This window comes from Saccostrea cucullata, unplaced genomic scaffold, assembly GCF_032062105.1.
Source record: "Saccostrea cucullata isolate Sc308-1 unplaced genomic scaffold, CSIRO_AGI_Scuc_v1 ctg656, whole genome shotgun sequence".
Classification (NCBI taxonomy): domain Eukaryota; kingdom Metazoa; phylum Mollusca; class Bivalvia; order Ostreida; family Ostreidae; genus Saccostrea; species Saccostrea cuccullata.
The window spans coordinates 105628-249806 of record NW_026925270.1 but is presented as its reverse complement, the minus strand read 5'-3'; the positions used below and the strand labels follow the sequence as shown (position 1 = coordinate 249806).

Sequence of the window (144179 nt, the reverse complement as noted above, 5' to 3'; positions counted from 1 at the left end):
TACGAGAATCGGTCGTAAAGCATAATACGCAAACACTGCCGTTTTAGTAACAATAGTGCCAATTTGAACACCAAGCATATTTTTCTCTACAGACCTATTCATATGAATTGAGATGTCAAAATCTTATCCATTTCATAGTGTGAAAGCTATCGCGTTGAAAGGTTTTAAATAAAACACTTACCCTCTTTGGCCGCTTTCTGCACTGACAGGGCTAGGGGGTGCCCCGTCCATTACCAGTAATCCATAGGAGTCGTATCCCCCTGTCCAGAAATCTACAATGTTTACATGATAGTAAATAGTTTATAATAAAGACAACGGACCTTAAATAAAGGATATAATATAAATCATTTCCATAAGCTGGGCAAAAATGTTCAGTTTTGATGCCATTAGCTAATATAGCAAAAACGCAATCATTTTAGAATACAGACTACTTTTGAATATTCTATATCAAAATAAGGTATCAAAATAAAGAAACCCACCGTCTCTAAAATATGCAAATGTTGGACTTTCAATATTTGAATCTGTAAACAATGTCGGAGAGAGGGGTATTAAATACGAGCGGTACTGTCGGCAGATTCCCTGAGCTTCGTAAAAAGAGTTCTTTTGTGTTGTCATGTTCCGAACACAACCCTGGAGAACGTCCCGTGGACTGAAAAAATCGATCCCATAAACTGTTTCCCATCCTGATGGACAGGCTTGTGCATATTCCTCATACAGCCTTTCTGTCAAAAATACAGTTTACGTTTTAAATACTATTTAAAATACAAAAGAATTGAAAGAAGAATAGACAGAGAGAAGATGCCAAAAAAAAATCATGATCTTTTTTTCCAATTTTTTTTTTTCAATTCACCTTTAAAATGCAATGGAAATGCAGTCAACTAGAAAACAGAGAGGGTAATAAAGAATAAGTATAGATCATCCTTACTTGCTTCCTGAGATAAAACATTTACTCTCGCTGGTCCTTCACTAAGACTGGTATTCTGTCCAAAAACCTCAATGGAATAAAGTCCAGCGTCTGATTTATTCACTTTTAGAATGGTTAAGGATGGCTCACTCTTTTTCCCGCCAGAATATTTGTTAGGATTCTCAAAAATCCTGATTTCTCTGGTAAAATTTCCATCGGTCCGCGTCCAAGTAATAGCGTATTCTTCATTGGGGACAAGGGTCAAGTTGACAGCTACAGTGACGTCATCTCCCGGAAAGACGAAATAGTCTTTTTGTTGAAGAGTTAATGACGTTCCTTGTTTTTGAGTGTAAACCTCTTTAAAAACAAAGAAAAATAATTTAGATTTTTCTTTCTTTCAATTTCAGGAAGTCTATATCTTTAAAAGCAGAGGCATTTGTCTCGGAAATAAAAATGTAACCCATAGTGTAATAATTTTATACTACGGGTTCAGGACCGTAGCATCGATTTTGAAAGTGGGGGGGGGCCAGCCACTGAATTTTTTTTTTACTTACCTGAAAAAGTTGACAAGCAAAAAAAAAAAAAAAAAAAAAAAAAAAGGAAAATTGCCCAGAGTCGAAAATCCTATTTCGTGGGGGGAGGGGGGGGGGTGTAGAGGCACACTTTTTTTCACTTCCAATTCCTTTCCATATCCATTTTTTCAGCTTACAATACTATATTTCCTTCATTTCACTTTACTTTTGTATAAAGTGGGGGGGGGGGGGGGGGCAACCAGCCTTTCAATGAACATTTTCAATAGTAAAAGTATTGTTGGCAAAAAAAGTGGGGGGGGGGCCAGGTTGCTACGTCCCTGGGGTTAGAAATTTAAAGTAATCATTTCGTTAGTTCTATGGTCGATACAATGACCTTGTCAACAAATACAATTTATCATTGAGTCAAATGCTGTCTGACGTTTTTCATAGTTATTGTTAGTCCAGACGACGGTTTTTTTCCGTTTTCTCCCGATCATGACAAGGAGCACACGGCGGGTGTGACCGGTCAGCAGGGGATGCTCACTCCTCCATTTCACCTGATCCCACCTCTGATGTTTTGGAGGTCCGTGTTTGCTATGCTCCTGTTTTTTATTGTTTAATGGATTTTTGATCTTGAATACCGTTCGTTTTCACTTCCTGTGTTTAAAAGGTAGCAATGCACGATGCGTCATAAGAATTCCATATTTTTACATAGTTGTGCTATAACGAAAGAACAGTTTGCCAAGGCAACAAATATCATCAAATACTAGGGATTTCCAAAATTTTTAATTTGATATTGAAAGAACAGTACATGGAATTGCCACGCACTCTACTTGCCTGATTTAGTTTAGATTGAACCCGTCTTAGTTGCATTGAAAACTAGAGGTACTGTGAGCAATGAGCTCACTAAATGATACCCCCCGCCTCCCATATGGTTATAACTGATGACAAAGTCCATGATTTGCCATGGCCGGGAAACCCAAAATATGTGTCAGATCAAAAAGTAAAATAGAAGGTGCACAATGGCAATATGTAATAAAGATTCTGTGAAAGTTTCATTAAATTTCACTCAGTGGTATAAGAGGAGTTGCGGATAAGAGATAGGTACCCTAAAGCGTAACAGACGGACGGACGGACAGACGTACAGACGGACGGACGGAATTAACGATTACTATATATACCCTCCCGCTTTTCAAGCGGGGGGTATAATAAAGGAGTAGGTGTTCATTGTGTTATTAATTTCAAGTGATGCCTCTGTGAATCATAAATTGATCTCTACCACTAAAACATTTTCATGTCCGGTCAGGTCACTTAGTATAGTGATATACTAGTAAGTAAAACATAAGTTTACCATCCATTCATGTAGGAAATAAAGAAGAATACGGATATAGTACAGTCCAAATCCCCTTCCTATCTACAATTCATAAACTTAAGAGGTTTCTCTTTGTTTAAAAGTACATAACCTTAAGATATGAAAAGTGGATTGTTGTTAAACGGTCACATTGCCTAAAATTAACCAAAAACATAAAAATCTTTAAAATATCTTACCGGACAAGAGGAGGACAAGAATCCACAGACCGGTGGTCATCATCTGAAATAGACATCACTAGAACTTAGTGTCCAGTTTGAATTGATTAGACAAACACATTATGAAATTAAAATCACCAGACCATAATGTCACTTAATAAAATTGCTTGTACTTGTACAGAAATCTAGTTCCCTGAGTTGCTTCGTACTCAAAGGTAGTAGGTGACTGATGGTCAATAGTTCAGGTATTGCAAAATGTTTTTAGCATTCAGGTGAAGTACAATACATATATTTAGTCATATCTGCAATTAAGATTAAAATAGTGAAATATGAAAAATAATCGGAGGTTTTTTTTCTTTTATTTTAACATGCAGTTCCTTTAATTAAAATGCATTTATAAAATTCTTGATGCAAGCGTAGTGTTCCACATTGCTATTCCAGTGACCCATTTTACATCCTTTTGTTAATGAGTCAACATCATTTTAAAGGTCAATGTTAATGAAGGATTTTTGCTTTGGTTTTTGTTTTCAATCTTCTGAACTTTTATCGGGTTTTATCTAATGGCCGGGGGTAAGACACCGTGAAATTTCCCTCTGTAATTACCTTCATCATCCACGTATAACATACAAGATGGGCCCTTTATCAAGATTCCATTTGACGTTTTAAACAGATTTCTGAGAGATTTCAAATTGTCTTTAAATGACATTGTTAGACTAGTTACTCGAGTACTAATATTTTGGGTTTAGTTCATTTCTCATACCAACATTTATGTATTTTTTTTTGTCAGTTGGAAAGATATATTTCTAACAAGACAAATATAACATAAAAACAGACCATCCTTAAGATGACAGCACGAAATAATGACAAAAGTCGTATAGTATTAAGAAAATTGTACGTGATTTAATTTTTACATACAATTTTTCTAATGAATCTGAATACTGATAATAAAATAAATTTTCCCAACAAATTAGATTTCTAAATAATTTATACGTTTTATTGTAAATTCGTATATATGATGTGCAATATTGTCCTTTATAAAAAACGAAACAAAACAAAACTCCACTTACTGTTTTCCTCCGTGTTGTTTGTTTTAAGTTTCGTGAAGTCATGTCAGAGGGAGGGTACAGGCGCACTTCCTTTATCAGTGAAGCACATCGTTGAGTCAAGTGAACCGAGTTCTTGTGTAGTGGGCCGTAAACAGTGTTTAGGACGCACCTCTTTTTAAACAGTGAACTACTGTCTGTATTGTTTATGTAAAAGTGAATTGTTATCACTTGCATGTAGGGCACCGTCAGTTATAATGCAACAAGTCAACGTTTTTCTTAAGGTTTATTTGCATAATATGAATAATTAAATTTTTCATCTACATGTGAATTTTGTGCAATCCGTTTGAATCGTCCATCATCGCTTATCTTTATTATTTCAGTTACGCGGAACTATTTCTTATAAAGCATTATACTTTCGGCAGAATTTGACAAAACTCGTTAATTTTCAGGGTCCTAATAGGTATAAACCAAAACTCCTAAATACAACAACAACAAAAAAAAAAAAATCTCGTCCACTGGTGGACATCGATTTCAAGGCCTCTGAAAATTGAAGGGTTGAGACCTTAAGTTGAGGACATCATGTGTGCTTTTAAAAGCTTAATTTGTTATTATGGAAGTAATGAAAGTTTTTCACTATTACGGATAATTTCATTGACCAAAATGGTAACGTCTTGCACAGTAAAAAAGTAAACAAACAGTTTAAATTAGGCCTTAGGCTAATTTTATAGGGCTGTATCATCCTTGAAATAAAAGAATGATGACACAACAGCCTAATTTCATGTGCATTATATCAAGTTAAATAGAAATGAAATATAAAATCTTTTGAAAAGAAATACATTTTTGAAAGATACTTAAAACAGATATTTGGAATAATATGCCTAGGGAACCAAACAGCAAATTGTGATTTTCGATCATCAGGAGGCCTGTTTAAATGCGGAGACAGAATGGCAAACATTAAGCTTTAGGCATTCGATCACTAAACTAGTATCTCTGTAAATTTGATTTTACTTTCTGATACCTATGTATATTTATATTCATGGGGCGAAGAAAAGAAACTGTATAAGGAATTAAAAGAAAAAAGATAACCCATAATGTTAACCTGCCAGGCCATGCTATACTAAGCAAAATTTTATTTTGAATAAATACATACATCATATCTTTGATGAAACTAATAACCAGAATTAAAATCATTGGTCTGAAATTAAAAAAAAGAGAAAATATCATAAAACTACATCTTAAAAAATGAAAAATATTTTTTTTAGCGCATCAACACAATCGTCATCTCAAACCTAGGGTTTTCGGCCCCCTAACAATACTTGTATTGTTTACTAAATCTTTCAATTATCTCTTATATCGCTGTGATATTAAAAATTAAAGACAACATGCATAATATCTGACAATTGTTACACTTTTGAATATTTTACCGACAACAAAAGATCAACTTCCAACAAAACTATATAACAAAACAATGACTTCGGCTTTTCCATCGTCAACTTTCTTTTTATTTATAGAAATATTCTACTGTGTTTATGCTTCTCAAATTATACGATACAATCTTTCTTTTTTTTTAAACCGAGACAGGCTACTGGTCTATAAGTTGATGTCATGGGGATTTCAACAGCCTCGTTTTAAGTTTTATTTCGAAAAGCATGTGGTCATTCAAATGGTCTTGTTTGCAAATACTACCTAACATAGGACTTTAAGTTGGACTGGCATGTTTCATACGGTACCAGTTGAGGCCATTGACTTCGGCTTTACAGACTACTTGATCAATATATAAGACTTACGATGGATATGATAAATTAACAGGGGATGTTCACTTACTCTAGGCACTTGATCCCACCTACGGAATTCCCAGAAAGCCTGTTTTCCCCATGCTTCCAAATCATTATTATTAATTTATAAAACATTTATTGTGATCGACCAATGCTCGTTTTCTTCATTTTTTATAACTTTTTTTTCCAGCGACGAATAATAATTATGATGGAAGCAGAATAGAACAAATTCAGACAGGCTGTCTATTTTTATATAAATATTTATATTCAAATAATTTATTAACAGGTGATATTGATTCATTGATTGTATGTTGTTTAACGTCCCTCTCGAGAATCTTTCACTCATCTGGAGACGCTACCACTTGCCGGTAGAGAGCTACAAGTTTTGTCCTATACTCGGCACTAAGGCCGTTGAGCAGGGAGGGTTCTTTTTCGTGCCAACAATCCGTTGAAAACTGAGACCGGTTTAATTTTGATCATGAAACCGGTTCAAAATTCAACAGCATAAAAACACATATTTTTAAGATTGGGTTTTCACTACTGTGATTTTATTCATAGGTATGAGGCCCCGTTTTGGTATTTACTGCAAAAAGGCCTATCCCATTTGAATAAGTGATATCATCTGTTCCAAATCAGTGATATCACCTAAGTGATTTGAATTTGTGATATCACAAAAAAAGGTGATATCACTTATTCAATTGTGGTTTATATCACCTTTTCCCGTGAACAGCTGTAAGTTTTTTTTTTGCTGTACAAATTAATTTATTTCAATATATCATGTGTTTTAACATAAAAATCGTTAAAAGAATGATTATTTTTCTTGGTTCCAGTGTAGTACGATATATATACCTATTCATTAATGACTGTACATAATTATATGAATATAACCTTTTCGAATAGGTGATACCACCTTATACGAATAGGTGATAGAAAATTAGAAAAGGTGATATCACCTTTAATTCTAAGCTCTCTGATTGGCTCAAACTTGATGTGATTAAGAATTTTAAATACAAGTTGGGTGACTTGATTTCTGAAAAAAATTTTTTTTTACTACATTTTGTATTAATATCTTTTTAATGTTCAGTAATGTGTTTTCTGTTATCAATGACTTTAAGTCTTATAATTTATCAACATGTACTTTATATTAAGACATATTTCTCTTTGTCAAAAATTGATACAAGACATAATCAATTAAATAAATTTGTATTCTGAATAACTAAATCCTCTATTTTTACTCCATCAATGTATAAAACGAAACACATTTATTTAATATTAAATAGCAACAGCTTAATTTATGCTGATCTTTTTTGTAAGTTTGAAGAGAGAAAATGTTTTATTTCCAATATTTTAAAATTTTGTTTTAATACTATATATAAAATGATTTATATTCGATAATAATGTTAAACTTTATATTCCTATGTAATTGACTTTACAACTAATTATAGTTTAATTTGTCATATTTCCCCCTTGCAATCATGTTATTGAAAAATAATTAAAAAACAACATTTTAAGATCATAAAAAAAATTATGTTAAAATTCCAGATTATAATTAAAGTATTTTTTTTTTCATAAATGATGGTATTAGGTTTTCAACAACAACTTTATTGCATATAAACCAATTAATCATCGATTAAAAAAAGCTAAAAATTATCGAATAGGAATGACAAAATTAGCGACTAGCAACCGATTGTTTTAAATATTAATGACATTTTAGGCACGTAAAAGGGTTTTTTTGTAGATTTTAAAAAAATCGTTTTAACGATTTATATTATAAGGTTGAAATTTAACAAATTGTTTGTATTTAATAAATCGATAATTATAAATTTTGTAAAAATTAATCATGTTTTTATGATTTAATAAATCGTTTGTACAATTTAATAGATCGTTTGTACAATTTTATATGTCATTTGTATGATTTAATAAATCGTTTGTAAAATTTAATAAAAAATTTGAACAATTTGTTATATTAAATCTTTGAAAAATTTGTTTATTAAATCTTTGTACAATTTATTAAATAGATTTGAAAATATTGAAATGGAAAATTGAAATCGAGAAATTTTCAAAAAATTCTAGATTTTTGTCGGTAATATGTTCACAAGAATTATAGATTTAAAACTAATTTGCTTTTGATAAGCCATCATTGATAACAAACAAATTGCTATATATACGTACTTTTAAATGGACCATGTAAATTATTATATAGATATCAATGTAATACTATGTGTCCAAAATACAATACTAGTATTATAAATATACACTGTAGGTATACATGTATCAGTGTTTTTTAAATGCCAATATGTTTAATTCGTATTGAATAAATAAAGATATTATAAATTTAAGCAACTGATAATTTTTTGCAAAATGCTCTTATCCATGTTTTTTTTAATCACTATCATTATAACATGATTTCAAAATTGTTAAATTTTTCATAGTATGCCTATATTTCGTGGGAGGTGGGGGGGGGGGGGGGTTCTAACTCTCTTTTCGTATTTAAAATTTTCTAGTAGAAAATACTTCATTATCGACACATCACTTGAACTGGGGGTCCCCCCAGGTTTACAGTTAACATTTGCTATCAAATATATTGCTACGAGTCTGTTCCCCCCCCTTACCATATATGGCTTTTACTGCATAAGAAAATTTCTTTTTATTCCAAATTTTCAAAATGTACATATATACACGGTATACTGTATGTTTATTTTTTTTCTTTAAAAGTAAAAAATTCAAAACTTTTAAAATTTATTAATAAAGAGATACCAAAATACATATAACTATTTAATAAAAAATTTGTGTATGTAACTTTGAGGTGGGTGTCCAAAATAATAACAAAAGATTTGCTCAATTTTTTGTGTGTGACTCATCAGGTGTAACCCTAAAAATTATCAAGCTGTTGAAAAGATTTCCCGGGTATAAATTCAACTACTTTCTAGTATGTAATATGCTCTGACCTTGAAAAATACAGATGGATTTGCAATATTATATCTGACTGAAAGAATGAAAAGCCAGGGAAAATTTTCAACTTTTTTGGCTTCACTTTTTGTAATCAGTTCAATTGTGAGAGCCACATGTTTTGTCTCTAAACCAAATAAAATACGGTCTGCGTTGCTTAGTACCTAGCGGAGAGGTTCTTTTTAGGCCAACAAGTCTTACACCGCTTTCTGAAACGCGATTTAGACCCGTCTAATTTTTGGCGTAACTTTTTTAGTCAGACTAACTTAGGCCAAAATCTACGACTTTTTGAGAAACGAGCCCAGATGTCCTAACCACTGCGCCACGCAGGCGACAACAGATAATAATGTGGACGTGAATTGAAACATTTTTAAAAATGTATTCTTGGATTGAAATATGGAGAAAAGAAAATTAAGTCTGAATATTTAGTGCATGCAAGAATAATACTTATTCGGAACAGAGCAAACACAGACCTCTAAAAACCTCAGAAGATGGATCAGATGACATGAAGGAATAAGCATTCCCAATCTAATTGAATTAGATCGTTGATCAGCTTCATATAGATCGCTATACGTTCTCCGTTCGCGTAAACGAAAGAACTCGTAGACGATTAGTGTGAAAATATTTAAACGACCTCACAATTGTAAAATAATTGTTGAATGAATAAATATAATATTGCAACCAAAGGCCACGAGAGCCTAATTTAGCTCGGGTGAGCTACAAATCTGTCCTTCGGTCCTCGAATTTTTTTGTGACCCGGACGCCCGTCCTTCAGAATCAAATGGTCACCCCCACTACAGTAAACCCTGATTATAAAAGCCAACATATTAGATATAATATTAACCTCTGCCCAGTACGTTTTGTAATAAATATTATAAGATAATTTTGTTTCAACCCTAAATTTATATTCGGGCTCGATGTTCCTCAAACACGAAAGTAATCCTAGCAGGTACTTTCATTTTAATTGTTGACATTTCAGTATCTGAGTATATTTCTTACAAAGTTGCTGCTACAGACAAATACGTGGCAAGGGTAAGTATTAAAATATCACACATTCCTACAATTTAACTACCGTTAGCATATTTTACCCTGAAGGGATAAAAAAAATGAATATCGTTAATTTGCAATATTTACTTGGCAAGTATGTCAGTGACACCCCTTAACAGCTTAAGCAGGTCCAGCACAATACCCCGATAAAGGTATATAGCTTGATAAAGCTATATAGCTTTATCAAGGTATTTAAAATACCTTGATCAAGGTATTTTATGTAATGAAAATTCAAAAAAATTATTTAAAAATTAATTACTGAAAGTCGAGTTCTGAGTTGTCAGTAAATTCACCCATGCATATAAAGTACTCAAACACAAACAAATCAGTACAAAAACGTGTCGTGTGAGGAGACGTTATTTTATGCTTTCTTTTTGATACCAGAGTGTTTTTCATGCACTAGTAGACACATTGACAAAAACTCAGAACTCGACTTTCAGTATTTAATTTTTAAAGATTTTTTTTGAATTTTCATTACATAAAATACCTTGATCAAGGTATTTTAAATACCTTGATAAAGCTATATAGCTTTATCAAGCTATATACCTTTATCGGGGTGTTGTGCTGGACCTGTTAAGTAACTGGTCATATAGTAATAACACAGCCTGTCAAAACACCAAAAGCAAAGCCTGATCAAGTCCAAAATATTGTTGTTTTTTTAATTGCAGGTTATCTTCAGACTAGCTATTTCTGAAGTGTAGAATATAGAACACTCACAAGATCCATGCAACCCTCACCAAATGGAGGAGATGCCTATCACTTTACAGCCAGGAAATGATGAGGCGTTACCACCGGGGTTAAAGGATCTAGAGTCCCTAGACACAATCACTGTCCACCAACACTTGGAAGCAGGGGATAGTGAGTGAATAATAGTCTTGTTATATTACAATACAATTACAAAGAAGCTTAATATGTCTTTCAAACATAGTTGAAGTGGCCCTTAATTTGGCCATGACATGTATATATAATGCACATATGCCCACAGTTCTATTTGATAAATAAGAAATTTGAAATTCAAGCAAGTCCTTCACTCTTTAATATTATTGTTTTTTTCAGTGTGTTTTCAAAGACCAAGTCGATACAGTGTATATGGTAAAGAAGAAGATTCTATATTGTATGCTCAAGAAGGTATTGTATAGCAATTGTTTTTGAAAACATGGAAAAACCCATGCAAAGAAATTCTGAGTAATTCTTCAATATTTTGTTTATTAGATTCTATAATTTATACATTAAAGTATGATAATGAGGCCTAAAAATTACCCTTTTGTGGATCATTTCCTTAAAAAGAAAATTATTATCTTATATTCAGTCTCTGAGTGCTATGCTCGTCAGTGTTTGGGGGCTATGAGAGGATTTGTTCTGAAGTTCAGCAATCAAGATGGTCAAGAACTGATCAGATTGCAGCGGCCCTTAAGGTGCCCCTGTGGAGTTTGTTGGTGGTGGTGCTGCTGTGTACAGGAACTCAGTATAGAAAGTCCTCCCGGTCAAGAGATTGGGGCCATCATGGAGGAGTAAGGGGGATTCTGTTTGATTTTAAAAGATATTTTGCATTGTACAGCTATATTTTGGCTCATAAGGCTGAAAATAAATTTCACCTCATTATTAAAACATAAGCATTTAATATAAAAAATTTAACACATTCTGATAAATATACATCTTTTCCTTTCTGCTCTTTGAGATTTGATATAGATATCTTCTTTCAAATCTATTTTGAATATGTTAATTAATAATTATAAATGTTTTATTTTATCAGTGTGATCTTGATAACTTTTTGTTTTCCAGTCGCTGTTGTTGTCCTTCATACAAAATTATAGATGAAACTGAATCTGTGGTCTATAAAGTAGAATTTTCCTGTTGTTTATGCAAGCTGTGTTCAGATATTGTAATAACAGTAAGTTTATTAAGAAACCATTTTAGTCTACCAGATTGATGTTGTTTTGTGTTTGTATTTATTGGGTAATGTTTCCGTTTGATTGTTTAAGATATCAGATGCCATGGGAGGACAGAGGGTGGCAGAAATCAGGAAGGTTACAGCGGGTGACTGTGGAGACTTCTGTGGAACTCACAATGACTTCACCATTGACTGTAAGTATGTTATATTAATATTAATATACCATAGTACTTAACTTTACCATTTAAGGTGGCTCATTACATCCACAGTTTATTTTAGATTTCAATACAGCACAACTTATAATGTAGATGTCAAATATCCAATTGTCTTGACTTTAAATATTTTTTATAAATTTTTATATTTATGTACCATTTTAGTGAAATGTTTTATTTCATTTATTATTCAAGAATTTCATTACTTTCAATGCCAATATGATTTACATCTTCTTATAAGACAGTACACATTGAATATATCATAATACCAAATAATAATTTGATTAGAAAAAGTAATTTTCTCCTAAAAATCAATTAATGTCATTATCTTTTTAATCTATGCATAAAACATTTTAAAAATGTGTTATGAAGAGACAATGAATGTATTTCAATGAATTGCATGTGTCAAATTGAATGAAGAATATTTAAACGAAATGAAAAATCCATTTAAAAAATATTTGGTATAAAAAGTCCACTTTCAAGAGTTATCTTTCCTAATTAGCCAAGACTCAAAACACTATGGACTTTACATTACATCTAAAATTCAGAATAAAGCTTTAAATTGCCAGAGTATACATTTAAATCAATAAAACAAATATATAAATTAACACCAACACAGTAAATAGTAATTAAATAAAATTTTAATTTCAACAAGGTTGTAGATTTTAACCATTTCCTGTACATACATGTCAGTGATTGATAGAGTTCACTGTATGCATGGCTATGTAATTGACATTACTTGTTTGTAAGATTTGTTGTATTTTCTTTATATTTATGCCTAAAAGCAATCCTTCCATTTTTATGCATAATGAATATTTACTTATTTTCTGTACCACTTGACATGTTTCATTTTTTTAAAGCGTATTTAAAGGTCAGTATATTTATGTACCTCTTAACTTACCATTTCTTGTAAACCGGTCGACACATGGATTTATTTTTATATTTATGTACCATCAAAAAGTGGTGTAATGAGCCTCCTTAAGTAAGTTTACATTAATTTACAACTATACCTTACCATCTCTTGCAAATCTGTGTATTTAAATACCACTTGTCTTGACTTTACCATTTCTTATAAGTTTGTATATTTATGTACCACTTAGGAATAGACTTTACCATCTCTTATAAGTCTGTACATTACTTAGGAATAGACTTTACCATCTCTTATAAGTCAGTACATTAATATATCACTTGACTTTACCATTTTTTGTAAGCCTGTAAAGTTAACTGCATATTCTTGTAAGTTGGTATATTACAAATATGTTTATGTGAAACTTGACAAAATTTCTTTTAAAAGAAGTAAAATTTGTTTATATTTATGTAACACTTCAACTTTACAAATTATGAAAAATAGTTGTATATTTACATGTATATTTATATATTGACTTTACCATTTCTTTTAAGTCAGTATGTTTACAATTGTATATTTATGTAAACTTAGTTAACAAACTGTAAACTATATTTAACGTATTTGTTAAGTATAGTTAACGATTTCTTGTTAGTATATTTTATCTGTATATTATATTTAACGGTTGTTAACATTTTTACGAATGATATATCTAAGTTATATTTATGTAATAAAACGTTAACAATAGATTTTGTTGATAAACCTAGATTTACCATCTCTTAAACTATACCATTTCGTTTTAACTATAGAAAATTTGTTATTTTTACAATATTTCAACATTCATATTGATAAACACTATGTCAAAAACTATTGAATTAATGCAATCGCAAATGATTGTTTTTGGTGTTAATAAATTAACTGATTGAATGAAACATGTGTTTATAGGCCTTGATAGGGTGGTTACAAATGTAAAATATACATGAACATTGTTAAAATAAAGTTTAAACTTGCAAAATTTCTATCTGCCAAAAGAAGTAAAATTTGTTTTAGCTTCAGTGTCAACTGTCAACTGACAAATTATGAAAAATAGTTGTTGATTAACATGATATTGTATAGCTTTAATCTAAGTTTATAAAAAAAGGTTTATAGATAATACTTTAAAATTCGCTTTGTACGAATACGGATATTGTGAATTCACTTATATAACAAAGTTATCTTTGATCCCCAGCTATATAAATTTAACGAATTCCTTATACAGATAAAACAAATTACGGATATAGCAAAGTAATTTCATAGGTCCCTGTGACATTGTTATAACAAAGTTTTACTTTAATTAAATGTGTTATGTTCTTCTAGATCTCCAACCATTAAAAGTTCAACATAAGATTCTTCTTCTGGGTGCAAGTTTTCTTATGGACTTCAACTTTTTCGAAAAACAACAGCGATCCTGTTGTTAGTATGTCTATAACAATAAATTACCAGTATATGGATATTATGTGATAATCTCAACAGATCTTTTTCAATTTCTTATTTAGATATTAAATATCTGAATAGATATTTTTATGTCTGGCTATCAATCCAGCCAATGTTTATGTATAGAAAAAGTATATTTTTGCTCAATCTTTTTTTCATTACCTCTAATTTATTGTATAGATTTTATATATGATTTATTGAAGTTATTGGAATTTCCTTTACGTTGTTTTATTTTTATAGTCTTTTAATAATTTTGTTATTATTTGAACAACATTTTTAAATTTCTCCATACAATGTATTACAGTTAATAAATTTGTTATATACAGACTGACATCTTTATTATTATATGTAGCACACACATAGGTTTGATGATCAAATCAAGAACCTCTTCTTCAATATTGGATTTGTCACTAAATTATTTTGTTTTTGGCCTGGCAAGTACTTTTATTTAATTATTCAAACGTTGACAAAATATTAAACGAGGACGATTTCTGATGCTTGAAAATAAATAAAATGGCTAGACCCCCCCCCCCCCCCCCAAAAAAAAGAAACTGGGCATAATGGAAAAAAATTGATGGGCAGATTTTAAACAATCTTTTACACGAAACATATGGAGATAACGAACAGTATTCAAAATCAAAAGTCCATAAAACTATACAAAATAGGAGCAGAGCAAACACGGACCTCCAAAACATCAGAGGTGGGATCGGGTGCCATGGAGGAGTGAGCATCCCCAGTCTACCGGTCACTCTTGCCTTGTGCTCTTTGTCATGATAAAAAAAAAACGGAAAAATCCGTCGTCAATTCAGTGTATTAATAATTACATGTAGTATGAAAAACGTCAGTCAGCATTTGACTCAATCATGATAAATTATATTTGCTGACAAGGTCATTGTATCGCCCATAGAACTTACGAAATGATGAATTAAAATGAGACTGCTGATATTCTATAATGATGAGTATACATTGCAACTTTAACTTTCATAGATCTATGAAGACATCAAACTAAGATTAGACAAAGAGCGAGGTCTCATGGTCAATTTAATTAAAATCAACCTAATATAAAAACTGGAAACGTGGATATTTTTTTCTCATGATGACTATTGACTAGATCAGTTGATGCACATTATGTGACAAACCGAAAGTAGATCATTTTAACCTTCTGGAATTTTGTAACTGTGTTTTCTCAATTGTTTAAATTGCACATGCATTTAATGTACAGGCACGTTGCAGCAGTGGGGTCGGGAGGGGGGGGGGGTGTGTGCTGGCAGTCTTTTTTAAATCTGATTGCTATTCTGAAATCTTAAACTTTGGTGTATTTTGAACACTATGAGGCATACGATCACTAAACCTTAAGCAAAGCGACCTTCAATGGCCATATTTTGGAATAATTTACAGTGGTTACAGCGCTAAGTCTAGAGTCATGGAGTAAGGAGTTGATATTTACGCCGCAAGTTCGAATCCAAATGCGAAACGTGGAGATCGGTCCTTCGGATTAGACTGTAGAAACCGAGGTCCCTTGTTTTAGTAGGTGCTGGCACAAAAACGATCCCTCCAAACTCAAATGCCGGAAGGACCGAGTACACTGACAGGCCTAAATCTGCAGCTCATCGTCGGCAAGTGGAATTGAAAATATAAATATGAGTGAACAATTCTCAAAAGGAAATTAAAACGAGAGGCCCATGGGCCACATCGCTCACCTGAGCAATGTGGCTAGGAACAAAACAGAAATCAGTTTATTATTGAAAATTTAAACCCAACAGTGGTCCAAACCAATCCTTAAGAGGGAGAGGGTATGATTTGAACAAACTTGAATCTACACTAACTAAGGATGCTTGCATATTTCTTTGACTCTCTGTGGCTTTATTGCCCTTTACATTTGAACTTACATCGTGACCCAGTCCTACCCCCAGGGGTCATGTCTGAAACAAAATTGAACTTACACCACCTGTTAATGCTTCCAAATGAACAGGACTAATCATGGCTTTGTTATTCTTGAAAAGAAGAATTTTAAAGATTTTTTCTACATGTTTCTAGGTAAAAATTGGATTCCATGCCCTACCCCCAGGGGTCCAGATTTGAACAAACCTGAATCTACACTAACTGAGGATGCTTCAATATAATTATGATCATTCATGCCTTTGCTATTCTTGAGAAGAAGATTTTTAAAGAATCTTCCTATATGTGTCTATGTAAAACTTTGATCGGCCATTGTGGCCCCGCCCTACCCCCAGGGGTCATGTTTTGTGTAAACTTGAATCTACACTACCTGAGGTTGCTTCCCTATAAGTTTCATCTTTCCTGACACAGTGGTTCTTGAGAAGAAGATTTTTAAAACATACCATCAAATTTTCATTATTTCTGAATTATTTTCCCTTGAATAAGGAATACAATCCCCTTTACCTAAGGATACTTTGTGCCAAGTTTGGTTGAAATTGGCCCAGTAGTTCTTGAGAAGAAGTCGAAAATGTGAAAAGTTAACGACAACAACGACGACGAAGTTGACAACGACAGACAACGGACAAATTTTGATCAGAAAAGCTCACCTGAGCCTTCGGCTCAGGTGAGCTAAAATCATAGTGCCCCATACCAAGGATTGCATTTACAATCTCACTGGCATGCAAAGACCTTAATTTTCCCGTAGTTTTCACAAAAAGAGAAAGCTTGCTGCACCGCCGGAGAAACCAAAACATTTTCAAAAGTTTGTTTTATTCATAAGCAATTGAAAAATCTTAATTGATTCTTTAAAGACATTTCTTTTGATTTCATAATTGAATAATTGAAAAGGAAAACACAATTTCAGGTAAACCGCAGATATGTACAATTGATTTCCGTTACACTGTAGGGAAACTGTTTACATGATTATTCGTGCTGTACAAAGAAGTTTTCATAAAAGCAAGAAATAAGAGCCAAGAATTACTTCTCAATTCAACACTGAGTATGTTTCCAAACTATTATTAATGCATGGACTAGACCGTGCGTTGTTTGAAGATTGCCTGAACACACCTGAACCTTGCATCATTCAACAATCCGATAAGTCTATGTTTTTTGTTCTTTAATTTTTCTCTTTTATTAAGAACCAGTTTCCCGTCTTAAAGGGCAAACAATCAAAGGTACTGAACACTTACGTAAAGGTTGTGTTTTATTAATAGGCGGAAACGTACTCCTTTGACCAAAACCTTGACAAATTAATTACTTTGTAGTATTTTAATTATTTAGAGCATATCATTTATCAATTAGATTTCAAGGACCAATTGAAACCTGAAGTACACCGATATTATTAATCTTCAGAGGGACCATACCCCATCGATACGAAGTGTATTAGTTTCCCAGATAAAAATACTAACAAGGGAAATGGTCGGTAATTAAAGTAAACCAGACCAGCGGATTCATCCTCTCCTACAACGGATGTTGTGGACCATTATCCGATTTAATCGCCCAAGTTCTTTGGTATCATGTACCAGCCTCTACCTTGAAGAACGGGTAGAAAAAGATTCTGTTTTGCTTGATTACTCGTGAAAATTGAAGTAAAAAAAAAACAAAAGCGGGTATTTAATGCATATGTTGTCTAGAATGATGTATGGTTTAATGTCAATGTCTCCACAAGTAGACAACATAGTCTGCTAAATCGATAGCTAATGGAGAAGTTTGACTTTTATAGGGGTAAAGAGATAGTTTTATTGTTATGATACAACGATGGAAGGTAATATGGCTAGTAAATCAGAGTAAGAGGATAACACGGAGGGTATAGGGACCGGTCTGTCGATCTGTCTTTAAAATCGGATATTCTTGTTCATCCAGCTTATTGTCATACATGACCCATGTCTGAATTTGATGGAAAATCGGCAGCATTAACATTTTTGGATATATGTTAAAAAGGAATACAAGAACAGAAAATATGTGGAACTTAATTTCGTATGGAAACTTGAAGAACAAGAATACATTTTTCTAGGTAAGTTTAATGGCATCTTTTCCCAGTTAGTTAAGAAAAGAAATTGATTTTAGGAAATATTTAGATTGTCCATTGAATATGAATAAAAAATGTATCTAAAATAACACTTAAAGAGCTTGATTTTTATACGCTTCGTATTTGGAATTTAAATGTATAAATGTAATCTAGGCCTATTTGGATATGGGGTGTATAATTGAAAACACCACTTCACTTGGTTGGTCAAGAAATCAGAAAATTAATTTGTGTAGAAAATAAACCAATGTTGCCATGCAGCCGCATTGTTAGAATCTACGGCGAAAGCTGTGTCCCAGTTTCCATTACACGGATATACGTTACCTGTCATCCAGAAAAGTGCACGAAGGGGCAGTGTCTGATTTACGATGTAGTTGTTTGTCATTCATAATACATAGTCTCCGTGCAGTTTTTATTGAGCCCCCCACTTCAAAAGGACTTCAAATGCACACCGATCATCTGGCCTGTCTCTCGGTTGGTTTTCGGGATTAGGAATTTTATCCTTTTCCGAACTCGGTATAAATTTTCTATCCGGTGAGGAGTTTGATAGAAGGTGTCCCATTAAGGTTTCATCAAAGGTTAACATGTCCAAAAATTTATTTTAACAATAGCTCCAAAACCATGTGATTTATAATGTTGAAACTTTTACAGTTGATAAATTTTTCATTGATTAACAGATAGAAAGTATCACTTGATAAAAATAATACTTGGAAAAAATATTAATTGAGAAAAATTCTTCTTAAAAATGCATATATTTTCAAAAAATACACCTAATTAATTCCGTGCTTTTAGTGAAAACCATCATTGCAAAAACAAAATATGTTTATCAATGAAGGGCAAGTTGGACTTGGATAGCCTCTGGAAAGTTGTTTTCCCTGTTTAATTTGTCCAAATGTTAGGACTTGAAAGTGAAAGTACATTGTAAATGGCGGATTCTATAGGGGCCTTGTCTTTATACATGCCATGCTTTGAATTACAGCCTTTCAGAGACCATTCACGTCCAACTTGCCCTTCAATGATAAACATATATTATTTCTGCAATGATGGTTTTCACAAAAAGGACAGAATTAAGCACGTGCATTTTTTTTAAATATGCACATTTTCTGATGCAATTTTTCACAAAAAATATCTTTATTAAAATATTTGTTATCAAGTGATACTTTCTATCTATTGATCAATGATATATTAATAAACTGTAAACGTTTTGACGCTATACCACACAAAGTTTTGGAGCTATTGTAAAAATAATTTTTTAGACATGTTGATCTTTGACGAAACCTTAATGATGCCCAGGATTAAGGCGGCCGACCTGTCTGAGTAAACGTGGAATTTGTATTGTTATTCAGTAATTCTTATAAATGGAGTAAAGAAAAAAACTGCTACATGCGGAGAGAGTTTATTGAAATTCTGAATTAAGGTAATTTAAAGAATAACAAATAGGTCTCTTTGTGGAGTGTTTGCACATCTTTTGGTAAACCTTTCAATAGAATGTAATCTGTCAGTTGTAGAATGCTCTAATTCAAAGACAAACACTGTACACTTTTAGGGATAATTTAATATTTACTTTAATCTAGTGAAAAGGGTTTTGCGGAAATCGGAGCGAGGACCTAAATCCTAAAAGTTGACAAAAATTCAAGCAGGTGTTTACGGCATATATTTAATAAAGTATACTGATAAAATATTCCATAAGAAATTCGAAACATCTGATATGTTTGCCAAGCAACCATTGGAATCTGTTTTACAAATCAATCATGAAGTTTTTGTAGATTTATATTTACAAGAAGTGGTCTGTAAGATTGTTATTTTTATGGTCTTGATAGTCTTGCATGCTTTACGAAGGATTTGCAGATATTTATATGCTACACAATATAGTAGGTATTGGATTTACTTATAAATTTATTATTATGACAAACCGTTCTTAACTTCCGCCAAGGAATAACTTACCGTTTGATACATTAATGAAATTTAATATTGATATGAAGGAAACCAAGCCGATTTATTTTTCTTAAATGTTTATCTTTAAGGAGTTTTTCAATATGTTTTTTTTTTTCAATCAACGCAAAAATTAAAAAAATTCTCAATATGAAAAGCTCTAAACGCTTAACCACATAAAAAGTTCTTCGATTGAAACATCTCATCTGCATGAAGTTACTAAAACTCTATTTTGTCCTTTTCTAAGTCGTAATGGAGATTCCTTGTGTAATTTGAAGTCTTCCAAAAGTAAATATGATTCACATATGTGCAAGTATAATTAAACAAAAGAAATTATGTTTGTTTATCGGAGAACACATAAAGGAGAGAGCGACACTTGGACCAAAATCAAAGATTGCAATAATTAAGAAACCCTTGCGTTTAGTGATTTATATTTAGGTTCTGTTAAAATGGTACATTTTTCTGAGTTGTAGTATTCTCTCTGGAAACAAGAGGCACAACATAAGCGTTTTTTTAAGTTAATCAATGTATTTAATCAAAGTCAAAACTCTTCGAATTTACATAAATTCGCTTGTGTTGTATCAAGAAAAGAGATGACTAGTACTCCAACTAGGTTTTTTTTCTTTAATAAAATTTTATTGCCGTCAATTTAATTCAAGAACATCCAACAAATGAAATTCAAAAAAAGAATTGCAGATCAAATTGGTCACGTGTATTCGATATCTTTATTTATTTATTTATTTTTTTTTTTTTTGTAGACAAGATGAAATATTCTATGTTTGCCCAGATGAGACTATAGAAAAGACTGAATACACAGAAAGATATAGAAATGCTTCCTAACCAAGAGCCTCGTGAGCATACAGAAATAGTTCCAATGGATTTTCTCAGGCAGAGGCCGAAATCGGCAACAATGAGACTAAAAAATATAGACACCTCCTTGAGTGATCGGAGAATCACTTTCCCTACCGTAAAGTCAGCCGTCAGTCAGTTCGTTCAAATTAACAGCCGCAACCGCAGTGCTGGGACTCGAACGTTAGCTGTTTCATTGCCAGACCCGGATTCTCCATGTGAGCACAGTTTAGTTGAAAATACAGGTGTGCGCATGCGTTATACTCATGGGGTACCTTGCGATGTGGATCTCTTGAGTAAAGAACGACAACAGACAATGACTCAACTTTACCATGAGTTGGCGATGGATTCAGTGGATGTCGTGTTCGATGCCAACGACCCCGAATCCCGAAGAAGCTGTTCGCCTAAGAAAATAATTGCCGGAAGTCCAGCTCTACTGGGTATGCAAGCGCAAATTCATTCTCTGACGGAGACTTTTGCTCGTCAATGTAAGATACCAAAAAGCAGATCATTGCCAGATTCTGCTTGTTTCCACAGTATTCAGACTATGACGTCACCTGAGAATCATCAATCATCACAGACTGTTCAAGATGCAACAAAGGAAAATAAGCTTAGCAAAACAAAAGACGATGTAAATTTGGAGTATGAGAAACTCCCACCCGTTGTAACTCCACCACTAAATGGGAACGAAACTCCAATACTCAAAGACAATGGCACTGATCGCCGACACACATGCAAGAAGAAAGTCACCAAGAGCAAACAAAGTAAGAAAAACAAGAAAAAAGAAGCAGAAGACCATCACGATTTTGTTGTTACGGACGGAATCATTAATCCGGCCATCCACAGAGACGCTTACATCCGGGCGTTACAGGACGCTCGGTCAAAGTATTTCCGAAAAACCTTGCCCGATTCCCTCGTCACGGAACCTTACAAGTTTTCTTATTTTGATGTGACAAATAAGAACGAGAGGGGGAAACCACCAAAAGAAAGAGATTTCCGGAATTATGTCGGTATGAAACGAATATTTGGTGACATTCGATTGGATGATTACTATTCTCTTAGATATACAGGGAAATACATCAGCAAAAAACCAGAAGTTAGGACCTTACTGAAGGACAATGTGCAATAAAACAGGATTCCCTTTATGGTGCTCTAAGCTACTGGGCTTGTAAATGGTTTATGCTAAATCCTGTGCACGACAGAGATTTCTTTTTATACATGTAGCTATGCACATATATTTATCGTACCTTTGAGAAAATTTCCCTGTCACATCATTTGATAGAATATCAGTGCTTCACTTTATTGGAGGTTGTGACGATTTGAAATTAGACTCAATAAATGGAATTTTCATAAAACAAGAAAATTAATGAAGACGTAACTGTTCAGTATTCATATACCTGTAATTTAATTCTGTTGACTGATTAAAGAGTATGTCTTTTTAGATATGTAAGTCGTACTGCCATGGGATGCACTGGATTTATGTCATTAATTTTTTCATTAACCAAATATATATGTTTGTATATTTTTCAGCAAGAGTTATGGGCTAATGGCCTATGTGCCATTCATGTCTTGTGTGAAGACTTGTACAGTGTTCTACAGTACTACTTCAGTTTTAAACTTAAATGGATTAAATTCAAAGTACTTGTAACATGAAGTCCTTTATTTAATATTCTTAATTGCTTATGGGCCTATATTTCAATTGCTACAAAAAATTAATGACGCACAAAAGTACCTGCTCCGTCTAAAATGAAGCTAATGCAATTTTGATAATTAATGTTAAGATCTAATGCGACATGAAATTAAAATCTGTTGACATTTCAGGATCAAAACAGTGTAGAAATATATTTTGATGTCGATAGAATAAAAATTTAGGACGTTCATATTGTCTAAAAAAAAAAAAAGGCCACATGTAGTTTGTGCTCGTTAATCGATACATACAATACATGATATATAGTTTAATCAAGAGATATTTTTTTTTGTCTCAAACTCAATACTTCAACGTAATCATATTGTCAATGATACGCAAAATTAAAATAAAAATGTTTAAACATTTGTACAGTGACAAGTATAGTAATTATTCCAGTACATGTACTGTTCTTGAGGAAAGATGGCACTCACTGACTTGGAAGATTGTCTTTTTATTTCTGGGCGTCATGATTTCTCCATTATAACATGGATTATTAATAAGATAGCCAATTTTTCCACGTTTAATAGGTGTAAATCAAGATAAAGTGCAGAATACGGAGAAAAATCGATAGATAATCGTTCTCTTGGTGTATTGTAGAATGTACGTTAAACTTTGCACTCGGTTTATTACAAAGATGAGCAATTTCGTTCGTGACAACATCTTTTTTTCTTCCTAATTTATTAGTGTCTATTGTTAGCGTTTATTCTTGTGAATTCATTAACCTCTAAAACCATTTATTGAAATATCTCTCTTTTTCCCTCTCTTTCTCTAAATTTTTCAAATATATTGAAGCGCACTACATGCAGTAAAAGTTATTTGAAGAATTCCACCTGTCATTTATTCTAATATGGAGACACTTGCCCCATAACAAGTATGTAAAATATCTGCGATACTTTACAAATGCAAGACCGAGTCCTTTCATCCAAATAAAGACATTGCAGATGACAGATAAATCAATCCATTATAGTATCAGTGTACTCAACCCTTGCTACGTAGGGGATCGACATAAAATATATGGACATTGTCACCATCAACAGTTTGGTCGACGAAAACAATCTCTGCGTAGACATAGAATATTTATGACCCAACCATCAAAAGTAAATTTAATGGATTGTTTTGTCTTAAGTTTCTGTATCGGCGTTTTGATCTCTTAAGAGTTTTATAACTCGGATGTTTACAGTTACAGGTTTTGAAAAAAGCAATTTCTTCTAGCTAAGAATCTTTCTGGTCGTTGATTTTCCCTCCCATTCGATGAATTTATGAATGAAGAAACAATTAGTTTAATATGTAAAATTTGCAATTCAAACTTTGAGGGGAGTACCTGGCAGTTTGAAAGAAATCAACAAAGTATTCTATTTAATGAGTAACTTGGAAATTGCCTTTGATCAAATGGGTAAATAAGGCGTGCATAATACATTTACATGAAGAAAAATCATATTCAGTTTGTGAACTTAGTATTTATATTTTTAAAAGTTTCCCTGAGATTTGTGAAATTATGATAAACAAAACTTTTCTCTGCAAAAATTATTCTGTTATTTAAAAAAATAATGTGGTTTTTAGTGGTAATGGATTCATACACTAACAATAACAAGAGGCCCACGGGCCTTATAGGTCACCTGAGTATCGTGTAACAACTTTCAATTAAACAATTAAATTTGGTTCGTGTTTTAAACCAGAGGCCATGAAATTTACAATTCACAATTTTGAAAGAGGCACCATTGCTTATCATAATTATTAACATAGCATGCTTACTCTATTTACTTAATACCCAGAGGTAAATCAGAGTAACAAAGAGAAAGTGCACTTCCACTTTATACCCAGTTGTGCACCTCACCCCAAAGGAACCACTGACCCAGGGGCCACATATTTCAACATTTTGCAAATTTTATCATAAAATGGTTGATTAATACCAAAGAGCAGATGTCAAAGCATTAATTTATTTTCAGACTATGTGACCCCCCCCCCCCGACCCAGGGGGCATAAAAAACCCACTTTGCTAGATGCACCTTTCTTCATCATGAATATATATACTTGTATCATTGGCATAAAACCCAGAAGCAAAGGAAAATATTTTCAAAGAATTAATGTATTTTTACTATATAATCAATAGAGCCCCGCCCTAACACCAGAACCCCTGACCCTGGGGCCATAAAATTCACAATTTTAGAATAGGCATTCTTGCTCATTTTAACGATGTGCTTAGTTAGTTTATTTAATACCCAGAAGCAGATAAGAAGATTTTCAAAGAATAAATGCATTTTCACTATATAATTAATAGAGCCCCGCCCTAACACCAGAACCCCTGACCCTGGGGCCATAAAATTCCACAATTTTATAGGAAGCACTCTTGCTCATCATAACTATGTACTTTTAATACCCAGAAGCAGAGAAGAAGATTTTCAAAGAAATAATGCATTTTCACTATATAATCAATAGAGCCCCGCCCTAACACCAGAACCCCTGACCCTGGGGCCATAAAATTCACAATTTTGGAAGAGGCACTCTTGCTCATCATAACTATCTACTTAGTTAGTTTATTTAATACCCAGAAGCAGAGAAGGAGATTTTCAAAGAATTAATGCATTTTCACTATATATTCAATACAGCCCCGCCCTAACACCAGAACCCCTGACCCTGGGGCCATAAAATTCACAATTTTGGAAAAGGCACTCTTGCTTATCATAACAATGTGCTTAGTTAGTTTATTTAATACTCAGAAGCAGAGAGGAAGATTTTCAAAGAATAAATGCATTTTCACTATATAATCAATAGAGCCCCGCCCTAACACCAGAACCCCTGACCCTGGGGCCATAAAATTCACAAATCTGGAAGAGGCACTCTTGCTCATTATAACTATGTACATAGTTTATTTAATACCCAGGAGCAGAGAAGAAGATTTTCAAAGAAATAATGCATTTTCACTATAATTATAATATATATAGCCCCGCCCTAGAACTAGAACCCCTGACCCTGGGGCCATGAATTTCACAATTTTGGTAGCGGACTCAATGCTCATTACATTCATGCCAATAGTTTGCCTGCTTGATGTCCAGGAGTAAAGAAAAAGATTGTAAAAGATTGCACTAATTTTAGTTTTGGCCCCACCCATCAGGCCCCAGGGGGCAGGGACCATGAAATTCACAATTTTTGTTCCCTTTTACCCATAGATGCTGTATACCAAATTTGGTTGAAATTGGTTCAGTGGTTTCAGAGAAGAAGCTGAAAATGTTCAAATGTTAAAACAAGACACACGACGCACGACGGACGACGACGGACGAAAACAGATAGCCACAGGTCACCTGAGTTACTCAGGTACGGACGACGACGGACGAAAACAGATAGCCACAGGTCACCTGAGTTACTCAGGTGACCTAAAAATCCCGAGTTTCATTTCCCTTTGAGACTATAATACGCTTTTTATAGTAACAAGGACAACACAGTGACGTAGCATCGTTTTTGAAAGGGGGGGGGGTGCAGCCAGAGATATTTTTTTTTACTTACCTGAAAAAGTTGACAAGCAAACAAAAAAACCCCGGCCAAATTCGAAAATCCTATTTCGTGAGGAGGGGGGGGGGGGAGGGGGGAGCCAATTTATTCACTACAAATTCTTTCCGTACCAATTTTTTGGGTATACAATACTACATTTCCCTTATATCACTTTACTGTAGTAAAAAGTGGGGGGACCAGCCTTTCAAGTAAAATTTCAATAGTAAAAGTTATGTTGGGAAAAAAAGAGGGGGGGGGTTGCTATGTGCCTGCAACATCCATGTTGAAATCAAAAAAAGATAAAGATAAGTGCATTTAAAAAAAAAATATTTTTAGCTCACCTGAGCTGAAAGCTCAAGTGACCTTTTCTGATCACCCTTTTTCCATCCGCCCGTCTTTAAACTTTTCAAATTTTGAACTTTTCAAGAACCACTGGGCTAATTTAAACCAAACCTGGTACAACGCATCCTTGGGTGGAGGAAAGTGTAAAATTTTGAAATAAAGGACCAAGCTCCCTTACCAGGGGAGATAATCGAGAGATGACAAAATTAAGGTGTACCGTGCCATTAAAAAAATCTTCTCAAGAACCACTGGGTCAGAAAAGCTGAAACTTGTGTGAAAATAATCTAGGGTGGTGTAGATTCTAAATTTTTAAAATCATAGTCCCCAGGGTAGAGTGGAGCCACAGTAAGGAATTCAAGTTTTACATTGAAATATATGGGAAAATGTTTCAAAATCTTCTTTTCAATCTTCTCTGGGTCAGAAAAGCTGAAACATATATTATGTGAAAGCATTCTGGGGTAGATTCTAAATTGTTCAAATCATGATACCTGGGGGAAGTGTGGGGCCAATCCGGGCCATAATAGGAAAAACATGTCTTATATTAAAATACATGTATACAGGAACATTCTTTAAAAATCTTCTCAAAAAATGCTGGACCAGAAAAGCTGAATCTTATGTGAAAGCATCCTGATGTAGTGTATATTCTATATTGTAAAAAAAAAGTTAAGGCCCCTGTGGGTAGGGTGGGGCCAAGTGCTATGAATATAACAAGGGAGAAAGGACTTGTATAATGATTAAGAAAAAATTCATAAACCATGGATAAAGTGGTTTAATATTTATATACAAACAAAGAAAACAGAAACTATTTAAAAGTTAAATTAAATGAAACATTGTGTTTGACACATTTAGATTCCTCATGTAAATTTCACTCAATCTACATTCACTCTTGTGCATCATTACGGCCCGTGCTCATCCAATGAAAATGAAGCTATCTAAACAAAATTTTCAAAGTGACATACATCTATTCAGGTATCTATATCAAGCTATAAATTCTACAGATTAAAAAAACATTTTTAGATTCAAAGAATATAAATAAACCATATATCAAAATATATTACATTCATGTATATGTTTTTAATTAAAATTCAAATTTATAACTTTAAAAAAAAATATTGAAAAAAATTATTACCAGGAATATACATGTATCTTACAAAGCAGAACATAGCACCAATACAATGCTCTTCAACAAATAAAATCCATCTTCACAATTAATAGGTTAATCAACTGCCTATTTATGGGCATGGAAGCAGATAGCTTTTGCAATATGTGAAGTGAAATCCACAATCAAGATTTTAAAAAAGGCTTTAAATAATGCTTAACTTTGAAAACAAAACATTACAGGTGCATGTTTTATAAACATCCACACAAAGACAAGTGTGTAAATATCACAGAATATGCATATTTCAAGATATGTATAGCATAGTAATAGCAACACATGTTGTGAACATATCTAGAATAAAGATTGGGAGAGGAAGAAAATTCTGTTTATACATTTAGTTTAGATATATACCAGTAAATTTAGTTAATTTTCTTTTCATTAATCACCAGCCTTAATAATAATTACAAAGTTGTCAATCAAAAGTTTAAAGAACTAAGTAATTAACATGAACATTTTCTTTATACATGTAACAGGGAATGCACCATATAACTGTTTATTTGAACAGTTTCACTTTTCAGACGTGAACAACACTACACTTAGCCTCCCAGATCAGGAGAATCCACAAAAAATACTTCTTTTCCTGCTTTCTTTTGTTCAAATATTCTTATCTACAACACATAAAAATTCATATGCATTAAATATAGTTTATTTTTGAACCATCAATTGACAGAACAGCAATAAACTGTTAAAGGATAATAAAAATCCATGTTACGGTGAGTTTACTTACTGTGTTGGCTTTGTTGTTCTTTAGAATACTCCCTGGAACATAGAGTGTTCTCTGGGGCCCCTGATTCCAGTAACGACCCAGATTAAAATGGTTAATAAACACCACTCCCTTAGACCAACCCTGAAAAACAAAACAAATACACAAATAAAATTATGTTTAACAAAAAGACACCAAGGACTGGAAATATATGTTGCTTTTATAGAACTAATTAATTTCAATACATGTAACAAATTGGCTAACAACTGTTTTTATGAATTAATAAAGTGCCACGCCACAGCATGATACGCCCGTCAAAAAATTACAATTATCTTAAACAATTAAAAGTGCAAGAAAATCATGTCAACCTTGATTTTAGATTTCCATGATTTTTCAACTCCTTAAAAAATTTGTTTATCCATCTCCTGTGGTGTAGGCATTAATTATAACATATATTGCATCATTCATAGATTTCTATACTGGTTGTGTTAGACCTTCCTAAATGCCTATCATATTAAACAATATCAAATTAGTCTTAACAACTTAATCTATACCTAATTAATTTTGAAAATAAAAGGCTGGCCATCAAATATAAAATGACCAACAGTTCTTCTGTCTAATTCCCAAAGGATACACTGTCAGTTAAGATAATGCTCTGAAGAAATGATTGAGACAGCTATAGCCTTGCTACATTGAACAAATTAATTAATCTTAATCTGGATGCTTGTCTACTCATTACTCCAAAGAGATTATTGGATCTGCACTATCTACCATAAAGCATTTTTAAAACATATAAAACCTCAATGATTTTTTTGTTAGATTTAATGGCAGACAGGTTTTAATATGCAATTCATATGGACATGCTGATTCCACCCCACCCCCATAAAATTAGTTTTTTAAAGTTCATAATATTATGTAATATCAAAATAGTTTATTATGCAAAATCAAATTAGTTTTATTTACTTCTCATCAAATTCATTTTAAAACTTATGCTAGCCAACAAGAGCTATTTTTAATCCAACAGGATTACCCATTTGGCCCAATACTCAAGGGATATAGATAGCACCGATGCTCTTCCTCACACTAAACTCATTAATTTCTCTCTCTAATTTGACATGCAATTTTCTGTTATCAAAATTCTTCTTGACCAGTGCTTGATAATTAAACTCATGGGAGTGGTGGAATTTCTTTAACATACATTACATTTGTTATAGATTGCTGTCAAGTATATGCTAAAAAAAATAAGTATTTTCTTGATTTAATATTTTTCTAATAAGGAAAGTGCAATACTTTTACATTTTTTGGAGTGTGTAAATGAAGAGAAAAAAAGACATTTTTTTTTTATTTCACTTAAATTAAAGGTCACAGTGACCTTGAAATAGGTCGCGACACACCCTCTATCTAAGATGCATGAAGTGGCCAAGTTTGATGATTCTAAGTCTAATAGTTTTCTAGTTATGGACCGGACAGGATTTTTCCATATTTGGCTATAACTTTTTAATTATAGGTCAGAGCGACCTACTTTTTGTGCGCGACACACCTTCTACCCAAGATGTATCAGCTGACAAAGTTTGATAACTCTAGGCCTTATAGTATTCAAGTTATGAGCCGGACACGAGAAAAGCTAACAGACGGACAGACAGACGGACATGAAGCCTATAACATAATACGTCCCGTCTTAAGACGGGCGTATAAAAAACATCTCAAAAGCAATGTGTTCTTCTAATACAATAATTCATTTCAGAAAATTCCATATTTATCTTCTACAACAGACAAACAGCAATACCATTCTTATTTTGCTATATATTTATAATGACAACAACTTATTCCCTCAAGAGAAAATTTATATCTATGGAAAGGAACGTTTCTTTTAGGTGTACCCTAATGTCAATAACTTACATCCATAGATAGGAATGTGTCTTTAGGTGTACCCTGTATGTAAATAACTTACATCTATAGACAGGAATGTGTCTTTAAGTATACACTGTATGTCAATAACTTACATCCATTGACAGGAATGTGTCTTTAGTTATACACTGTAGGTCAATAACTTACATCCATAGATAGGAATGTGTCTTTAGTTATACACTGTAGGTCAATAACTTACATCCATAGATAGGAATGTGTCTTTAGGTATACACTGTATGTCAATGACTTACATTCATAGACAGGAATGTGTCTTTAGTTATACACTGTAAGTCAATAACTTACATCCATAGATAGGAATGTGTCTTTAGTTATACACTGTAGGTCAATAACTTACATCCATAGATAGGAATGTGTCTTTAGGTATACACTGTATGTCAATGACTTACATTCATAGACAGGAATGTGTCTTTAGGTGTACCCTGTATGTCAAACTCTGCAGAAAAGATGGCCGGTGATACTTCTCTCTTAACGAGGGGTTTGTATCCACTATTTAGCCAGATACTGTAAACCAGATCAACAAAAAAAATTAGCAATGACAGATATTTACATGTATGTATACCAAATACACTCTAACAAAAATTACCTTTTTTAAACAAACAGTCATATCACGATATGGGTATTAGATCAAATCTGGTCCTCCAAAAACCAAAACTTTGGACCGTTCGATGATTGTAAGATTTTAGTGATTTCTCTATTTTTAACATACAGGCAGTTTGCCTGCTGAATAGCATTAGGCATTCTGTTGAAGTGAAAATAGCAGCCTTACTTGTTTAGATACTGAGGTCTGAAGTCCATTGGATAAATCTTCCAGCCAGTTAGGGCTTCTTTGGAATTATTTACAAAAACTTCTCCAATTATACCTGTAATGAGAGAATACTTAATTATTAAAAACCTAATGTACATGTATACAGCAAAAAATTGCTGTCTTAACATAAAATACAAACCATATGACATTAAAAAAAATCAGTGAAATTTGGATTGACTTAAACTTGTATTCTTGTTTTGTACCCAGAATATGTTTTTTGCAATTCAACAAAATGAATTAGGTAATATTAATGATAATCATTAAGACAGTACCTTTGTATTCTTGATTGAGAGTATCTTTACCAAATTTAACATAATTAACTCTTCCAAGATTTTCCACTAACAAGTCCAGTGTGTTATGTTTCTAAATAAAAACAAAAATCATTCAAACAAAAGATACATATGATATCCAAATCTGATTTTATGGTATGAAAGATTCTAATGATTTTTTTTTTCATTTACATGTATACTTTATAAGTACACATGTTCCTTTTTTAAGCATTTTACTGCCTAAAAAATAATACAAAAGCTAAAAAACTTTGAAAAACAAAATTGTTAGATCTGTATATAATACTACAATCTTAAAATGATCAAAATCGCAGTCATGCAAGACATCTCCAATTCAACAACAACAATGGTACATAAGAATACATGATGGTTACCTCATCCATTCTTACAGGCCCCACTAAGTCCATGTGTATAACATAAACATTCTCATTCCAGTCATATGTAGCCACCTCTTTACCATTCCAAAATACCTTGTTATAATGAATAAAATATTGCCTAAGTTTGTATATATACATATGGAAAAAAGCTTCAAAATAAAGCATTAAAAAAATGCCTAAGTACATGTACATTAACTACTGTATAGGGGATTAATTTAACGGGTTGTAATTTTCACGTTTTTCTCTCATCTGACACAATCGCGGTTTCTTGAATTCGCGGAATTTGGTATGTAATAAAAGTTACTTCCCTTGTTTCCATTTAATCCATACCAGAGCTACATGTAAACGACATTAATCAGAGTTATGTCTTTATTTTACGAACAACAGGGTAAGTTATTATAAAATAGTTAGATTTCATAAATAATCAATTAACATAAGTGCAGTTATTAATAGTCCCTAAAAGTTAGATGACTTTCCTATATGCTATTACTATGAGTGCATGTGCACCCGAGATCTTCAATACAATGCGGCGAAAAACCACTGGACGGAAATAAAACTTTTTATGTAGTTCTACGAAATAATATCCTTCCACACTTCCTTCGTCAGTAAGTTCGATATTTGAAAGACTTTTAAAACCAAAATGTCGATAAAATTAAACTACATAAACTAATATGCATGAGAATGCAGGTAACAAATACACGTGGTGACATTAGTTACGCACAGGTAATCAAAACCCATGGCCCACGTGTTTTGTTTGATGAAACATGTAGCGTTGGCTATTAAAACAGCTTTTGAACAAACACAAATTATCATCTGCCGATTTGAATTAAAGTAAAGCGTGATAATTAAAATTAATTGAATGACAGTTCTACTCGCAATTACTGAAATGACTGCACGTACACCTATATAAATCTTATGTAGTCTATTCTCAAATTTCCAAATAAAACATGGAGATTATTGAAAATTTATTTTCTGTTTCTTGAATTCACGGATTTGTTAACACCGTGAATATAGCGAATATTAACACCGCGAGTTATTTTCCCCCTATACAGTATTTGGTATGAATACAATATAAATGATTTATGATGAACAGATATGTAGTAATTGATTTACATATAAAATTCCTGCTATGACTTAGATTATCAACCAAGTTGAATTTTATTTTATATAAATAGTTTATCTATCTACATGTTTCACAAAATTAAAACCAGTGTCTACTGACCTGCATACGGTCCTGCATTAAACCTTTTATTTCTAATTTTCTGATCTTTGGCAAGATTTTCCTGTACAGTATAAAGCCATAGTTCTGCCCCCCTCCATGATGTAAAGTGAGATGCTCCATGGAATCAATATTCTTGGATTCTATTACCATCTGCTGAAAAAGTTTTCTCAATAAATGCATATTGCTTTATGCCAGATACTTCAAATATGAGATCAAAGAAATATTTTGTTCTTTTGAATATGCTCTTTCTATATGTACAACATTTAATGACCATACTTTCATTTCATCCACCATTTTCTCAAAAGGCAGATACTGTTTGATTGGCACTGTTCCATAAGCAGTTTTTTCAGTGTCTGGTGGAATTTCTTTCAGTGTTGCTCCGTGGAAATGACGGACGTCGTCCTGGTACTGAAGTAAAAGTTCTCGGATGATGCGGTACTTCTCTGTCATGTCTCCTGCCTCGGATAATGGAGCCATGTAATCTACAGCAAAGGTTAAAGGTCACAGATTGTTACTGGCTTATACTTGACAAATGTAACAAAAACATCTCTGCAACATTAAACCTGCTAATAACCAGCAGACACATTCATACATGTATAGTTTCTTCTTTTTATTAAACCAAACAACAAGTAAACAATAGATGTTTGAGAAACATATATGATCACTGTTTGACAATATTAAAAGGGTCAACTTAATTCTGAATTTCTGTAATTATAGTGAGAAAATAGATACAAACCTATTTGTTGAGGCAAACATACTGAGTAATTCAAAGTTTGATGTCTGTCAGCTAAAGAGTTCTCTAGTAACTATAAGCAGTCAATATATTTGTCCTGATTTGACAATTGACCTTTAACTTGGTGACCTTAGGGAGGCAGGGGAATTTAAAAAAAAATCTTACCATAACTTGTAGTTACTGGACTGTACTGTTTATGTAGATAATTTCCTCCATTCATAAATCCAAAGTTTGTGCCCCCTCTGAACATGTAAAAATTAATTGATGCCCCCTCCTCTAACAACTTTGTTAAAATTTCCTTCAGTCCTGAAATGATATGCATACAAGTTGCAAATATTCTCAAAAATGAGCTTGTCTAAATTTGCTTTGATGGTTATTAAAAAATTATTAACATCAAATTACTGCTGAATTTTGAAGTGAAATGTACATTTCTGGATAATTATTTCTATATCTAAGAAAATGCTTACATGAGTTTGTAAATGAAGACATTATACTCACTCTCTGTATCTAAATCTCTGCTGTGGGGCCTTCCCCATTCATCAAACCACCCTGACCAGTACTCCATGACAAAGAGGGGGAACTCTTCACTGAGACCACGGACAAAATCCATCAGCTGTTGTCCTCCAGCATTCAGTTCCTTAAAATTCACCGTGGGCAGAGCCTCTAAAAAGAAATACAGGATTCTTCTACAAGACTTATAATTGTCCAACAGTTTAACTACAGGGCAGTTTTTTTTTAAATACATTACATGCAAAATGTTAAATTTCCATCAACATGTACCAAAGTAACCATGACATGCAAAAAAATGTGTGTTTGTTCAGACTTATTCCACAGTTCTGTCAAATGATGAAGGCAGCAAAACTAAAATTGCATGAAAAATAAATATGTAACAAAATTTTCTGGAAGAAATTAAGAAAAAACAATTTAAGGAATCAATTATACATTGTGAAATAAAATTGTAGATTTAGACTTTAAAAATGTAGATGAATAAATTTAAATCAATGATGACTTCCATGCCAATTTCAATAGTCCTCGCCAACCGACGTCAAACAAAGGCAGCCGCACGAGATTTACATGCATATTTGGCCTCCTTAGCGTCAGACACAGAGACAGATGCGCACGAGAATTGCATGCGTATTAGGCCTCCTTAGCTCCCGACCTATCGACCTGCCTAATTTACATTCCGGCAGAATTATCAAGAAATAAAAATCACAAGAAAAAAAATTAGAACTGGGAATATTATACAATAACCTACCATAAACAATGGAATGCAGTCCATTTTTCCAACTAGATATCTCAGAGTCAGAGGTAAAGAACACCTCCACCACTCCATGTTTCTTCATCATCTATAAAATTCATGTGAAATGAATCAATGGACATTTATTTCTCAAATATTTGGAGGAATTCTTTTCCTATATCAATTAATCATACCGGTATTATACATGTACATATATACATGCATGTATAAAGAATCAATGTGCTTCAGAGCAAATTAACATTTGATGTGTAAATTAATTCATGAATTCAAGATTTGAAGAAACTAACCTTCTTTAAGGTCTTTAAATGGTCTACTTCTGTACTGTAGGATGCAAACTCATTCTCAATTTGGAATGCAATAATAGGACCTCCTTTACCATACTGAAAGGAAATTCAAATGGGATGAGTCCAAATGTATAACTGAGAAAAATATTAATGTATGAGATACCAAGGATTAAGTACATTAGAACCATACCATGCTTACAGCTTCTGATCTAAGTCACCTTACTTGCATATAATTCCTTTTAACTTTACATAAAAATAATTGATATTTTTGGGCATCAATTTAGAGGTTCTATTTTCTACCTGTAGATCCTGGATTTGTGTTAGAAGATGTGCAAAATATCTGTCCACAGCTTTGAGGTAGCCTTCATAATTAGACCGTACCTTCATTTCATCATCATTCAACAGCCAGCTTAAATTCATGAAAGAGGAAAAAACTATCATTGTCAATATTATATTCATTAAATCGAATTTTACTTGTGATATATAAGTATTATAATTATAGTTACTGTAATTACTGAATTTAATAGGTATTTATTTCAGTGAAACTGAACTGAAGGTTACCTAGGAAGACCACCAAATTCCCACTCTGAGCAAATATATGGACCGGGGCGTAAAATTACAAACAATCCATGGGCCTTAGCTGTCTGAATAAACTCCCTAAAAAAAGAAAAACTTACTGTAGAACATGCTGCTAATAATGAATTGATGGTTATCATGGCTTTGATAAAGTGATTTTCACACCCTGTGGCTTTAAAACATTCAGTGAAGTTTGCGGATAAAATGAAATACATTTATAATGATCCATGTACAAAATTTATCACTATGTATCTTTCTGTAACGATTTACTACAAAACTGCAGTGGTTTGTAGAATTGTTTCTCCTTGCTATATTATACAACATATACACAACATGTACTCCAGTCTTCAACCAATTATAAGCCAGGATTTCTTTACAGCATCATCAGAGATTGGGTTATACCAAAGACACAGTACAAGTTGGTACAGGTACTTACCTCACATTTAGAAGTCCATGATTTCCTACAAAATTAAACTGACCACTGACTTCTTCATGAACATTCCATGCAACATACCTGTGTAAAATACACAGAATTATGAAATAAAGTTTTAAATAGATTTAAAAAATAATAATAAACTAGAAGTCTGTGAGCAAATGCTCACATGTAAAACTCTGGCTCTGATATGAATACACCTTTTCATGTTGACATTGAATTCATACAAAAATGAATCCCAGGATATGACCTACTATACATGATAAAAGCCTAAAGAATAAAATGAGTAGATGCTGAGAAAACTGCAACAAATATTTTTTTATGGACAGACACACATACACACCATGGTAAAACAGTACACCCCCTCTCCTTTGGAGCTGGGGTATAATAACAAAATAATTGATTCCATGTCTCAAGATTTCAATGATTTTTCATTCTATAGAACTACAGATGTATCACTTTCTACAAGAAAGGAGTAACAATGACTAACGTTTCTACAGTATTTAGTCCACAAGCTTTCATCTTCATGAATGTCTCGTTCCAGTACTGGGGAAGAACCCTGAAGTAATGGAAGGCTCCACTGAAAATCCTGAAGGGCTTTCCATCTAAGTAGAATTTCCTTTTCTTGAATTTCAGACTCCCTTCACTCTGGTACATCTTTCCTTCTTCATTCTTCACCTTTTTGTATATAGATTCTGCAGATAGAAGTAAAGCAATAAAATGATAAACATAAATTAAAACCTCCAAATGAGAAAATTTCAATTGCTAGTTTTAGAAATAAATTCAACTATATTTGTATATGCATGTATGTGATATAGAAAGAATAATGATTATAAATAAAGCTGAAATACTGTGAAATCACTAATTTCATGGGGGTGGGGTTAATTTTCATTATTTTCAAGGCATGGAGAAACCCATGAATTTACGACCATCACGGAATTTCAAATTTCATATGCATTAATACTTATATACATTCTCTTACAACAAAATCAAATCTCCACAAAACATTATTTTTTCCTCAAACCTCGAAGTTTGATCCCATGAAAATATGTGATTTTACGGTAATCTGTTCTGTTCAATTTATGTCCCTTTAAAATTTACATTCAACTTGTATCAAAAAGAAGTGCAAAAAGGAACATTCTTTGAATTTTAAACAATTATTATTATCCTTTATTTCTTTTGAATTAATGAAAGTGATTTTCCTCTTTTACATTCCAAAAAAGTTGAGAGGAAAAGAGAATATTTCAATAAAACACATTGCATTATTACATGTACATATAAATATAATACTTATCATTGTAAGTTTTGATATATGCACACAGCAGACTGTACGTATAATGAGCACAATAAACATTTCTTACCTATTTCAAGTTGAGTCATCTGTCTGTATTTAGGGTGATGAAATAATGGTAAACCATACAGGATAATGATGATAGCTATGACCAGTATAATAACTAATCTGATGATATGTTTTACTTTAATCTGTACGGCCTTCATTTCTTCACTCATCAACATTTACTCTCTACATTGCATTCCTCTGTAAGAAATTATTATATAAAGGCAGTATTATCAAATAACATCATGGCCAGTCTCTTTAAATAATTATACATGTGTGTAAATAACAAAATATTTTAATATCGTTAAATGAAAACTTTAGTACATGTTCTTTATTTTAAGTATGACACAAGTAAATTTGTCTAAAGTTAAATAATATTATTCCAGACAGGATGAGGTACACGTAAAATGTCTAATCTCCTTCTAATCTTTTAGCGCGTGGTAAATTTTTAGTTGAATTCATCAAAAATTGTGGTTATTTTTTGTTTTATCATTGTTTGTGGTATTTCTCAGGTCTTTTATTTAGCTATTTAGCTTGATTTACCTACTAGCTTTATTTACGTACCTGAGGTAGCTTTATTTAGCTACCAAATCAATTTATTTCTATAAAAAAGCATTTTTCTCAGGATGTGCAGAAAATCTCATTTTGATGCAGTGATCATTTTTAACTTACCTACTCATCGGAAAACAATTCATGAAAAAATCCCTCTTGAAGAAATGTCTTTTTCTGCGCAATGAAAGTTCTGGAAGTTTTGGGGCTATGTATGACAGTTAAAACAGTTACTCCTTGAATGAAATGACAAAGAAGTCCAGTTCTGGTTAACTTAATAATAGATTAGTAATTATTCAGCACAATAAAAAGTAATCATACTCAGTGATGCCTCGATCACCGCACGCAAGAGAGGGGACATTTACCCAAACAATGGAATTACATGTTTTGCTCTAAATTGTCCAAATGCAGTAAATGTATAAACTATCCCTGCTTTGGATTGTTTTTTAAAACCTCACTAGTATAAACATTAATAGTCATATACTTGCGATTTTTTTTCTCTTTTAAATAAAAAGAAAAATTTTGAAAAGTTGCATTGAAATAGCTAAATAAAGCTACCTGAGGTAGGTAAATCAAGCTACAAGGTAAATCTACCTAAATAGCTGAATCTAGTGATTGTACTGGACCTGTTTAATTCTTCTGGTTTTGTTGTAAATTATTCTATAAAAATTAAAATGTGGTAGTTTTTAGTTACATCATAGATTGACTTTTTTTGATGACAGGTATTTCTGTGTCATCGGTGTTACATCAATTTTGAACACAGACCTAATTCAATATTTAGGTCTGTTTTGAACTTGGAAACGGAGGGATTACAATCAATCAGAAAAAAATCAAGTCATTTTCCTGTAAATACTGTCTATATAATTTAGCTCTTAATCTTGAGTACCTTTTCTTAATTTTACAGTTGTTAGAGATGCAAAACTTCGAATTTCATCAATTAATGAATGTTTTAGTTAGTTTAATCCAAAAACTTGTGAATATCATGCCACAGGAAAAGCTTGTCGCGTGCTAAATGCAAAACCAGAGAAGGAAGGAAAAAAATCCGGCTTTAATTTCTTCATTTTTAGCGCATGCGCGGATCTAGAGGGGGGGGGGGGGGGTCAAGACCCCCCTGGAATTTTTAAGGTTATTAAACTTATAGACTAAAGCAAGAAAAAAAACTACATTGGACCCCCCTTGGGAAACGCAGACACCCCCTCCCTGGGAAACGCGAAATGCAATAATAGTCCTTCCCTAATTTTACCTCTCAACTGCATGTAGCAAGCGTCGTTCATTTTTTTCTTTTTCATTATATCCCCAATCTTTTATTGTTATATTTCCCAAAATAGTATTTATATTTGTAACTGCACCTGTAGTTATTCTTTAATTATCTTCTACTTTATGTCAACCACTTTCTTTTGTTTGTTTTGTTTTTTTTCTTCACATACATATTGTACATCTTTAAGATTCCTTCCGTATAATTAGAACGTGTTTCATTTGTGTAATTTAACATGATTTCATATTCAATATGTATGTCAATCTCAAATATTGTTGTAATACAGCTCAAAACCGTGTTATGTAACTATCTAATAAGGGTCTGTCATCTTTATCATTAATAATTAGGAAACGGATTAGTATAAGTTTTTGAAACTTGTTTCCGAATCCTTTTTGATCTTTGTACTTCTTGCCTGTATTTCTTGCTTGTCATGTTCAAATAAAATATGGTTTAAACTAAACGCGAATTTGTGTTAAATTGGTATGAAAAGTCATACGTTTGAAGCATTAGAAGTCTACCCCCCCCTCCCCTCCCCACGAAATAGGTTTTTAACGTTTGGGCGAGTTTAGTTTTTTTTTTTTTTTTTGCTTGTCAAGAAATTCCTGGGTTGGATTTTTGTTTTGGACTGGGGTGGACTCCCCTCCCGGAAAAAATTCTGGATCCGCGCCTCTAGCGATATAATTTTCTTAAATTTGTACCTTCATAATTTTTTATTTAAAAAATATCTATCAACATATCTTATTAGATTTTTAAAAAAAAACCATAAAGCATTTTATCTAAAAATAAAACTTTTTTCATATTCTCTTAAAAAAAATGCCCCCCCCCCACCAAAAAAAAATCGTATAAATAATAAAGAGCCAACATCGGTTTTCAATGCTGAAACCATAGTTTAAAAGATCTCTTGGATAATTAAAATTTTGGCGTGGCATCCCTCCTTATATACTTTAAAAATCGACATCAAGTAAAATGTACTTTTTGTAGTTTATTAGAAACAGTTGAAGACATGGTTCATTAAGAAAACACATGTGTTTCGCCTTATCATCAACAGGGAAACTTGGCTTTTTTATACACAAAAAGATAAAGGATGATAACCTAGAGAAACTTAACATCAACCATGACATGCAGTTTGTTGATAAACAATTTATTATTCTCGCTAATGATTCATTTGGCTGATTCATTGAATTTGTAAGTATCATTGTTTGCTTACATATATTTTTCTCTCTAACTTAAATCTCCAATTTTTTTCACCATGAAGATTATTTCACAGGAATGTTGGTAGTTCCCCCATTACGTGTCCCCCATCACATGGATGTGATCATGACTGTCTGGTAATAAACAACGAACCTCAATGTTTCTGTCATACTGGATACACATTACAGACAGACGGACAATCCTGTAAACCTGTCAGGAATATCCTGGGAGGTAACTTAAATTTTATTTAAGTAGCTAGTATACCAACATTTATATTAATCACTGTAGATTACAAATCAGTTATGAAAAAAATAATATATACTTGACAAGTATGTATAGACTCCCGCCCTTTTTTGGACGAAAAAAATGAGGCTACAAATTTTATTTTTAAAATTATATTATTCTTATTATTTATAAGAGGTGTAAACCTTTACCAAGTCTTGTTCTACAATTAAAATAAAATCTTTACCAGGACTTGTTCTACAATTAAAATATATTTATTTTAAGAAAGACTGCACTAATTATTTAAAGATTGTAATCTTTCAATATAAAATCAACAGAATCTGGTGTAACGTTCACGACTAATCCACCAGTACAGAAAGCTCCTATGAAATTATCAGAGAGTTTGCCTTTAGAAACAGAAGGATGCCGAGGGGATATGTGTCGAAAATTTAAATCTGGCTCAGCAGAGATCCCGACCCCAGATTCGTGTCCACCTAGCTTTCATTCAGTTGTCACAGACGATGTGACAGTTTGCGTTCGCTCATCAAAGATATTGAAGGTGAATAAGAAACCAATAAAGCTTTCAAACGAAAATCTTCAACACAAACCGAAAATATCTCACAGACTTCTCAATCGTGGGAATCAGAAAGTAAAGAAAGGAAATCTGACGAGACCAGGCAATACTCCTTTTCAAAATAACCAGCATTCACTTATATTTCGAAAATATACCGAAAAGAGAGAGCAGCAAAGATGTCAAAATGGTGAAGTTTTAATTAAAACACTAGAGGGTGAGATTTGTCGTAGTGAATGTGGGCCTGGTCAAACATTAAGTGAACAAAAAGGTATAAGAAAGTGTGTAAACTCTCCATCCAAAATCATGGTCGCCATTTGTCCAGAAGGTGAAATCCCAACACAGACGACTATCGGCGTTGTGTGTGAAAAAAGTAGTGATGGAAACAGACATCAAGGCATACCTCTGTGTGAACCGGGCGAACGCCTGGTCCATTTACAAACTGGCCCGGTGTGCATCCGGGCAAAATCAAGACGTCCGAGTTGTACAGATGGACAGGAGCTGGTAAAATTAGGGAAAGATTATTATTGCATTTCGCCAAATGCCGAAGCAAAACCGAGGTGTTCTCCTATGGAAAAGGAGGTACACACAGATCATGGAGTAGAGTGTCGACCAAACCCTTGTCCTGATGGTTTTATTCCAATAAAAACTGCAATGGGTACAATTTGCCAATATGATTTAAAAAGTATCCCAGCACCTCAGAAGCAGGAAACGAGAAGAAACTGCGCTCCTGGACAGACCTTGGTGTCTACAGAAGAAGGAGATGAATGTTGGTTCGTGTCAAAATCAAATAAACCTGACATTTCATGTCCTCCTGGCCAAGTGTTGGTAGGAGGTACCACGTGTAAAGACCCTGCATTGATATCCCCGGACGAAGTATCATGTCCTCCGGGTCAGAGTCTGGTTAGGACAACAAATGGCGTCCAGTGTCAGTACCGACGCAAACAGTCGACGGAAGAGTATGTCCGAAGAACACGATGTCCAGAGGGGGAAATCCTTACTGTTGTTGTAGACAAATTTATTTGTCGTCCCACAAAGCTTGACATTGAAAGCATCGTCTGTGATTCCGAACAAGTGGTGGTCCAGGGTAAAACAAGTATCATCGAATGTGTTTCCGAAGAACAAACTAATCTGATTTGTGAGTATGGTTTGGTTCTGACTCGGACTGCGCATGGTTACGTATGCAGCCAAGATGCTCATACAGAAATACCAAATCACAGTAGTGTGTGTGGACCAGGAGAGGTTTTAAAAGTGGATAGGGGAAACAGCAGGTGCGTGAGTGTGGAGGATAATGTGGAGCTCTGTGGACCTGGCTACGAGGTTATGACAGCTTCGTCTGGGGAGGTAGTGTGTAGAGCTATAGGAACAGGTAAAGGAACAATTTTTCCGTAGTATTTTCAATGCAATACAAGTGTTATTTGCATATTGTAAATACTGAAAACTTTATAAGATCTCTTATAATGTTTCAGAGTCTGAAGAGAGTGTTCGACCATGTTCCGGTAGGTGGTATGATGCTGATAAATGAACCATGTATGACTAAAAAGTGTTTTTCAATTTTTAAAGCAATCGTTAAAATAGTGTAATACTAGTATTTATTATGTACAGGTGACTGTTCAGATTCGAAATGTGAGGAAGGCTTGGTTCCTGGACCGGGTCAAGGATGTTTAGATATACAAACTGTTCGTGAAATGGAGTGTTTGCCAGAATGTGCTAACGGGGGCTCCTGTGAAGGTGGCCAATGCGTTTGCCCTCCGGGACTTTCTGGACCAGTTTGTCATGATGGTCGGTAAAATAATTTTCCCCATACAGTGCAAATGAATCATGGTTAGATTTGGTCTAAGTGCAATGTCACCTGCATTATCAGCATTCAGACTATTGACAACTAAATATTTCCATTTCTAATTTTTTCTCTGCGATAACTCTTTGAAAGTTGTCGGAGTTTACTTCTTGATAATTCTGCCAGAATGTAAATTTAGGCAGGTCGATAGGTCAGGACCTTGGGAGGCCTAAAATGCATGCAAATCTCGTGCGCATCTGTCTCTATGTCTGACGCTAAGGAGGCAAAATGTGCATGTAAATCTCGTGCGGCTGCCTAGGTGTTTGACGTCATTGGGCGAGGACTATTGAAATTGGCATGGAAGTCCTCGTGTAATTTAAGTCTATGTCTACATTTTTAAAGTCTAAATCTACCATTTTATTTCACAATGAAATGAAAATATAAGGAATCACTGTCTAGTTAGGAGAGTATGCCAGGGCATCAACAATAGTGGGAAACATGGGATAATTTTAAGCATAACGGGATTCCTTAAATCATTACAGATATAGATGAATGTGCCACATCCTCCAATCTTTGTCAGTTTTCCTGTCGGAACACCTTTGGAAGCTTCCACTGTGCCTGTCCAAGTGGATTCACCCTAAGTCCAGACAGAACAACGTGCATTGGTCAGCTATTTTTAGTGTATTAGTGTATTTCTTGGTGTTACAACTATAATTTCTTGTGTATTCAAAAAATGATGACGTACGGTCTTGACAACATTTTTCAAATCTTGGTCATACATGTTTAAAATTGAATGTACATATACATGTACGTTCCGGAAATAAACTTTGATATTGATTTACAGAGGAACAATGCATTCCTGGTTGCCTCAATGGTGGAGTATGCAGAAATGGGAAATGTTGGTGTCCAGGTGGCGTCTCGGGCACCTATTGTCAAGAAGGTAAGCCAGGATGAGGCGATGCTAAGCCATTATTTTAACCATTGATGGTTAAAAAATATAACTATGTATAAGTACATGTATCAGCATTTAATCTAGCTCTGAAACATGTTTATGTCCAATATTAACTATTAAGGATGGAGTCGGTACATAATTTATGCTTTATTGTTTTGTTTTGACCTTCAACATTGTTTTCTGTTGGAGTTCTTGTTTATGTGGATTTGAACTGACTTAAATCTTTTATTAACTGCAGATATAAATGAATGTGCCAAGTATCCGAACCCCTGTGAACACCGATGTCGTAATACATACGGGTCTTATTTCTGTACCTGTCCTCCCGGAAGTCGACTGCGGAAGGATAAGAGAACTTGTCAAAGTAAAAATTCAAAACATTACGCACTAAGTGTAGAAATAATAGTTTATTTCTTTTCCTTGCCTAGCCTTTTCTTATCAGTTAGAAATGAGATTTACAATATCGCTTAGGTACCACCTGTAATCCACCTTGTATTAATGGTGGTCGTTGTCATAGCAACAGATGCAGATGCCCTCCTGGCTATTATGGAATCATTTGTCAACTGGGTAATTATGAAAATTCGTACTTTTTTATGTTAAGTTCTGCAAACCATCACTGTCTACATGCAATACCTATTCTATATTCTTTATGTTCCTTGAAAAATACTTTTTTCTCTGCAGATCTGGACGAATGTTTATCGAAGCCATGTCAACATTGTGTAAACACCACTGGGAGCTATTATTGTATTCAATGACCGCTCAAAATCCAGAATTAAAAAGGCAATTCATCATTCTTATGTTCATTGTTTTTATTTTAAGAACTGTAAGTAATTAAGGTAACATTCGTAATTAACTTTACCATGTGTATAGTATGGCCTGTAATCATGGTAATGGAACTATGTCATGTCATTAAGATTCCATACCGGTATTATTCAAACAAAGTTAAGTCATATAGACTTATGCTGATGGTGGAACAAATCAAAGAGTTTAAGCTGCCCATTCATTTTTAATACGCCAGGTCCGTTGCTATGTGAAATAAGGCTTTAATTGGTGATCACTAATCGTTTGTTCAGTATTAATTTCAGTAAAGTCAAGTTTATCCTCTTTCTCTTGTTGGCGTACCGTTCTCCTCTTATCCAGAAAAAATCTAAAATAACGATAATCAAAAATCCCAAACTCACTCTGGAACGCCTCCTTATCTGAGACGCATCCCAGTGGGATCATGCTTGATGACGCCCGCATGACGCACACGCCTAAAAATCCCACAACATGGGAAATCCATAGGTATAACGTGTAATACTCAGGCGTCAAAAAGCTTAAATGAATTAAATACACAGCACGCCAAAACAACATAGGAAGAATAGCAAGAATGGCAATGAAAAGTTCCTCCAATGTAGCTACCAGACACGGATGTTTTTCTTCGACTTTTTTGTTCAATTTCATAAGTTCGTATTGGCCTATGATAGGGATGGTAACTAATCCGTAGAATATCAATAACGAAACAAAACCTGTATCCAACAGTTCGATGGGGTCGTCTTCATTTACTGGCATGGCCATCTCCAAAAGTACCCAGTATCCTTTGAGGGCAAACCCAGCAAAAGTTGTGATCACAAAAACGGTGAAAAGTGCGTCCAAGAGGAACTTCCAACTCAGTCCAGGCTGAAAATATAAAACAAAGTCTGGATTCATATTGCATAAAGTGTAACATTAATAAAATTTTGGTGCAAGGCAAAGTTGCCTTGCATTTGCCTTTGCATTAAACGTGTTAAAAAGTATGTGTTTCTAGAATCTCATCCTCACAGGATACATTTAGTGGCTTATAATCATTATAACTATCGAGGATTCTAAACAGAAATAGGCAGTAGGTCGATCGGAGGTCTTTGGCGGCATGAAGGACTAAAGTAAGCTGCCAATGGGAACTGTCCTCTCTCTCAGTCCGATGAATGCTAAAATTTTTATTTTTTCTTCCGTAACAGTCCTTTCACTAAAACAGAAACCTACCTCACAAGAAAACTTGGTCGGAATTATGAAGGACTCCTCTACACCTGGGTCTAAGGCCATGGTGAGGGGAGGGGTTAGGATGCCTAGGTGATTTCTGAGTAGGGCCAGGAGGATCGTGGCAACCACCAAACCTAAAACAGCGCTAGCCAGTGACATTCCTGTGTATAGGACGGTAATATAGGCAATTCCACGCCATTGCATGACCCCGATAAAGGCCATAATGTACTTGTAAATGTGTACACACAGTACAAATTTCCACGTGCGTTTTCCGTCTTCGGGAATCAGCCACGCCCTGAGAATCCCCTGGGAAAGGATGGAGCACAGCACTAAGATGTTCCCGACACCATAGCAAATCCAGGCTGACTTGTGCATGTCCTGGGGAAAGAGGTAAAAGTCAAAGATCAGCCACGTGCCCATCCAGTAACTGGCCACAAAGTTGGGTAGAACCACCACCCCCACTAAAGTGTCCCCCACCGCAAGGTAGGGCCACATACGCCACCACTTTCGTTCGTTGATTTCCTTCCACATTGCGTTTTTCCAGTCAAGTTGTAGCGGTCATTTTACTACGAGTGGTCATTAACCCTCTCTCTCCTTTGTTGTGATATGGTCAGCTCAAAAGAACTAGGTCATGTCAACATATTATATCACTGTAATCTGTAAGCGTGTTAGCTGATCGCGCCTTGACCACTGTCGACTCCACGGGAATAGACATTTATTGCACTGCGCAAACGTATTTTAAGTCATAATAATTAATACGCGTACGATTCAACATTTTTCTAATTATTTGCAGTTGATTATTTATATTGAAAATGATAATTGAATTAAATTAAACTGTATCTCGTATATACGCACATGTACTTTATATCAGTCGGTTTGAAAGTGGAGAAAATATCTGAAAGTTTTCACACGTCTCGTCAAATAATACTTATAATTTGTGTTTTTTCTTTCTAATTTATGATGGATTTTTTTTCTTTTCTCAAATTTTTCAATTTAGATGATGGGTGAACAAGGCGGGAAAAATGCCTAGGGTGCAACAAACATAAAGTGAAACTTTTTGAAATCTTAATTTTATGTAATTTCTTTGATATTTCACTTTAAAATTGCAAATGGGAATATCAATGCATGTTTTACAAATGACACGTACATAACATGTTTAATGCAAGGAAATTTTAGTAAGAACATCAAAATTTACCCAGTGTTTAACAATTGAAAAAATGAAAATAAATCGAAGGTTATGTATGTCTTTTTGTTGTGATTAAATGAAAGACATATACGTACTTGTATGAGCTGTTAATGTTTAATTTTAGCAGCATATTCTCAGACTGAAAAAATTCCAAAAAGATACAAACACTGATGTTTTAAACATTAATCATGAAGGTACGCTCGAATACTCCAACACGAGGCTACAAATTTTTGTTTTCGATTTTGATTTCTTTAAGCAGTTATAGCTGTTGAAAATATGATAACAGTATAACTGTTACAAGTTTAAGTCCAGCAACTCGAAGAATTTCTTTTTTTTTTTTTTTTTTTGAAAAATGATCTGTCATTCCGATAATTGGGATAAAACAAACCATTAAAGGATATATCAAAAACAATTTGTTTAATTTTCAAGCCCTTATTTGGGCAAAATAAGAAATGCATTCTAAAACACCTCAAATTTCCTCGCTTGTAAGTAAATAATATTGATTATGTTTATATCCTTATTTGGAAACCAATCGGTTAAGTTAGATCTTCAAAGCTTCGTTGTCAGATTACAATATGACGAAGATCACACAAGAATGTGTAAACGTAGTACTAGATATTGACATAAAACACAATCATACTTAAAATGGGAAACTACGGAGCGTCATTATTGCAAAAATTCAATCCCATCTTCAACCTGAAGTCGAGAAGACTTTCAAACATAACTAAAATATACAAACATAGCTGAAACAAATATAGCACCCCTCCCTCCACCCTACCACTAACGGATCGAAATTCCACTCAAATCCCCCTCCTTCTTAAAAGTAACTGAAAGGATTAGAGGGTCTTTTTGTTGGGTTGTTACAATTTCACCCATTTTTTTTGGCCCTTTGATATACTAGTAGGATCCAATGATATTGAACTTCAGGATCAAAGGTCAGGGTCAAAATAGATATGTAATGTCGGAATTCTAGATCAAAACCAGACCTTTGTGTTTAATCTCTTGTATATTTTTTTCTATCTTCATTGCCAAAACATGTATTTCTCAAACATAAAGAAAGGATTTTTTTGTCTTGAATACTGACACAACTTTTTTTTTTATCAAAATGATGCTGTACAAAGCAGACCTTTGCAAGTTTCTTTATCCCAACTTTCATTCATATTCCAATAGCGTAAAGCGGACCATTCGAAATTACCTCCGGCTATTAATAAAATATATTTTTAAATCATTATATTGTCCCCCAAACAGCAATTATTGAACTATGTACGCCTCCAAACATACTTGGACGTTAAGATAAATAGGTGTAGAAATAAATGACTTAAGGTGTTCCATAGAAACTATTTATAAATAGGGAAACACACAAAAAAAATTAAGATAAAAGAAATGTCGTTCTTCGGTGAAATATTTACGTTCACCAACGTACTTTTTCTGTTATTACTCGTTCTGTTGCTGATTTTATGGAAACGCAGTCAAATTCCAAAGGACCTACCCCCGGGTCCCAAAGGAATACCTTTACTAGGAGTTGTTAACATAAACCCGCAAAAGATGTTTGAACAATTCCGAGAGTTTCGGAAAGAGTATGGGGATGTCTTTGGGTTTTACATAGGTAGAAGTTACTCTGTTGTAATAAACGGAGAGGAAACAATAAGGGATGTGTTTGTCAAGAAAGGAGATCTTTATTCTGATAGACCGGATTATATATTAACCACAGAATTTGGTGGTAACCAGGGTAAGACTTAGAGAATTAATTTGATTTATGTCTTGTTTGCTTAATTAAATCACTTCTATTTTTTCTATGCTTGATTCTTTCATATGATCGAATAATTGTCTAAATTAATTTGAAATACTGGTTTAAGAATAAAATGAAATAATGCAGGCGCTTATTCAGAGAAAAAAATTCTTAAAGTCAGATCATTGAGAGTTTTGACTGGGGACGGGGGTTGGGATTGGTTGAGGGTAGGGCATAGAACAAAATCAACTGAGGTCTTCCAACAATCTGTCGGAATTCCGATGGGTGCCAACTGCGCACCGTTAAACATGTAATTATTTGAAGCAGACAAAATTCAAAGTCTTATAAACGAAAAGAAGAGAATTCTTGCTGTGGCATTTTAAAATATAACATTAACAGTTTTTTGGGGTGACTATAAAAAAATATAATTTTCTCAGTCCACTGCATCTGATGTTTTAGAGGTCCATAATTGTTTTGCTCCTACTTTTAATTAAATCTACGATCCTTTCTACATTCAATTTATCAATTTTCATTATGGCATCACATTAAAAGTTTATATACCTGTTCCTTTTACTTCTCATTTTGCTTCAAATGGAGTTATGACGAAGCCTTGAAATATGTCCTTGAAGAGGTGGAAGTATTCCTCCAGTCAGACAGCAGTTGGAAGGCGTTTGATGTAAAGCCCTTCATCCACGTTATCCAACGTGTTGTGCTTTTATTCAAAGATTCCCATGATCTTTTTTGGAATTGGTTAAGCCCTAAATGGATTTAAGGGAATGTATTTCGCTGATTGAGTACTCCATTTCTGAAAGGAGATTTGATGGGCCTGAAAATGTTGAAACGGAATACGGCAAAGTTGGAGGCCTTTACAGCAAGATAATAAACATAAACACAATTTTCCTTCAACTGTTACTTGACGGAAATGCAATGTGACAATGTGTTCAACGGTAGATTTTTATTTCTGTTTAACCTTCTCATCACGTTAACTACTATTTTTTGTCATTAATTTATATTCAATTTTTTCCGGACATTATAGCATCACATTAAAAGTTTATATACCTTTTAGGAATTTTATCAAATTCCGGGAAATCATGGAAGGAACAGAGGACATTTGCTCTTGCAACACTGCGGGACTTCGGAGTTGGAAAACGAAGCCTTGAGGGGCGGATCCTTGAAGAGGTGGAAGTATTCCTAGAAGCAGTCAGACAGCAGGACGGACAAGCATTCGATGTAAAGCCCTTCATCCACGTCAGCGTGTCGAACGTGCTGTGCTCAATTTTATTTGGGGAAAGATTCCGACATGATGATGCAGCGTTTTTGGAATTGGTTAAGCTCCTAAATGAGTGTTTAACAGGAGCAGCACTTATTTCTCTGATTGAGTACTTTCCATTTCTGAGGTACCTTCCAGGAGATTTGATGGGCCTGAAAATGTTGAAACGGAATACGGCAAAGTTGGAGGCCTTCTACAGCAAGATAATTATGGAACATAAATCAAAATGGATTGAAGGGAAAAAGGACGACTTCATCGACTATTACTTGACGGAAATGCATCATCGTAGAAACGAGAGTGACAATGTGTTCAACGGTAGAATTTTTATTTCTGTTTAGGTCACCTGACTCACTCACGTTAACTACTATCTGTTTTTGTCCGTCGTCGTGCGCCATTAATTGAATATATTCAACTTTTTTTCCGGAACCGCTGAAACAGTTTCAACCAATTTTGTCATATCTATTTGTGAAGAATAACAAAAACTGTGAATATCATGTCCTCTTCATTTTGGTATCTGATGGATGAGAATAAAACCATCCAAAGTCATGCAATCTTCAAGATTCTTTTCTCTTCGACATCAAGCAATCAATTTTTGGCATGATTGATTGCAAAAAGCAATTGGTCTTGTTAAAAAGTTATGAAAATCATGGCCCACGGGTCACGAGTATTAGAGTAAGGGCTCTAATGATCATAAAGTGAAAATGAATACTTTATTTTAAGAGCCTCTTCTCTACCCGTGTACATTTAAAAGACAAAGCATATGATTATGATGAACAAAGGTACCCCTTTCAAATTTATTAAATTCATTCCGTAGTGGTCATGCTGGTAGGTCGAATTCTTGCGACATGAACAAAAATGCATATGGACCAAAAATGGCAGTGATTAAAATAGATTCTTATGTTGTTTACAGAGAAAGAACTGATTCGCGTCCTGTCTGACATGTTCAATGCCGGAACTGACACTACAGCCACAGTGATACGCTGGATCATAGCGTACCTCATCAACTACCCAGATGTCCAAACCAAACTCCGCAGAGAAATTCATGATCACCTCGGCAAAGATCGCTTGCCCTCTTTGGACGACCGCTGTAATCTTCCCTACACACTAGCGGTCATCAACGAGGTACTCCGAATTGGTATTCCTTCTTTCGGAGTTCCCCACACAGCAGCCCAAGACACATACATTAACGGATACAGAATACCCAAAGGATGTGCCATGCTGCCTAATATTGATTCTGTAAACTTTGACCCTGAAAAGTTTCCTAATCCAGACGATTTTAACCCCGATAGGTTTATCAAAGAAGATGGAAAATTTAATGATAATTTGAAGATTTTGACATTTTCAATAGGTAAGGGAGTATGTTTTGATTGAATTCAAAAGGGTTTAGCCACCTCTACTAAGATGTTTCATATATTTAACTTAATAAGACACATTACTATTGCAGGAAGAAGGGTTTGTCTCGGAGAATCTTTAGCCAGGTTTGAAATCTTCCTGTTTACCGCCTCCATTGTCCAAAAGTTTGAGTTTCTACAAGAGGGGCCTTTACCCCCCTCCACAGCACCTGTCCTTGGAATCACCTTCAGTCCCAGGGATTTCAAGTTCTGGGCCAAGCTGATCGATTCATAGTACACGCAGATAACCTAGAGGACCACAAAACATGTTCCTACGATATACATTGTGGGTGTAAAGTCTTTGATAAAAAACGATATTTGAAAAACGTGGATATCTGGCATGTGATTTTTGCTAATCTGCGATGGACAAAGACAGCTAAGAGACTTGATTGTGGTTCTTAGCTGTGGTACATGTATTTTCATTCAATTGCCCGGTGAATTTAGGTGTGAAATTAAAATGAACAAATACTAAAAGAGACCCTTAATTTATAAATACATGTTTGAATGTACACTTAATATTTTACCCAATGCAATATTAACGATTGAATTGTATGTGAAATGCTGAATACTGGCCATTCCATGTTATTGCCTATGATACAGATGTGATACACAAACTACTAAATTAAATGTTATGTGATCCATGTACTTATGTTTATGTGATCTATGAACTACTAATGTTTATGAACAGTCATTGCTCAAGATGTCTGTATAGGTGATAACATGTATGCCAAGCGGTGTTTACTGATTATGATTGACAAACAGCACTGTAAAGGAGATAATATTCAGTGGATGTTAGTTTTTTTTTAATTCTTTATATTCATTATCACACATATTGAAAGTCATTCCTCCATAGAATATTGTTCTATTGGGTATATACATGTATTTATATTAATAACAATTTTTTTCAAAAACCTATGGCATCATAAGAGGGTGGAAATACCTTAAATATCTATTTTGCAACATTGTGGGATATGAGTAGCTGTAGTTGAATAAGTTCTTTTATTTTACAAAAGTGAAATATAACATTAACCTTTGAAATACACTTAAAAATTATCCTCAGAAAATAAGTAAAAATACGTCTAGAATTTAATACATTTTTAAACCTTTTTTTTAAAAGTAAAAGTATAAAATATCTGAAAATCAGTTTTTAATAACAAGATGATAAGACAAGAAATAACAACTAACATCAAGTCCGGAACAGGAGAACCATCAAAGTACTAGTAATATGGTGATTGTAGGAAGTGGTTCTGTTCCCAAAAAAGGCAAAAACAAAAAATAAACAAACATAACTACATTATGGCCACATCAGCTGTGTTGGTATTTTCTGAGTTTGTCAGTTCACTTTGTGTTTGATTTTGAGTCTGAGCACGGAGTTCATTTCTTTCTCTGTTTGAGTCACTTTGTTCGTTACTTGTATCACTTTGAACTGGTTCTCTTTGCAGCTGGTTCCCTTCCCGCTCGTGTTCTTTGATAATGGATTCATAAGATGGGGGCGGTGGTTCATTTGAATTTTCTCCGTTGCTTGAAGATGCTTCGTTTTCCTGAGACAGGACTATAAATACTGTTGAAGGGTTACCTGTAATTTATACAAACATAATTATAAATAAACGTATTTTTTGCTGTATTTACCACGGAAATAACATTCATATTGTCACATTCATTTTTAAAACAGCATAAGCGAAAAACAAAGTTCTCAATTGTGTTATCAACTGAGCTCTTCAAGAACAATGTGAATTTATTTAACAAATATTATATAATTCAACAAGAATTTAAATTTAATCAAACTACCATGAAAATGTAAAATGATATAAGTATCAAATTGTAGATACAGTATAGCTTTATCAAAATTGTCACCAGGGCTATCAGTGCTATTGCACAATGAACCTATTCGTCGGGGAACGGCAGTATATATTCGTAAGTGTGAAATCACTAATTTCCGTGGGCGTTGAATATCAGTTTACGAGGCCTGGAGATACCCTCGAATTAAATCTCAAACTTAAAAAATATGACCCATGGAAAATATTTGATTTTATAATGGAGGGTTTTTTTCTGAAGTTATTCCATACTGTAAGGGGAATGTTTCACGGAATTTTCTGATCTAGTAACCAAAGCAATTACCATTGTTCAATTAAAACAAAAACAATATGCAATATTGTGTATTTTTATATGTGAAGTAGAGAACAGAGTGGATAAGATGCCCCTGAGATCCATCCCTGGTTCCTACGGTCAAAGTATTTTATCTCGAATGCAAAAATGTGAGGCATAGGTCTCTTACATTGTGCTCCCTGGTTGACTACTTCATTATAAGATGGCGGGGCTGAGTCCAGTCTATGTGATCTAGACGGGGCGGATCCAGAAATACTTTCCTGTGAATTGGTCAATCCTCTGTAAGGCCAACCATCACGTCTTACCCCTCTCCTTATTCGTCTGCAAAGTTACAATTAAATTCTTTTTTTAAATTGAAAATTAATTACTTTACTTTAGAAAAACATTTTGAATTATTTAGGCTTAAAGTTTAATGGCACATAATTATTTTTTTATGTTAAACAAAAAATGAAAATAACATACTCGCGCTGATAACAGCCAGCTATGATCACGCATGCGCTGACGACAAAGAATATCACAACAGCGCCACCAATCATTGGCAAGGATTCTTCGACCGCGGTCTTGATTTTAATGCCTTAAAAATAAAACATAAAAATAAAGATATTACGAACCTAATGCCAGTATTAACTATAGCATAAGTTATAATAGGCATAGTGTTTTGAGTATTCAATATTTTATTAGAACAAAGAAATGTGTAAAATTTATATTAATGAAAATTTATTTTTAAGAACTGATCGATAGAGTTCACGTTATATTTTATAAGATTATTTTAGATGAAAGAGATTTTTAAAAAATCCAAAAAATTCTTACACGTCTCTAGTTAAATTTAAGTTACACATGAGTAAGGTCTCAATTTACCCGACATTGTTACTATTCATTCTGAAATAATGAAAATTAATCTCTGTTTTTAAATATAATTAGTTAAAATTTTACACATGGCTTAACAAAAACAGAAAATATGTGATATATAGAATAGAGTAGATTTATTATTTATAGTAAAAATACTAGTAAACGTGGACATGACTCACAAAGACACCAAAATAAAGCAAATGAGGATAAGGGCGTTTATGTGTGTGTGTGTGTTTTAAGGGGGGGGGTCAAGCTGTAAATGATATGCACGATACACGAAGAGTTCCAGGTATAAGGAAGCACCGATTTCTCAACAAAAGTGTGTGGGGGATTCCCAAACCAGATACATTGATATTTCATTCATCAATTATAATATTATATTTCATCTATATTATATATATGAATCTGCATAAAATATTTATATTTTCAATTTTAAAAAAGTGTGTAGCGGTATAATAATTTTTAAGATATAAGAAACCCTGACCTAGAAAGTGGACGATATCATAATTTAAGTGCCAGAATCATTGCATAATTACATGGAATTAATATCACAAGATTGATTGATAAATTGGTTTGTAACTACGAGTCAGCAATATTTTGGCCATGCACATTTCGGCGGGAAATAATGTTTACATGATCGGTTTTAAGAGCAGCTATTTGAGAGTGTGTGTGTTTTTTTGTTTTTTTTTTTGTTTGTTTGTTTGTTTCTCTGTCATATCAGAAGAAGATGGAGATCTCCAGAAGAAAACTGACTAATCAGAGTTAAATGTGTTGAGACAAAGGGTAATATTTCATTTGAAGACGGAGAGAAAAGTTGCATTAATCAATTAAAAAAAAAAAGCACAATTAATCAATAATACATCGCTACATAGCGGTGAGTCAGGACAGCAAATGCCATAATCAGTAATAGTTTGTTTTTGTATACTATTTTCTGTATATAAAATGATCCACATAGGCTAAAGATTATTCAGTTAATGTGTAAGGATTGATACTTACAAATTTATTTATAGCTTTCTTGATTGACTTTACATATTTTTCAAAAAAATTATTTAGAAATCGTCTTATTATAAATAAGGAAGGATGTTAAGTTGTAATGGTAAAGGAAGCGGGAGAGGGTATGCATGGTTTTTCAAGGTAAAGTGATTATATAAACAAGCAATCATGCGTGATGGTTTTCAATATATGAAACTTCAATGATTCGATCGAGTGTTTGCTAGGGTTGCAGAATAAGGAGTCGGAAAGTAAAAGGAAGCGGAGGGAGGGGGGATGCAGATCAAATCCAACTAGACCGGGTTTTCCAGTGCACGAGACTGAAGGGAAGTTCGACAACACCCCCCCCCCCCCCTCACAGACACACACACACCCTCACACTGAAAGACCATTGCGTGTTTGTACCCTAACCCTAAATCTGAAGATATGAATTTTAATTTTCAGTGAATTTGAAATATTTATCACAAGATATTATGGAAATAATTCTTGTCATTTTAGTTTTAACACAATTAAATAGTAGTCCTAGACTAGTACATTTAAAATAAAAACCGAGCAGTGTCGGAAAACTGTGGATTCATTGCATTTTTATCATCATATCATCATCATATATGTCATCTTTATAATACTTGATAATATTTTTATGATTCACAATTTTCTAATAAGAATGTCATGCTTTTCTCTCTCTCTCTCTCTTTTTTTTTTTTTTTTTTTGGTAATATTTATTTTTATCGACCCCACGACTTCTTTACAAAATTACATGTATGAAAATATACGCATGGGCATCGGAAGCAAATTGAAAGGGGGAGGGCTAATTGAAAGGGGGGAGGGGCTAAACCAGCAAAAAAAGGTAAATCCCAATTTTCAATACCTGTATAATGTCTAAGCCACATAGACCCTCACCCCCCGTTCCGAAGCCTATGATACGTGCCTGAATGACATGTATCCAATATGTCAATTCTAAATTAATCGAAATTCATATAGATCTACAGTTTAATAAATTTTTCGTATTATGTTACTATCTATGATTTACTATTACTAGTGATGGAAGTAAATAACTTACCAAGACACTCTGGTTCTCTGTCTTATCTTCCCTCGATTCCGCGAACATAGCGTCGTTAGAAACAAGAATTAAAAGAGTAAATGACCTTGGTAAATTACCAATTTCCGTATTTCATTTTCCCCCAAAATTTATATTGATCACATGTGACAACCAACACCATTTTCATTGTGTGAATGAGATATGTACCTGGCATTTTGCATTCGAAGTATAAAAGTGGTTGTTGCATGTGAAAGGGTTTAATTTTAACAAAGTTTTATTAATTCACACTATTATTTAGCGATTTTGAACGACCATTCCATGTTTAGCGCGTAATAGTGACGTCATAATGGAAAATTACGTCATTTTTATGCCTCTGGAATTTAGTTCGCATCTTACTTTCTTCAATATACAACAACAAACAACAAATAAAAGAAAATGAAAATAGCGTAAATTTTTCGGCGAACTACTGCTAATACCGTATTTTGTTCTTTAACTAGAGACGTGTAAGAAGTTCTTAATATGTACTTGAAATATTTTTAAAGCACTGAGGAAGCGAGGGATGGTTATAAACTTTCAAAATCATCTATTACATCCGAAGCTTTTGTTACACATGATTTTTTTTCTCCTCGGTCATATCACGCCAGTTTTACTCTTGACTTACTGCAACGACTTCCTGTCCAACCTTCCTGGCAATAACATGATCTGCTTCGCGTATAATCCTCGCACATTGATTGGTCTTCACAATGACATGACGTGTCAACTTTTGATTGGCTGGTTGTAGTTGTGGTAATATGTGTTAGGGTGCTGGGTTTGTTTCTTATTTTATATGCTGCATAATTGAAAACAGAATCGGTCAATTTTCAAAAAAAAAGGAATATCAAAAAAAAAGCTTATATAATGAATCGAGATAAGGGAATTTGTCTTTAAACTTTCAAGCATTTTTCTTGTATGAAACAGAAAATTTCATCTTACAGCATTTGTAACCTTGCCAGCCGGTCTGACAACCGCTTATACAATCTTGTACCCCACATTCCCATGAGTATTGACAATGACAATATCCTACAACAGAACAATGGTATAGACAATGACAATATCCTGCAACAGAACAATGGTATAGACGATGCCAATATCCTACAACAGAACAATGGTATAGACAATGCCAATATCCTACAACAGAACAATGGTGTAGACAATGCCAATATCCTACAACAAAACTAATGTTTCTATATTAAGCAATAGCAATATCCTTCAGTAAAACAAAGGTATGGACAATGACAATATCCTATAACAGAACAAATGTATAGACTATCCTGCAACAGAAGTGCTAACAAATGTATAGACTATGACCATATCTTACAACAAAACAAATGTTAGGGCAATGCATGAGAATATCCTACAACAGAATATAAGTTTCCTCGAGACGTATTATGCCGCAAGATTGGTACCTTTAAATTTTCTTGTTAGGGTTTACCCTATTGTCAAGGAAAGAGTCATTTCCCCTGCTACATATGTATTTTGTGTACTTACGGACGACGTCGCCACATCCTTCCTCGTCTGAGCCGTCCGGACAGTCCCGGTCTCCATCACACCTGTGTTGGGACGGCAAACAGAAATACGTAATATCGGTCACCCAGCACACCGTCTCATTACTTGTACACACGATCTGTCCTGTAAAGAACATATTGTAAGGTTGTGTCGAAATTAGTGTTCAGGTGATACAAACAAATACTCAGTAAATGGATGCATGGATTGGTATATATGTCTGGGCCTATTGTGGTTGCAAATCAGTGATTATCAAGAAATTGTAAAATTTGTATGATATTCCAAATTTTACCTTAACAAATATATTTTTTTCACTTCAGATCAATTACAGTGAAACTCTGAATGAAAACAACGCGGTGAAACTTGTTCATTTTACTCATTAAAACGTGCCTCAAGTTGATATTTTCATTTTTTTTTTTAAATAAAAGTTTGTTTGTATCATCTGTCCTTAATTTAAGTGCAATATAGATAACAAAGCCTATTTCCTGAAAAACAAGTGCTTAAGTGGATAAAATAATCGATACATTAATAAAGATAAATTAATACAATTAATAAACAATATTTATTTTTAATACATAGGATTTTAAATATATGATGAGTGTCAACGAAATGCGTTTTGAAACCGGTACAAGATAAAGTAATTAAGTTAAAATAAAATATGTTCAAATCAAGATAAAGCTGGTTAGTACTGATATATTTTTTTCTTTCGTTGATTTTGCGCTACTTTAAAGTATATTAAGGAGTTATGGCACGCCGATTGGTTCAAAATTATTTTCTGCACAACGATCACGATTTTATACACGAGCTAGAAGAAAAATATACACGAGTAAAATAAAAATGCACGTATCGGTAAAAATTGCACATAGTTTAAAAGATTTTTACACAAACATAACGAAAAATACACGAATCCGAAATTTTTTACACGATTAAAAGGTTTAATATGCACAAACAAAAATCGAAAATTGCACGAGTAGAGGAAACTAAAAATTACACAAACAATTTTACTGCGCATACAGCTGCGCATATCATTACTATGCACATAGAATATTCATAGTGTTCTTGGTTTTCTGTACTCTTTATCTCTTCGTGTGTGCTAAGCTGAATGTTATCGAGAATGGAAGTTGCTTTTTTACAATCCGATTTCGGATGAAGTGTTTCCATCTGATCTATGCGAGAGTATTTAAAAGCTTTTTTGAAATTACTATGTTTTTCTAATATTGACCGAGATCAAGGATGTATATGATGCGGAAAAAAATTGTAACAAGAATGAATCGGTACGTTTGTGCTACAATGCGGGGTAAAAAAAAAAAAGTACCATTGCGTATGATGCACTCGACTCCGAACTAAAAGCACCTAACGATGAAAGTACAGTACGGCTGACATGGATCTTGATTTTAAAAAATCATTTGAGGAGATTTTTTTCCGATTTCGGAATAGGAAATTAAATATTGAGTTGGCTGGATATATACAAATGTGTACATTTTTAAATTTAAAAGTGAGGATTACCTTAGATGTACACAACGTATTTTTAATGTCAAACATAAAAACATTTTATTTCTATTTACAAATGTATCCAAACTTATAAAATATCCGATATCAATTTTGGTTGAATATCTGTAGCCTACTTTTTGTTATGATTTTTTCCATGATATTTCATATTTTCAGTTTTAAACTTCGAAATAAAAACAAGATATTTCTTGTAAGCGTTGCCCTCATTCGTAATGGCGATTACTTGATAAATGTTTTCATTTTTAATAAAAAGGACCAGATAAACGGTTAATATACTTATATACTCTATGCACATGCGCTTTTATGTTTTGTTAATTAATTTGTCTAAATGAAATAACAAAACTCTACTCAAATAATCCTGGCTATGGAAAAACACATGGTCAGTGGCGGACCTGGCTCGTGGATCGATTGGAGTCCCAATATAAATTTATTTAAGTTTCAAAACGTTGGACCATAATGACACACCAATACTTTTAAAACAATGTGAATTACTAAATACATTTACATACAATGCTACACATAAATAAAATGGAAATGGATACTGCAGTTTGATAATAAATGGAAAGAATATAGAACTTGTTTTATCATTCTTGAAAAATGCAAATAAATCATGTTCCAAATAGAGCACAATTTTTGCAAATATTTTCAAAGACAACAAATTCTCTTTACATGTAGAATTCGTATTCATAAAATTTTGATTATTATTTCCCAAACAATAAATTTAAGTTTTTTATAATAACACTTTTCAATCCAAATCTATGGACATTATAACAAGAACATGACTGTATAATCATAAAATGAAATTAATCGGCAAACGGGTCTGTAGAAGTCCCCCCTCCTCCCTACTTTTTAATGAGTATTGTAGATTTTGCAACAGTAAATTTTCCTTATATCCTGGTTGACCTCCTAACCTTCAATTTTTAAATGTTGTTAGGTGGAGCGCAAATTCCAGGATATGGACGGTTAATTACAATATTTATCGTTATAGTTTTAGGTTGAATTGCAATCATGATTTCGATTGACTACTTCATGTACGCTTAAATTCATAGAAAATTATTTCAGCCAGTAGCATCAGGAGGGTCATATCCCTCCCCCTTTTCGTTTTCTTTACTTTGGCAAACATAACATATTTCTATCGTAAATATCCACTGAAAAGCCTCGTCCCCTTTTTTGTTTGGTAGTTTAAATCTAAGTAATATGTGCTTATGTGTTTAGAAAAGAAAGTGGAATATTGAAGGTGCCTCACTACCTCAACGAAATAGGATTTTCGAGTTCGGACACTTCCCACCCATCCCCGCCTTTTTTTCGCTTGTCATGCAATTAGGCTTTTCAGGTAATTTGTCAAAAAAAAATTCTAACCCCCTCCCCACTATCAAAAGCGATGCTTTACTGATATTATATGTGTCTGTTTATTATATAAATTTTAAATTTAGTCGATCGTTTCAATATAAAACTTAAAGTTGCGCAATTATTTGCTTTATTTTTATTTTTTACTGTTTATTTTCAAAAAGTTTTCTGTGAAATTCCACAACCCAGATGATCGCAACAATGCTTCAAAATCTCTGTATGAATTGCTAGTACATGTAATCCTTAATCAAAAGGTATTATGAATGTGTAAGATAACTATAAATCGATTAGCGTACAGCTGTCTTGCATTCCTTCACCAGCAGGGAGGGTTCTCTCTAAATGAAAAGGTCACGCATCCACATCCTCAATTATTACAGACGTACACACAGTGGGTGGTGGAGGAGAAGAGTTTTATTTGTTGTTAACTGCCTTGTATTACATCACATGCTGTTTATATTAATTTTTATGAAGACCTTTACTATATCAATATTTTACACTTTCAAAAGAAATTGGTATATAGACAATGATAGAGGAATGACAATCTAACAATTAAACACACAACTGGTAATGTGCATCCCTTAACGTTATTTATACATTGTAGAATGTTTTTAATCGGGGGTGTTCACATTCCATACTTAAGATTGTGTGTAATTTTATACATGTATAAAACATATTTTACATATTCTTGAGAGTCTAGCGGAATTCCAAAAGACTGAATCCTTTTTAAAAAGATTAAATAAATATAACTAACACATTACTTATTTATAGGTATATGTTTCAAGCATCCAAGCCACCCTGAGCTGTTCTCTAATGAATATTAATGAAATGTGCGCAATGAGGATGCGTCGTATATTATGTCGATGTTGTATTCTCACTCGTGCAGTTTTCGTTTTTACGTTTGTGTAATTTTCTCACTACATCGTGTAAATATTTTGTTGATTGTGTAGTTTTTCTGTAGTTTGTGTAAATTTCAATAACTTTGTGTATACTTTCCTCACTTTGTGTAAGTTTTTACTTACTCGTGTAATTTTTGTTTAAGGTCGTGCAGAAAATAATTTTGAACCAATCGGCGTGCCATAAGGAGTCTCAATATAATTCACTGTGAGTTGATTTTATCGTTTATTTTGACTTTTCTTCACTTCTTTACGCATAACCCATCCCTCTAAAGTTATTTTCTACTTTCATTTTGATGCACCTTAATTTAAGTCAATGTTTTAATGCGTTTGTCTCGAGAAATTTTATTTCATCGTTTAATAAAAGAAAGATCGATTTTCAATTAACTTTAGAAGTCAAAAGAAACGTGTTATTTTTAGGATTCTTCATTCTTTTTAATTTTTAAATGTTCTGAAAGTAAATATTTTACATACTTCACGTATATAAATTATTCATTGAAGTAAGTTCAAAATTTACTACGTGTAAATTAAAATTAAAGTACTCGGGTCTTGTTATTCTATTATTTCAAAGAATGGTTTATTTTGTGTACTAAGAGTAACAATAAAAAATATGTTACCCCAAACAATAAAAATATAGTTACTCGAACAATTAAAAAAAATACACTTTCAAACAAATGAAATAAATGTACATGTATAAGTAAACGTTATATACAGCACCTCTGTTAATACTGTGATATGACACACCTGAAACACTGTTTACTTTAAATCCATTCAACCTGAACCTTAAAATTACTTCATTACAATATTAATGTAAAATGAAATAACGCTCTAATTTATTATTTAAAAAATTAAAGTAATTCCACATATATGGCCAGAGTGAGCTTTTTTAAAACAAATCTTTAATTGAAAAATTAATTTTCTTAAATTTGTGAAATAATTACGAAATATAGTTAGTTCCGGGTCTCCGCCAGAACAAAATATAGAAAGATCAGTACTTAGACCACCCCTCTCCTTTTTTGGCCTAGTTGAAGCTGAATTTAATTATTCATCGTTAATATTGATTGAAAATGTTTAACTAAATAAAACTACCTACCTTTGCTAGTCTTTAATGAAAATAAAAGCATTACGAATACAGGTAGCAGGTAAAGATACGTAGACGCCATATTTGCTGTTTACGAAATATACTTATCTGGTATTTTCCTTACGCGTGACTGAATCGAAAATAGGGAAGTATAACACATATTTAAGTTGAAACCTCTTATGAATTATTTAGTATATAAATAAACCACCAAGATAACGTCAGAATATAAACACAGAACCTGACACCGCCGACAAGTACAATAAATGGTTCGTGTATTTGTGCTCTCATATAGGTGTGTTCATGCAAATTTATTTCAGAGTAAGTTAAAAATACTTGATAAGAAGTATTTGATAATTATTTAATGTAGATAACGACATCTTAATCTAAAAATGTACAAGTTTGCGTATATGTTTAATTAATTATACAACGGTTAATACCTATTCGTACAAAACAACTTAGATTCCAAGAGCAGGTATAGGATGTTGGTGGGGTGGGGGTCGATTCCTTTTCTTCGGGGGGGGGGGGGGGGGGGGGGTCGATTCCTCTTTCAGATTTTTACTTGTCCTAATATGGCTCAACTTTTCATTGTTGTTTTCTTTTATTTTCCAAGTTTGAGTGGTCGTACATCTAATTTTAATGTTTCTATCGAACTCGTGCTTTCTCACACTTACTGCGGTTTAAGGACAAGGAAGGATATTGAACACAGTATAAAATGTACTTAGAAGTTCATTTGTTATTCATTCCTTCACATGATGATAAATGCACCCACACATGCAGTTACACTGAATATGATACACAAAGTAGAAAAAAATAGAACTTGTCGTTGCACGCAAGATTGTGAACTAAAATTACATTCTTTTATGTGAACTGTTTTCTCTATATATACTCGTACATTTTAATTTTTTATTACTAAAAATGGGTCCAGAATTTTTTTGTAAAGGAGATCCATATTCATTTTAAAAATTCAAAAGTCAATAATAATTTTAAAAACTCCCCACTCCCAAATAATCCATTGAAAACAGATACTATAGACTTTAAAACATCACCGGATTTTCAAACACTCGCGGAAATGGTTAAACAGCTGTGAAATACATGTAGCTCTTATAAATATTTCCGTTCGTACACTGATGATGTACGAAGTGATACGATCGATAGAATATCATTTGAAATTGGCAAAATAAAAAAAAAACAAAAAAAAAAAACACTTAATTCTTTTTTCTGTTTTGCTTTTTGTCTGAAAAACATATACACCCGCCATCCCGGTGAAACAAAAGCTTTGACATGACTTTATGAATTAACAATTCATAATGTCTCTTTTTTTTAAAAAAAGAAAAAAACTGAAAAAAAGGCGCAGACACGAAGACTTTTTTTCCGAGTGGGATCGTTGATACACTGTACGGGTATAAAGATTAGACACATATTCTATGTAAATCAACTTTTATTCGCAACGACTTTTTTTCGCAGTATACTAGGGGTAAACTTGTTCGCGACGATTTTAAGGACCGGTTTTCGTCGAGAAATATTCGCCTCGCGAAAATTTATCGCACGCGATTAACAGTTGGTGTAAAGTATCTCATGGTCAACACACTTTTTTTCATCAGTAATAAACAATTATTAAGGTAAGTCACTCGTCAGCTTTTTAGAAAAGTTCACGCAGAAGCTTTTACTTCAATACTACGTATTAAAATTCAATTTTTATAACATATTTAAATTCAACAATGTAAATTATTGAATATTCAATGAAAAAACTGCTCAAAAATCTACAAAGAAGCAAGATATATGAGGGACTATTTCTTTTGGTGGAAGGATATTTCGCAGAAAATTCTGCAAATCTGCACATTTATAAAATTTAATGTAATGGAAATTTAGTCTCACATACTTTTACTCGGAGAATATTTTCCGTTTTGATATTGCTAAAAATATTTAATATAGGTCTTAATTCATATTTTTAGACTAAGTTTTATACCTTCCCCCAACAATATTTTCCAAAAAATGAAAATATATTAAAGAAGTCAAGGTCAAATTTACATCATTTTTTGCCTGAAAATCACATATTTTGACAAATATTTCAAAATTAACATCACTGACCCTAGCTGCAGATCTGTAGCTCTCCGAAAAAAATTATTGATAGACCGGAGAGCTACAGTGCCACCCATTGAAAAAACTGTATATTTATTGCGCACAAAAAAGTGCGCTCGATTCTTGATTAATTCTTCCAAAGTCTTACCTCAATTGCAAAAAATGGAAGATTTCAAAAAATTACTCTCTCCTCTATCAAGTTCTCTCGTATTTGACATCTGAACGAAGCACATTGGACCGAATTATCTTTGAAACCAAAATGGCAGTTTAAATAAGCGAAATGTCCGATGATTGCAATATCAGGGCCAGGAGGACTATTAACAACAATTATGAGGAATGTTTTGTTGTGGAAAGAGTCAAAGAATATGTTAGGAACACACCGTTAGTAATATTTTGAGATTAGGGCTTTAAAAACATAGAGAAATAAATCGAGAACCGAGCGCACTTTTTTGTGCGCAATAAATATACAGTTTTTTCAATGGGTGGCTCTGTAGCTCTCCGGTCTATCAATATATATTTTTTCGGAGAGCTACAGATCTGCAGCTACACTGACCCCACCTTTTTCTTTCATTATTTTAAACTACTCGATACTTGTGACTGATCAGCACTCAAGTCGTAAAAAGTTTGATATAAGAAAATTTTTTATTGCCTATTAGTTTTTTAATACCCCAAATATGTTAAATGTTTTAGTGCAAAAAGGTCACACAATAATTTACGCGCATTGATTTGCAAGATTTGTTTAATGCTAATATTATTCAAACTATTTTACGTAAAATAAGATTATATTTATTGCCATGCTTTCATCTAATCAAATATAATAAGGGTTGAAGTAATTAAACAAAGAGATGAAATTTAAGTGCAAAAAGGTCAACTTAAATGTACCGTAGATCAGTAGGATGCACACTGACCCCCTATTTTCTTTGCGATTTTGAGTTACACTTTATGAGTATTTATCCAAAATATACTTCTCTAAAAATCCTTGATATAACAAATTTCAGGAGTGACTTACCTTAAGGTAAACAAAATTTACAAAAATATGTAACTTATGTTTGGATTAAAATAAGTATGCGTTCCTTTTTAAATTGTAATGCAGCTTAAAAATGAAATTAATAAAATAAGAAGAAACCCGCCTGTGAGTGTTAAACCATAGATTATTTTAGCATGGCCTTAGGTGCTTTCTTTAATGTACTTGAGTTACCGTTCTTGCTAAGGCGTCACGATTTCACTGTTCAGACAACACCTCGTAGATCGTATTATCCTCATATCATCGAACACATAGATACGTGATAGTCCAATTTTAAAGTTTAAAAGACAGAAAACAAACAAAGAAACAAAACCCGATCTGAAAAAAAATTGTCCAGAAGTTGAGTTGAGAAGAAGAGCTGCGTAGGAATGACCTTTACATTGAGAACGCGGGTTTGCCAGATGAGCTGATTTTGCTGGTGTATGACGGTTGAACGAGAATTTTCGTGATCATTTGTAAGCAGAGGAAGCAAGAGAAGTATTCAGATAGATTTCATATCGGAGAAATAATGATTTAACTCTTAAATCTATTTTTGTTTAATATATTTCAGGTGAAGGTTGTTTACCCCTTTGTGAACCTCTTTGTACAGGTCCGTCCAAAAGAAAGGACAATGGGAGAACAATTCATCAACATTAAAGACTTAAAACCTGGACAAAAGAACATAAATATTATGTTTATTGTACTGGAGATTGGTATATTTATTCATTCATAGTATTCTTAACGGAACTAATATAGAAAATATATGGAATCTAGTACATTTTCTATTTTATGGAATATTTACAAACTTTGAACTTTTTCAAGTTTTTTTTTTTGTACTCGAGTTTTACCGAGTTATGAAAATGCTCTACCAAAGATTAGGATGGCATATGACATTAAAAATTCTTAAAGCAATATGAGCTGCAACTTTGATATCAGAATTTTTTGTTGTAAAATTTTGATTAACTATTTAAATGACAGAAAAAATAACATTAATAAATTCTGCTGTTCATATTTGCGATGGAAGAACTATGTATTAGCTTCGATTGAATCAAAGTTACATTATTGTCATCCTGTACAATAATGATTTCTTATATAAAACTGAATATTGGCTTGTATATAGAAGTCTTTCTTCTGCTTTCGTTTAGTCTTATTGATCATAAAGGTTTAAATTATATAAAAATTTATTATAATTACACATTTTAACAGCTAAATAAAATTTTCAAAAATGCAGCACATATTGCTTTAAGTTACTCAAATCATGTGACTGTTGAAATTTTTTTGCAAGGTTTTCAATATTTTCGTAGTATATTTATTATCAGTGAATTTAAGAACCTTTTAACCAAGAAATTTTTGGGAAAAAAACTTTCAAATATTAATAAGCAAATTCAGGACAGGCCTATTTGGTTTAAAAAATTTTATTTCTTAGCTCTTCAAATAGGTCTAATTAAATCTAAAATGGTTTCCGTCACATCGTTTTTATAATATATAAGCATCAGATAAAATTCAGGGTCATTATAGATGGGAGCCTACATGTTTATCAATAATCATTCATTTTATGATTTTTAGGTGCTCCAACCAGAACAAGGGATGGCCATGATGTGAGATCAGTTAAAGTTGCAGATAAAACTGGAAGCATAAACATCTCTATATGGGACGAAACCGGTGATCTCATGCAGACTGGGGATATTTGTCGCCTTACTAAGGGGTAAAACTCTCTGTTTAATTAGTAGTTAACGTGGGCCATTATAGAGGTAATACAGAGGCCTGTTCAACAGAGAGAGGGCTCATGAACATTTCTACTGGAGGTGTAAGGAAATTTGGCGATCACTCGCAAACATTCGCTCTGTTTAGCAGGCCTCTGGAATTGTCCAAAATATATCAAACCATCAATGTCTATAGAGAAGTGTATAAACTCCAGAGATTTACTGTATATATTGTTGATCTGGAATTAATTGGTCATTTTGACTGGGAGGTATTGAAATGGATCTTTGAATTATACTTATAGATTAATAAATGAATTTTATTAAAGAACTCCAATATTTCATAAAGCTGCATAAAAGAAGCCTGGTACTTTGAAATTGAAACACTGAGTAATACATATTAATTAAAACTGTTTTGCTAGGTACTCAAATGTTTGGAAGAGTTGTCTCACTTTGTACACTGGAAAATCAGGCGAAGTTGTCAAAGTTGGAGAGTAAGTATTTTAATTCATTTTATAAACCTTACATAATTGTTAAGTATTTATATGCTGTGGTTTTAATTTTATTTAATCTGTGCCGATTTATATCTGTGAGAAAATATACCGGTAGTAATAAAAAATGATATTTTAGCTTGATTTGCTAAAATTTTGGAAGTTTGTGTCAACACTGCACAGTTGTATAGAGAAATTGAATAATGTATACGCATAACATGAAAATTTTCCTCTACAGCCATGTATCTTAAGACAATATATTGAACATCTGAAATTTTCGTTATTTTCAATTTCTGATGTTCAATATGTCACAATGACTGAATTAAGTCTTCAGTGCTTTTATTTTGTCAATTAATTATAATTTCATGGTACTATGCATCTTTCAATACATATTATACCTGCATGACACACACCATATTTGAATAGCTAAAATGAGGGAGCAACAAACACACATCAACATCGACAAATTTTGTTTAGGATGTTGCATTTGTTTGCATGGCCTTCAAATTTTGTGATGTCAAAATAAAACCATATTAACCTTTTGACCTCCCCGGTGTGACCCTTATGGTGATTTGATAGCTTTTATTCTCTCTTATGCAGGTTTTGTATGCAGTTTTCAGAGACACCAAATATGAGTGAACCAAAGCCAGAATACTCCAACAACCCAAAGGTAAATGTGGTGTAATGTCTTAAAATATTGGATAGAGGTACATTGTTTCACATATTTTTCTGTTATATTATAATATTACATGTTTTTTTTTATGGATGAATGAATGAATTTTTATTAAAAGAAATAAAATCCAATGAATCTGATATTACAGGCAGACCAAACAGGCCAAAGAAAATCACCCACAGAATCAAACGATGGGAAACCCCCGCTGAGGGCCCCACAAGGGACACCACCAGGCAGACCCCAGGGTGAAGGTACAGGTAGGGATAGGAAAGTTAGGGTGCACTTGTACTTAAATGTTAGATTCTAAGATAAGGCTTCAATTGTGAGAAAATGTACATACAAAATAAAATGATTTTAAAATTTAAAATTTTAAATTTAAAATTTTAAAATTTTAAAATGATTTTACAGAGGTTTTATCCCTGTATAATCCACCACAACCACCCCTATTAAATAAGAGTCAAATCTGAATTCACTGAAAAATGTTTTTTTTTCTACTGAAAAATTGTCAAAACAAAGTTTAAACAAATATTTTTTGCTTCCTTAATATTGAAGCAGTCTTAAACTTAATGTCATTTTCATGATCAGGAATAAGTAAGAGGTCTTTGGGTTTGGGCCTACACATCTTTTAGGGGGTTATAAATTTTAAGTTCATTTATATTGCAATTTTTATTTTAAATATATAAAACTAAACCACAGCTGGTCTTTGCATCATGTTTAATAATTTTTAATTTCCTTTGAGGCCACACAATTTATGTAGTTATCAATTACTTGCTCTTGCTGGTTGTAAATAACTTTTTCTTCTCTTTGGATTTTTTTCTAAAAATAACTACAGGTAATCCTGCAGGCTACCCCAACAGTCACCCTCCAAGGCCTGGCATGATGCCAAATCAGCAGATGCAGCCCCGCCCCCCAATGATGACAGGGATCCGCCCTCCCCCACAGAACTACCACCCCCAGGGACCTCAGAACATGAATGGACGACCTCCACACAGAGGAATGAGAAGATGACCTAGATTTCAGCCAGCTTTATTATATTCTGTTTAAGTGATTGACCCCATCCCCTATACACGTCATATGAAAACAGCATAATAGGCCAATCAAATTGGTACATACATTGAGAACTAAGGCTAATGCAAGAGATGATTTCTGCCAGAAGCATAGCTTCTCTACATTGGGGATTAAATTCTCCTTGCTTTAAGATTTTACAAAAGAACAGTTTCAGTGCTTTAATATCTTTAATACTATATTATTTTTAAGTGATAAGTCAAAAAAAAAATCATTACATTATTCCCTGCATTTTCTTTGAATACCGTAAATGACAGTGTGCAAAAAATATACAGACTGAAAAATTATGGCACAAATCTAAACTGATTTAAAGCATTATCATTTTTTGTTAATTAAAATGCTCAAATCGTAAATTTTTGAAATATTCACTGGAAAGAATATGTAACAAGTAAACAAACAAAGAATTGATAAAACAACTTATTTGTTGCCTGAGGCTAAATTTTTTCGTACAATATTGCTACTTAAATTTTTTTTAGTCTTTAAAACACCAAATATATGGTTGTTGATGAACATTGCAGCATTTGCAGTGTCAAAATGTACATTGTGTACAAGCATCATAGACTAATAGCTAAACCAAGAAGAAAGAAAGATAAAATTAATTGATTTTGATACTTAAATTTCTATTTGTTTACTTTATTGCAAAGTGTAATCTGAGGTTTCACATTAGCATCAAAAATCGGTCCAGTGTTGGGTGACAGTTTCTAAGGTTTGGTTCATATATATCTAGTTCATCACCCAGCCCCAACCCAGACTGGACAATCTTATGTGTTTGACACAAAAAAGAGTATTGTTCAAATTGTATAATGAAAGAAGATTAGTAAACCTGCGAAGTTTAGGTATAAACAGGGCTGAGAAGTTTAATCTTAAAATCACTGTTCAAACATCTGACAAAAGCTTTAGTCATATTGTCAATCAGATTTAAAAAGACTCTGAAGTTAAAAATACTCAAGACATTAATAATATACTAGTGAACCCTATGACAGTAATTTTTGCTTTGTCACATGACTATGGTTTTCTTGAGGTGTGACTGTGGATGAAGCAACTCACCTCCATCTGGAGTTTGCTCTTTTCGTAGCTCCAGGGCAGGATGAAAGAAATGAAACGACAATCATTTTCCAATGGTACATTGATATGATGCAGAAACATGAATTATTTATTTTTCAAAGATTTCTTAACATTCCTGAAAATTGGGGAAAAAGTTTTGAGATTTAATTACCTCTGTACATGGGCCGACTAATTCAACTATTTTGCAAGGAAAGATTCAAATTCTGTTTTTTTATAACCCTCTACCAATCTTGAAAAATAAAAGATTCTGTTTTTTTTTTAAATAGAGAAGTGCTTATTTATTGATATCCTTTGTAATGGTCCCCCCCCCCAGTAAGCGACTTTTACGATTGAATTCGAGACCTGCAGAAACTACACATGCTCGACCAACTCGAGGCAAGTTATAAAACACGGCACAGGTCAATTGGGATGGAGTGGGACAGGGCTAACACGTTAACTTTAAAAATTATCAAGCGTTGTGTAGGGAATTATAATGAAAAATTTGTTGACTTCATCAAAGATTCACTCAACACAAGAATTTCAGGAAATATGTTAAAATTACAGTAATTTATTGAGACAACATCTTTGAACAAATTGAGTATAAACTTGATTGGTATACAGTAAAACTTGCCTATTCAGGACATCATTGGTCCCAAAGAAGTTGGTCGGATTAGGCACCATCCTGGATTGGACAACCTTTAATACAAGTACAATTTACTGCAAAGGACTTAGTTTCCGCTGTATAAGACAAGATTTTGGATTACACAATATCTGGATTACACAAGTTTCACTGTATTTACTTGATTTCAAAACTATAAACATGACAAAAATCCTTAAAATGAGTATTGCAGGGTCCAATAGATGCTCAAATTATCATTTAGCTTTACTCCTTACTTTAATAAAACTGCTGTGATGGAGAAACGTCAGTCAGTGTAGTACGTTACATCATATTTTAAAAGTAGTATTGATCAAATCTGGACTACACGAACTTTAAAAAAAAAATCTATGTAGAAGATTTTCAAAAAAATGATCCACCGGAGCATATTACTATTCAACTGTTACACTGGACGATATTCACCACGACAGACTGAAAACATGATATCATGAACAACTGCTAATTTTCAATTAAACTCGTAAAGAAAGTGGGCGCTTAAGATGGCAATTCGGCAGGAGAAGTGGCTCATAAAAAGAATAAAAAAATATCATTGATTTATACATTTTTTTCAAAACATAGCCAATAAAAAATGTGTTGTAGGTGAATGTAAAATGGGCAAATATTCAGTTAAATATGTTTTTTTTTTTTTTGAATATCCACTTTTATAGCCGTAGGAGTCAAATGATAAAAAAATAGCCGTTTTTCATTAATTTCGTTGTTTCTGGGTCTTCTCTCCATGAATTTTAAATGTGTTATCAGTGTATTTTTAACCGTAAAATTTATTCCAGTTGTTTAAAAAATGGAGAGACGACCCAGAAATACCAAAATCTAAACTTTTTCCATTTATTTTCTGGTAGAAAATTGACCAAGTCCAATTGAATAAGGCTTTGGCTTTAAATAATGATTTAAATGCTAGCTATGTATAGTGTCCCGCGGTAGCTACATTGGATTGTCGCTGGATTCAAGCTATATCGAAGCAGCATTTTAGGTTCGAATACAGTGATTTTTATATTTTTTTTCTTTTTTTAATCTTTTTGCTTATAATTTTTGAATTGGTACTGAAAGAAATACTCTTTGAATATAGTTACTAATTATGTATCATAAATTATTTTACATTAATTGTTTTATTTTTCAATGCGTTCACATTTTGTTCATTTATAGTGCTAACGTTCCCAAATATAGATAAACATACATGCCAAGTTACACCTGATGAAAAAATATTGAATATATTAAAAAAAAACACTAGAAACTTCGATCGTACTGTTACATTCAATATTTTCAGTGCATTTAAAAACTGAGCACAAAAATTAGTTTGCGTTAGACTTCTATTACATTCTACTGAATGTCTGAAGCATAGATAATTTATCTTTCATGACACCTTTTGATTGAAAAACAAATTATTAACAAATCAATAAACATAAGGCAGAAATCCATTCTCGTGAAGTTTCTAGGTTCATTGTATAAGATATGTATTACTACATGGTGCTTGGACATTTAAATCTGAATTGTTTCGTGTCAGTGATTCCTGCCGACTGTCCATCTAGTGCGCCCACTTTCTTTCAATATTTTGTGATTTGTCTTCAACAAAATTAAACCACTGTCAAATCTTCACATGCCGGAGTTCATCACTTTGATCGACATGTTTGTAGTCTTAGGAGACCAGATCAGTAGATAAAAAACAGAGAACGGACTTAAGTCAAAATTTCAAATCAATATTACTTTTGAAATCATGATAAGAAAACAAATTTGTCATCGTACGTTTGAATGTTATATAAACAATTTTTTAAGCACACAAAAATAAACTCTTAGATATTCAAAATCAAAATTTTGACTTTTAAAAGTCTGTTCTCTTTTTATGGTTTCGAGGCCAGAATCAATCTTACTTATAATATTTAAAGAGAAATCTACATGCATGAGAGGCAATCTTTTGTTTGATTTTTGATGGAGTTTTGTCAATAATTATTATTATAACATTAATGCGAATTCGATCGATATATGTCAAAGTGTACTCAAAATAAAAGCCTAAAGTTATCTATATTATATTCAACAATTACCTGTATTATTTTAGTTTTTAAGTTTCCCAACTTATTTGATATTCAAAATCATAGTACAATCAACTTGGAAAAGATACGGACAAATTAGTTGATGTCACAAGGTTTTAAATTTAGCATTTCGTAAATTCAATGGTCGTGATAATAATACTGGCCATGATGTATATAATGAATTTGTGTGTAAATGTTTGACGTGGCAATGAGTTTACAAGTATATAAATAGAACTCGGACAACACAGGATAGTATTTGATTTTTTGAATAAACCAATAGCATTATTTATTTTCCACTAATTATAAGTACATGTAAATAGGCGTGATATATTTCACTGTATTGGAACATTTTTTCTAGGGATATTTGGCTGGAAACTTTTGAACTCGATATTACAATTTTATTTTATAGTTTTTAAGGTAGACCAGAAGAGCTTATGCGTTAGTAAGGTGTTTGTCCGTCCGTCTGTAAACATTTTTTTAAATGGCTATATACTCCTCTCACAGTTTGGTCTGATTTTTTTTTCAATATAACTTGGCACACAAGTAGACTAGACTAAAATAAATAAATAAGTTCATCGGTTTTTAATTTTAATGAACAGTGTTGCAATGGTTAATTCTAAGTAACTTACTAAAAATACAAATTTCTTTGAAATATATATTTTCAAAATGCTACACTCTTCCTACAGTTTTCGTCTGATTTCAATATAACTTGGCACAAAAGTAGACTACACTAAGATACATAATTCTATATATCAGTTTTTTTATTTCTGTGAACGATGTTGCCATGGTTACTAAAAATAGAAATGTCTTTGAAATATTTGCAAAATACTTCTACAGTTTTGTTCTGATTTCAATATAACTTGGCACTCTCCGGACCCACTGGCAAAATGCATGACGTGACATGTGGTCCTTAGATCCCTCTGTCCGTATACATGCAGCATTTCTTTCAATTTCAAGTGGAAGGGCCAGGTGGAGAACTAGTCAAAGGAGCACTACGAAAAGCTTATGAGAATTTGATTAACTTTTGAAAGTTATTATTTATACCCCTCCACCCCACCCCGTTTCAAAAACGAGTGGTGTATAAAGACAGGGGTGTCTCTGCGTCTGTCAGTTCCTTGCTGTACGTGTACTCATCTCTTCTCCGCAACTTCTGAATGGAATTTAATGAGACTTTCACAAAATCTTTTTTTATACTTAGTGCCATTATGCACCTCCTATTTTAAGTTTTGATCGGACACATGTTTCGGGTTTCACATAGTAAAACATGGACACTGCCATTCTTGATATTATATTGAGGGGTACTCATCTCTTAATTATCGGCAACTTCTCCTATACCACTACTTAAAAATATGACACTTTCTCGGATTCATTATTACACAGAGCCATTGTACACATCCTATTTACTTTTTGATCTGACACCTATTTCGGGTCTCCCCGAGCAAATCAATGATTTTGCCATAAGATTATATTCATAGTTTCATACGAGATGCGCGGGTTAGGGTATAAATGTGTCACCGCAGCATGCTCAGTGCTCATAGTACTTTCATGTAAATTAGTTGAATCTGATTGGTCGAGAAACATTTGTTAAAAAACACTATTACCCGCTGAATAATGAAGTCACGCCCTCCAGCGTAGCAACAGTCAACATTGCTTGACGACGGGTGATTTTCCAGAAAATAGCGACTGTGCAGAATTTATGCGGGCACAGTTCACTGTTATATGTATTTGTACAAAACATTCAGTATAATAAAGTAAATATTGCATGTAGTTGAGTGTAACATTGAAAATTTTCACCCCAAGAAAACCATTGTCATCAACTACATGCAATATTTATATAATACATTTTAAAGATCGCGTTAATCCATATATGTCATTTGATGAGATTTTGACATTTTCTTAGGATGAAAGATGACTTTATCTACAGCTAAAATGTGTGGGAGAGCGATTATCACATCTGAGGCTGGGCAAGTACTACAACAGTTATCATGCAGATACTGGGTATGGTAAATAATTTCATATCCACCCATCCTTATGACACCATCATTGACGACGTAATAAATCGTAACCAGTCAAATAATAATAAATGTAGATAATATTTTCCATAACATTACGTAACTTTTAAAGACCATGCTTCTTTAAAGATCAAGATAGGAACATCTTTGTGAAACACAAACGGACGATACACACATAAACACACAATTTATAAAACTGAGAAAAACAAAATGAATCTTTGAATGTACATCTAATTTATTAAGCAATAGTTTTTTTAAAAATCAAAGAAAAATCTTATTTAAAAAAAATCAAAGAAATAGAAACAACACGCAGAAGTAATCAAATACATTAATAAAATTAATGGCAGGGGAAGTAAAAAATATTCAAATGACGAGACATAGTCAAGTACAATATATATTGCAAAATTGGAAATATAATATTAATTATGGCACATTTTCCTTTTTTTTTTTTAAAAAAAAAGATTACTGCTGGTATTATTTCTTTATCAACATGGTGACGAAAAGTTAATAATATCCATGGCTGCAAGGCCTAATTATTTCTCCTGAAGCAAAATGAAACATAGCGAGATTGAAACCTCTCAATGATGACGATATTTAAAAGAAAAAAAAATTTTGAAAGAACACCAAATGAATTGATAGAATATGAATCATAAGTATACGTTTAACTTACAAATGAATATCCTAGGCCAGTGGATCACTGAATTGGAAAATGTGCTCCCCATCGAAGGAAAATAAACATGAAATTTTTTTTAATTCTATACTTTAGACAAGTCGGAGGGAGCTGGAATCATTAATTTAAATTATTATATTCTTTACAAGATTTTTAAAATTAATAGGATGATTTTTTAATTCTCTTGAAAAGAAATTGGTTATTTTTTTTTAAACTATACTCCAGGAGAAAAGCTATAAAAAGATAGCATATTAAAATGGACAAACTTCAATAAAAAAGAAAATCTATTATGAAAGCCAGCACATAGATATGTAAAATTGTACATTAAGGAAAAAAAAATATCAAAAGTCAATGGATCCATCAATTAAAAAAAAGGTTTAATTACAATGTACAGTAAAACAAGGTTCCAGCAAACACATTTATAACAAATTGACCCTTACAGCGCAGTGAGTGTCATTCCCCATGGCTTTAAAATATATAGTGTGAACTTACATGTAACAGATATAATGCTTTTTATAATGAAGCACAATCGTCCCTTCCTGGCACTTCATTTTAACGTGTTTTAGTGTACAACAATTTTTTGGACACAAGATATAGTAATAAAAGAATTCAAGAAAATTCAATTCAGTGCAAATAAAATTATAGTTTAGTGGAAAACATAAAAACTTTTAATCTAATATATACTTGATTTAGCGGATACTACTTTTCAATTTCTATAAAAGAACTAAAACAGAATACACATCAAATGTGTTATGCTTACAGTACGGAGCTAAAATTTCAGCCATACTTTGTTATTGGGTCAAAATGCTTGGTGACCATTGAAAAAATATCTGCCTTGCAAAACACCGTTTTGATTAAAATATATAGTACATACATTTATTTCCAGAAGCTTTCATGATAATCTGATTCCTGAGATCATGTTCATGCAATTATCAGAAAGAAATGTATATCACAAAAAGCTGCACGGCAGCTCAGTAAAACAGACAAACAGCATACAGATTTAAAAAGCCATGAATATTAATAACCACATGTACATATATATAATTATTTTAAAATAACTCAAATCAGGATGGAAAACCCTTAGACACAACTTATAACAAAGGCTCATTAAATTTATTTTAATAAATATGGTAATCCAAGAAATAAAATAAAATAATCTCTATAGAAAAAGAGTTAAGTTTTCTGAATGAGAAAGGTTTAATTTAATTTCATTGGATAGTTACTCATATTCAAGGCTAAAACCTACTAGTCCTAGGGTTAATTAAAGTAACAAGTGTGATCATATCTTAACTAGCCTCTACTGCAAGAAAAGAATTGATGTTGAAACCCTGCTGTGGAAAAAGAATTCACAAAATCTGCCTAAAAATTGACAAAAATGGATTCACATCCTAAAGTCAGATTAGTTAAAACTTCCAAGCATTTGTAAAAGTTGATGAACTACAACATGGAGAGAAGAAAAAAAAAACTCTCAAAAAGGGGCAGAACTATCCAGTTATCAAGAATGTCAAAACATACAACTTCAATATAAAAATGTAAAATGTACAAGTAAAAAATGGCAGAAATTTATAACAAGTCACTGAGATTCTCTTGGAGATCAGCCCATAATTTTTATAATGCAGGTTATAAATGATTTGATAAATCTAACAGATGACAGAATCAAAATCGGTGTTCATTTTCAGCACTTGAAATCTTAACTGTTCCTGATCTCACAATGCAATTATCATTTTCACCAAAACTGCACCAAACTTGCTCTACATGGTTTTAGCTATCAACAGAATAGCTGATATTATCTATATCAACAGTGCAAACACAGCAACAAAGTAACACCTCATATCAAAAACAAATAATAAGAACTCAATGAAGAAATATGTATAGAAACCAATAGCAAATCTAGTCAAACTTTCTTAGTTGATTAATAAGATTTAATTTCTTCAACATTTAGGGAAATTCACTGTCAGACCAACAATTATAGCTAACACACAACAGCTTTGGAGAGGAAAATATTGACTAAAAGAAGAAGTTTTGATTTTTTGTAATTATTTTTAAAATTTTTGATATTCATTTCAATACAGTCAAATTTCCCTGACATTGTTCAAAAATTTGATTGAGTAGATAAATGGAATGGATTGTAAGTAAATTTAAGTTTCCCAAATATTTTTTTTTAAAAAAAGGAATCACATTCTAATTAAAAGCTTAATTGTTATCAACAGAAGTCTTTTGGCAGTTTTAAAACAATGTATAAACATATAAATGATCAGAATAATATTACAAGTAATTATGATCTTAACTACACCTGTACATCACATGAAATACTGTAATTATAAAAACTCAGATTCCACTTCCTAACACAGAAAAAATAAGTTTAAATATTCTTAATGGCACCAAAATGTTCATATCTTATAGTTACATCAACCATTTATTTTAACAAAATATCAGCTAAAAATATCTATCAATTGTTACAATACAAACTGAAAACCAGCTATTATTCATGAAAGCTTCTGTTCACGATTGATCAGGTTAAAATCAATAAATCACATTAAATGTTCACTGTCACAACTGAAAGATCAGTCTGCATAAGTATTTCCTGCAAGAAATACATGTGTATTCACAAATAAAAGACTGTCACAATTTTTTTTGATATTTCTCAGACATCAGTAAAAGTTGGTTTATATATCAATTATATTATAAAACAACTGTTTATTTTCAAACCAATGAATCTGAAATAAAATTTTAAAAAAATACATTCTTCAATACAGTATGAGCTTTTTTGATGTGGAAGAATAACAATGTTTAGATCTACACGTACACATGCAAAAAAAATTTACTGGAATGTTATATTTGCGGAATTTTAAGAATCTGGATTTCAATTAAGAAATAAATATTGGTTAATATATAAATGAATAGACATGTACATGTAGTTCCATACTGGACGTGTAGTTCACAGCAACATGGTTAATATTTTAGCAAGTTTTTTTTTTCTCGTCACACAAAAGTTCCTGGATTGCTGAACGGAAGGTTGTCTATTATGACTGGTCTGTTGTTTGGCTGAGCGAGTGGGGGCTGATTGGAAGGCTCAATAAACCCTGCAGTACCTGATGCAGGTGGTGCAAAATGATGGTGGCGAGTAGAGTTCCTCCGTCTGTGTCGATCTTCTACACTTTCTGGGTTGAGTACCTCACGAATTTCCCTAGTATGGCTGAGCAATAATTTTTTCCGCTGAAAGTGTGCAAAGAATAAGAAACAAAAATTAGACATAGACTAAATGCATGACAGACAAAAATTAGACAAGGAACAAATACACGATAGACAAAAAATAGACAGGAACCAGATGCAGGATAGAAAAAATAGACAGGGACCAAAAAATACATGTACATGATCTACTAACAAAAATTAAACAAGGACTAAATACACTTTAGACTAAAATTAGACAGGGACCAAATGCATGATAAACAAAAATTAGCCAGGGACCAAATGCATGATCGACAACAAGAGGCCCAGGGGCCACATCGCTCACCTGAGCATATAGCTATGTAAATTTTATAATATATTTAAACTTTTCAATACTGAACTGATTTTTGCCTAGGTAAAAGCAAAATTCAGTTCAGTATTGAAAAGTTTCAATATATTATAAAATGGGTATAACGGAGGAGGGGGGGATTTGAACAAACTTAAATCTACACTTCCTAAGAATGCGTTTGAATTAATATAAGGCTTTGTGGATTGTTGTTATGATCCACTTTAATGATGCTTTTAAATTGATGATCAATCATGGCTTTGTGGAGAATTTGAACAATTTTTCCCACGTATTTTTACGTAAAAACTCTGATACCCCATTTCGGCCCCACTCTACCCCCAGGGGTCATGATTTGAACATTAACTTAAATCTAGACCATCCGAGGATGCATCCATATAACTATGACCAATCACAACTTTGCAGTTCTCAAGAAGAATATTTTTAAAGATTATTTCTATGTAATCCTACTTTGATCACCCAGAATGGCCCCATCCTTGTCCCAGCTAGGGGTCATGATTTGAACAAACTTAAATCTTCACTACCAGAGCATGCTTCTACTGGCCCACTGGTTCTTGAGAAGAAGACTTTTTTAAACTATGATACCCATTGTGGCCCCACCCTAACTCGGGGGGGGGGGGGGGGGGTGTCATGATTTGAACAAACTTGAATCTACACTACATAAGGATGCTTCCACATATGTTTCATTTCCTGGCCCAATGGTTCTGGAGAAGCAGATTTTTTCTATATATATTCCTATGTAAAACTTTGATCAGCCATTGTCCCCCCCCCATCCCCGGGGATCATGATTTGAACAAACTTGAGTCTATACTTCTTTGATCAGCCATTGTTGCACCGCCCTACCCCCAGGGGTCATGATTTGAATGATTTGAACAAACTTGAATCTACACTACCTGAGGATGCTTCCACATGAGTTTCATCTTTTCTGGCCCAATGGTTCTGGAGAAGAAGATTTTTAAAGATTTTTCCATTATATTCCTATGTAAAACTTTGATCAGCCATTGCAGCCCCGCCCTACCCCCAGGGGTCATGAAACAAACTTGAATGTACACTACCTGAGGATGCTTCCACATGAGTTTCATCTTTCTTGGGCCAATGGTTCTTGAGAAGAAGATTTAAAAAAAAAATACCATTAATTTTTCATTAATTCATAATTATCTCCCCTTGGAAGAGGGCTGGGCACTTCATTTGAACAAACTTGAATCCCCTTTACCCAAGGATACTTTGAGGCAAGTTTGGCTAAAATTAGCTCAGTGGTTCATGAGAAGAAGAAGAAAATGTGAAAAATTTACGAAGACGATGACAACAACGATGACGACAGACAACGGACAAATTTTGATCAGAAAAGCTCACTTGAGCCTTCAGCACAGGTGAGCTAAAAACTGGGTTTTGAAATACTTTCTTGAAAAAAAAACTAGTATCAAACATATCTACTTTTTTAGTCATTCTTCCTCTTCGAGGACGATCATTCTCCTCTTCATTTCTGTCCTGGAAAAGAAAATGTCAAAATGACTTTATAAATATAATAGGTTCAATCTGAAAATTCACATTTCCTAACAATTTCTCTTGTTCCTCCATTCATTCCAACCTCCCCCCCCCCAACCAACCAACCAACCAAACAAAATATAACTTAAATTGGAAGTGAATAGAAATAAATTTCCTGATTGAATATAAAATGGGAACTTGAATTTTCTCTTTATCCTCAAATGTTTATGATGCAAGATCTACCAGCTGGACTCAGGGCAGTGAGTATGGCTCACTTTCACTTACTTATACCTATAATTATATACAGTGGAATTTTTCTAATCCAGATTGTGTGTATTCTGAAATCTTGCCTAATATGCTGTTTACTTTACCTCCCTTTCAATCAATTCATTTGTTTAAATTGTTGCCTATAATTGGGAATGGTGTCTATAAAAAATTAAATCCAGGCAATTTCTTTGGAATTAATGGGTACGTGTCCTGATTTGACAAAGTTCACAATTAGGTATAAGATACATGAACATGTTCTTCAAAATAGTGTCCAATTAAAAAGTGATAAACTATTGAAATATAATATGGCAAGCCCTTTTGCTATTTATTCGAAAAATAAAAATTATGTTATAAATCCCAGAGATATCTTTTATTTTAGAGAGATATCGCTTAAGAATAGAGATATCTCCCAACTTAAAGAGATATCTCTCATTTTCAAGAGACATCTGAAATGACCTCTCCCTTTACCCGAAGTAAGCTTTTTACTCACAGTACATAATTTTTTAAATAAATGAATTGATTTTTTAAATTTCGACATATTCATGCTATTCTACATTATAGCTTTACTAAAGATGACAAGTAATTCAGTGTTGTCTAGATTTCAAATTAGTAATAGTTGATTATTTCATAAGCTGACAAAAATTAGGTCCATTGCATTTGAGATTTTATGCTTACTTTCGTTTTCCTGAATATTTAAAGAATCACTGTCTAGTTTTGAGAGTATGCCAGGGCATCAACAATAGTGGGAAACATGGGATAATTTGCATAACGGGCGAAGCCCGTTATGCTAAAATTATTCCATGTTTCCCACTATTGTTTATGTCCCTGGCATACTCTCAAAACTAGACAGTGATTCCTTATATTTCCATTTCATTGTGAAATAAAATTGTAGACTTAGACATTAAGAATGTAGACTAATCGATTTAAATTACACGAGGACTTCCATGCCAATTTCAATAGTCCTGGCACACTGACGTCAAACACAAAGGCAGCCGCACGAGATTTACATGCATATTTGGCCTCCTTAGCGTCAGACACAGAGACAGATGCGCACGAGATTTGCATGCGTATTAGGCCTCCTTAGCTGCTGACCTATCGACCTGCCTAATTTACATTCTGGCAGAATTATCAGGAAATCAATTCCGCTTACTTTCAAAGGGTTATTATAGAGAAAAAATTTAGAAATGGAAATATTTAATTTTAAGGATGACTGGAAAAGAAATATCTCTTTCATTAAAAGAGATATCTCTCTAACTAAGAAAGATATCTCTTTTAACCTTGTGAAAGAGATATCTCTCTCGCTTAAAGAGATATCTCTCTAAGTAAAAGAGATATCTCTCTTACAAAAGAGATATCTCTCTAAGGTATAAAGATACATGTATCTCTATTAGTCAAAGAGATATCTCTATAAGCTAAAGAGATATCTCTCTGATTGAAAGAAAAATTTTATTTCACGAATAAATAGTAAAAGGGCTTGCCATAATATAAACATGTGTACTCTAACATCATGGTGTGATTTTTTATTCTGAAAAGATCTCCCTTTATCAGCTCAAGAACTATAAGGCTGAAGAGAGCATATAGACCTTAAGACACAGAAAGGTTATACAAGATATTTTTATATGTATACTGTAATACCAAATGTCCTGTTTCCTGCATGAATATATTTTTTATTAATAAATGTCTGGTTATGAAGATGTGAAATTACATTGCATGACTTATACCTGAAAAAAAGTTTGATAAACTTAACATAAAAAAATATAGGACTCAAGGCAAATAAACTGTGATGCTTTAAATATCAAACAGTGGGAAAAAAGTGTGCAATACATGAAACTTAATATATTTATATGATATTATTTATTTGATATATGTCAAATATAGAACAGTTACTTACATATCTGTTGACGAGGATTGCTGCCGGAATGTAGACAATGAGGGTAAATAAAGTCACAAAGAATACAATGTTGTTTCTCATAAATTCATCTAAATGTGAATATAATTCAACATATCAATCATGATAAATAAATAAAATAAAAGCAACATTCAACACAAAGACCACCTTATGTTAGCACATAATTAGTAGCCATTAATTCAGAAAATAATGATTTTATTCTTTTCTACACATCATTATATTTTCATTTTAAAATTACATCCTAATCTGCTACTTCGACTATAGATACTTTATAATAAATATAATGACAGAAAAATCACACTTGTTACATGGTGTTCACTTCATTTTTTTTATAATTGCTGAATTTGATGTCAATGTAACTATAATTACAAGAAATATACATGTATACCAATTAATCTCTGAGAAAAAAGAAATTTGATTCACAATGGCTGCCTACCAAATGAGTTTCTTATCTGCTGCAAAACAACTTTCCAAAGTCTCTCTGCAGGCAATGAGGATTTCACACAAGTACCCTGAAAATAAAAGACAATTCAAATATTTTTCATTCCATTAATTCTATAGAAAAATATTATACTGATTTTTGTGCATAAAAAGAAAATTAATACTATTCAAAAACCAGAAGTCTCTGTCAAGACTGTAGCTCTACTGGTTTGTACTTATCAAAAACCATTGCACTGTTTTATGTATCTCTGTGTAGTCTACTTGTGTGCCAACTTATTTTGAAATCAAACTGAAACTGTAGAAGGAGTAGCGTTTTACAGGAATTTCATAGAAAATTCTATTTTTAGTAACCATGGCAACACTGTTCATCGAAATCAAAAACCAATGCATTATTCTATGCATCTTAGTGTAGTCTACTTGTGTGCCAGGTTATATTGAAATCAGACCAAAACTGTAGAAGGAGTAGCGTTTTACAGGAATTTCACAGAAAATTCTATTTTTAGTAACCATGGCAACACCGTTCATCGAAATCAAAAACCGATGCACTATTCTATGTATCTTAGTGTAGTCTACTTGTGTGCCATGTTATATTGAAATCAGACTAAAATTGTAGAAGGAGTTGTGTTTTACAGGAATTTCACAGAAAATTCTATTTTTAGTAACCATGGCAACACCGTTCATCGAAACCAAAAACCGATGCACTATTCTATGCATCTTAGTGTAGTCTACTTATGTGCCAAGTTATATTGAAATCAGACCAAAACTGTAGAAGGAGTAGCATTTTAAAGGAATTTCACAGAAAATTCTATTTTTAGTAACCATGGCAACACCGTTCATCGAAATTAAAAACCGATGCACTATTCTATGTATCTTAGTGTAGTCTACTTGTGTGCCATGTTATATTGAAATCAGACTAAAATTGTAGAAGGAGTAGTGTTTTACAGGAATTTCACAGAAAATTCTATTTTTAGTAACCATGGCAACACCGTTCATCGAAATCAAAAACCAATGCACTATTCTATGCATCTTAGTGTAGTCTACTTGTGTGCCAAGTTATATTGGAATCAGACCAAAACTGTAGAAGGAGTAGCGTTTTAAAGGAATTTCACAGAAAATTCTATTTTTAGTAACCATGGCAACACCGTTCATCGAAATTAAAAACCGATGCACTACTCTATGTATCTTAGTGTAGTCTACTTGTGTGCCAAGTTATATTGAAATCAGACCCAAACTGTAGAAGGAGTAGTGTTTCAAAGGAATTTCACAGAGAATTCTATTTTTAGTAACCATGGCAACACCGTTCATCGAAATTAAAAACCGATGCACTACTCTATGTATCTTAGTGTAGTCTACTTGTGTGCCAAGTTATAATGAAATCAGACCAAAACTGTAGAAGGAGTAGCATTTTAAAAGAATTTCACAGGAAATTCTATTTTTAGTAACCATGGCAACACTGTTCATCAAAATCAAAAACCGATGCACTATTTTATGTATCTTAGTGTAGTCTACTTGTGTGCCAAGTAATACTGAAATCAGACTAAAATTGTAGGAGGAGTAGCGTTTTGAAAAATTGTTTACAGACAGACGGACAGACAGACGGACAGACAGACAGACAGACAGACGGACGGACGACGGACGCATTACTATCGCATAAGCTCTTCTGGTCTCTGACCAGTAGAGCTAACTAGAACTATAAATTTTACTCACAGAAGTATGCAATAATAATTTTTTTTTCTTACAATAGTTTATGACATTGTTATTGCTAAACTTTTATAATTTATTAAATATCACTCATACTGACAGACAGACTTGTATAAACGATTTATCCAGTGCCATTATCTTTGCACTGAAATGTAACAATAACTGCTTTAAATTTGTGACAAAGCCATATTACTTACCACTGCAATCATTTTTACAGACCAACAAAAACATTCATGATATATTCAATTATTGCTGAATTCTTTGATTATCTTGTTTGGGTTTACAATGATGATAGATAGCAATAACCAATTAGCTGCTTCAATACCAAACTATACCAGACCTGTGCCAGACTCTCATGATAACTGATATTTTCTGTTCTGTTTATTAAAGTCAAGAGACATACATCTCATAGACAATATTTACAATCATACATTTTCTCACATATAATGATAAAATAAACATACAACATGTACAAAACATATAATATTTTTGATAATTTATAAATTAGTTAAAGACATGTACTGTTCTTGGTGCACTCGCTAATTGCAAAAATTTTCCTAAATAACATAATTCTTTTACTTTCTGTGTACTAAGTAACTTACCAATTTGAATACACATGGTCTTTGGAGGTACTTGTAGCTTTATGTATTAATATATTATAATGTGGACAATAATTTTATAAATCAATATGGTTTCATCTTCTCTGTCACCTAATTGACAAAGATTACATGTGATATGTTACAACTGATATTTTTAAAATGGACAAGTTTTGAAACAAGGTACGTGGAAGATGGGAGCTAGAATGCAAATTTGGCATACATAAAGGACAATTTATCAAGCAGGAAAGATATTCTGAAATATATGGAAATACTGACAGAATGGAAGTATAAATCCTATGGTGATAATTCGAGAACTGACTGTTTGGGATCCCCTTCTAAAAATCTTGCATTTTTAGTTCTTTTGGCAATGTAATTCCCTTTAGACATGTACCTGTTTACAAAAGCCATCGACACAAATCTGTCCATCAGACAGTGACCCTGCTCCGGGGTACGGTTCACAAGTCAGGTTCTCGGCTTTCCTACAGCACTGTTTACAGGAATTTCCCGAATCATCGCTACACACACAGGGTAGGCGTCCATATCTCTCACAGAAACCCACACACACACCATCCTGACACACTCCACTGGACATAGAAAAAGATTTCTATTAAAATCACAGTATAATACATCTTTCTTGCAACACATTATACCATCCTTACAAGAGGCCCACAGGCCTTATGGGTCACCTGAGTATCATGTAAACTTTCCAACAATTGAATTGGTTTGTGTTTTAAATCAAAGGCCATGAAATTCAAAAATTTGAAAGAGGCACTATTGCTTATCATAACTATACACTTAGCTTGCTTACTTTGGTTACTTAATACCCAGAGGTAGATCAAAGTAACAAAGAGAAAATGCATTTCCACTTAATAACCAGTTGTGCACCCCACCCTACAGGAACCACAGACCCTGGGGGCACATACTTCAAAACTCTGGAAATTTTATCATAAATTCTATTTCATCATAAATGGTTGATTAATACCAAAAAAGCAGACTTTAAAGCATTAATTTATTTTCAGACTGTAACCCCCATCCCCACCCCAAGTACCCTGACCCTGGGGCCCTGAAATTAACCATTTTGGAAGAGGCACCTTTCATCATCATTAATATGAACTTAGAACAATGGCATAATACCCAGGAGCAAAGGAAAAGGTTTTCGAAGAATTCATGCATTTTCAATATATAATCATTAGAGCCCCACCCTAACACCAAACCCCTGATCCTGGGGCCCTGAAATTCACAATTTGGGAAGAGACATCCTTCCTCATCAGAACTATGTACATAATCATTGGTTTAATACTCAGGAACAGAGAAGAAGATTTTTAAATAATTAATGTATTTTCACTATTTAACCAATTGAGCCCCACCCTAACACCAGAACCCCTGACTCTGAGGCCATGAAATTCACAATTTTGGAAGAGGCACTCTTATTCAACATAACTATGTACTTGTTTAGTTTATCTAATACCCAGGAACAGAGAAAAGATTTTCAAAGAATTTATGCATTTTCACTATATAATTCATAGAGCCCCGCCCTAACACCAGAACCCCTGACCACGGGGCCATGAAATTCACAATTTGGAAGAGGCAGCCTTATTCAACATAACTATGTATTTGGTTTGTTTATTCAGGGTTCGACATTAACGTTAGTTCGTTAGTCACAGACTAATACGTTTTCATTCGGACTGATAAAAGTTGTGTCTAATTAGTCCGAATGGACTAATAAAGTTTTCTGGGGGGAAAAAATTACCAAAGTTCTCGACAACTTTCACTGGAAAACCCCGCATGTATTTTTAGCCTTCTAGCTTCTTGGCGGGAAGTTATGTAATTCTGAGTCAAGGACTCATTGGTATGAAATTAAACGTTTTAGGGATCATGATTTATTATGACTCGTAAAGAAAGATTTCAGCCATTTGGATGATGTAATCATTTATAGAGAATAACGAATGAGATCGGGAACAGGATCATAGTTCCTGATCGCGCGATTTCAACAAATCTTGGTATAAAACATTTCATGTAAATGCTTTGTTATTTCAAAAAAGTATAAAACGTACCTTGCAATGTTAATTCTTTTTCTTTATTTATATTTTTGACGGACTCATAAAATTGCCTTCCGACTACCGGTAATAAAAGTAAAGAAGCACTAGTCCAGCTGGACCAACGCCAAAAAATGTTAGTGTCCAACCCTGTATTAAATACCCAGGAGCAAAGAAGATTTTACAAGAAATAATGCATTTTCACTATATAATCTATATAGCGCCGCCCTAGCACCTAAGAACCCCTGACCCTGGGGCCATGAAATTCACAATTTGGGAAGAGGCAGCCTTATTCAACATAAGTATGTACTTATTTAGTTTATTTAATGCCCAGGAGCAGAGAAGAAGATTTTCAAAGAAATAATGCATTTTCACTATATAATCTATTTAGCCCAGCCCTAGCACTAGAACCCCTGACTCTAGGGCCATGAATTTTACAATTTTGGTAGAGGACTCAATGCTGATTTATAATCATGCAAACAGTTTGACTGATTGATGTCCTGGAGTAAAGAAGAAGATTTTTAAAGATTGCATTAATTTTAGTGGTTCTGGCCCCACCCCTCAGGCCCCAGGGGGGCAGGGACCATGAAACTCAAAGTTTTTGTTCCCCTTCACCCATAGATGCTTTATACCAAATTTGGTTGAAATTGGTTGAGTGGTTGCAGAGAAGAAGCTGAAAATGTTCAAATGTTAAGGCACGACGCAAAATGCACGACGACAGACAAAAACAGATAGCAATAGGTCACCTGAGTTTACTCAGGTGACCTAAAAATTAAAAAAAAATAAAAGTGTACCTGATTAGGAAAAAGAATGTACAAAGGTTCACTTACTTGTCAATACAAGACTTGTTGCTTTTGGGAGGAGGTTCTGGACAAGTAAAGTCAATACCACTTTTTCTAGTCAAGGAAAACTTAATTAATGCTTAATTCAGAGCTCTCTTCAATATCTAAATGAACATTCTATATTTATCATTATTTTGTTACGGGATTCATCTATTTCCCCAAAAAAACTAAAAAATCTCTACAGTTGCCCTTCAGTATTCCAGACATCAATTATCTTGAATACTGTGGATACACTAGGAGATTGGAAGTCCCTACTACTTTTTCTTTGTGCCTTTTAACCTCAAATGAATCTCGTGGTATTGGAGATTTTAAAGTAAGACAGTTAAATTAAAGAGACAGTTTAGTTTTTTCAGCATTTTCTGAAAGATCCTTCATTTAGTTGGAAAACAACTTCTTTCAGATACATGTAATTAACACATTAAGAAAAAAGAAAAAATTAATATGCAAACTATGAGTGGAAGCAAAGAGTCTTTACTCATTATCACCTGTCAGTATCTGACTCAGTTAGACTTTGATTACACAATCATGATCACGTACAGACTTGTCAGTACGTTCAGTCACGCGATCACGAACTGGTCTGACTTGTCAGTACGTTCAGTCACGCGATCACATACCGGCCTGACTTGTCAGTACGTTTAGTCACACGATCACCTACAGGCCTGATTTGTCAGTACGTTCAGTCACACTATCTCGTACAGGCCTGACTTGTCAGTACGTTCAGTCAGGCGATCACATACAGGCCTGACTTGTCAGTACATTCAGTCACGCGATCACGTATTGGCCTGTGTTTCGGTATGTTCAGTCACGCGATCACGTACAGGCCTGACTTGTAGGTATGTTCATGATCAGGTATTGGTCTGAATTGTCAGTACGTTCAGTCACATGATAACATACAGGCCTAACTTGTCAGTACGTTCAGTCACGTGATCATATACCGGCCTGACTTGTTGGTACGTTCAGTCACGTGATCACGTACCGGCCTGACTTGCTGGTATGTTCCATCACGTGATCACGTACAGGCCTGACTTGTTGGTATGTTCAGTCACACGATCAGGTATTGGCCTGACTTGTCAGTACATTCAGTCACATGATCACGTACACGCCTGACTTGTCAGTACATTCAGTCACATGATCACATACACGCCTGACTTGTTGGTACATTCAGTCACATGATCACGTACAGGCCTGACTTGTTGGTATGTTCAGTCACATGATCACATTAAGGATACTTGCACCTGCTAACTCCCAAACAATCGCTGTCATCATCCAGAGCAAGGTGACATTCGGTCTGGTTACTGGCTAACTTACATCTTCCTGTACAGCAGGCATAATTCATAGGGCTACAAAATAAAAAAAAACAAACATTTAAAGCATCAATATCTGGAGGGAGAATTCTGATATTTTATATGGAATATGTTTTTAAATTTCTCTCTCCCACAGTTCTCACTCTAGAGTCACAAGTGTAAATTAAAGTGTTTTACATTTTAAACCCAGACTTTAATTAAACTCAGAACAACAACAAAAACTGCTGTATATTCTAGCTTTTAATGTTAGACACAAATGTCCATTCAATTGCAATTGATGCTTTTGTTAAAGCAAGTAACTGCGAGCTTTTAAAACAAGTGAGTGAAGAGAAAATTTGGACTTTGCACATTGATCCTAACAATTTTTTCCACAGTTACCTGTGGTCGCAAAATCCTTCACGAAATGCATCTCACCACAAACTACATTCTTCCAGCAAGAAGACATTCCAAGAAAAAATTAAACATGCCTTGATTTTAACCAATATATAGCATTCAGACTTTGATTTAGTAATGCAGGATACATACGATGTCATATAACGTTAAGGGTGTACTCGTAAAAGGGACGTGAGATTCAATAAGCCCAATCTAAATGAAACCTGAACAAGGTATCTGCACTCACCCTAATGGTCACACTGTCAACATATTATTCTTTGATGACACATATATTAAGAGGCACATGAGTCACATTTCTTCTCATCTTTCACCTGCTGTTTCTCAAGGCTATGTCTTTGTTGGCAATTATGTCATTCGACATAATTATGCTTACATTATTTTTTTAAAAATGCTGCTATGTTGTTCTGTAGAAATACCATTTTATGACTCTAAAATATGGCTGTAAAGACTCTAATATCAAAATAACAAGAGATGTTTGAAAAACACTTAAGTCCCCTCCCCCAAAATGGAATTTTTTCAAGTCCAAGGGGCATAACTCTGTCAAAAATGGCACAATCGTAACCAAAACAGAACTTGACCTATGAAGAGTGATCAGAAAGTTTGCGAACTAATTGAATGACTTCCAAAAAAGAAATGAAAAAGGGATTCAGTGATGAAAATTTTTCAAAGTAGTCATCTCCAATTTTAATGCGCATCTGCAACCATTCTGTCCATGCGCAGATCACATGATATAGGCGGCTACATGACATGCTTCTTAGCGTTCTGTCACAGAGGACTAAAAATTTTTGCGACTCATATTTCTTACCATGCAAGTTATTTTTTACAACAAAAATAGTCCATCTGTCAGAAATGGCCAAATCTCGGCAATAGTATGGGTGGATAATGATTGCAGAATGAGCATGGTGACCATCAAAACCCTAGTCCTCTGTCTTTTGAGTGTCGTTTATTTCATGTGGATAAAGTATGAGTGCCTTCACTTTATCATATATGTTTAAAGTCTAAAGTAAACAATATTTTAGGGATTTGATACTTATATCATTGTAAAGATACTCATCTATTTTTCTACCTGTAAGTAGGCGATCTTTCATATCAAATTGCTTAACAAAGGTAACGTCTATTTCCCAGTTTTCTTTCACAAGGCAACAGAATAAACATCATTTTTAAACATCTCCCTTCCTTCACTTAAGCAATCAATCCAATTACCGGTAATGACAAAACTTCTGGCAAAGTATTTTGTCTTCATAAACCGTGTACAAATTACTGTAGACGTACTTTTTTCCATGGGGTCATAATTCCACGGAATCTCAATTTCTGTTTAATCAGCGGGTAGAAAATTACGCGGATTTTTTAGATTGTCACTATAAGCCTTACATTTATATTAAGAACGCTTGGATAAATTTCCGCGGAATAATTTGTGACCGCGTACATAGTGTAAATTAATACCAATTGTGGAAAAAAGTACTGCTACAGTATTACATGTATAAACTTCTGAAAAGGAATTTCCAAGATATATGTTTAACTTTACAGCCGTTCGTTTCTTGAATGCGACTGAGTCAACCATTTTTTGTCACAAGTGATCTACCATATGACATCATTTTCACATTGTGATATCATAAACATGAGTCAAAACATTCCATTACATATGCTATTTATATAACATGTGTATGACTCTATATGTGCCAAATTTCATTCTGATCTGAATTGTGGTTTTGTAAATATCAAAATAGTTTGCAAACTTTTTGATCACCCCTCGTAGATATTCGTCTGATAAATCCATACACCAAATTTCATCTCAGTATGTGCAACCTCTGCGAAGGAAATGAACAGAAACTGCAAATAACTGGAATTTTTCTAAGTCCAAGGGGCATAACTCTGTCAAAAATCGCGCAATCATATCCAAAACAGAACCTGACCTACATATTCATCTGATAAATATGTCTACTGATTTTTGTTTCAGTATGTGTAACGGTTATACTGGTATAGAAAATGAACAGAAACTGCAAATATTTGAAATTTTTCTAAGTCCAAGGGGCATACAAATGTTACTCTGTAAAAAATGGCACGATCAAACTTAAAACATAACTTGACCTAGATATTTATCTGATAAATCTGTATACCAAATTTCATTTCAGTATGTGCAACAGCTGTGAAGAAAATGAACAGAAACTGCAAATAATTGGAATTTTTTGAAGTCCAATGGGCATTAACTCTGTCAAAAATAGTGCGATCATATTCAAAAAAGAACTTGACCTAGATATTCATCTGATAAATCTGTATCCCAAATTTCATTTCAGTATGTGCAACGGTTGTGAAGAAAATGAATGGAAACTAAGTGGACCAGCAGACCGACAGACCAACCAACAGACAGTAGCAAAGCAATATGCCTTCCCGTTTTTGAAGGGGGGCATTGTTACAACGCACTTTGAAAAATTACGCAATTTGAAAAAATTTTCAAAGTGCGTTAAATTTGGGACCAAATCAACGCACTTTGAAAAAAATAAAATTTCTTTTCAAAGTGCATTGATATCGACCATATTAACGCACTTTGAAAAAGAATGTGTATGGCTTGGTCATTATTCTTGAAAATCTTAGATATGATACATCGTAAATAAATTGAACCTTTTGGATAACTTTTCAATGATAAGGTCACTTCAGGATGTGAAAGTGAGCGATTTGGATTTTTCCATACTTTGAAAATTCTTTCTCTCTTATGTTTACTTTACTTAATTTTTCAAGTTTACATGCATTTAATGTAAACTAAAATTTATTGAAAGTTTTCAACGTCAACGTCACACCAGTAGCATAGGCATCAGGAACGGGGGGGGGGGGGGGGGGTTGGTTGGTTAGTCACACAAATGTTTTGCAAAGATATACATAATATAGGAATTAAAAATTGGGGCTTACCTTGGGGTGGGGTCGTGTTCCACTTTCAATTTGCTACCTAAGTAAAAAAGAGTTGGTCTGAGAGACCTTCTATTTCCTCATCTTCTCCTTGTTCTCGATGAGGGTTAATCAATGCATGTAAATTAAAATGTTTTTCGAAAGATATAATTATTACAAATTGATTTTCTCAAATACTAAACTCTAAGTCAAGATATTTTGTTTTATACATATTTTTTTCAAAGTGCATTAAATATCCACATGGTAAAAATGTTGATGTACACTCTTAATGCACTTTGAAAAATTTTTTCAAAGTGCGTTGAGTGTGTCCCAAATTTAACGCACTTTGAAAAAAATTTTCAAAGTGCGTTGATTTTGTCCCAATTTTGTCCCAAATTGAAAAACTTTTTCAAAGTGCGTAATTTTTTCAAAGTGCGTTGCCACAGGGCATAAATATGACCGGTCACGGTAGCCTAGTGGTAGAGCATTCGCTTCGTGATCGGGAGGTCCGGGTTCAATCCTCATTCCCGGCACCGCGTCAAACCTAAGATGTAAACATAGGTAGTGACTGTTCCTTTGGCAAGCGCTCGGCATTAGAAGTGAAAGTCACTGGCTTTCGGATATGACCTTAAAAACATAGGTCCTGTGTTGCTGTAGGCACGGGCATGATAAAGTACCCTCACTGCTCAATGGCCCTGACTGCCAAGTACAGATCTAAATTTGAAGTCTGTCACCGGCATACGGTGACGTCTCTGTATGAGTGAAAAATTCTCGAATGGGACGTTAAACAATACACAATCAATCAAAATAAATATGTGGCACACATGTGGCACACACACTAAAATTGTTACCTAAGTAACCTTGGCCTTGCATGCTGTCCTTCAGGAGATTTTATCCCCTATTATTCAGAATTCCACGAAAAATTTTGACCCCGTATTGAGGCCTGCCCTAAATGTAAGGTGTCATATCTTGATCGGAATCCACAACAAATTCAATTCATAGTCTGGACAGAATACTTAACACATTAGATCCTTGTGACCATGACTTTTTCCAAATGACCTTTGCTCAGGGTCACAGCAAACCTTAGCCTAAAAGGCTTAGGCCATGTAGTAAGTAATCTTTGTATAAAGTAAATTTGTCTTCCTACCATACAGGATCATTAAAATCCTTTGTGCTATGTCTGATTTGGTACTGACAAGAATTTCACACTTTTTATCTTTGTGACCTTGTCCATATGAGCTTTGTTAAGGGTCATATCACATCTACAAATAATAATTAATCTCTGTGCAAGGTATGCGCTTTTATAGGACCAAAAAAACCCTATAGTCCTTAAAACCCCAGTCACATTTCCAAAAACGACCAACGGCCGACGGGTTTTGAAGCAAAAATGGGATTCTTCGGGTGACAGTCGTCAGTTCATCGGCCATTGTCTTGCCCAATTTTGACCTTTTTTTTTATCGGCCGACCAATTTTGTGTCTATCAGTCCAAGTTCTAATTTTTTATGCGTCGGTGGCCGATTCCTTCAATTGAAGTTATCCGTCGACCAACCTTCGATCATCGTCCCACCATCAGTGGTCAGTTTATTGAGTCGGTTGTCCGTCGTTGGACAATAAGAGTGTTTAAAATTTCAGCCGACGCTTAAAATCAAACTGTAGTTCAGAGCTCAATGATCGCATGACGATTGGCCGACTTGTGAATATGTACATAACACAAACAAAATTTTGATGCATGGATTGATATAAATTTTTTGAGCGGAAATAACATGAATAATTAATCCGTAAGATATAAAGAAATCTTAAGTATTCTTTGCTGCTTAGATTTGCACCATTTGTCGTTTTTATGCAATTCCATGCAAAATTTTGCACACATTTTCAACATTGAGTCACAATTTTATAAGATTCTGCCACTTTGCCGTGCTAACATTACTCACTTCACCTATCTGAATATAGATCTATGAAAAAAATATTGCTGAATTCTAAAGAAAAAAGATTTTTTGTGTTATTTATCTAAGTCATCGGTGTCCCTAGGAATTAATATGACTGCTCAGTGTCGCCCGATACTGTATCGGCCGATCATGTTCTTTCCGCCAACAAGACCAGAAAAATTTAGTCCCCCGACCATCGGCTTAAATGTGACCTAGGCATAAGTGTACATGATTTGACAGACAAGAATTTTACACTTTTTTATCTCAGTGACATTAACCATTTTATGGATACCTGATATGGCGGTGCTCTGTTTGACACAAATGAAAACGCAGTGTTGCAATTGAATGGTCATTTATTAATAAATAAATAAATGACAAAGCAAACAAAATATGTCAACACATAGTATAATTGACAATACCAATACAATTAAACACATTGCGTAATCGAAACAAACACATATAGCAAAAAACATCATAGAATCTTAAGTTCACATTCAATGAGGTACGCAAAAATGTACAATAAACAGAATGCGTATTTCAGACCTAAACAGTGTCAAAGATGGGGCAAGATTTGACAGACAAGAATTTTACACTATTTTATCTCAGTGACATTAACCATTTTAAATTCATCCAATTTTTCAAATTTATGGTAGATCCTCGAATCTTTGTGGCAAGTACATGCAACATCTTTATTGATTACATATTATATTGTAAAGTTGTAACCAGACACAAAGTGGGAGGATGAATAGACAAGCTAAATCATGTATAAACCACATGTTTTGTTCATAGGGGGTTGCTATACTCTATGAATAATACTTTGCTTATAAACATCCTAGTTTGATCACTCAAATAAATTTTCTTTAATGCTAATGATTTTTGAAAAGATATAATTTATGATAAAAAAAATACCCGGTACACATTCAATTAGCGCAGAATTTCACAGAATAGCTCTTCAAGTTAACCTATGTTTTAAAAAGCAAAAATAGTCATTCATTTTGGTAAGAGTTACCTCTCTTTCCAAATGTCAATGCACCTTAAGTTTCAAGCAATTAAAATAAGACTGTACATGCATTGGAATTAAAAAGATACTGCTAATTAGCATTGATAAGCACTAATTACAAATGGAAATTCAGGAACTCCCCCACATGGACACCCCTGCATCCTCAACAAAGCACTGTCTAGTGTGGGACTGAGTCAGGATTAGCAATAAAAGACAAAAAAAACAAACTAGTGAGGATTATTAATTTACACTAATTATGATAAGAAACAAATTTATGAAAACACCTGCCCACACTTCCACAGGAATTGAACACTAATTTTGTATAGCTACATTACTTTTTATTATTTTAACACCAAGTAGGAGCTACAAAAATGGCAGAAGACTCTAAGCAGAGTACAAAGTAAATTTCTGTACAAACATTATTTAATAAAAAGAAATTTACAAGAGAAGAAGAGGATTCTGTTCAATTAACTATGTGTAATAATGATAAATAATACCTGATTGTGAAACTTTATTTTCCATTATAATTTTATTGATTATGTGTACATGTATTATTACTTACTATTGCATCTTGACCTATTATACAAGGAGAGGGTGTACATAGGCCTTGCCTGTTGCCCAGTCCTTATTGTATTATTCAATAAAATATGTTTAAAGTAATAATGTAAAATGTCAAGGTCAAGCAGCTAGAGCTCCAATGGTAATAATATTATACAAATTCAAATAAAACCATAGATGTCAACTGAGTATGAAGTACAAGGTCAATAGTTGAATTTATTATACCTTTGTGATTTTGTTCAATATAAAAACACGACGAATAAACATGCTATCTTTTCCAAACAGCCCCTACTGTGAAATAGTTTTTGTGCTATCTGCCCATGGTGAAATAGTCATCAAACTATTCACTGGCAGCATTCTGTTTCCCTCGCTTTTCATCTCCGAAACTTCTGGTTTTATACGGATTGTGACACGTATATATTATGACGTAACAAAAGTCAGCATCGGTATAATATGGAATAACATAATTGTGTGTACCCTGGACTCCCAAAAGTTAACAAAAGTTAAGTCAGCATCGGTATAATAAAACACCTATTTACTGACTATTCGGACAATAGCAAGTTTATCGTCCCCCTCGACAGCAAACTATTTCCCTCGGCTGCGCCTCGGGAAACAGTTTGCTGCCTTGGGGAACGATAAACTTGCTATTGTCCTCATAGCCAGTAAATAGGTGTATAATATTTTCTCTTCTTTGACATCAACACATGTACCTCTTTAAATTTATCAAATTAAAGGGCTATACATGTATTTGAAAACTTGGTAACTAAAAGAAAATTAAATACAGTGCCAAATATATGCTAAGACAAATTTTATTTTAGGCACAGTTTCCAGAAGTCAAATTCACAATTACAAGCTACATTTTGATGTCGTCAGTGTTGCGCCATCAGCTGATTGTTAGATTCATTTAACTGAGAGGAAAATCTTATTTATAGAGATAGTTCATTGAAATGTTTAGCCATTCTTTAAAAAATGTTCATCATGATGCATGCCAGTTTTTAACTTTATAGTCTACAGTCTAGTCGAACCCTCAAACGGGGGTATACCCCCAAACGAGGGTTTTCCTTCCCATGCAACGCGCGAAGGCGGAAGTGGAATTCAAGAACGATAACTCTTCTTATTTAAAAAATAAATATTTTTTTTTTAAATCACAAGCATACAAAAATGAATTGTCTACACCTTTGTTTTCAATTAAAAACAATAATAAAAATGTTTTCGTTTATATTTACCTCATTTCTGAAGCACAAAATTTTGTTTACAGGACAGAGGAAATTCGGACGGCACACAAGAAAGTGTCGAAAAATAATGAATAACATATTAATTACACAAGATTTGTAATTCCGGGGAAGGGAATTATATGTTGTTCAACTTTTAACAAACCATTGTTTGTTTATTCATCCATTTTATTAAGTTATGAATAAAAAAATCTAGTTGTATCAAGCATGGGGGTCAAGGCACAGAATACGCTAACTTTGGGGGAGAAAAAGTCTCGATTTTTGCAATAAACATATACTTATTCGCAATACAATCTCTTTAAACATCTTTAATCTATCAAATTTGAATACAAACAGAGCTACGAAATAATCCATCACTTTGCACGAGCATATTTTGTGGACCACACGTTTTTCCGTGAAAAGGGCACTTTTTTAAGTGTCTGCGCATGCGCGTACCCCCGTTTGAGGGTATGGTTTTCCTACTTCCGTTTACCCCCGTTTGAGGGTTCGACTAGACTGGTCTAACTGAAACAACAGATATTGAAAATGTTCTCATTTTTCACGGACAACCCTCGTATATTTCTTCAACACTACAGTTGTAACATATTTCTTCAAGGCTACAGTTAATTGTAACATTAAAAGGAAGGTTATTTATAAATGTACAGAAAAAATCAGTCTATCCACATTTATGCATTTATAAACTTAAGCAAATGAAATTAAGTGAACTAATGATAAAAATCATTAAAACATGATTGAAAAGGGAAATTTTTTTAAGGTGTATATCCTCATACTAAATCATTTTATCCTTATTAGCCTTATTTAAAGTTTGAGCAAAAAAAAATCATACTTCTAAGCTGTCCTCAGACATATTAAATATATATAACCTAGGTGAAGTTTATTTTCTGATTTCCTCTATAATAATGCGTGGTATATACATATTCTCAATTTAAAGTTGGCCTGTGTGAAAGTCAAAATGATTGTGCTAATTGAAACTACTGAGTAACATTTGGATATGTCATTTGAAACACCAATATCTATAGTTATTAAAAATCACAGTTTGAATCACATACATATATACTTAAAGTGCTGTACAACATGTTTTCTTGACTTCCATCAAATTTATGAAAAAATGCCAACATCAGCTGAATACATGTATTTTTAAAATCTATGACCTTTGATTGGAAAATGTTGTTAAATATATATTTCTCAGAGTAATATACATTATGCTTAAAAATTGGGCTGGCTAGATTAATAAAAAAAAAATCTTTAACCGTTATTGAATATACTGTAATTACATATTGTGGTATACATTTATTGACTGCAAAGTTAAAGGGCAACACGCGTTTTGTCGGACCCAAGAATCAAACTGTCTGCCTGAGGCTGTTAGGCTGAAGGCAGAAGACAGTTTGGTTTGAGGGTCGACAAAAAACATTTTACCCGAGAATTCAGTCAATAAATGTTTTGTTATACCTTTCATTTTATTTCATTTTTTGACAGACATGTATTTTGTTCTATCTTCCCTGATGTAACATCAGGTCCATCACTGTTGAACACCAATATCCAACCCTTTGTCTTAATTACAGAAAGACAACAGCTTTTTATGTTTTGAAGAAAAAATCAAATATTATCTGCCTTGATGATTCTAAAGGGTTCAAAATGTGTATAGTTTTAAGACAGATGGACTGGGGACAAATTTAGATAAAAAGAAACTAACATTATGCTTGTCATTTAGGTGAACAAAATTCAAAGTTCACAGTAGTACAGTACTGGTTAACAAGCCAATAGGTTACCTGCAGACTGCGTCCCCTGCCAGTTGACAGGTGCTGTCACAACAACCGTCTGGATGACTGCCTGGGTCACACGCTTCCCCAATGTCTATCCTACCATTCCCACACAATCCTACACCTTCTCTGTGTTCTAAGATTAGACAGCAAGAAGTCATTGGCAATATTATACTTTTATGTTGATACAGTTGAATCTGATTCGTCGAGAGACTTTTGTTAAAAAAAACACTATAATTACCGTACCTGCTGAATATTCTAAAAATAATAGTGACTGTGCAGAATTTACAAATGCACAGTTCAGTGTAATATTTATCAGTAATTGTAGTATTAATAAGTATAATTTAACAATTCAGTAATTATTGTATGTATAGTTGTGAATGAGGTTAAACAAATTTTCACCCCTCAAAAACCATTGAAACCTAGGCTGCGACTCGGTTGACGATGTTTTCTTGGGGTAAAAATTTTCAATGCAATTCTCAACTACATTAAGTATTTATATAATGTTACCTAGTCTTATTTAATGCAAAACTTTGATTCAAAATGCATTCATTAAATACAGAAGGATTTTAACCAATAAATACTACTTTTTCTCATATTCTTTTAGTGGTTAAAAATCTATACAACTTAAACAAGACTAGGTAACATTCCTGTATATACAGTACATAGTTTAAGTACTGTGAAATCGCAATTTTCGTGGATGGGGGGTTAATTTTCAATGTTTTCGATGTTGTTTAATGTCCCTCTTGAGAATTTTTCATTCATATGGAGACACCACCATTTGTCGGTGGAGACATGCAAATTTTGTCCTATACTCGACACTTTGGGCCATTGAGCAGGGAGGGATCTTTTTTGTGCCAGCACCTACTGCGACACTGGACCTCGGTTTATATGGTCTCATCTTCTTCAAGTCCTGCTGTGGGATTCAAACCACGCTCTAACCACGCGTGCGACTTACATTGTATGAAGTGACTCCCCAATTCATGTCCACGACAAAATGTAAAATGTTACATACATTTCTACTCAACCAGTCTTCATCCATGAACCCAAATCCCCACAAACAAAAGAGTTTTTCCTCAAACTACGAAAATTTGACCCCACGAAAATATGTGATTTTTCAGTATACACTGTGCTGAATAAAGCTCAGTTATAGACTTGTTTCCTCCAGAACTTACCTGTTAAACACTTGTCCCCTTTTGCTGATAAAACTTTGTACACAGATCTGGTACTACAAGGGGAAAATTTCTGCAAAGATAAAAAGTTTTTATTGTGAAATAATATGCCATTCAATACATGTACATACATAATAACAAACTGGTTGAAAATGCATTTTTTTCATTCCTTGTGGAATGTAGCTGGTTGTAAGTCTCAAATTGAATTGGACAAAATTGACAGGTATTTGATTAACTCGAAATATTTTATAAGATGCTTATTTTTCTAAATTTTCATCTGCTGAAAAGAATATATCACATGATATTTGTCCTTTTGTGATTCTGACACCAAAGCATGTCTGCAGAATATAATATTGCACTAAATACTGTTCATCTGCACCACAGTTATTTAAGAACCGACGTCATATTATATAAGAAGCATGTTTTTTTTACCACTGTGACGCAATGACAGCTGAGTCAATTTAGTCAGGACTGTGTGAGATCATTCACTTCCAGTGATTTATATATGATATAACTATTACGGACTTCAGTGAACTGTCAATATGTCTGGTTTACGGACTGATGGCAAGATGGAGCCTGCACTTTCTGTGACTTCAGTCCATAAACCTTGCCATGGGTCCTTATAATTAAGGAATAACTGTCTTATTTTTCAATTTCATGATGTTATCAATCGATTGATCATTGTCATGAAATTGAAAAATCTTACAGTTATTCCTTATATTTACATGGTATTGATTCCGCCAATCCACATGCTACAAGCCCCGCTTCTTGTCTCTTTTTGTCCCGCACCACACATGATTTTTTTTTACCGCGCCTATCCATGAACCAGTACATTGATGGAGAAATAAATTTAGTACATTAACTATTTGTAATTTTATTTCGAATGCAGACTTTGGAAATATAAATATTCACATATCAAACTACATTGAAGCCCATAATATTGTATAGCAAAGTCAAGGATGAAATTCAAAGACACTTAAGCTTGTATAAAAAAGTAAAAAAAAAGTAAAAAAAATGGTTACAGAAAAAGTGCCTGAAAATACCTATTTTTGAGTATGTGAATCAAATCAAATAAAAAACGTGGACATATGGCACGTACATAAGGGCACATTATCAGTACTGAAGGTAATATATATAAAATGTTATCAAAGTAATTAACAAATATCCAATAAAAAAATAATGAAGAAGGTGAAAACATGTTTTTCAATATTATACTTTCATGTACCAGTGAAATACTTGACTTTGATTTGTCATGAAACATTTGTTTATAAAATAAACACCGTAAAACATATCCAATCGGGATGTTGTGTATTATTACGATTCGTGTCAGTTTGTCTATTATACAATCAATCCCGAACCATTTTCTCAAAAGTCTACAATTTAAAGGATTTTTGTATAAGCGTACTATGCCAAAATAGTGCATGATGTGCAACCAATAAGCCAAAGACACTCTTATCAATAATAGTGTATTTTAATATATATCTATATAAGCTTAATTTCAAACATTTGATAATTAAAGAAAACCAGAAGTCTCTGTCGAGACTGAAGCTCTACTGGTTTGTACTTATAGCAAAGGAAAAGAAAAGTTGTTAAGCAATTGGGAATTGAAACTTTACCACAGCAATAAAAAGAATAATGATCCTTGATTAAGTCTCTTTATGTTCTTAGTATAGTCTATTTGCATGCCACATTATATTATAATCAGACTTAATCTGCAGGAGGAGTAGCATTTTGAGAGTTTTTAACAGAAATTTCTATTTTTAGTTACCATGGCAACACCGTTCATCGAAATCAAAAACCGATACATAGAATTATGTATCTTAGTGAAGTCTACTTGTGTGCCAAGTTATATTGAAATCAGACCAAAACTGTAGGAGGAATAGCATTTTGAAAGAATTTCACAGAAATTTCTATTTTTAGTAACCACGGCAACACCGTTCATCGAAATCAAAAACTGATATACAGAATCATGTATCTTAGTGTAGTCTACTTGTATGCCAAGTTATATTGAAATCAACCAAAACTGTAGGAGGAGTAGCATTTTGAAAGAATTTCATAGAAATTTCTATTTTTAGTAACCACGGCAACATCGTTCATCGAAATCAAAAACCGATACACAGAATTATGTATCTTAGTGTAGTCTACTTGTGTGCTAAGTTATATTGAAATCAGACCAAAAATGTAGAAGGAGTAGTATTTTAAATAATTTCACAGAAATTTCTATTTTTAGTAACCACGGCAACACCGTTCATCGAAATCAAAAACCAATACACAGAATTATGTATCTTAGTGAAGTCTACTTGTGTGCCAAGTTATATTGAAATCAGACCAAAACTGTAGGAGGAGTAGCATTTTGAAAGAATTTCACTGAAATTTCTATTTTTAGTAACAAAGGCAACACCGTTCATCGAAATCAAAAACTGATACACAGAATTATGTATCTTAGTGTAACTTGTATGCCAAGTTATATTGAAATCAGACCAAAACTGTAGGAGGAGTAGCATTTTGAAAGAATTTCACTGAAATTTCTATTTTTAGTAACCACGGCAACACCGTTCATCGAAATCAAAAACTGATATACAGAATTATGTATCTAAGTGTAGTCTACTTGTATGCCAAGTTATATTGAAATCAGACCAAAACTGTAGGAGGAGTAGCATTTTGAAAGAATTTCATAGAAATTTCTATTTTTAGTAACCACGGCAACACCGTTCATCGAAATCAAAAACCGATACACAGAATTATGTATCTTAGTGTAGTCTACTTGTGTGCCAAGTTATATTGAAATCAGACCAAAACTGTAGGAGGAGTAGCATTTTGATTTTACAGAAATTTCTATTTTTAGTAACCACGGCAACATCGTTCATCGAATCAAAAACCGATACACAGAATTATGTATCTTAGTGTATTCTACTTGTGTGCCAAGTTATACTGAAATCAGACCAAAACTGTAGGAGGAGTAGCATTTTGAAAGAATTTCACATAAATTTGTATTTTTAGTAACCACGGCAACACCGTTCATCGAAATCAAAAACCGATACACAGAATTATGTATCTTAGTGTATTCTACTTGTTTGCCAACTTATACTGAAATCAGATCAAAACTGTAGGAGGAGTAGCATTTTGAAAGAATTTCACGGAAATTTCTATTTTTAGTAACCACGGCAACACCGTTCATCGAAATCAAAAACCGATACACAGAATTATGTATCTTAGTGTAGTCTACTTGTGTGCCAAGTTATACTGAAATCAGACCAAAACTGTAGGAGGAGTAGCATTTTGAAAGAATTTCACAGAAATTTCTATTTTTAGTAACCACGGCAACACCGTTCATCGAAATCAAAAACCGATACACAGAATTATGTATCTTAGTGTAGTCTACTTGTGTGCTAAGTTATATTGAAATTAGACCAAAACTGTAGGAGGAGTAGCATTTTGAAAAATTGTTTACAGACAGACGGACAGACAGACGGACAGACGGACGGACGCCGGACGCATTACTATCGCATAAGCTCTTCTGGTCTCTGACCAGTAGAGCTAAAAATAAACAAAAAAAATTTCTTCAAAAGTTTCTTGTAACATTTTTAACTTAATTTACTCGTGTATTATATGCAGACAGAATTTTTATATCAGTCTGTTATTTTCCAAAGTTTTGTTGTTTTTTTTTTTTTTACATAAAATTTTGGAAGGAAACAATGACTTTGAATGACTCTTTTTTTAATTTTGTAAAATAATAGCAAAGTCATTCTATTATGAATCATATAGTAGCAAAGTCATTATATTATGAATCAAATTGTTATTTTCATGTCTTATTAAGTTGATTTTAATCTGGGAATTAAAATTATGTGAGGAAGCTGATTCTGATTATGATTTTGAATGGCTAAACTATTAAATGTTCGAATGTTATTACATGTACCAGTAAATACACTTTTATTTATGATACATGTAGACTGACAGTGATAAGTACTTATGTTAGTTTCAAAGAAATAAATTACATTTAGGAATTTCATTGCACTGGTTCAAACCAAAGAATATGTATTTGTACTACCTTTTTTTTTTAAACATAAAATAATTTTTGTCAAGAGAATTTTCTGCAATAAATTTAATTTTTTTGTTACAGTTTCATATACACATGTATATACATTTCAAAGACAAGAATTTGACTCTGAATGCTAAATTTTTTAATTTAATTTGATTTTAATACTTTTGAAGCTACATCTTTAATCAATTTGCAAGCTTTATCTGCCTATCTTCTTTGTTCACATCACAACATCCACTTATCTAAGTGAGATGTCGTACGGACTATGACCAAAATTTTTAGTCCCTACGACATCTTGCTGAGATTAAACATCCAAGGGAGGGATCTTTTTCATGCCAGCACCTACTGCGACACGGGACCTCCGTTTATACGGTCTCATCCGAAGGACCGGTCTCCACGTCCCACAGTGGGATTCGAACCCACAACGTAAGGATCAACTCCTTTCTTCGCGACTCTAGAGCAGACCCTCTAACCACTGCGCCATGCGGGCGACTTTAATAAATAGATGAGGAAATAATTTACCAGTATTTAGGCTGAGCAAAGCAAAAAAGAACAAAATTATACTGGGTCTCTTATTGATTGTCCACCAGTTTGTTGGTAGACCAAGTAGTTACTGTGTCTATAATTCATTTTATCATTTTTAAAGTTTATTTTCATTTTTCATGTTTTAAATCTAGCAATTCAAATTTACTAATGCATACTTGAGTTTATTTGATTTTTGGCTATCAGTTTATCTGATCATTGTTGATACAGTTATTAAACTAAAATGCAACTTAATAAATTGTAAAAACTTCCTTTGAGTTAATATATTAGATAAATTCTCATTTTGATCTTGGTGTTATAAAGCCAAAACATATGCTGAACCCCTGTCTTTTAATTTGGGCAAGGACAGAGTTTGTTCCCCTTATATATTGGTGTCCTGTACCTTTGTGACAAATGCAGAAGCTCCTCCTTTCTGACCAGTAGTACTATTAAATTAAAAAAATTTAAAAGTAGAATAATTTTTATATCATTTATTATTATAAACAAGAGAAGATAAATCAAGGCAAAAAATATATGTGAATCTGACATACATGTAAGTATATTTAAGGAATCACTGTCTAGTTTGGAGAGTATGCCAGGGCATCAACAATAGTGGGAAAGATGGGATAATTTGCATAACAGGCGAAGCCCGTTATGCTAAAATTATCCCATGTTTCCCACTATTGTTGATGTCCCTGGCATACTCTCCTAACTAGACAGTGATTCCTTATATTTCCTTTTCATTGTGCAATAAAATTGTAGGCTTAGACATTAAAAATGTAGACTAAAAGATTGAAATCACATGAGGACTTCCATGCCAATTTCAATAGTCCTCGCACACTGACGTCAAACACAAAGGCAGCTGCACGAGATTTACATGCATTTATGGCCTCCTTAGCGTCAGACACAGAGATAGATGCGCACGAGATTTGCATGCATATTAGACCTCCTTAGCTGCTGACCTATCGACCTGATTTACATTCCGGCAGAATTATCAAGAAATAAACTCCCCCAACTTTCAAACAGTTATCACAGAACAAAAAATTAGAAATGGAAAATATATCAGAATAAAAGGTCCTAGACCTCCAAAGATAAGTTATCTTGTAACATATATGACAAAACAGGATATTAGAATACATGTAACCTATATCAGAATAAAGGGTACTAAACCAGCAAGGACAATGTCAATTTTTTGTATACAGATTAGCAAAAACTTCATTAAAAATAAATAATATCTCTTCTTCATCTTCACCTGGTCTTTGTTAATTTGTCCTATTCCTTTGGTATTGTATTGCCTTTGTAACAGGGACCTGCATTCTGTAACCACTGGTAAGCTTGACACTAGATGTCTGGCTGGACATGGAGCAGTTGCTCTCCATGCTTAGTCTCTGGTTCTGAATGTTGAGAATGCTCTCAGAACTCAGGTTTTCGTCCACTATTTTGTTCCTTAGCTGCATCCTCTCTTCCACCACCTGATGCTCTCCGGATTGTTTCTTTAGTAGAGTGTGTCGAATGCTCTCGGTCTGTATGTCTGAAAACCTGTGTACAGAAGCTTTTCGTGGTCGCATTTGTAAAACTACACCATTGACAATTTTCTGACGATTCTTCTCCGCCGTTCTCTCTGCGTCTGTCTTGATCCTGGGTAAGGCCTTGGCATCGTTGAGTGGAATGTTGTGAATTTCTCCGGGCCTGAAGTGAGTCATGGCGTTGAGTTTGGCCTGTTCCCTGATACTGAGGTGAAGGTTCCTCCTCTTGACTGCAGACAGGTACAGCCGCTCCCACTCCGACTTCTCGGTGGTGGACAGTCTAGCATTGGGCGGCTCCTCCCATTGGCTGTCCCCCATTGAGGCCAGCTTGTCTTTGGAGGGGGGAATCAGTGAACTGCGTCTCCTGTCTTTCATGACTTGGTTCTCTTTAACCTCCATCTTCTCAAAAAATCTGGCCAAATTTTCTCCCTTGTCATTTGGCAAATTTTTCAGATCTTCCATTTTCTGAAAGCAAGAAATATTCTACTTAAAATTCAATTCACCAAATAGCAAACTTTCAGATAAATCCATTAAGAGAGAAAGTGTTAATAATTTCCCTGAGATTTGGTAAATTTTCATTTTGTTCTTTTCTATGGGATAAAGAAATATATATTGAAAATTTAACAATTTCCTCCCCTTTCGGAGTTTCCTTTCAAGAGCTAGCTATACTGATTATGCAAAATCTTACCTTAATACTGGGCAAACAATGACTTCTGTTCCACAGGTTTTCACTTATGCTATCACCAAATTTCAAGCCTTATATCTTGCAGAGTCTTCTTTTCTGAAGGTCTCAGAATGAACTTCTCGACATACATGATCTTATATATATACAAATCATATTCCTTCACTTTTCTCTGATTGGCTGTTATTTCTTGACAAATAAATCAGAATTGACATCACGGTGTTGATTGACATTTTGGAAAACTGTGAGTGGTTATAGAATAACCTTCATAAATCTTGATACATGCATATGTATTATTTTTTCAGTTCTGATAATTTATGCTTAATGCCTATTTCACAGTTTTGAACTGCTCAGGAGAACTCCTTTAGTACAAACATGCAGATATTCAAGTTTACAAATTCAGTATAGCAAAGTTTTTTTTAAGCCCTGGCAAAATTTTTAATTCCATGTCAAATTTTACAGTTATAACCAACTCTTTAATAATGAATTTACAGAATGTTACAGAATTACAAAATGTTTTAAGACATTCGAATTCATACTAATGTTAGTGTACTGCATTGCAATAATTTGGATTGCATTCGGTCATGTCTGAATAGTTTCCATGTCCTTTATTTTGAGTTGACTTGAAGCTACCACTGAAGTGCAAGCAAAGACATCAACACTTGCCGGTGGATAGTTGCAAAAAAACATATCTATACTCGGCACTCAGGGCCATTGAGCAGTGAGGTATTTTTTGTGCTTCAAGTGAGTGCTGTTCAACTGTATGTGAAACAACTGGCTAGCTTTTTTTTGGGGGGGTGGTTTGAGGTATTATGAGATAATGATTTTTTGTCTATTGATATTAAAAATAAAATATACTCTTATGTACATGTACATAAAATTCTCCAATCAAAATAAAAAACGGAATGTAACTGCTAGCGTCTATTTTAGTCTTCTTGTGTATATCTAAAGAAAATGTCAAAATGTGTATCTTGATACGACTAACCGGTTAATCGGTCGGAAAGTTTTGCGGTTAACCGATTAGCGATTTTGCAATCAACTGAATGAGGGCACTAAACAAGCCATATTATGGTTTTATATTGTTGGTTACTATCTGGTATATGTAAGCTGTATGTGCCTTAGAAATTTTGAGATACTTATATACTATATTGTTTCTGGCCACACCCTTCAGGGCCTTGGAGAACATAAGGTACCTCCCTCCCGCCCCTGATGATGGTGAGCACTCGTTCGTGTCAGGGTCATGGTTACTGCCCCAGTTATGACCTACAAGATAAATTCTCTGATGCTGAGAAGGTAATTTTTCTACTAATCCAATTTGTATATTCTTAAAGAGTCTTTATAAGCTAGGTCTTTGAAAAAATTATATCTCCACTTTTTTTTTTTAACTTAAGTTTAAAGAAATGATGTATATATATATTAAACATTCCCCTTTCTAAATTCATTTTCATATGATTTACACATTTTGCTACAGTAATCTACTCAGTAAAATTCAGTTATACAGAAGACACTGGGGCCATAAATTTTCTTTCTTAGAAAAAAGAAATGAAAGGGATTCATTAAAAATCCTTTTATATTCGAAATTTCCTTACAATGAAATTCTTTATAACCAAGTTTTACTGAACATAGTACATGTATATGTATTATAAACTAAAATATTCAAAATAAGACTGAAAAGCCTCAATTCAAAAAGATGATGCAACCTTATTTTGAAACTTCAGAGTGTCTCAAATGTACAAGAAATGAACTTACCAATTTCTGAAAATATCCATTTGTCAGAACAGGCATCACATTAAAAAACAATGGAAGAACATGAGAATTGCACATTATGCTTTCAGATTTATTACATAATTTTCTCTTATCTTATCATATTTTCAAACCAATCTTTCATTAAATTTACATAATTTTGGTTAAGTAAAATCTATACTTTTTTTAAATCGAATCTGCATTCATTCCATTTTAAAAAGATGGAAAAATTACCATGGGCAACAGTTGACATAGAAACAATGGCTAACTGTCTGTTTCCCTGCGGATCCATGAATGAAGACAAACCAATATTGAGAGCTTCTTTGTTCCAGGTGTCAGCATTAGAACAAATTCCTCCCCAGTCAAACGGTCGGCTGGAAGCCACGTAGGCCAGGCCTAGCTTACCATTAAACGGAGAGAAAGTCAGAAGATGCATGAGACAGAATTGACTGTGTTCACTGTAATAAGCCTTCCCAAATGCCTGTAAAAGATTTATAAGATCTACTGTAAATCAAATGCCTGTAAAAAACATAAGATCTAACGTAAATCATTTTTTATTCGCGACTTCATTTTTGTGTGTAATTACACGAGTTGTAATTTTGTAAATTATGTATTTAGGATTATACACAGTTACCACAGCTCACATAAATTTTGTCTTGTTAATCAAATAGCTATCTTGCATAAAAAAGGTGTCGTGAAAATATAGGGATTTACAATATTATACATGTATTTAAATGAATTGAATTCTGCTGTAATTCTAGTAATTATTTTATTTGAATACTGTAGAAGTACATTTTTCCGCGTGGTATTAATTTACGCTATGTACGCTGTCACAAATTTTCCGTGAAAATTTGTCCAAGCGTACTTAAAATAAATGTCAGGCATATAGTGACAGTCTAGATAATCCGCATAATTTTCTACATGCAGATTCAACAGAAATTGAGATTCTGCAGAATTATGACCTCGTGGATAAAAGTACGTCTACAGTAATTTTAAGGTACTGTAAAAATCACATATTTTCGAGGGGTCGAATGTTCATGGTTTGAGGAAAATGTATTGGTTCATGGGGATTTGATTTTGTGGTTGAAGAAATCAAAAAATTTCAAACAAAACATTCTGCAACGTTGAAAGAATTGCAGTCCTTGATTGGTATGCTGAATTTTGCGTGTAATGTACCTACCAACCAAAATTAAACCCACTTTCCCAGTATATGAAGTAAAACAATAACGTCTCATGACCTAACGATTGGCCTTAGAATATTTATACCAATCATCGTCGAACTTAATGTACCAATGTTATTAGGCCGACTTGCGTTCCTGGGGTGTGTTTTAAATCACATTTTAATGGCAGGGCCTTTTTTTCATCTGGTTGATAACATCATTCTTCCTCTTCACTAACATTTCTTCACCGATGCAAGTAAAATAACTTAATTGTTTTTTTTTTTACCATGAGTTCACTGCAGAGTGGTTAAAATACCATATTTCAATTAGGTGTGAAAGAGCTATTGTCATCGCATTAGAGATTTGGGCCCTTTCTTGAAAACTTTTCATGTTAAATCCTTCAGACAACATGGCTGTTGTGCACTTATCAACAAAAAATTTTCAATAAAAGTGCATTAATTAAATTATACAGTTTAATTGTTCTTTTATGGTTCTTTCATCTTTAAACACAATATACATTTCCACTAAACAAATACAGTGCATTTACTAATACAGCTGCTCATCATTTAATTTTTTTTGAATGCCAAATTGAAAAACAATATTTGTTTTAATGTAATAATACTACTTTCTGCAATATCCTCAGATACTCAGACTTAGAAAAATTAATTTGCACTGAGAGACGTACATGTATATTCCTTTTAGCATAAAGACTTACAAATCAGCCTTTTCATCATACAAATGCTTTTTGAAAACTTCTGGATTTCCCCACTAAATTGTGCAACACCTATCACTTTTTGTTGCATACATTGCTACATATTGAAGGTTTTGCCACAGAGTGGTTAAAGAGAGATGCATTGTCTTGATAGTATTCATGTCTCAAGTAGTTTTAGGGTAGTATATGTATTTCACTTTCAAAACCATGAAGCTATACACTTATATCAAACAAAACTGACCCAAGGCTTCCAATAACCCCAGTTGTGTTGAAAACTTTCCAGGATTTGGATTTCACCACTTCATCGGATTTCATGAAATTCACTTAGTGCCATGTTTACCCTTCCATTTTGTGCCTTCTTACCCATACAGAAATAGAAAAAAAACACTACAACTAACATTTTCTATTCTTTGGAAACGTGACGGTAGGGAGCGACAGTCCACAGAACAGGTTCATAGACATAAATATACCCCACTTCAAACACTCAAAGGCAAACACAACAACACTCCGCTTGAAACAAAATACTAAGGACCCTTTAGTGTGCCCATACAAAGCTCTGCTGCATTACCTGAACCTCAGAAAGCATTCTTCCCATGCAGAACCTTTGTTTTCTATATATGGTTTGCCTATCTCTCGCTTACTTTACCCTAGCAGTTGCGATCGGCTTTAGCTTTCTGTAACCTAGACTTACAAAGTTACAACACTATATAATCCGCATTGGTGCCGCCACTACAGCTGCCTCACTTGGATTCTCATACAATTCAAATTTTGGGCAGATGGAATTCGTCTGCTTTCAGAAAGTATATTAGATTTATCCCAACTCTAAAATTTTAAGAGAATTCAAGCGTTTCCATTAGGATAATGAAGACAGGGGCTTCATATCCAATACAAACACAACCATGTAGACAGGGGCTACAGGTTGTCAATTGGACTGCATCATACTTGGAGACAGGGGCTCTGACTTTCATATCATTTTTAAGGGGAGTACACTGCACCCTTCCAATTATTGTTTTTATGCTTAGTACGTTATATCCGGTGCAAGTCTTTTTCCTATGTACATACGCATTGTGAATGAAGGTTAGATATGGGGCGTTAACAAGGCAGCCTATGTATGTAATGTATATGTATGACATGACAGATGTATAACTATGATAGCCTACCTTGTTAAGGTGCAGAGAACACCCCATATCACTGCTTTGTTTAGATCATACTGTATATCTAGTCCTTTCAATGGCAAAAAATTTTGTTGCATAATAATTTTACTAGTCAGTCCATTTCTCAGGATACAAATGCGTGATAGTTTTGTAGTATTTTGTGTACATATATGTCTTTTGATTTATTGTCATTTATTGAAGGAGAAGTTAGATTTTTTGTACCTGTCACATCATTTTTTGTATATAATGTCTTTTTATGACTTTTTATATGCTATTATGTATTGTGAAGTTCATAAAATTTGTACAATTTTAATAAATGACCACTTTTATTCTTTATATACTAGTTGATTTTATTTATACGGAAGTTGGGCAGGCAGATAAATATTAAAGAATTTTGTGATTTTCACATATAATTTGTAGGTCTCATCATACTTTGAAAACCACCAAAATTAAACCCCCACAAAATTTTTCACAGTACATCAAGTAAAACAAGATGTGCTTGTGAAACAGTGAAATTCAAGTTTTCTGCCTTAGCAATATTTAAAGCAATATTTAGAACTTAATGTACCAATGTTATTAACATGTACCTGCATTCTGTAGTTCTTTAATTAAATCACAACAAAACTGTAGGAGAGCAACAGTTCGAATTTCAGAGTAACTGTTTACGGATGGACATCTTAAGTTATTATTGCACAAACTCTTAATTCAAACATTGTCTTTGAGTTTGAAAAAAAACAACTTAATTGTTTTTTTTTCCCAAGCCTCCAGTTGGAGAAATACTGTGATACCGTAATTAGGTGTGAAAGAGCTTACGTACTTTCAGTAAATCTTCCATTGTCATTGAACGACTTCTCATGTTAAATCCAGTTTGACTGCTTGATGCCCTATCAGCTAAAAAATTTCAATAAAAGTGCATTAATCAAATTATATAGTTTAATTGTTCTTTTAATTGAAGTCTCTTTCATCATTTAAAAAATAAATTAACAGACAACTATGCAGTGCATTTACTATCACCAATACCTTTTCATCATTTAATTTTTTTGAATGCCAAACTGAAAAACAATATTTGTTTTAATGTAATAATACTACTTTCTGCAATATCCTCAGATACTCAGACGTAGACAAGAGGCCCATGGGCCACATCGCTCACCTGAGCACTGTGGCTAGGGAAAAAGTAGAAATTGGTTTATTATTGAAAAGTTTAAATTTTCCATCCAAGGGATTCCCATGACCAATCATGGCTTTGCTATTCTTGAGAAGAAGATTTTTAAAGAATTTTCCTATATATTTCTATGTAAAACTTGGTTATGTTTGGCCCCGCCCTAACCCCGGTGGTTCATAATTTGAACAAACTTGAATTTTACACTACCTGAAATTTTTCTATATAAAATTTTTTTTGTATTGTAACAAGCAAATTCAAAAAATTGTGGTCCAATTCAGTGTCTTTGTGGATGAGATGTCATTATTTATTGCATATTGTGTCAAATATGAATGTCCTGTCATATGTCATTCAAAAGTGATCACCAAAGTTGAATTTAAATTAGTCAAACTCAAACTTGAAGGTCAAGGGGTCAGAAATCATAGCATACTCAAAAATATCTTGTCATAGATAATGCACATGTCAAATACCGGTATAAAAGCCCTATATCTTCTCAATCAAACATTATATGGAAAAAATAACATTTTTAAAAAGGTCAAATGCCAAGGTTCAAGGTCATGGGGTCAAAAATCATAATGTATTTAAGAAAGTATAGATATGTCAAATCGGTCAATTTTTAATACTCGGTTACTCGGACGTTTTTCCCCTTCACCCAAGGATGCTTTGTGGTAAAAGTGTAAATAAATATGAACAAGTTACATTGATAACAGTAAAACATTGTTAACTCTTGTAGAAATACAACCACTTTCTCCGATGGGAGATTTACATGTAAATCGGATGTAATAATTATGAACACTTCATGCCCGACAGAATTTAATGTAACATTTTTAAAGTCTAATTTATTTATCAGATAAACACAAGGAATAAAAGCATAAACAGTTCACAGATCAATAATAATTGGCTTTATTGTAATGCAACTCTTTGGATTTTCGTTTGAATTTAAATATCCCAGATACATACATATCATATTGATCAAGTTCTCCTATAACAGAGCGGATTAACGAGAGATGCAGTTGTCTTGATCCTATATTTTATAGTTTTAGGGACGGTATGTTGTAGTTTGATCAAAAACGATGGACATCATTTTTTTAAAAAAGCCTTTGTCTTCAACCATTTGAATTAATTGGCATGCAGAGAAAAACCATTTCAACAATCCGTTTGCATATGTAATATCATTAGTCTCTTTTCATCTAAATATTCTCTGTGTTAATTTTGAAAATTATCTAATTTATTTAAAAATGATAGACCTTAAACGATTTTTCTAGTGAAAACAAATTTTTGTATTAAAGCAAACAAAAAATTGGGTCCCTCGAATTCAGCTTTGAAGGTGAGAAAAGTCATTAGCCATTGTATTGTGGTCAAATATAATGACTGTATATGTCATTGCCAAAAACGGGCGATAAGTTGAATTTAAATAGGAAACCCTAATTACAGTATGTACAACTGCAATGAACATTTTACTTTTCAAAACCAATGTTTTAATGCACTAATAAATGAGCTTAGATACATTCAAAAATATACATACAAGTAACCAAGTACCGATTTTAGTATTCGATACTCCGACGTTCGTTCGAGTACCTGGTTAACCGGGTACTCGCTGACATCCCTATAAGAAAGTCATGTCACAGGTAATATACATGTGAAAGCCTCTTATAGGAGTTAATACACATGCTTTTAATTTGAAAACACTATCTCTTCTCATTCAAAAGTTATGACCAATTCAAAGTAATGTTTAAATTTTTGAAAAGTGGGTCAAACTTCAAGGTCAGGTCACGAGATCAAAAATCATAGAGCATTTAGAGGGGTCTTGTTACAGGTAATATACTTGATTGTGTAATATGAAAGTCCAATCTCTTCTCATTCAAAAGATTTGACCAAGGTTAAAGTTTTTGTGACAGACGGACAGACAGCTAGACTTACAGACTGACAGATGAATGAGATGTAATATCCCCTCGCTTTTGCAAAAGCCGGAAAAAAAACCCCACAAACATGGCATTGCAGCTTTTATTTTTAAATATCACAACGTCAATGGATTAATAATTTACACAGGTAGTTGAAATTAAAATTCATGGGAGCATTCATTTTCCTGTATTTTCCAATTTAAAATTTTATATTAAAACATCTTGCGTCAATGATTTAATGAATTATTAAAAAATACTTTATTTCTAAAATCTTTCACTGATATTTTTGTCCTCAGCAAAGACCATAAGACTCTGATGAGACTGCAGCTCTACTGGTTGGTATTTATAACAAAGGAGAAGAAGAAGAAAAAGCACCTGCACTTTAAACTACCATACATACAGCAGCAATAAATAGAATAAGTCTCCTTGTGGCAAGATTTATTGCAATCACATTAAGTTGCATGAAAGACAACTTGAAAGAACTTCGCTGAAATTTCTAATTTTATAACCATGGCAACACCATTCATCAAAATCAAAAAACAACGCACAAAATCTTACAGTATATAGTCTTATATAATATACTTCATGCCAAGTGATATTGATATTAAACAAGACCAGTAGAGCCACAAAAACCAAGCTGTCATAGAATTTTATACATAAAATTTTTTTTTTAACTCAGGCAGTCTGTCGTTCTGTGTATCTAGAATTTATTTGACAAATTCACTTTTTTCAACCTCTTTACAGGTATTTAATAATTAAGATAAATGGGAACACTGATTTCATTTGATTCTGAGTCTGCATTAAACTCTGGATATTCAATCATTCAAACAATGACTAACAATTGAATTTCATGAGATATGTATTTTTAATCATTCATATTTCTGAAGATTCAAGTTTCTTATGCAAAATGCTTCTCCTTCTTTCTAAATAATTTTTTATGCAAAATGCTTCTCCTTCTTTCTAAATAATTTTTTATGCAAAATGCTTCTCCTTCTTTCTGAATAATTTCCAATCAAAATTTAACTTCAGCTATAGACAAAGATTAAATCAAGAGACCGTGAGCTGTCATTAAGGTAAATGATCCATGTTTATTGCGATATTTGTTATCGATTTCCTCCTGTATTTCATATTGCTTTAAGTATGATTTGTGCACAATTAATAAACTGTTTTACAGATGTTAACCTCCTTTCTATTAGATAAATACAGACACCCCACAGTAACTAAATATATCTCCCTCAGAGTTTCTTATTCCTCATATATCATAATATTGTTTTCATTTTTCGCAAGGTAACATTTTTAATTGCCTCCTGAAATGCTTAATTAGATCTGTATAATTAGAAACCATAGTAAGTTCCTGGTTCACAGAATCTCATATTCTACAAATAAAGCTGCTAATAACTGGGAGAAAACAATTACTTTTTCAGGAAGAATTGTCAAAATGTTTTGTTAATATGACGTGATTGATCACTATGCCAACATTCATTTAATTTATCAAATTATCACATGAGAAAACTGACTGATCAAAAATAAACATGAAAACAAAAAATCAAACAGTTATTTCTTATATAAACCCGATTAGATAAAAAAAAATGTATTATTTATTCAGAAGTCTGCAAGCCCACTTATTGTATTACATGTACATGTGTAATAATTATATAAGCAATATAGCTATAAAGCATGCAGTTCAGTCACATGTTGAGAAAATCAATTGACCATATATGAGATGTAAAGCTACTTTCTTATCTTGAGTTTTATCTCATACAAAAGTGTTTTGAATCAAGATATATAAAATATGGAATTTTTCCTGTTGATTAATTTTATTTGTGTAAATTTTGGTCAAAATGACACACATTAATAATAATGTCTCTAAATTTTGCAACTTCACAAAATTGCTAAAATCAATATGTGTTTGTGAAACACTGATGCCAATGAACGACAGCTTATGGCAAAAATCTCCAAAATGCAAGTCAAACTCCAAGGTTTAGCAAAAGAGATATAAAATGTTGTTTGCAAAAGAAAGTTGTCTGAATGAATAATTTACTTGTGAAATATGAAAGCCCAAGCACAACCCATACAAAAGTTATGGCCAAAGTTAAAGTTTTTTTTAAAGTGAGACAAACTCCAAGGTCAATGTCAGAGGTTAAAAATAATGGTACTTATGGAAAGTCTCACAACAGGGTAGACATTGTTATACCTCTGCTAAACAGTTCCTAAATAATTTTTTCTTACTTTAAAAAGTCCAACAATTCATCTGTTTTACCCCGACTGTCAGTCCAGGAACTGTTAAAATACACTTTGAAAAAAGTATATGTTGCCTGCTGACTTCAAACATGTCAATTGGTGCTAAATTGACCTAAAAACAGTTGTTGATAGGAGTCTTGGGAAACAGTCAACCTGCTGGAATGGAGTGCAAGCTATTGCCTGTGGCTGTACTGTGAAACGTAAAAGCCCTAGAAGCAATTGCTTAAAATTATGGCCAAGGTTAACATTTTTCAAAAGTTGGTCAAACTCCAAGGTCAAAATATCAAATTTGTTGGCTTTCAAAGAAAGGATTTGCATGTCACAAGAAATAAACTTGTGAAATAGGAAAGCCCTTGCTAGTACTAACTGTTCAAAAGGTATTGCCAAGGTTTTATTTGCTAAATAGTCAGTACTCTTTTTAGTGTCCATCTGCAAAGAGCTGAAACCCTGTATCTGCTAAAATTAATTTCGCGAAAATTATTGGCATACCTTTGAGCAGGCAAAATGCCAAAATTAACACCCGCCAATAAAATCCCGCTATAAGGTAAATGTAGTAATGTCACAATAAATACACCAGTGATGTGTAAAAGCCCTACATATAGCACCATTTTTTTCACTAGTTAGTAGTTATGACCAATGTTAAAGTTTGGTAAATTTTTGTATAAGTGGGTCAAACTCCAAGATCAAGGTCAAAAGGTAAAATAATTTTATGTTGGTACCCAAAGAAAGGTCATGTCACAAGGAATAAAATGTGAAATATGAAAACCATTATAGTTTCATCCAATCAAACGTTATAAGCAAGGTTATTGTTTTTGAGGACAAAAAGCTAAACAGACAGATCCTATATTATTTTTTAGTCACCCATCTCTGTTTAAATCAAGTATTTAGACAGACTCTGTTGTTTAAGATAGCATAAGTGTGACAGGAAAGACACCACAGGAAAGTTGGCTAAGATTTACCGGTAGATTTTTTTTTACTCTTTAGTGATGTTATAAAGGAAAAAACAAGATCTGATTCAAATTTTAACAATTCAAGGGGCCTGGGGGCACCCTCACCACTTCTTTAATCTATTATTCCTGACCCTAATGAAATACCAGTATACTAACCAATACAGAGTTACTTCATACATTTTAAACTGTCATACCGACCAAGGGTCCCCAAAAGAAACAGTAATGTCCACAGTGTAACACGGTTTAATCACAATGCAGCCACACCCTGGAAATCCTTGTACACGATATATATAATATGGTGCATATTACATTGTGTGTTTTTTTTACTCTTTAGTGATGTTATAATACACATTTGGAGAAAGCTTGTATTTTCTATCAGACATTAATTACCTTGCTGATTTCCATCCCTAGTCCACTGGCTCCCTCACCCCATGAAGTCTTCTTAAATATCTCGTTCACTTGATTGATTAAGTTGATCTACAATTAAAATACCTTGTCTGCATTTATAACAAATACACAGGTTATATTACTTAAATATCTCATTTACTTGATTAATGAGGTTGATCTACAAAATGCCATGTCTGCATTTATAACAAACACAGGTTATATAACTGTAACGGGAGAGGAGAAAATACAGCAGACCAGACCGGGATTTGAACCCGGGCCCCCTGAAACTCTGGTCAGGTGCTCTAACAACTGAGCTATCAGATCACCTGTGATTGAACCCGGCTGACCTCCAAATTCCTCCCTCCTTAAAGGTCTTTGGCCCTCCAAAGACCCCAAACCAGGCTCATCCCTGGCAGGTCTTTCACCTGTCAATTCCAGCGCATGGCACCGCACCAAATGTTATGGGAAAGGAGAAAATGCAGCGGAGCAGACCGGGATTCGAACCTGGGCCTCCTGAAACTCCGGTCAGGTGCTCTACCAACTGAACTATCTAGCCACCAGTGATCAAAACTGGCTGACCACCAGTCATAACCTTATACATTGAAATTGGATTATATTTCATTTCAGTAAAAGGATAACAGACAATTTTCTTACATTACATTATAATGTAGTTAAGAGTCACTATACAACTTCAAGAATATTTTCAGTTCAAGAATAAACCTTAACAATAAAGTGCCACGCCACAGCATGGTACACCGTCTACCCAAGAAGTATCAGTTGACAAATTCTTAGCCTAATAGTATTGAAGTTATGAGCCGGACACGAATGGACAGACGGACATGAAGCCTATAACATAATATGTCCCATCTTCAGAAGGGCGTATAAAAATCCTTGAGACAAAAAGCATTTCAAAGAGCATATCTTAATTCCTTCAAAGTTGATTTGCACCCACCATATAGTTTTGAGTGCTTGGAATAGACCCTCCACCAATGCCATTGTAGAAGTAATGATCAGCAACCAGTAAAATGCGGCACACTTTCCTATTACCCAGGTTAGCACTTCTCCGATGACGAAAAGATGGCTGAAAACCTGTACAAAAAAATTCATGATTGTGGTCACTTCAAATTGAAGAACACTTTCTTGATTAAATTAATAAAAAATGATCATTTATATAAAAGTTAAATTTAGCTTCTTTTTTGTAATGTGAAGTTTAGCAAATTTCACCTTGGAAATTTTTCTCTTTGGAATGATTCATTTTCCCCAAACCATAGTTGCCTTCACATTCTCTACAAAAAAGTTTTAAATTATAAAATAGGTCATTCAAAATTTTAATAATTGTTTTGAGAGTAAGAACAAACATATTTTACAAGAGCACTTTCATGAGATGTGCTTCAAGAAAAAAATCTTTGTGCGAAGTCTAAGTTCTTGCATACATAATATATTTATTTTTTTTCATTCAAATTAAGAAAAATCAGATATTTATTCCAGTTCCTATGAAAATTCCTTTATGAATTCCCATACTAACTGATTAATTCCTATATTTACTGATGTACTGACATACTTACTGATGAAATCCCATACTTATTGAGGAAATGGCATACCAGGTACTCCGTAACATAGTTACTGATGAATTCCCAAACTTAATCATGAATTCTCATACTGATGAACTGACATATTTATTGATGAATTTCAAGACTTTATGATGGAATCCTGTACTAATTAATGGAATCCTTTACTTATTGATGAATTAATTGGCTTACTTACTAATGCATTCCCAAACAAAATGATTGATTTGTAGACTTCCCATCCTTATATTGATGGAATCCCATTTTTACAAATGCAATATCATACTTATTGATGAATTTCTATATTTACTGATGAACTGCCATATTTACCTATACATGTATATATATATACTAATTTACCAACTGATGGATTAATATTCAAACTTTTTAAAGTTGGGTTGACATTGGACTTTGTCCTGGACATGCTGGAAAAAAAAAAACCCATTGATTCCTAAAAATTAATTAATGCTACATTGTACTTACATTGTGTGATTATGGGAAAGATTTCTCACTTCTGACTTCCTGTAAATGATCATGTCTGTAGAATTCAAATATTGATGACTTAGACGCCATGCTGGCTACAAAAAAAATTAAATAAATAATGATATGTGTAACACGGTTTATGAATAAAATACTGTAAACCAACTTTTATTCGTGACTACTTTATTTCGCGACTTACCGGGGATAAACTAGTTTGCGACGGTTAATTTTCACAATCAAGGGTTAGCCTCTTTTGGATCTGTTGGTATGAGGCACATAGACTTTAAAGACTGGTTCGCGGAAAGAAATATTCGCGATGACGGGGCTCTCGCGAAATTTTCTCGCATGCTAATATAAGTTGGTTTACAGTACTTAAAATGGCACGTGTAATATATGAATAAAATACTTATCATTGCTTGCAGTACATTCTAAAGCAATCTTAACTGTGTACAATACTTGTTTTAAAAAAATGCGAAAAAAAGGCAGACCTATACTTTTGATGATTAATTTTTTTCCCTTTCAAGTTGGGAAAAATTAAAATTTACACCCTGAAGTGCATTGTGTACAGTCATGTATTTTGATTTAGATTGTGGACACTACGTATATGTATTATATATACATGTAAATGAATTGTATGTTTATAAATTTCAGAGTGGAAGTGGCATGAAAACTTTGATGTACTGGTACTGTTAATAATGCAGACAAAATATTTTAGGGAAAATGTGCCTTCTGTTGTATACACAGTTTGGCTGTCCCTATCCAAGAACTGGGTCTGTTCATGATCTGTTTTTTCATAGCCATTACATGTTACAAAACATCTACACAGGCAACTTAGCCACATATGATCCACATATGAGTATCATATGATTCTCATATGATTGATTTCATATGAGAATCATAAACAAGAGGCCCAGGGGCCACAAAAACATCGGCTAGGAAAAAGCACTTTTCAGATGATTAAGTTTTTTGAGGTTCAAGTTGGGAAAAATTAAATTTTAACCCCCAAAGGGGTCATGATTTGAACAAACTAGAATCTACACTACCTGAGGATGATTCCATATAAATATCACTAATCATGGCTTTGAAGTACTTGAAAAGAAGATTTTAAAAGGTTTCCCTATATATTCCTATATAAAACTTTGGTCGGCCATTTTGGCCCCACCCTACCCCCAGGGGTCATGATTTGAACAAATTTGAATCTACAATACCTGAGGTTGATTCCACATGAGTTTCATCTTTCCTGGCCCAGTGGTTCTTGACAAGAAGATTTTTCCTATATATTCCTATGTAAAACTTTGATCGGCCATTGTGGCACCACCCTACCCCCGGGGGTCATGGTTTGAACAAACTTGAATCTACACTACCTGAGGATGACTCCACATGAGCTTCATTTTACCTGGCCCAGCGGTTCTTGAGAAGAAGATTTTTAAAGATTTTTCCTATATACTCCTATGTAAAACTTTGATCGACCATTTTGGCCCCACCCTACCCCCGGGGGTAATGATTTGAACAAACTTGAATCTACACTACCTGAGGATGATTACACATGAGTTTCATCTTTCCTGGTGCAGTGGTTCTTGAGAAGAAGATTTTTAAAGATTTTTCCTATATATTCCTATGTAAAACTTTGATCAGCCATTTTGGCCCCACCCTACCCCCAGGGGTCATGATTTGAACAAACTTGAATCTACACTACCTGAGAATGATTCCACATGAGTTTTATCTTTCCTGCACCAGTGGTTTTTGAGAAGAAGATTTTAAAAGATTTTTCCTATATATTCCTATGTAAAACTTTGGTCGGCCATTTTGGCCCCACCCTACCCCCACGGGTCATGATTTGAACAAACTTGAATCTACACTACCTGAGGATGCTTCCACATGACTTTCATCTCTCTTGGCCCAGTGGTTCTTGAGAAGAAGATTTTTTAAAAATGCCATTAATTTTTCACTAATTCATAATTATCTCCCCTTGGAAGTAGGCGTGGCCCTTCATTTTAACAAACTTGAATACCCTTCACCTAAGGATACTTTGTGGCAAGTTTGGTTGAAATTGGATAAGTGGTTGTTGAGAAGAAGATGAAAATGTGAAAAGTTTACGCCGATGATGACAACGATGACGACAGACAAAGGACAAATTTTGATCAGAAAAGCTCACTTGAGCCTTCGGCTCAGGTGAGCTAAAAAGGGGCATCATATGTGAATCATATGAAGTAAATCATATGATTTACATATGATCCACATATGTGAATCATATGAAAAGAACTTCATATGATTTGCATATGAATGGTTTATGTGTCGTGTATTAGTGAACACTGTTTCATATGATTCTCATGTGATCAGTTTCATATGAGAATCATATGACCACTGTCAGAATATTCATATGATTCTCATATGTTGGCACTGGACATTTCATATGAGATTATGTATATTAATTACATCATATGATTTACATATATGTAATCATATGATTCTCATATGATTTGCCACATATGATTCTCATATGATTGTATATACATATGATTCTCATATGATCCACATATGATCCTCAAATGAAAGGCAATGCATATGTGGATCATATGTGGCTAAATTGCCTATGTAGGAAAGAGCCATGATTTACTTAAAGTAATAACCATTGTACATGCATGGATATTATGATCTTTTTTTCCTCCAATCAGATTAACTGGATCTGTAAATTTTCACAGCACATATAATGATTCTATATCTGTTTCATTTAATCAAAGATAAATTTATCTTATGACTATATAAGACCAGGCACTGTTTTAATATCAATCATGTTTATATATTAATGAACAAAACAAATTTGTTAGCAACTGATGTAATATATCTCAAGATTCTGCCATGTCTGTAATTTAAAGCAAACTTTGGATGATCAGATTTTACTTTATATGGATGTGGAATTTAACAAATAACCTTAAACAAACCTCGATAATGAATTCTTCTTCACTTGTTGAAATGTGAGCTATTACACCATCAGGGTCTATTGACACTGTACAAAGGGACTGTGAATCATCTACAAAATATTATATAAATGTGTTAAAAAATATTTTAATTTCATTTCACAGAGTTCTACTTGAAAAATTGCAAAATAAACAAGTTATGTAAAGTGTTATAAAAGAAATTACAACCTTATATCTATGCTTTAATATGTTCTCTCCATTAATAAAAAACAAAAATCTCTGCAGGGAAAGAAGAGGTATCGGGTATTCATGTAGCATGTTACACTATAATTAAGTCATGGATCCACAGACACATATTTTGATAATATTTTGAAAATAAATTTATAATATTTGGGTACACAGCTCTCAATTAATTAGACGATTTTAGCAGGAATTTGATTTAGTATCCCATTTTAAGCATTCGCAACTGAAATGCCGAGTGAGGTGGACGTGCAGGTAATTATTTACTATCATTTTAAAAATAATTATTTGGGGGATGCATTATATAATTTGGTTTCCAAAAAATTAATTTAGATTTGATTGGGTATGGTTTTTTTAGCTTTCGCTCTTGCTAACATTTTTTTTTATCAACTCCATTAATGCAAAACATTTTTATATATAAGAATCGTATTTTGAAACAAAAATGCTTCGGGGGTCAAGGTCATAAAATCTCCGACAATATCCCCACCTGTCATCATATACAAAATTGAAATAAACAGATGAAAGGAAGGGGGGGGGGGGTTTGAGCTTTTGTTTTTAATAAAATTTTATATAACAACTCCCTCCCGTGGCAACTTAAAGTTTTTTTTTTTCTTTTTTCGCTTTTTAAATTATTTTTGCCAATCGTATAAAAGGTCAAATTTATCAACAAGTAAATTTATACATAGTGTCTGTGTGTAACACTATCCTTTCCAGGCGATACGATTTTCAAGAGGATTTTTTTTGAGCTTTTGCAATGTAATTTTATATCAAAACTCCCTACTCTCTCCTTTCTCAATTTTTTTGTCCGACCCATAAGTTTATTTTGTAAAATTTTATTGTATTAAAATCACCTCAACTTTTGAGTAATTACTAACAGTGCTATCATGCGAATTGAACGATTGTTGTGTCTGAATATGGATACAGCTTTCCGTCATCGCTAAAAATAAACCGTACTGTATCTTTGATATGAGGTTCTTATTACATTAGAACTGTTTAATAAAGGTTAAATTAGACACCATGCATTGTGTAAAATTTTGACAATATCGAACGTAAATATATAAATACATGTACATGTATGTGACTTCATATTTGCATATAATTTCGCCAGTGTAAAAGCAGTTCTGTGGTCTACTGGTATGTCTCTCGCTTCACATGTGAGAGGTCCCGGGTTCGAATCCCGGACGATCCATTTACTTTTTTTTTTTCGAAATACTTTTTTTTTTTACTAAATGATAGTATTCAGCATGTGGAATGAAAAATTTATGAGGTCTGGCTTGTACAAACCCATAAAATCATTATTACAGTGTGATAAATATTCCATGTAAAAAGAATCTTCTATACACATAATAAAGAATAAGCAATCAAATCTTTATATGCATATTGACATACATGTATTTTATTTGCTTCAGTATACATGTATACTTCTAATAATTCTACAAATTCAGTCAGGGGGATCCGACTTTTTCCCTAAGCGGGGGACACAAATTCTCTGAATTAGCTTGTTTAGCTTTGAATTTTGAAAGAACTAAAATAAATATTAATATTGCTGGTGTTGATTTATCTAAAATAAAAAGGAAAGGAAATTTTTATATTTTCTTTAAATTCAAGACTTGCTTTTTATTGTAGACACATAAAAATTAAACATCATCATATAGTCCTGGAGCTAGACTGTAATCAAGATAAGCCCTGTTACATGTTTAATGTAGAGCATTAGTGTTTTAACAGCTCTAGAAGTCTCTTCAACCTATTTCAGTGTCCCTTAGAGGTGGGTGTGTTATAACAAACTCCCCATTAGCTAACTCCCAGTGTGACTTTGCTATACAAGTTGTGTTGACCCCCCCCCCAAAAAAAATCTTACCAGTCAGTATACCTGTGTAGCAATGGGTGTGTTATAACCCTGTCAGTCTACCTGTGTAGTTTATTTGTGTAATAACAGACCCCCTTCCTTTCTCTCAGTGTGACTTTGTTATAGAAAATATATCAGGCCCCCTCCCCATAGAATTCTTACCTGTCAGTCTCCCTGTGTGGTAGGGTGTGTGTTATAATAGTCTTCCCTTTCTGTTTCTCAGTGTGACTTTGTTATGGGTGAAGGTGGGAGGTGTGTTGTGCCCCCCCCCCCGACCCCCGACCTCCAACCCCTTTCATGACTCTCACCTGTCAGCCTGCCTGTGTAGTAGTGGGTATGCTGTAACAAGTGTTTTCTCTCTGTTCCTCCCCCATCCACAGATATGACCTCCAGGGATGGGGTAACTACACTGGATTTTGTCAGCTTTATTTCAAAATTTCTGAAAAAAAGAAAAAAAAAACAATTTCACAAATTAAGCCATTCTCCATTTATATCTATGGATACCTATGTGACTGAGGACTAAGTACTATGCATAATTATGTTTAGATACTTAAAAAATAAGCTATGTTATTTTCTTCAACATATAGGTCAGGGGAAATAATTTTATAGTTACAGTGTACCTTGAAATGGCTTTACTCAGTAAGTGATGGTTGAATCTCTAGTCATTATTCTCTGGGAGTTAATGGTAATTCATGGTAGATTCAATGAATCAATATGTTTATTAAAAAAAAAAAAACATTCATGGGGCTGCAATGGTGACCCAAGAAATTCACACCTTTGACTCAGGTAAGCTAAAAATGTACGGCAAAATTGATAGGGCAAATACGTAACTAAATTTAAAGTATAAGTATGGTATCAAGTACATATATATAGTTTTGTCATGCTGCAAAAACTGACTGTTGGCAGATAAAAAAAATTGCCAAAAAATAAATTGTTATCATTTCCTTCAAAATGTTAGAGTTACAAGTATCTTTTTTTTTATATTCCGATGCAATTTTTGTGCAGTCAGTAGATTGTGAGTCTCTAGGTGCAGCGAGGATACCTGATTGATGCTTTTTGATGAACAATGTACAGTATTTTAACCCAAAGTCTAGTACATGTATTATGAAGACTCTTGTATATATTTCAACTGTATTTGGGCATAAAAGTTATCACACATATAAGGACACTAATCTGTATATTCCATGCCGATTGTAAATGTACGTGCAGGTATGAATTAATACAATATAGATGTTACAAATCATATTTTATGCAACTAAAAAGAGTTGTTATTTTAGCTAAAAGTGCTAATAGGTGCTAATTTTATATTGCATTATAAATATCATGGACATACAAAAACAAAAGAAGAAAAATTGTGGTAGCTATAGCTAAATAAAACATAGTTTATTGTCAAGTTTTTCAGGTACTAGTATTATTCAGTGAATACAAGTACAAGTATAGTTTGTTTTATGATCATTGCATGTTGTTTTGATGATTTTGTCCTATTTGTATAAATAAGAACAAAGCAGTGTGTAAGATTAATTAAAATAATAATAAAATAGAACTTGAAAATATTTTTTTTCTTATAAAAATGAAAACCTAATTTGACATTTTAATATTTCAAACTCAATTTTGCTAATACATGTAATAAAATGAAAGGAAAAAGAAAAGCAGGGTAAACTTTTGAAGTGATTTTTGTTCAAGTTTTTTGGTCAAGTATTTTTAACTTACAATTAGTATTTTCTTTAATTAACAAATTACCAAAATCTCATTTATTCAATTTAGACTCAGTATGAAATCCATATGACGGAACCCCCTTAAAATGAAAATAAAAATTCTCAATATCTACTTCATGCTATATCAAAAAAATTATTTTCTGTTGCATGGACTTCTTCAATGGATTTTTCTTTCTCATAGGGAAATTTATTTAACCCTTCTGATAGGACAACCCCTAATTGAACAAGATTAGCAGGACACCTTAATTAAAATCCTAGCATTTGGTTAGCCCTACACATTTTTGATTGGAGAAAAAGATTAAATTTACCGATGCTAGTTGATTTGGTAAATGTAAAATAATTTATAAGCAGAATTTTTAGCAAGGATTTAATTTTGGCATTATTAGAGAGGGTGTTGAGATTGCTAAAATTAAATATCGCTAAAAATTTTATTGCAGTTTATCTGAATTTGCTTCCATATTTAGCATTTTAAAATCGCTAAAATTACATCTTGCTACGTTTAAAGTACCAAATGAATTTTCTAGGACATATCGCTAAATTTGCCTCTCGAAAAAAATTTCCACTTATATGGTAATATGTATGAAAAAATGTTACCTTGCATTTGACTTTTTCCTTTCAATATATAAATATAATTGAGAATATAAATTTGCCATTAATGTTCCCAACCCCAAAATTACCCATGCATTTTGATGAGAGTTTAGAAAAGAAATATTTAGTAATAACATGATCACGTTTTTTTTAGAAGAACTGATCCGATGAACATCATCATCCAATGTTTACTTTTTGTTAAAAATTTTATATATTTGAAGATGTAGATTTAAGCATACTTTAAAAACACTTTCCGAACCTTGAATGAATACTTTTTGTACCCACCTCTGAAAGGCTTTGAACTTCATCCAATGATAACTGTCTAAAATTGGCAATTTAATATCTTTTTGTCCTACTAGCAAAATGTCCTGTAGCTTCAGAACTTCATACCGATGTAGCCTATTCAGTGGTTCACCTGTAATATTATTCAATAAACAATTATGACAGTAAAACAAAGTTTCCAAGGAAATAAACTTGGGCAGTAGGGCTGTGTCAATATATTGATTTAAATCAATATGTATAAATATTCAGGAATGTATTGTATGAAAAAATAACCTTCAATAGCAATACGTATAAGACTGGCAGTTTTGGAAAAAGTTGGAAATTCCAGTCACCAAAGATTACCTGTACGTATTTTTAACTGTTTTTATATATACCGCTGTATAAAATATCGTATACGCAACCCTTAATCTCAGCGAGATCCATAGAGACTAAAAATTTGGTCTGGTGTCTCTATGGATTACAGACCAGTGTCACATTATCTCATTCCTGTCCCATTTACAAAATAATATTTAATTTAAACTTCAAAACATTGAAAATTCTCAGTTTCTTGGTTAAACAGGTTGGGACCAATCGCTCAAATGGGATATAATAGTCCACTTGGGATATAATATCCCAAATGGGCTATAAATTTACAGTGCAAAAATTGAAAATTTTTATTTTGGCTATAAATATCATAAATCTGCATCAGGACACTTAAAAAGGAATAACTTTTGGTTGACAGGTTTTCCTGCATGTCCATTGTTTAGAAGATTGATCCCTCGGAAGTTCCGTACCTTCTTGGCGATCATTATCTAACAAATGGTAGGGTTGCAGAAAAACTTGCTTACCGAAAGTTATTCCTTTTTTAAGTGCCCTGATGCAGATTTATGATATTTATAACAAAAATAAAAATTTTCAATTTTTGCACTGTAAATTTATAGCCCATTTGGGATATTATATCCCAAACGGACTATTATATCCCATTTGGACGATTGGTCCCAACCTGTTAAAGAGATAAACTGCAATGGCATGGTAAAGGTTTAATACAACCATGAGAATAAGAATCAAAATGACAATGCCTAGATAGACCGTTCTATTGTTAAAATTATATAACACTACGGACCTGGCTTTAACGTGTGAGGGCTTGTCCCGAGAAACATTATTCAAACTAGACACTATGACAATGCTGAGCAGAACACTAGAGTTCTAATCAAGAGTAAACTTTATTTTGTTTTATCTGTGTAATTTTTTGTAGCATTACCTTTTGTAAGTAGGCCCACAATGGTCCATGTTATGAGGTGTAATATAATTTTTATGAGAATGATAATCATCATACATTTTTCTTTGCTTCAAATCAAAACGAAAGTAGGGGGAAAAATTAAAATCGTATCCCGAACCCGATGTAAAGCAAAGGAGAAAACCCTTGAACTGTTGACCATATCACGCATTTATCCAGAAGCCATGATTCTTAAAACTCTTTTTGGTATTGCATTGGCATTATCCATAACATTTATTTTTAAAACGATGTAAGTAAAAGCAAAAATCAAATTGACCTAGTCACCATAGAAAATATTTCTAAATATTGTTTATGTGATTCGAGTAACCAACAGGTCCAGTCCAAAGACTATTTCTACCTACGTAGGTATTAATAGCTACGTAGGTATTTAAAGCTAACTTTCTGCTTTACCTCCATTTTGTGGCCAAATGCAGGAACGGCGCAACATGGTGAGCACAATTTCAGTCACACTGATGATGAATATGACAAAAATTTGGCCAAAAAATAAAAACTTCGTATATTATCAATTTTGCATAGAAACTAATGTAAAATTGCTGATTCAGGAAATAATCATTTTTTGGCAAAAATTTTGTCTTATTCATCATTAGTGTGACCATATAAAAAAATATGGTATTTACCATGTTGCGCCGTTTGGTCTTTTGGTCGCAAAATGCATAAATTATATAAAGTAGGTAAAAATAGCTACTTTTGGTATTGCCTACATAGCTATTAATACCTACGTAGGTAGAAATAGTCTTTGGACTGGACCTGACCAAGTCAACCCGCCAAAATTTCCTGTAAAGTTTGCTTATATCAAATTGATAGAATTTATTTGTTACTGTTTGGAAATGCATGTACCTATGCATTGAAAATTGGTGCCCCAGACACAAAATTACAAAAAAAGTCATTTAATTGCACCATATTCAGAGAATTTTATAACAGAGGATTACATGTATCGTATGATCATGGTTAAATATATTTCAGTCTGTTAATGGACTACCACAAAACCCTGTGGAACCATAGACCAGGGAAATGTCACATTGTGGAAGGAATAGGTAACATAATGGTGTATCTGAGATTTTATTTAATGATCATCTGAAAAAAAGGTTTTCTCTCATATCGTGCATTCAAATTATATTGTAACAGTATATGATTGTATCACACGTTAACATGTACATAATGTGCACATACATTTTAGTGTATATATTATATTTATTATCACTTCCAATGTATAATTGGTAATTGATTATGAAGTTTGGTAAAAAAAAAAATTGTTTGAAACATCTATTCTATGCTGGTAATTGCATGATTATAAAGTTTGGTAAATAAAAAATAGTTTGAAAGATCTATTCTATGCTTTTTTTTTTAAATATATTATATATTTTTCACTTAAATGAATAAAATGATTTTTAAGCACACATCTGTATCTTGTAGACCACGGTTCTGAGGACATGCAGACCACCAAGTCTGGTCTGACTTTCATCACCTCTGTAAGTTTTCAGGATTTTCTATAAGTTAAAGAAGTATAGTATAGACACTGAATCAGTCCTGAGCTCATTAAAGGTCAAGTACGGTAAAAATAGATCTTAAAAATAATGTTTATAATTCATTAAAAGCATTAAATAAAAGTTTATGGTGTTTTTGTTTTTTAAAAAAATCCCAGATATAAACGCAAAATACCTGTTCAAATATCGTTATTTATAGACATGGGCGATAGAGTTATCGCATTTTTTCATGACGTCATCAGAGACAATTGCTGTATAAGCGCTATTCTATAAACAGCCAATAACTGATTAAAATGAATAGTTTTAACGCTGAACCGTGTTATTGACGGTAAACTCGAAGATCTACTTGAATTTACAGATTCAACCAATTATGTGTGAGCCCATTACGAAGCAATCAGAATATGTTAGGCCTACCTACATGGATAAGTCATCGAAGTTAGAATCCGAGAATAATGAAAGTAAAACGGGAAATTCTCCAAGAAGCAGTGATTTGTTGTGTTTTTTGTATTGAAAATAAATTGAAAACATGTTCAAAGACATTCAACATGAAAATCGAAATCTTTAGGGCATTATTTGCATCTATGTAGAATCAGAGTTCTTGAAATCTATCGGTCCTGTCGGCAAGACCGATAAAAACAACCAAGGACCGATCACTTTACATTCTGTGTCAGTCCAAATGACCGGTAGATGTTGAGAAAGCAACTTACGAAAATCCGATTAAATTTCGTACGAATTCCCTGTAACCGACCGATTATAATCTGTTAAACGTTTTTCAGTATCTCGTAATGGCTTCTTCGATGAATGCAAGTACCAAACTATGATTGATTAATTGTTTAAACAAGTTTTTGACGCCGATAAGGTATTAGCCAGGTGAAAAAAATCAAATTAAGATTAAAATCCTATGAAGAAAATCGACCTCCCACAGGAATTTAACGAAATTTGTTATACGATGATCAAATTCGCATGAAGTATGGAGTGTGTATTGACGGAGGGTGCCAAATGTAGTGATAATAAAATTCAAATACAGTTTTAATCTTCTTAAAATTATGTTTTATTATTTTGTTGGACTGATAGAAATCTGTCTGGACCGACAAACTTCCTGTGGCAGTCAGTCCAAATGACTGACAGTGGAAAAAAGATTTCAAGAACTCTGAGAATATATTGTTTTTGTTCGTTAGATTACTAATAAATAAACTAGTAGACTCGATGAGTGTTGACAGATGACGAAAAATTCAAATCGTTTAAATATTAATCTCCCTCTATTTGACCTTTGAAAAATTTCATAACACATTATATGATATTCTCCATCTGTCAAAATACAGATATAGCACTGGATTTTACATTTTGCAGAAATTTAAATTTTTTGAAAAATTTAAATCGTTTAAATCTCCCTCTATTTGACCTTTTAGATATTTCAAAACACATTGTATGATGTTCTCCATATGTCAAAATACAGATATGGTACTCAATTTTACCTTTGGAAGCAATTTAAATTTTCTGAAAAAATTAAATCGTTTAAATCTCCCTCCATTTGACCTTTGAAAGATTTCAAAACACATTGTATGATATTCTCCATCTGTCAAAATACAGATGTAGTACTTGATTTTGCATTTGGCAGAAATTTAAATTTTTTGAAAAATTTAAATCGTTTAAACCTCCCTCTATTTGACCTTTGAGATATTTCAAAACACATTGTATGATGTTCTCCATATGTCAAAATACAGATATGGTACTCAATTTTACATTTGGAAGCAATTTAAATTTTTTTGAAAAATTTAAATCGTTTAAATCTCCCTCTATTTGACCTTTGAAAGATTTCATAACACATAATATGATATTCTCCATATGTCAAAATACAGATATGGTACTTGATTTTACATTTAGCAGAAATTTAAATTTTTTGAAAAATTTAAATCGTTTAAATCTTATTCAATTCGCACTTTGAGAGGTTTTAAAACTAATCTTTTATCATAATAAATATTTTAATGAAAATCTAAGGCACAATCTTATCTCATCTTATCGGAAATTGGACGGGAAGACCCACTTGTTGCTTGCAACGAGATCGTATCTAGTCTTATAATTATTATTCTTACCGATTTTGTGCACGCGATTTCTTGTAAATGCGTATTGATAGTCAGCTGTGAAACCATGTAAACAATTGTTAGTAAAGTTAAGAGTGATCAGCAAATAATTCTATGGCCGCTTGTGGTTGCTTCAAATCGTATCACCCCCCCCCCCCATTTCAATCAAAATAATTTTTTTAAAAACTGAATATTCAGCATGCGAACATGTCTCATTTTTTATTAAAAAGGCGGCGTTTAAATCTAAATAAAACAACAAGAGAATCCTGCGATAGAAATTACGATGGCCGTTCAAAAATTAAGCAGACTGGTTGCACAGAAAAAAAAATTGACGGCATAATCATGCAAAATGTCACATTTAATATAAACGTTATTTACCCATATGGTCTTCAAAATTTCATATCCAAATGTTGTAAATTGATATCAATTTTTGGTGATTTATCAGGACATATCATAAATTCACGGAGCAAAATCTTCGTCGTCAGAGCATTATAAAAAAAATATTAGCTTTCATTTTCTCAACATTTTCCCAAGAGTTCCTGTTAAGCTTTAGTTACCCTATCTACTCAACATACATTCACTATTTCTTGTCAGGCTTAAAATCTATAAAACAATTAAAGCATATTCTTTTTTTTTTGTTTTAATACCAAAAACTGCAGGTACGTATTTATGAGATATAGTGTGACATTAATTAATTGGTCACTCTATTTTTACAGTCCGGATAAAGTTTTCGCACATGCGCCTGAAGTATGGATCGATACCCCCCTCCTCTTTTTTAATAAAAAAAATTGTAAGAGCATAAAATATCTCAAAAATATAAAACTTCCCCGTAAATCACATCTGTATGTCGTTCTATGCAAGCAGATTGTGCGTTTTTCACATTTAGAGAATGCCCATACTTCTGGCGCCCCTGGGTATTCCCCACCAGTATTAATCCTTCTTCCGTATCACCATAGAAACCTATAACCATGCAAAATCCTGCTGAGGATCTAGGAACTTCACATAGAGAACTATGAATAAACCTTTCTCGTGACTTCATGTCCTTAATTTCAATATACATTCTCATGCTTCCCCCTCACCAACTTTTTATATTAAAAAAAACACGTAATTTTACTTGTACCTTGACGACATTGTGAGTGAATTTATGACTTTGAACACATACTCTGTGCAATCACCATTTTCACAATGTAAAGGTTTTGCGATTTCGGAAGATGTATCGGTGTTGAGCACCCGACAGATGAAAAGCAGCGAAAGTCTTGGAATTTGTTGCAATGTAGCGATTTTATTGAACTCCTTTGTCTTATCTTTTAATTACTTAGAGTGCTTTGAAAAATAAGATGAGACAAAGTAAATATGTTTTAATTTTTAATACAAAGTCCAAGTTAACTAAAAAAAAAAAAAATTAGATTTACCGGGTACGTGTAATAATTTATATGCTAGTATTTTAAGAACACAATCTACTCTCTGCATTTTTTTCAGTGCAAACTGAATAACTCTCCACTTCCCATACAAAAAAATCAGTATAAAATTAATCAATCTGGTTTGAAATAATAATGTGTATGGTCACTTTGTTTTCAAGATACGTGTGTATTTTTTTTTTGTCTTTACTTGCTTACAGATAGATTAACTAAATATCATAAATTCATGTATTGAAATTTTACGGATTTTGTTAATGCGCTGCACACAGACGATATAGCATACTGTGTCCTCTAGGCCTATCTCTTTTGGGTCGTTCGAGAAAAGAAATAAACTAAAACACTCTGTATAGATTTTACATAACATTTAAAAGCTGCGCACTGCACTATAACCCTGTAAAGGATTTTTAAAAAGCACATGTAAACGACCAGTTATCTCCTAATCTGTCTTTCGCTGAGTCTCGCTTTATTCAAAAGTTGTCTCTGATGACGTAATACGTTATGGGCGATAACTCGCGTCACTAAAAAATATTGATAGCCCAGGTAAATTTTAATCGCGCAGCAGTAGTCATACCAGGCGGTTTTCAATTAAACAGCTAACGGAATTTAAATCATATGAGACCGGTAGACAATTATGTATATATTATTCCAATTTTACAAAAATCTCCATACTTGACCTTTAAACAGAGCAGATTGAGTAAATTGTACTATATAACTCAACAAAGAGAGGAGAAACAGAAAGTAAAAAAAGAGCTAGAATTCAAGTGGAAAATGTGACTCGATCACTATCTCTTTTTAGCATGAGTGATCATGGTGATAATTCCATTAAAACCCTGTATTTATTTTCACCCCCACCTCCCTCCCACTCCCCTTATGTTAAAGTTCTGTTATTGTCAATTTTGTATTGCTCTGCCTTTTGACATTTTGTCCTTTGTTTATGGTATTTGACAAGTAAATTGTGTAAAAGTTTTAAAACCCCCCTTTTTTTAAGGGAATAAATGGAGTTCTCTTTGGATCATCATTTGATGAATATTACAAGAAGCACAATGTACGAGGGAGAATCATGCTATTTGATATGGAGAAACCAAAAGATGGTGTCAAAGAATTAATGATTATTGGAGACAAGTTCAGTTACGATGACTTCTATCCTCATGGAATCAGTGTGCTGGAGCACAAAGGTAACACACCAATGTGTGATGTCAGTAACTCATTCAGGAATCAATTACATTTGTATTTTAATTCTGAATATCTGATGATATTTCCAAAGAGAAGGAGGAGGTTCAGCGAAATTCATAATGAGCGCATTTTTCCCTTTCGTGTCAACAGAAGCAAAACACTGAATATTTTGAAATAATTTCACATTTCACTCAAAAATATAACTATATCATGTATTATAAAATACAAATTGGACATCTTAATTGTGTTTGTCAATTGTTGATTTTCAAACAGGTAAAATCTTACTCTTTGTTGTTGTGCATCGAAAGGAACTTGACACGGTGGAGAAATTTGAATTCCTGGAGAAGACCTTAGAACTGAAGCACCTGGATACTTACACTGGAGATCTTGTACACCTGTAATGCTTACTCTTGTTTTTAAATTAGAATGATAGATTAACTTTTACATCTTGATAACAAATCAGTAGTTATGAGTAATTTGTGACTGCAGTTGAAGCCAATTCATCCTTCAGTTAAAGCTTTTACTTTCTTTTTTAGACTGAATGATGTGGCGGCAACTGGACCAGACTCGTTTTACACCACAGACTATGGCTATTACCACAATCACTTCGGACATACCTCAGAAATCTTTCTAGGGCTCTACTTTGGACATGTTCTGTACTACAATGGTCAGAATTTCACGATAGTTTCAGAGCCAACACACATGGCTAATGGCATTGCTCTGTCCAGGGATGGGAAGTAAGAGAGAATTTACTTGTCTTTAGTGAACAGAATAATTCCTGAGGCCTGTTCAACAGAGCGAACATTCGCAAGTGCTCGTCAAAATTCCTTATCCGTCAAACAGGAATGCTCGCGCAGAGTTCTTGAAATCTTTCGGTCCTGTCGGCAAGACCAATAAAAACATCCAAGGACTGATAACTTTACGTTCAGTGTCAGTCCAAATGACCGGTAGATGTTGAGAGAGCAACTTGCGTAAATCCGACTAAATTTCGTACGAATTCCATATAACCGACCGATCATAATCTGTTAAGCGCTTTTCAGTATCTTGTAATGGCTTCTTCAATGAACGCAAGTACATGTACCATACTGATTGGTTTGGTTTGGTTTGAACATATTTTATTGTTTAGATGTTATAACAAAAGGATTGGACACAAGTTCTTAAAACTTAGAACGTCCTCTCCTTTATAACAATTAATTACACAAAGTATTGTTCAAAAATTAATTTACACTGGAACCAAAGGTCAATAAGATTATCTAACATTGGTAATGCATGTACAAAATTTAAATTGATGTAGTATGTACAAACAAATCTTAATACATTCAAAAACGACCAGATCTCTTGATAAACAATTGCACATTTAAAAATAAACTTTCATTTTAAGAAATACTGATCGAATTATCTCCCCATAACAGAACATGAGTGTCTACAATACGTAAGTTAATCATTCTAAAAACAGCATTGAACAGGTCGTTTCTGAGGGCAGTGTATTTCGCACAAGAGAAAAAGAAATGATATGCGTCTTCTATTTTTCCACAAGTGCATAATGGACTATCAATAATATTCTTTATTTAGAACACAATTGTGTCTTAATCTAATATGAATTACTCTCCAGTAACAATCACCAAAAGTAAAACTGATTGATAAACTGTTAAAACAAGTTTGTTGATGGCGCTAAGGTAAGCCAGGTGAGAAAATTGAACTAGTTTAAAAGCTTATGAAGAAAATGGACCCCCACGAGAATTCAACGAAAATTATTATACGATGATCAAATCGGCATGAAGTGTCACTTGTGCAGTGTGTATTGTCTATTGATGCAGGGTGCAAAATGTATTGAAAATAAAATTCAATTACAGTTTTCATCTTTTTATTGATTTTTTTTTTGGACTGATAGAAATCTGTCTGGACTGACAAGCTTTCCATGGCAGTCAGTCCAAATGACTGACAGCTGAAAAAAGATTTCAAGAACTCTGCTCGGGAGCGCTCACTCTGTTGAACAAGCCTCTGCTGTACTCTGTGATGTACGTATTGGAATCTTTTTATTACAGGCTCGTGTATGTTGTCTCTAGTTCTGGTAAAAAAATTATGGTGTTTAAACGAGAGGCAGATAACAGACTCACCAAAATAAATGTAAGTTGTGCTCACAATTATCATGATTATTACTTGTTCTTCTCAGTAATTGAGTGTCACCATTAATTTTCAAATGAATGAATTCTGGAGTATAATTTTATTCTCATCTTATGTTCAAATAAAATGTAAAGCAATATACATGTACAGTAATGTGTTAGAAATGAATACTTGTTCAAAACTGTATTTGATTTTTATGCCCCGCCATGAACATGGCCGGGGCATATAGTTTTTGTCATGTCTGTCTTCCGTCCTTCCGTCACACTTGCATTTAGCTCTGTTCAAAGCTAAGTTTCAAAGAAACTATCCAAGATATTTTCATCAAACTTCACATGATGATAGATATTGATGAGAGCTATGCAACTGCTTCAACATTTTTTGACCTTGACCTTTCCTTTGACCTTGACCTCACTTTTCTTAAATTAGTGTTTAGCTCAGTTTTAAACATACCATTCAGGATGTTGTTATCAAACTTCACATGTTGATACATACTGATGAGAGTGATTCAATTGCATCAACATTTTTGTCCTTGACCTCTCCTTTGACCTTGACCTCACTTATCTTTAATAAGTGTTTCGCTCAGTTTTGAAGATACCATTCAAGATATTTTTGTCAAACTTCATATGCTGTTACATATTGATGAGAGCAATTCAACTGCATCAACATTTTTGACCTTGACCTTTCCTTTGACCTTTTGACCTCATGTTTCCCAAATCAGTGTCAAACTTCATATGCTGATACATACTGATGTAAGCAATTCAACTGCATCAACAATTTTCACCTTGACCTTTTATTTGACCTTGATCTTACTTTTATCAAATTGTGTTTAAGTCAGTTTAAATTAAAGACATCTTTCTAGATATTTTTATCAAACTTTATATGTTGATACATATTGATGAGAGATATGCAACTGCATCAACATTTTTGACCTAACATTTCCCAAATCAGTGTCAAACTTCACATGTTGATACATACTGATGAAAGCAATTCAACTGCATCAACAATTTTTACCTTGACCTTTCTTTTGACCTTGACCTCAATTTTATCCATTTGTGTTTAAGTCAGTTTTAAAGATACCATTTATAATATTTTTATCAACTTCATATGCTGATACTTAGTGATGAGAACTTTTCAACTGAATCAATAGTTTTTTACCTTGGCATTTCCTGTGGCCTTGACCTCACTTTAATGAAATTAGTGTCAAACTTCATATGTTGATACATACTAATGTAAGCAATTCAACTGCATCACTTTTAAAGATAATTCTGATCAAATTTCATACACTAATACAAATTTTCATGTTGCATTACTAATATACCCTTGGCGAGGCATTCATGTCCTATGGACATATTTCTAGTTTTAAATCATACTTTACTAAGAACTGGCTGATTCTCTCAAGTCTTGGAAAATCAGAGAATGTGTTCACCTTATAGCCATCTAAAGTTTTAAAGTTGAATTTTAGTTCATTGTCATCTGAAGTTTTAAGACTGAATTTCAATCAAAATTGTCAATTACATGTAACATGTAAAAGTATATTTTTTTCTCCTCTAAGCTATGATCCCTAATGACATTTAAAAAAAACCCAGTTCATTTCATTTTATCTTTGCCAAAAACTATTTAAACTGCCAACGAATTATGTATTTGTTATGCACAAGCTTGTTCAGAGTTTAACAAATTGAATACACCCATGAAACGTAAACTGTTTTTGTAAATAGCTGGGGCACAAGCTCTGTTATTGTTAATGTTTATGAATCATCGGGTGTATTCAATTGTTCAACTCTGCACACACCACTGAGCACAGACTGACAATACTGTGAGAAGATTTTGCTTTCGAACATTTGTACTCTGAATTTTCTGTATTATACTGTAGAAGCACATATTTTCGTGGGGATAAAATTTCGTTGATTTATCATCAAAAATAGTTTCGTTGGCATTTGATTTTGTTGTTTTGAATGTAATCCTATTCAATATATAGTCATACAAAATTTCATGTGGGATTTAATTTCGTTGATAATTGTTAACAACAAAATAAACGAAATTTAATCCCCCACGAATATTTTTTCTTTTACAGTAGTTTTGATATTAATTTTTCATTATTTCATAACAAAATTGCTACTTTTCTTCAGTATTAAGAATAAAATTAAAATTTATGAAAGTGCAAGCTAGGATGTGTCAATTAAATGTGTCCAGAAATTTGAAAATTCAATAACTTTTAGAAAAAATAAGATTTTTATTATACATGTATTTTTGTATGAAATGCTATTATAATAGCAATAAATAAGTCATAAAATTATACAGAAAATTTGAGAAAACATTAACTTTAAATCTGTGTCCAGGCACCTTTAAAGAGCCTTTGGGAAAGAGAGTTAGGTGAAATGACTACCTGAAGAAGGAGGCAGAAATTCACCTATTATTTTCAAAGTCAGAAAAAAATTCCCTGGCTAAGTTATATTTGTAAATTCTGGAGGTTCGAATCTGGCTTACCTTTATTAGGCCTAGAAAAAAAGTATGTTTGTTTCCGCTTTCAGGCTGAAAAAATATAGGGTAGGTCGGTAGGCAAATTTTTTTTTTTTGAAAATTATTTTTACTTCTTTAATCAAAATGTGTATAGAAGTAACATTAATGACAAAAGAAATGGTGTTTTCAAGCATTTCTGTGACTTAAACTTATAATAGAAAGGTGACTCAAACTTCTTTCTGTCTTGAAAATGTTGCGAAGTTGGAGACTATAATTCCCTGGGTGAAATCTTGCACTACATGGGACAAAAGCATTAGAAATTTTTTTAGGGTCAGCACTATAAATTAGGATCGGTCGGGAAAGCGGAAACAAACATATTTTTTTTCTAGGCCTTACTGCAGATGTGATTTCCATGTATACATTTGAGTATATGTTTGCCCTATACATTGATATCCCTCTAAGAAAACATGCAGTAATGCAAATTATTTAAGTTGAACAATATTTCTCTGGAACTGTTTAAAATTTTTATGTACAGGTGATTGACCTTGACACAATTCCTGACAATCCAGTGGTGGATCCAAAAACAGGAGACATACTACTGGGCTGTCATCCAATAGCATTTAAAACTTTACAACATCAGAACGACCCCAGTCAACCCTCAGCTTCACAGGTGTATACTTTAATTTACCTATCACAGGAATTGTAAATCACTTTCTATTTGCAAGAACTTTATTTCTTTCTAATTATGCACACCATTAACTTTCAAAATTTTCATTTTTACTAAGAAAAGTCATACACAACAGTTTTAACAATTTCTTTGCAAAATACCTGTACCATTAAAACAAAGCATATTAAAAATCAAGTGACCTATAGTATATTGGTACACTTTGGCTTTTTATGTTAAGGTCGTATAATCCCATCCTTTCATTGAATCACAATAATATTAGGCCCAAGCTAGTGTCACACGTCTTAACTGCATTCCGGTTTGTAGAGGATAACCTAGCATTTACATGTAGGTGGAAGATGTTTGTCTCTACTGATCAGACAGCTAGCTTTGTTGCTGATTGCTAGATAACCTAGCAGCTAGGTGGAAGATGTCTGTCTCTACTGATCAGACAACTAGCTTTGTTGCTGATTGCTAGATAACCTAGCAGCAAGGTGGAGGATGTCTGCATGCCTCTACTGATCAGACAACTAGCTTTGTCGCTGATTGCTAGATAACCTAACAGCTAGGTAGAAGATGTCTGTCTCTACAGATCAGACAGCTAGCTTTGTTGCTGATTGCTAGATAACCTAGCAGCTAGGTGGAAGATGTCTGCCTCTACTGATCAGACAGCTAGATTTGTCGCTGATTGGTAGATTGTGGATAAAAAATTATCAGAAAAAAAAATCATTTTGGAACAGAAAGAGTATTTCCCTCGAAAATATGTGTCAATTTTACATTTAATTAATTTGTTAAGATGTAGAAAACAATCTCCCTATTTGATAAAATCTTGTGCACTGCATTGTGGGAACTAACAAGACAATCTTGGATTTGGTACTTACTAGCTCTATCTGAGTAGTATCTAGGCTAGCTTTCATTCAAGAGTTTAGCTTTGCGTAGGGGCTATTTAGCAGCTACACTGTTGAACACACCCTAGGTAAATCGAAACATTATTCAAGTTATTTTTTAAGTATTTACTGTGTCAGCAGGCTCAGTTTTGGGCTACATTCTTAGACTGAGTCCATGCAGACTTTTCATAGGTCAATTTATGTTTTTTTGTAAACGATGGTTGAAAGTTTATTTAAGACCAAGATAACAATTAAGCTTCATAGAATAAATAAATTATTTTTCACCTGTAGAGTTGCATGACAGACATTAATGGTCTCTTCATGCCTTAAAAACAACAAAAATTGAACCCCTGCAAAAATTTAGTAATTCCACATTAAGGTTATAACTGTTTATAGCAGCTGCTTAATTATTTACACATGGATATTAGCAATATTAATAGAATGGTTAATTTAGTATAATTACAAATTGTTCTCTGCGTGTGGTAATGTCACAGCTATGGTTTTCATAGAATGGTCATTTTTCTACAGTTGTGAATTGTTTTGTGTAGGTGCTGATGTTACATATGGATAAAGGCGGAGCCAACATGACAGGTGCGACCGAGCTCTTCTCAGATGACCTTGAACTATTTGGTTCAAGCGTAGCTACCTTGTACAAGAATCGTATGTTGATAGGTACAGTGTGTCACAAAATGATGTACTGTGAGGTCAATACATTATAAGAATTCTAAATTTATAATTTTACCTCTAACATTTTATATCTTTAGAATGTATGAGTGCCATTTCCTTTATTACCTAGCTTGACTAAGACTGTTTGACGCAATGTTTTCTTGCTGTTTTTTTTAACCAGAACTTTTTCCATGATTATTGCATTGTTTAAATTTTGGATGTTATTTTTGTATTTTTACATTGTTAAGCCAACATGTTTGTGTCAAATATATCAAAATGCATTGCATGTATATATATATATATATATATATATATATATATATATATATATATATATATATATATATATATATATATATATATATATATATATATATATATATATATATATATATATATATATATATATATATATATATATATATATATATATATATATATATATATATATATATATATATAAGCTTAAAAAAAAAATGCGCCTTAATTATGAGGAATCTTAATAAATTTTCCTATATTGATGTTTGTTAGTGGGATATTAAGGTGAAAATAACACGGACCAAAAATAACACCTTTTGTACAATTGATGCAATATACCGGGTACATGTATTTGCAGTCTGAAATGACTTGCATATTTGGACTTTTTAAAATATTTTTTCTGTATTGCTGTATTACAGTGAATC

At 33.2% G+C, this 144179-nt stretch overlaps 11 protein-coding genes and 1 pseudogene across 14 annotated transcripts in view; 6 read left to right on the top strand and 6 right to left on the bottom strand.

Annotated features, from left to right (window-relative positions):
- LOC134268499 (uncharacterized) overlaps positions 1–1312 on the bottom strand; it is a gene marked incomplete at its 3' end in the record, with an annotated part of 4454 nt that extends 3142 nt beyond the window's left edge. The window contains exons 1-3 of the mRNA XM_062750768.1: positions 926–1312; positions 480–722; positions 182–272 (exon numbers count right to left, since the gene is read on the bottom strand). Coding sequence (XP_062606752.1) covers positions 182–272; positions 480–615 — 227 coding nt within the window. The remainder of the gene's footprint in view (positions 1–181; positions 273–479; positions 723–925) is intronic.
- An 8358-nt stretch (positions 1313–9670) lies between these two features.
- LOC134268479 (phospholipid scramblase 1-like) lies at positions 9671–14507 on the top strand. 2 transcript variants are annotated; one of them, XM_062750736.1, is made up of 7 exons: positions 9671–9745; positions 10429–10618; positions 10817–10888; positions 11070–11271; positions 11543–11651; positions 11743–11845; positions 14064–14507. In XM_062750736.1, exons 2-7 carry the CDS (start codon positions 10501–10503, stop codon positions 14162–14164), a joined length of 705 nt encoding a protein of 234 aa, XP_062606720.1. In that variant the 5' UTR covers positions 9671–9745; positions 10429–10500; the 3' UTR covers positions 14165–14507. The 2 variants fall into 2 exon arrangements, with proteins under 2 accessions (XP_062606720.1, XP_062606721.1); XM_062750737.1 differs by lacking the exon at positions 14064–14507 and adding an exon at positions 12847–13080 and having other exon boundaries at positions 11743–11900.
- Positions 14508–20837: 6330 nt separating this feature from the next.
- Positions 20838–22540, top strand: LOC134268478 (uncharacterized). The gene has a single exon (XM_062750735.1). The coding sequence runs from the start codon at positions 20906–20908 to the stop codon at positions 22052–22054; it is 1149 nt and encodes a 382-aa protein (XP_062606719.1). The 5' UTR covers positions 20838–20905; the 3' UTR covers positions 22055–22540.
- A 4660-nt stretch (positions 22541–27200) lies between these two features.
- Positions 27201–39086, bottom strand: LOC134268498 (beta-galactosidase-1-like protein 2). 2 transcript variants are annotated; one of them, XM_062750765.1, is made up of 18 exons: positions 38978–39086; positions 37568–37743; positions 36697–36901; positions 36210–36287; positions 35759–35854; positions 35498–35606; positions 35201–35293; positions 34911–35001; positions 34154–34318; positions 33821–33961; positions 33199–33404; positions 32923–33075; positions 31698–31793; positions 31309–31399; positions 30998–31091; positions 30618–30732; positions 28327–28446; positions 27201–28207 (listed from the first exon to the last, which is right to left on the bottom strand). In XM_062750765.1, exons 2-18 carry the CDS (start codon positions 37719–37721, stop codon positions 28136–28138), a joined length of 2079 nt encoding a protein of 692 aa, XP_062606749.1. In that variant the 5' UTR covers positions 37722–37743; positions 38978–39086; the 3' UTR covers positions 27201–28135. The 2 variants fall into 2 exon arrangements, with proteins under 2 accessions (XP_062606749.1, XP_062606751.1); XM_062750767.1 differs by having other exon boundaries at positions 32923–33072.
- Positions 39087–40398: 1312 nt separating this feature from the next.
- LOC134268497 (fibropellin-1-like) lies at positions 40399–44847 on the top strand. The gene is made up of 10 exons (XM_062750764.1): positions 40399–40531; positions 40614–40768; positions 41098–42699; positions 42800–42829; positions 42936–43112; positions 43650–43772; positions 43952–44047; positions 44298–44420; positions 44528–44623; positions 44738–44847. The coding sequence occupies exons 1-10, from the start codon at positions 40461–40463 to the stop codon at positions 44809–44811; spliced, it is 2547 nt and encodes an 848-aa protein (XP_062606748.1). The 5' UTR covers positions 40399–40460; the 3' UTR covers positions 44812–44847.
- Positions 44848–44896: 49 nt separating this feature from the next.
- Positions 44897–46788, bottom strand: LOC134268477 (uncharacterized). Its single transcript, XM_062750734.1, has 2 exons — positions 46058–46788; positions 44897–45715 (listed from the first exon to the last, which is right to left on the bottom strand). The coding sequence occupies exons 1-2, from the start codon at positions 46583–46585 to the stop codon at positions 45083–45085; spliced, it is 1161 nt and encodes a 386-aa protein (XP_062606718.1). The 5' UTR covers positions 46586–46788; the 3' UTR covers positions 44897–45082.
- A 1784-nt stretch (positions 46789–48572) lies between these two features.
- LOC134268494 (cytochrome P450 2J3-like) lies at positions 48573–52275 on the top strand. The gene is made up of 4 exons (XM_062750762.1): positions 48573–48969; positions 50036–50554; positions 51150–51587; positions 51684–52275. Exons 1-4 carry the CDS (start codon positions 48624–48626, stop codon positions 51863–51865), a joined length of 1485 nt encoding a protein of 494 aa, XP_062606746.1. The 5' UTR covers positions 48573–48623; the 3' UTR covers positions 51866–52275.
- Positions 52276–52760: 485 nt separating this feature from the next.
- Positions 52761–63170, bottom strand: LOC134268496 (very low-density lipoprotein receptor-like). The gene is made up of 7 exons (XM_062750763.1): positions 62999–63170; positions 58142–58282; positions 57587–57673; positions 57276–57443; positions 54199–54310; positions 53906–54057; positions 52761–53206 (listed from the first exon to the last, which is right to left on the bottom strand). Exons 1-7 carry the CDS (start codon positions 63066–63068, stop codon positions 52920–52922), a joined length of 1017 nt encoding a protein of 338 aa, XP_062606747.1. The 5' UTR covers positions 63069–63170; the 3' UTR covers positions 52761–52919.
- Positions 63171–66254: 3084 nt separating this feature from the next.
- Positions 66255–70219, top strand: LOC134268493 (SOSS complex subunit B1-like). 2 transcript variants are annotated; one of them, XM_062750761.1, is made up of 7 exons: positions 66255–66544; positions 66640–66781; positions 67635–67773; positions 68191–68262; positions 68860–68929; positions 69081–69183; positions 69765–70219. In XM_062750761.1, the coding sequence occupies exons 2-7, from the start codon at positions 66700–66702 to the stop codon at positions 69938–69940; spliced, it is 642 nt and encodes a 213-aa protein (XP_062606745.1). In that variant the 5' UTR covers positions 66255–66544; positions 66640–66699; the 3' UTR covers positions 69941–70219. The 2 variants fall into 2 exon arrangements, with proteins under 2 accessions (XP_062606745.1, XP_062606744.1); XM_062750760.1 differs by having other exon boundaries at positions 66257–66544; positions 69081–69189.
- Positions 70220–79103: 8884 nt separating this feature from the next.
- On the bottom strand, positions 79104–130622 carry LOC134268492 (ADAM 17-like protease; annotated as a pseudogene).
- LOC134268491 (uncharacterized) lies at positions 107280–108308 on the bottom strand. Its single transcript, XM_062750759.1, has 2 exons — positions 108232–108308; positions 107280–108008 (listed from the first exon to the last, which is right to left on the bottom strand). Exon 2 carries the CDS (start codon positions 108003–108005, stop codon positions 107280–107282), a length of 726 nt encoding a protein of 241 aa, XP_062606743.1. The 5' UTR covers positions 108006–108008; positions 108232–108308.
- Positions 130623–130665: 43 nt separating the features above from the next.
- LOC134268489 (serum paraoxonase/arylesterase 1-like) lies at positions 130666–143784 on the top strand. Its single transcript, XM_062750757.1, has 9 exons — positions 130666–130771; positions 131506–131576; positions 131956–132011; positions 136514–136700; positions 136972–137095; positions 137235–137435; positions 138744–138825; positions 141815–141949; positions 143379–143784. Exons 1-9 carry the CDS (start codon positions 130707–130709, stop codon positions 143547–143549), a joined length of 1092 nt encoding a protein of 363 aa, XP_062606741.1. The 5' UTR covers positions 130666–130706; the 3' UTR covers positions 143550–143784.
- Positions 143785–144179: the final 395 nt, after the last annotated feature.

Excerpts from the sequence above, each read along its gene's own strand:
- LOC134268497 (XM_062750764.1), top strand. The coding sequence starts at position 40,461 with ATGACATGCAGTTTGTTGATAAACAATTTATTATTCTCGCTAATGATT. Across the intron at positions 40,532-40,613 it reads TTGGCTGATTCATTGAATTT|GAATGTTGGTAGTTCCCCCA; the intron begins GTAAGTATCATT and ends ATTATTTCACAG. Across the intron at positions 42,700-42,799 it reads GTGTAGAGCTATAGGAACAG|AGTCTGAAGAGAGTGTTCGA; the intron begins GTAAAGGAACAA and ends ATAATGTTTCAG.
- LOC134268477 (XM_062750734.1), bottom strand. The coding sequence starts at position 46,585 with ATGTGGAAGGAAATCAACGAACGAAAGTGGTGGCGTATGTGGCCCTAC. Across the intron at positions 45,716-46,057 it reads CGACCAAGTTTTCTTGTGAG|CCTGGACTGAGTTGGAAGTT; the intron begins GTAGGTTTCTGT and ends TTATATTTTCAG.
- LOC134268496 (XM_062750763.1), bottom strand. The coding sequence starts at position 63,068 with ATGGCGTCTACGTATCTTTACCTGCTACCTGTATTCGTAATGCTTTTA. Across the intron at positions 58,283-62,998 it reads TTCATTAAAGACTAGCAAAG|GACAGATCGTGTGTACAAGT; the intron begins GTAGGTAGTTTT and ends TGTTCTTTACAG. Across the intron at positions 53,207-53,905 it reads AGTCAACCAGGGAGCACAAT|GTAACCCTTCAACAGTATTT; the intron begins GTAAGAGACCTA and ends TATAAATTACAG.
- LOC134268491 (XM_062750759.1), bottom strand. The coding sequence starts at position 108,005 with ATGGAAGATCTGAAAAATTTGCCAAATGACAAGGGAGAAAATTTGGCC.
- LOC134268493 (XM_062750760.1), top strand. The coding sequence starts at position 66,700 with ATGGGAGAACAATTCATCAACATTAAAGACTTAAAACCTGGACAAAAG. Across the intron at positions 66,782-67,634 it reads GTTTATTGTACTGGAGATTG|GTGCTCCAACCAGAACAAGG; the intron begins GTATATTTATTC and ends TATGATTTTTAG. Across the intron at positions 68,930-69,080 it reads AATACTCCAACAACCCAAAG|GCAGACCAAACAGGCCAAAG; the intron begins GTAAATGTGGTG and ends CTGATATTACAG.
- LOC134268498 (XM_062750765.1), bottom strand. The coding sequence starts at position 37,721 with ATGTTGATGAGTGAAGAAATGAAGGCCGTACAGATTAAAGTAAAACAT. Across the intron at positions 31,092-31,308 it reads TCTCAATCAAGAATACAAAG|GTATAATTGGAGAAGTTTTT; the intron begins GTACTGTCTTAA and ends CTCTCATTACAG. Across the intron at positions 28,208-28,326 it reads AGAACAACAAAGCCAACACA|ATAAGAATATTTGAACAAAA; the intron begins GTAAGTAAACTC and ends TATGTGTTGTAG.
- LOC134268494 (XM_062750762.1), top strand. The coding sequence starts at position 48,624 with ATGTCGTTCTTCGGTGAAATATTTACGTTCACCAACGTACTTTTTCTG. Across the intron at positions 48,970-50,035 it reads AGAATTTGGTGGTAACCAGG|GAATTTTATCAAATTCCGGG; the intron begins GTAAGACTTAGA and ends TATACCTTTTAG. Across the intron at positions 51,588-51,683 it reads GATTTTGACATTTTCAATAG|GAAGAAGGGTTTGTCTCGGA; the intron begins GTAAGGGAGTAT and ends TTACTATTGCAG.
- LOC134268489 (XM_062750757.1), top strand. The coding sequence starts at position 130,707 with ATGATTCTTAAAACTCTTTTTGGTATTGCATTGGCATTATCCATAACA. Across the intron at positions 130,772-131,505 it reads ACATTTATTTTTAAAACGAT|TCTGTTAATGGACTACCACA; the intron begins GTAAGTAAAAGC and ends AATATATTTCAG. Across the intron at positions 136,701-136,971 it reads CAGTGTGCTGGAGCACAAAG|GTAAAATCTTACTCTTTGTT; the intron begins GTAACACACCAA and ends ATTTTCAAACAG.
- LOC134268479 (XM_062750736.1), top strand. The coding sequence starts at position 10,501 with ATGGAGGAGATGCCTATCACTTTACAGCCAGGAAATGATGAGGCGTTA. Across the intron at positions 10,619-10,816 it reads ACACTTGGAAGCAGGGGATA|TGTGTTTTCAAAGACCAAGT; the intron begins GTGAGTGAATAA and ends TGTTTTTTTCAG. Across the intron at positions 11,272-11,542 it reads ATTGGGGCCATCATGGAGGA|TCGCTGTTGTTGTCCTTCAT; the intron begins GTAAGGGGGATT and ends TTTGTTTTCCAG.
- LOC134268478 (XM_062750735.1), top strand. The coding sequence starts at position 20,906 with ATGCTTCCTAACCAAGAGCCTCGTGAGCATACAGAAATAGTTCCAATG.